Source organism: Puma concolor, chromosome A2 (assembly GCF_028749965.1).
Source record: "Puma concolor isolate L17-30 chromosome A2, mPumCon1.1.hap2, whole genome shotgun sequence".
NCBI lineage: Eukaryota > Metazoa > Chordata > Mammalia > Carnivora > Felidae > Puma > Puma concolor.
Window position 1 is genome coordinate 157,116,217 of NC_141668.1, and position 117,202 is coordinate 157,233,418.

General features: G+C 51.1%; 5 protein-coding genes, 1 long non-coding RNA gene, 1 other non-coding gene and 1 pseudogene across 10 annotated transcripts; 7 read left to right on the forward strand and 1 right to left on the reverse strand.

Annotated features, from left to right (window-relative positions):
- Positions 1 to 2,587: 2,587 nt before the first annotated feature.
- Positions 2,588 to 8,314, reverse strand: LOC112852416 (malignant T-cell-amplified sequence 1-like; annotated as a pseudogene).
- A 5,216-nt stretch (positions 8,315 to 13,530) lies between these two features.
- On the forward strand, positions 13,531 to 24,785 carry LOC147583641 (uncharacterized). Its single transcript, XR_015248441.1, has 4 exons — positions 13,531 to 14,140; positions 14,847 to 15,011; positions 18,880 to 20,111; positions 21,185 to 24,785. It is a non-coding gene; the product is annotated as an uncharacterized LOC147583641 (long non-coding RNA).
- On the forward strand, positions 20,118 to 21,176 carry LOC147583642 (large ribosomal subunit protein uL16-like). Its single transcript, XM_086698467.1, has one exon. The coding sequence runs from the start codon at positions 20,594 to 20,596 to the stop codon at positions 21,053 to 21,055; it is 462 nt and encodes a 153-aa protein (XP_086554593.1). The 5' UTR covers positions 20,118 to 20,593; the 3' UTR covers positions 21,056 to 21,176.
- Positions 20,560 to 20,693, forward strand: LOC112853085 (small nucleolar RNA SNORA70). Its single transcript, XR_003222889.1, has one exon. It is a non-coding gene; the product is annotated as a small nucleolar RNA SNORA70 (small nucleolar RNA).
- A 9,009-nt stretch (positions 24,786 to 33,794) lies between the features above and the next one.
- ATP13A1 (ATPase 13A1) lies at positions 33,795 to 50,417 on the forward strand. Its single transcript, XM_025916150.2, has 26 exons — positions 33,795 to 34,217; positions 36,493 to 36,582; positions 36,713 to 36,903; positions 39,241 to 39,313; positions 39,534 to 39,689; positions 39,859 to 39,928; positions 40,006 to 40,112; positions 40,601 to 40,730; positions 40,857 to 40,912; positions 41,500 to 41,626; positions 41,704 to 41,841; positions 41,922 to 42,042; positions 42,403 to 42,560; positions 42,948 to 43,123; positions 43,195 to 43,305; positions 44,314 to 44,439; positions 45,283 to 45,391; positions 46,812 to 47,011; positions 47,094 to 47,190; positions 47,905 to 48,065; positions 48,135 to 48,249; positions 48,342 to 48,538; positions 49,339 to 49,481; positions 49,680 to 49,791; positions 49,877 to 50,020; positions 50,108 to 50,417. Exons 1-26 carry the CDS (start codon positions 33,822 to 33,824, stop codon positions 50,216 to 50,218), a joined length of 3,615 nt encoding a protein of 1,204 aa, XP_025771935.1. The 5' UTR covers positions 33,795 to 33,821; the 3' UTR covers positions 50,219 to 50,417.
- A 1,572-nt stretch (positions 50,418 to 51,989) lies between these two features.
- Positions 51,990 to 61,394, forward strand: GMIP (GEM interacting protein). 2 transcript variants are annotated; one of them, XM_025915729.2, is made up of 21 exons: positions 51,990 to 52,150; positions 53,068 to 53,152; positions 53,616 to 53,691; positions 53,804 to 53,861; positions 54,171 to 54,296; positions 54,381 to 54,445; positions 54,521 to 54,628; positions 55,037 to 55,117; positions 55,220 to 55,390; positions 55,488 to 55,625; positions 55,893 to 56,089; positions 56,409 to 56,515; positions 56,589 to 56,678; positions 57,038 to 57,115; positions 57,184 to 57,338; positions 57,555 to 57,743; positions 57,839 to 57,976; positions 58,078 to 58,274; positions 58,614 to 59,001; positions 60,402 to 60,465; positions 60,595 to 61,394. In XM_025915729.2, the coding sequence occupies exons 1-21, from the start codon at positions 52,132 to 52,134 to the stop codon at positions 60,966 to 60,968; spliced, it is 2,904 nt and encodes a 967-aa protein (XP_025771514.1). In that variant the 5' UTR covers positions 51,990 to 52,131; the 3' UTR covers positions 60,969 to 61,394. The 2 variants fall into 2 exon arrangements, with proteins under 2 accessions (XP_025771514.1, XP_086554594.1); XM_086698468.1 differs by lacking the exons at positions 51,990 to 52,150; positions 53,616 to 53,691 and having other exon boundaries at positions 53,091 to 53,152.
- A 367-nt stretch (positions 61,395 to 61,761) lies between these two features.
- Positions 61,762 to 65,817, forward strand: LPAR2 (lysophosphatidic acid receptor 2). 2 transcript variants are annotated; one of them, XM_086698469.1, is made up of 3 exons: positions 61,762 to 62,058; positions 63,711 to 64,452; positions 65,181 to 65,817. In XM_086698469.1, the coding sequence occupies exons 2-3, from the start codon at positions 63,711 to 63,713 to the stop codon at positions 65,492 to 65,494; spliced, it is 1,056 nt and encodes a 351-aa protein (XP_086554595.1). In that variant the 5' UTR covers positions 61,762 to 62,058; the 3' UTR covers positions 65,495 to 65,817. The 2 variants fall into 2 exon arrangements, with proteins under 2 accessions (XP_086554595.1, XP_025772327.1); XM_025916542.2 differs by lacking the exon at positions 61,762 to 62,058 and adding an exon at positions 62,153 to 62,429.
- A 3,104-nt stretch (positions 65,818 to 68,921) lies between these two features.
- On the forward strand, positions 68,922 to 112,761 carry PBX4 (PBX homeobox 4). Of its 2 annotated transcripts, XM_086698471.1 has the most exons (9): positions 69,044 to 69,158; positions 69,844 to 69,972; positions 87,500 to 87,573; positions 105,308 to 105,555; positions 105,834 to 106,024; positions 106,293 to 106,428; positions 109,309 to 109,450; positions 109,662 to 109,768; positions 112,103 to 112,761. In XM_086698471.1, exons 3-9 carry the CDS (start codon positions 87,525 to 87,527, stop codon positions 112,193 to 112,195), a joined length of 966 nt encoding a protein of 321 aa, XP_086554597.1. In that variant the 5' UTR covers positions 69,044 to 69,158; positions 69,844 to 69,972; positions 87,500 to 87,524; the 3' UTR covers positions 112,196 to 112,761. The 2 variants fall into 2 exon arrangements, with proteins under 2 accessions (XP_086554596.1, XP_086554597.1); XM_086698470.1 differs by lacking the exon at positions 69,844 to 69,972 and having other exon boundaries at positions 68,922 to 69,158.
- Positions 112,762 to 117,202: the final 4,441 nt, after the last annotated feature.

Genomic DNA, 117,202 nt, shown 5'->3' on the forward strand with positions numbered 1-117,202 from the left:
AGAGCACGCATGAACAGGGGAGGGACAGAGAGAGAGGGAGACACAGATTCCGAAGCAGGTTCCAAGCTCTGAGCTGTCAGCAACAGAGCCCGATGTGGGGCTCGAACTCACAGACCGTGAGATCATGACCTGAGCCGAAGTCATGACTCAACCGAGCCACCCAGGGGCTCCCCCACCCCCACACTGTGATGTTTCTAACGATGCCTCAGGCTTGGGCTCCCTCATTTAGAACGTCTTAGGGCAATGTATTCACTTGAATTGTCCCCCAAACCTTGAGACTTGAGGGGACACTGTGCTGAGGTCAGCAGCACTGACTATGCAGTCTTTGAGAGCAGTAGCTGGAACTAGACTTCATAGCAGCTAAACATGAAACCTACAACCCCGCCTCTTCCCTGCTCTTACACACACACACACACACACACACACACACACACACACACACACACCCTCCACGCCTCCCCAGTAGGCACCCCTCCAAAACAACAAAGGACCCATTGCGTCAGTATTTGGGATGAGAGAGACTTTTTTTTTTTAATATAATTTATTGTCAAATTGGCTAACATACACTGTGTACAATGTGCTCTTGGTTTTGGGGGTAGATTCCCGTGATTCGTCGCTTACACACAGCACCCAGTGCTCATCCCAACAAGTGCCCTCCTCAATGCCCATCTCCCATTTTCCCCTCTCCCCCACCCCCTCCATCAACCCTCAGTTTGTTCCCTGTATTTGAGAGTCTCTTAGGGTTTGCCTCCCTCCCGCTCTGTTAGAAACTATTTTTTCCCCTTCGCTTTCCCTCTGGTCTTCTGTTAAGTTTCTCAAGTTCCACGTTATGAGTGAAAACGTGTGCCATCTGTCTTTCTCTGACTGACTTATTTCACTCAGCATAATACCCTCCAGTTGCATCCACATTGTTGCAAATGGCAGGATTTCATTCTTTCTCATGGCGGGATGAGGGAGACTCTTCAAAGGCTGTTATGATGTTCAGAGAAAAGCTGACCAGATTGCTCTAGCTTTCAAATTGCTGAATTGCAGACAGCATCCAGACTATTTTCAGTACTGAGCGTATACTATGGAATCAGAAGACTGTGCCCATCTTTACAGAGCACACTTCCAAGCTGGTACTTCACCCCCTCCGCAGACCATCCCAACACCCCCTCCACCAGGCAGCCTCTGGAAGTACCATGTGTGACTCAGTCAGAGGACACCACCCCCCCCCCCCCCCGTCATGAACACATTCCTGCATTTCCTTCAATATATGGCGGGGGGGGTGGGGGTTGTCTTCTGGTCTGGTGCTGTGCTCTGTGGCACCCCATGCCAATGGGCCAGAGGCTCCAGGAGCCCCAGAGAGTGGTGCTGCCCGAGGACCTGCAGGAGGGAAAGCAAACTCAGACCCAGGATGCCCATGCCTCTGAAAACTCTCAACTTCCTGTCAAGTGGCCGACTGGCCGGAGTTCTCGGGGATGATGCCTTGCAGGTGGCCCAGTACTGGCATCTGATGGGCAGGGCGGGCCCTCAGTGATGACAGCAGCTAAATCAGCCTTCCCAAGTCGTCAGTCCATGCTGACAAGCTCCATCTCTACGACGGTGGCCACTTTTATTTATTTATTTATTTATTTGGCCACACTAATTCATGTGTCAGTTGTGCCGGTCCCGGGGTGGCCAACAACCGAGGCTGGCCAACGTCAGCTGTCTTCGTCGGTTAGCCCTTCCATGATGGATGCTGTCTGGCAGGCACTAACATGATACAGCAATCCGCATAGTCTCCCAGTCACCCATCCACTTCGCATCTCCTCATCCCCAACCTTCCAGGCCCCTCACCGGCCAGCCAGGCCATTCCCCGGTGCTGTAGGTCAATGTGAATTCTAACCCTCGTCCACTGTGCCTTCTCCGCCAGGTGGATGACCGGGCATATCCCCCACCTGAGAATGTTTTCCTCCACCACTGTCATCTTGGGCCCCTGCTGGATGATGCTCCAGGGAAGTTGCTGTCTGCATTTTTGGCTCCAGAACCCCAGAGGCCTTCATTATGGCCCTTGCTCTGGCAAGTGCCACAAGTGCCATACGGCACCTTGTCCCACTGCCTCCACTGTCGGCCATTCTGGCATGTCAATTCACTTAGCCTGGGTCATAACCTTCTCCATGCTTCTAGGAGCCATCCAGGTATTGAGGTCGCACCATCTCCCAGGGCACTTGCCAGGGCGTTACATCTTGGATTTCAGGAGAGCTCCCCATCTTTGTGGTCTGGCCATGGGGTCAAGCATCCCGAGAACTCACTCCCACATGTCTTCTCCCAGTTGGTCATGCAGGTCTTCTAGGGGAGTTATAGCCTGGGGGCTAGTAGAGGAGACAGGTACGGGTTGTTGTTGTTTTTAATTTTTTTAATGTTTATTTATTTTTGAGAGAGAGAGACAGCGTGAGCAGGAGAGGGCAGAGGCAGAGGGAGACAGAATCTGAAGCAGGTTCCAGGCTCTGAGGTGTCGGCGTAGAGGCCGACGTGGGGCTCAAACTCACAAGCCGTGAGCTCATGACCCCAGCCGAAGTCAGATGCTTAACCGACTGAGCCACTCAGGCGCCCCCAAGGTACAGGTCTTAAGGAAAGTGACCTTGTCTTGTAGAGAGAGCTGTTTGCATGGTCTCCAAGCAAGATGATAACAAACGCTGCTTTTGTTTTTTCCTTTTTTCTTCTTTTCTTTTTTTTTTAGTATCCACTGAATTTACTCAGCATAACCACAGAAGTATTGGCTTCATGCAGTCACACACCAACAAAAACACAAGATATAGCACTATTATCCACATTTTGTCCAAGTGTATTTCTTTTGAGGCTCATTTATATATTCTCATATGCCACAGACCATCACTTAAATAATGGATGTTTTTAATGCTAATTGCTTTCTTGACTTACTCAATATCTTCTGCAGATATCTTCATGATTCCCACACACAGAAAATGCTGATTTCCTTCCGCCATGATTGCAACGATCGTACGTACTGCAACAGGGTAAAGCTTGGCTCCAGGAGATGTTAAGCCTGGACACATAATGTTTGCTCGACTGAGTACAAATGTGATGGCTCCTTTATCAACTTGCTGGGGCACCAGGATAAAAGGATATTTGTGGAGTAACCTTAGGGTTGGATAAAAAGGTCCTTCCCTTTGTCTAAAAATTAGTAAGTTTTACTGCAAGGATTTCTCTAGGTTCATGGCACCGCACTATTCTGACAAGATCTTTCTTAGGCATTATATGATTAAGCCATTGTTCTATACCTGGAAATTGTCCTATCAACTGGTTCTTAAAACCCTTAATAATTAAGGTTTTCAACTGGATGCAGTTGGACACATTTTCTTTTTCATCACATTTCTTGAACACGTTCCTAGGTGAAGAGAGCGACAATGGGGAAGAGCCCAGAATGGGAAAAATTGAGTTAGGTAGGGTCGGGCAGATCCCCTTACTCCCGGGAAAGCCGTCAGTGACAATAGGTGCTGTTGTCGTTATCCGGAAAGGGAGACAGCCAGCCGCACTTTACGGCTCTAACAAATACTGACTACTTCCGCACCTCTGAATTGGGTGGCTCTTTTGCTGGGTCGTTTGGGGCTACCAATTTCTTCCCAGAGCCGGTAGCTCAGAGGGCGAGGCTTGAGGAAAAAGAAGGGCTAGATCAATGGTTCTAGTTGTAGGAAGAGAATGGAAAGATAGCGCTTGTTCTTAACAAGGACGGATGGGCCGTTTCTGCAGGCTCAGAGGAGTCTGGTTGACAGTTACCAGCATCTGGGGTGCCTGGGTGGCTCAGTCGGTTGAGCGTCTGGCTTCGGCTCAGGATAAAATTTAAAGACAAGAATAAAATTTAAAAACATTAAAATAAAATTTAATTTAAAAAATAAAATATTTTCTCACCAATAGATATCTCAGGGACTGAGAAGGTTTTTTGTTTAATTATTTATTTCTTTTGTTTAATTTTTTTAGTGTTTATTTTTTTAATTTAATTTTTATTTATTTTTGAGAGAGAGAGAGCATGAGTGGGGGGAGGGCACAGAAAGAAGGAGGCGCAAAATCCAAAGCAGGTTCCAGGCTCTGAGCTGTCAACACAGAGCCGATGCAGGGCTTGAACTCATGAACTGTGAGATCATGACCTGAGCCAAAGTCAGACGCTTAACCAACTGAGCCACCCAGGCACCCTTAATTTTTTAATGTTTATTTTGAGAGAGACAAAGAGAGGGAGAGAGCACGAGCAGGGAAGGGGCAGAGAGAGAGAAGGAGAGAGAGAATCCCAAGCAGGCTGTGCGCTATCAGCCCAGAGCCCAACATGGGGCTCAATCTCACAAACTGCAAGATCATGACCTGAGCCAAAATCAAGAGTCAGTGGCTCAACTGACTGAGTCACCCAGGTGCCCCTTTATAAAATCTTTTGGTAGACTGATTTAGTTTGTGGCATCCCTGGCAAGAAGCCTAGGAAAACTAAAGGAATCAGAAAAGCCCAGAATTTTGGAGATCTTTGAGGGTAACCCATGCTTATGATGTAAGTGGAGAGAATTGCACGGAGGGCATCAACTAGGTCTGCTCCCACCACTCCTCTAGGTCCCCTGCTACTTGGTAAAGAGTGAATGAGGGTTTCCCAGGTGTCCAAGCAAAGCAGGAGCCCAGAAAGCCAGGGGCCAGCCCTCGTAGCCAACTACCTCTCTTCTTTGGCACATCACAGAGGCCCCAACCCAACGAAACATTATTTCTTTGCTTACATTAGTAGGAACAAATGTCATAACTTCTCCAAAGGAAAGAAAGTATGTGTGCTGAAAGAGAATTGTCATCTACCAAATAGGGACACACATCCCAAAGCGACATAGAGAGACATAGAAATACACAGATAGGCCCCAGTTTTAGACTATAATGAATGTAAAATTAAGGAACATACAATTTTTAGAGAGCATGAATGAGCAAGGGGCAGAGAGAGAAAGAGAGAGAGAGAGAATCCAATGAGGTTCAGAGAGAGAGGGAGAGAGAGCTCAGAGCTGGGAGCGGGGCTCGAGCTCACCCAATGTGGGGCTCAAACTCATGAACCATGAGATCATGACCTGAGCTGAGGTTGGATGCTTAACCGACTGAGCCACCCAGGCGCCCCATGGGAAAATATAAATTAACGTCAAGACTCTTTAGCCCTTATCTTTTAGGCTTTTAAAAAAATATATTTCACTTATTCTTGAGAGAGAGCATGAGCAGGGAAGGGGCAGAGAGAGAGGGGGACAGAGGATCCAAAGCGGGGTTTACACTGACAGCAGTGAGTAGGATGTGGGGCTCAAACTCCGGAACCATGAGATCATGACCTGAGCCAAAGTTGGAGGCTCAGCTGACTGAACCGCCCAGGCTCCCCCCATCCTTAGCTTTTATTCTTTTTTTTAAAAAAAAATTTTTTTAACGTTTATTTATTTTTTTGGGACAGAGAGAGACAGAGCATGAACGGGGGAGGGGCAGAGAGAGAGGGAGACACAGAATCGGAAACAGGCTCCAGGCTCTGAGCCATCAGCCCAGAGCCTGACGCAGGGCTCGAACTCACGGACCGCGAGATCGTGACCTGGCTGAAGTCGGACGCTTAACCGACTGCGCCACCCAGGCGCCCCAACCTTAGCTTTTATTCTTACAAGTGTCTGCAATAAACAGTTTACCAGTCAATCTTAGTCTATTTGGAACTAAAACCATAACATTGGCTTTTAATTTAAATACTGCAGTTTTCTACCTTGCCAAAACGGTAACTTTTAAACCTGTGTTTAAATCACCCAATGGCTTTTTAAAAGTTTATTTATGTATTTATTTGGAGAGAGGGAGGGAGGGAGAAAGAAAGAGCAAGGGAGTGGCAGAGAGAGAGGAAGAGAAAGAGAATCCCAGGCAGGCTCCATACTGTCAGCATGGAGCCCAGCTCGGGGCTAGAACTCACAAACCGTGAGATGACCTGAGCCGAAACCAAGAGTCAGATACTTGACCGACTGAGCCATCCAGACAGCCCTCATCCAATGGCTTTTTACCCAAAGCAGACATTTGTCTGCATCTTCAGAGACACGCTCAGAATATTCCCCAGAGGGGCAGCACGGTTTGAGAACCACTTCTCCATGCCAGAGCTTAGCCAACGTTCATGCCAATCTGATTTTAGCAGGTAAAGGGGCTGAAGAAGACAAGCACACAGAGCTATGGAGTGTGGAGGGCACTTTACTCCTGGGTGCAAGGTCATGTGCAGGCTGTGTGACGGTGGGCAAGTCATCTGGCCTCTCTGGGCTGAGTCTCCTCGTGTCTAAAGTTGAATGGGTGCATTCACTGTCAGAGATCTGCTCCACCGCCAAGTTCTGGGCTTTTACCCTAAGGCCTGAAGGCCTCAGGTGATTGCGGTTACCTGCTCCAAGTCGCTCCCTCCAAAGCAGGGTTCAGCTGGCTTGTCCTCGAGGCCATTTGAAAACTCTCTGCTCTTTTCTGGGGGTACAAACCTGGGGTTAATGTGGCAGGAGAGTCTCAGAAGTCCAAGTGGACTTTAGAACAAGAAGGGCATGGACTGGAGAAAATTGCCTATGGGAAGAGAGGTCAGTAACGATATCAGAGACGCCACTAGATGGGCTCAATCAATGAGTGGGATTTGGGAGAGAAGATAAGACTGAGCTTTCTGAGGGGGGTGACAGACTGAGTTGATAGAGCCCTTGTCCCTGGGATGTCTCTCTGTTCAACTCATCTGTAGTTCTACTTCTATTCATGAAACATCTTGTGATATGCATGTCAATAGGGCCTTTCTCTTTCTCCCAAATTAAAAACTTGTTTCCAGTAGATAGAAAGGTGTCTCCACTTGGACTGAGACTTCTAAATGCATCTGAAAGTTGCCCGAGGCTCTGAGCTCCGGTCATCACCCCATGTTTCTGTGATCATTGCACTGGGTCAGGGACCGATGGGAAAATCAGTTCCTTTCCAACATTTGTACTAACGTGTCCCAGTCTCCAAGAAGGCTATGCCTGCAAAGAGGGAACATGAGAGGTTACAATTCTCTAACTAGACCATGGCCTTGATATAGAAGTGACTGACTCCTGGGGCGCCTGTGTGGCTCTGTCAGTTGAGCATCCGACTCTCGATTTTGGCTCCGATCATGATCTCACGGTTAGTGAGATCAAGCCCCGGCTCAGGCTCTGTGCCGATAGGGAGGAACCTGCTTGGGATTCCCTCTCTCCCACGCTCTCTCCTTCTCTCTCAAAATAAATAAGTAAACTTTCGGGGCGCCTGGGTGGCTCAGTCGGTTAAGCGTCCGACTTTAGGTCACAATCTCGCGGTCCGTGAGTTCGAGCCCCACATCGGGCTCTGGGCTGATGGCTCAGAGACTGGAGCCTGCTTCCGATTCTGTGTCTCCCTCTCTCTCTGCCCCTCCCCCGTTCATGCTCTGTCTCTCTCTGTCACAAAAATAAAAATAAAACGTTAAAAAAGTTTTTTTTTTAATAAATAAGTAAACTTTAAGAAAAAAAAAGCAACTGGCTCCTTAACTACATCTGTGACTGAAGTGAGCCAGGCCATGTTTTGGACACAGGTGGGAAAGATGAGCAAAAGCAGATGCTCAAGGTCTAGTTGGGGAGGCAGGTGTGTCAGCAGGTGAGTTCAGTCAGTCTAGGGTCGTAGCGCTGACATGAAGTCTGTGCAGAATTGAGGGAGCAGGAGAAAGAGAGGCACGTCTGTAGGATTGGGCTTGAAGGGACAGCAAAGAGTCAGTTTTGCCTTTTTTTTTCCCCTCTAATTTTAATTCTGTTTTCTTAGAATACAATTGAACATTTGGTAAAACTCTAAAAAACAGAAACAAAATACTTCCTTTTATCCTTGTTCCAAACCACCCACTGTTGCCCCCTTGTAAATAATCTTTGTTCTGAAACCGGAAGTGATCTATAGAATGTATTGTTTCCTCAACTTCGGAAGTGCATTGAAGAGGAATATAGTAGGCAGAGCAAAATTTAGAAAACTGTGGCCAGTGTTGAAGGAATGGCGAGACCGGAATTCGTTGCAAGCCTTCAGCTACTCCACGAGCAGAGAATTGGGATGAAGTTATAGGAAGTTTTATATGAAGTTATAATAACAACGAAAGCTGGGAGGTCCCAGGGAAAATTGGAGGGAAAGAGAGCTCATCCTACAGGAAGAGCCAGGCTAGGACTGTCCTTCTGTACAGCAGTCCCAGGAGCCTCTGGTGTGTGAAGTTACACCCGTCTGTCCGCATATCTGTAATGGTTGCCTGATCTGTGCTGAGATGATACAGGCCACACCTGCTGGCCTGTATCCAGTTCCACATAAAGCCTGTTTGGTCATTCAGAATGCTGGACATTGCATCGAGATTCTCTGACATTTTAAAGAATAATGTCCCTGTCGCTTTGATTTGTTGGTTTCTTACTTTGTAAGAAGGCACTTCAACTAATAGCTTATTTAATCACTTACCACTCCCAAAAGGTTATTAAACCATTTCACACTCGAGAATTGTGAGGTTCTTAATGAAAGCAAGGAATGGCACTGGGAAGGATGATATCAGGATTTCTTTATTTAAAACAATTTTTTTAATTAATTAATTATTATTATTATTATTTTTTTTTTTTGAGAGACATAGAGACACAGAGCACAAGTTGGGGAGGGGCAGAGAGAGAAGGAGACACAGAATCTGAAGCAGGCTCCAGGATCTGAGCTGTCAGCACAGAGCCTGACACGGGGCTTGAACTCACAAACTGTGAGATCATGACCTGAGCCAATGTCGGACGCTTAACCAACTGAGCCACCCAGGCGCCCCTCTTGATTTTTTTTTTTAATGTTTATTTTTATTTTTGAGAGAGAGAAAGAGAAAGAAAACAGAGGAGGGGCAGAGACAGGACACAGGATCTGAAACAGGCTCTGCAGTGGCAGCAGTGAATCCGATGTGGGGCATGAACTCAGGAACCATGAGACCATGACCTGAGCCGAAGTCGGACGCTCAACTGACTGAGCCACCAAGGTGCCCCGAGGATTTCTTTTTATAATTGTCTGAAAAGGTTGTCATCATGTGCCTTAGTAACAGTACAATCCTACCCAGTGATCCCATTATCCCTGGTCCTTGGCCATTCCGGCCCGTGTTACCAGGTGGTAACCCACAACCTGTGCTCATAAGAACAGAAAGAAATCAACTATGAGCTGTCACCAGATGGCAGGCCCTGCTGCAGTCACAGGATGGGCCCAAATCCAGAGCAGATCCTACCAGATGCTGATCAAAGAAATACTATCGGGGCGCCTGGGTGGCTCAGTCGGTTAAGCGTCCGACTTCAGCTCAGGTCACGATCTCACGGTCTGTGAGTTCGAGCCCCGCATCGGGCTCTGGGCTGATGGCCCAGAGCCTGGAGCCTGGTTCCGATTCTGTGTCTCCCTCTCTCTCTGCTCCTCCCCCGTTCATGCTCTGTCTCTCTCTGTCTCAAAAATAAATAAACGTTAAAAAAAAATTAAAAAAAAAAAAGAAATACTATCATACAAGCCTGAAGGAACACCTTGCCCTTTGAGCATTAAGAAATCTGAAAGCAAGCATGAACATAAACGAATACAATTTTAAATTTTGTATTTTTTATGGTGAATAGTCATCATCTTCCCCAATGGCCTCTGAAGCCAATAGTCCTGATTAATTTTTTTTAATGTTTGCTTATTTATTTTGAGAGAGAGAGAAAACAAGTGGGGAAGGGGCAGAGAAAGGGGGAACAGAGGATCCAAAGCAGGTTCTGTGCTAACAGCACAGGGGGCTCCAACTCATGAATCACAAGATCATGATCTGAGCCCAAGTCGGATGCTCAACCAACTGAGCCATCCAGGCACCCCAGTCCTGATTATTATTAAAAAATCATAAAGTTCTGGGGGCGCCCGAGTGGTTCTGTTGGTTAAGTGTCAGACTCCTTTTTTCTTTTTTTAATAACTATTTATTTTTGAGAGAGAGAGAGAGAGAGACAGAGTGCAAACAGGGGAAGGGCAGAGAGAGAGGGAGACACAGTATCTGAAGCAGGCTCCACGCAGGGCTCAAACCCATGAACTGTGAGATCATGACCTGAGCTGAAATCAGACGCTTAACCGACTGAGCCACTCAGGTGCCCCTAGCGTCAGACTCTTGATTTTGGCTCAGGTCAAGATGTCATGGTTGGTGAGATCCCTGCTTGGGATTCTTTCTCCCTCCCCCAACAAACAAACAAACAAACAAACAAACAATCAACAAATCATTTTTTTAATCACAAAGTTGGATCAATGTTCTCCTTTTCAAAAACCATGTTCATATTCTCTCTGTGAAACAGAGCTATCTGCAAAGTCTTGAACCACAACATAACTTTGGCTAAGCAAAGCAGCATCTGAAAAGATATTTTTATTTATTTTTTTTAATTTTTAAGTAATCTGTACACACAACCCCAAGATCAACAGTCGTGTGCTCCACGGACTGAGCCAGCCAGACATCCCCAGAAAGATAATTCTTAAACGGGAAGAGTTGGGAATGTTTACATTTATTTTTTATTTACCCATGATAAGCAGTATTTCTGCCATTCTAATGAAGCTTAAACCCTGGACTTAATCTATAAAAATTAGGAGATTCAGATTAATTTCCTGATGCCCTATTGTAAATTCAATAAAGGTTAACATAAAACGATGCACAAAACAAACTTCAGTTGTTCCTGCCCTTATTTTTGGAAGATCATTTGAGATTAAAAGAACAAAACAAAACCCCACAGTGCATAAGAACAGTGTCCCCCTTCTTTAATAACAATATTTTCAAAGTCTCTGTTAACTGAAACACTACAGAATAACTCACCAGATTTTTAAAAATCCGAAATCTGTTTTTATTTTATTTTATTTTTTTAAGTAATCTCTACCTCCAACATGGGGCTCAAACCCACAACCCTGAGATCAAGGGTTGCACTCCCCGCTGTCTGAGCCAGCCAGGCATCCCCTCCAAGCTTCTTATTGAAGGGAGTCAAAGTTCTAAACTAGTAGATGTGAAAAATTAAGTTGTGTTTAAAAAAGGAAAACCCGGGGCGCCTGGGTGGCGCAGTCGGTTAAGCGTCCGACTTCAGCCAGGTCACGATCTCGCGGTCTGTGAGTTCGAGCCCCGCGTCGGGCTCTGGGCTGATGGCTCAGAGCCTGGAGCCTGTTTCCGATTCTGTGTCTCCCTCTCTCTCTGCCCCTCGCCCGTTCATGCTCTGTCTCTCTCTGTCCCAAAAATAAATAAACGTTGAAAAAAAAATTTTTTTTAAAAAGGAAAACCCTCAAGACTTAAACCTTAGATATAGTGAACGTTAAGAATGCATGCTTGTGGTGGCGCCTGGGTGGCTCAATCAGTTGAGTGTCCAACTCTTGATCTCGGCACAGGTAGTGATCCCAGGGTTGTGAGATTGAGCCCTGCCTCGGGCTCCGTGTTGAGTGTGGAGCCTGCTTAAGACTCTCTCTCTCTCTCTCTCTCTCTCTCTCCCTCCCTCCCTCTGCCCCTCTCCCCTCCTCCCATACTCTCTCTAAAATTAAGGGGCGCCTGGGTGGCTCAGTCGGTTAAGCGTCCGACTTTGGCTCAGGTCATGATCTCGTGGTCCGCGGGTTCCAGCCCCGTGTCAAGCTCTGTGCTGACAGCTCAGAGCCTGGAGCCTGTTTCAGATTCTTTGTCTCCCTCTTTCTCTGACCCTCCCCTGTTCATGCTCCCTCTCTGTCTCAAAAATAAATAAATGTTAATAAAAATAAGAATAAAGAAATAAAATTAAAAAGAAGAAGGGGAGGAAGAGGAGGAGGGGAAGAGGAGGAGGAGGAAGGAGAGGGGGAGAAGGAGGTAAATAGGTAAATAGGATTCTGTTCATTTTTTTAAATTTTTTTTCAACGTTTATTCATTTTTGGGACAGAGAGAGACAGAGCATGAACGGGGGAGGGGCAGAGAGAGAGGGAGACACAGAATCGGAAACAGGCTCCAGGCTCCGAGCCATCAGCCCAGAGCCTGACGCGGGGCTCGAACTCACGGACCGCGAGATCGTGACCTGGCTGAAGTCGGTCGCTTAACCGACTGCGCCACCCAGGCGCCCCAATAGGATTCTGTTCAATGTATATTCTTTTCAATATGGGATTTGAGTTTCCTGATATTTAAACATAATGTGCATATTTCATTTATATAGTACTTCCCCGAAAGAAAAAAAAAGTACCACTTTATACAATACGTGGCCTATTGCTAATGCCCAGTGATTCACAGACTGTTGAAGCTGAACAAATCTTAGGATTTGAATTCAAAGATGGTCACCTTTTTTTTTTTCCACACCCCATTTCAAAATGAAATATTCTGCAGAACTCCAATATTTAAAGTAGATCATAATTTGTTCCATAGAATATCGTTATTTTCTTAAGTGATATAACTGCACAAAATATCTGGGGGAACAGGACAAGAAAACGAGCAGTTTGTTTTCAACAAATATATTTAAGCTCTCCTTTTTCTCATAAGGACAAGTACTTGGCAATAGAATTTTTCAGCAAGGAAGTTACTTTTTTTAGTTTATTTATTTTGGGGAGGGGAGGGACAGAGAGAGAGGGAGAGAGAAAATCCCAGGCAGGCTCTGCACTGTCAGCACAGAGCCCAACGTGGGCTGGAACCCACCACCTGTGAGATCATGACCTGACCTGAAATCAAGAGTCTGGTACTTAACCGACTGAGCCACCCGGGTGCCCCAATAAATTAAAAAAAAAAAAAAAAAAAAAAAAAAAAAAGCCTGTCAGTGTCCACTGTATTAGCAAAGTATATTTCAAGATAAATGAGGGGCACCCAGGTGGCTCAGTCGGTTAGGTGTCTGACTTCAGCTCAGGTCATGATCTCAGGGTTCGTGGGTTCGAGCCCCGCGTCAGGCTCTGTGCTGACAGCTCAGAGCCTGGAGCCTGCTTCTGATTCTGTGTCTCCTTCTCTCTCTGCTCCTCCCCAACTAGTACTCTGTCTCTGTCTCTCAAAAAATAAAAAATGATTAAAAAAAATTAAAATCACAAAATAGATGAAAAGGACAAGGTCAATGAGACCAAAGATGGAATGCCCAGTTTGTAAGCGGCCCCAGGTGTATGAGAATGAAAGAAGCTACAAATAACTAGGATTCTTCACAGCTCCATTGGAGAAGACAGACGTGACAACTACAAGTAGGTAGCTATTGTATTTTTTATTGTACATAGTGACTTATGTAGTGAGGGTGGGATCCCTAAAAACACTGCAAGATACAGAAACAACCAAATGGCTCCTACGAAACAATTACTGCAGCACATTGGAACGGGAATGGAGTAAGCAAAATGTCAGACCCACAAAATCTAAGCAGAAGACCCTGAACCTCAAGGAGCACCCAACGTCCAGCACGTCCTGGGAGTTGTAGGCCTTCAGCCCAGCAAGCAGCCTCAGTCTCCTCTTGGGGAAGAGAGGCCCCGCCTTCCGCCCCGCCCCCCGGAGTACTAACGGCCGTCCCGCCTCGCTCAAGGGAGCGTCGGTCTCCCGAGAGCCCCGCCCCCCAGAGACCGAGCGCAGCCCGGCGGGCCCGGGACAGCCTGACTCGAGATGTGATCGTGATAGAGCATCTTCACGAATTTCCAATGGCGCGATTTGTTGTGGCCAAAGCTGGATTTCTCGCAGGCCAGCAAGTGCCACACCTCCGGAAGCCTGAGGCGAGCTGGCCGGGGGTACAACCTGGCCTCCAGGAACCCAGCGCGTCCCGCCCTTCCCGCTGCCTCGCTCCGCCCCCATTCGCCACGCCCCCACTCGCCACGCCCCTCAGACTTGCGCAGTGCCGCCGGTAGGGGTGGGACTAGCGGCTAGCTCAGGCCTGGCGGTTGGGGAGGCGGTTTAGAACACATGCGGAAGCTCCTAAGCCGGTATTTGAAACGGAAACTCATCGGTTAAAATAGAAATACCGGTACCTGGAAACCTGGAACTTGTCTTTTCGAAGCCACCTTTCCCGTCATCACCTCTGCCTCTCCGGGTTCCCATAATCGTCCTTATGGACCGCTGGTCGTGTGGTTGCCTGCAGAACGCCTCCTGGACCCCCGGCTGGTTGAACTCCCAATGCCTTGTCAGGCCTCTTAGAGGGACTGTCCAGTGCAGTACTGTGAAAAAAACCATCACAGTTGACACGCCCATTGCTGGACACACCTAGGCACCTCCGGCGCGCAGGTCAGTGACCTCCTAATCCCCTTGGGGGACCACGCCCAAGCCACTTCCTTGACTCCCAGGTGGGAGTCCCAAGTGGCTGATTATTTTATTTCGGACCTCTTGGCCTAATTCACACCGGCCAGCTGGACCAGAAGCTCCCGTTCATCCTTCCCAAAACGTCAGGGAGGTTTGTGGAGGGGCTTCTTTGGAACCCCTTATAAATACCTTCTTTTTTTTTTTTTTTAAGTTTATATACGTATTTTGAAAGAGAGCGAGCATGAGCAAGGGAGGGGCGGAGAGAGAGAGAATCCCAAGCAGGCTCCGGGCACTCGGCGCAGAACTAGACGCAAACCTGAGATCGTGACCTGAGCTGAAATCCAGAGCCCCACACCTGAGGGACTGAGCCACCCAGGCACCCCTCTTTTTTTTTTTATATATATTTATTTGAGAGCACGCCTAGAAGAGGGGCGGGGGGGGGGGATGGGGGGAGAGAATCCTAAGCAGGCTCCATGCTGTCAGTGCAAAGCTGCAGATTCCTGCTCAATCTCAGGAATCGTGAGATCAGGACCTGAGCCCAAATCAAGAGTCAGTGGCTTAACGGACTGAGCCACCCAGGGGCCCCTAAATATCCCTTTTTAAATATCCTTTCAGAATACAGAATAATTAAAACAATCTGTCGCTGTTGGGAGTTGTAGTGATAATTTTCTTATGTCATTTTTCTATTTAGTTTTTCTGGTTAGCTCCAATTACGAGGTCACGACACACATCTCCAGCTAATTTATGCACAGCTCCAATTCTGTGCAGGGAGGATGCAAAACGGCAAACTATCCATGGTAGGACTTTCTGGAGCATCAATTCTACAAGATTTGGAAGAAATGAAGTCATTTCCAAGGTAAGTAATTGAAAACTTAAAACTAAGACAAGGCTGGAAAGTCCTATGCCATTAGCGATGGTTCATAATCTATGCCTGAAATGTCAGACTTTCTCTAAGAAGAGACCCTAAGGATAACTTATTTCCCATTAGTTTAAACAGAAAAAATTATAAGGCATAGCAAGTCCCATCAAAAAACCCGACCAATTTTGTGGCATCTGGCTGGCTCAGTCGCTAGAGCCCCTCGATCTCGGGCTCAGGAGTTAGAGCCCCACGTTGGGAGTAGAGTTTACTTAAAAATTAAATTAAAAAAATAGTCATTGGCATACAGGTGCTTTGTGTGCACTAGCAGTGGCTACTTGTAGACCAATAACGTCAGATGTTGTACATCTTGCCAACACTCCAAAGTGTGATTGGCCTGCAGGTTGTATTTGGAAGCAACATGGAACTTTTTCTCAAGCCGTTTAAAATGTATTTGGGGGGGGGGGGGCGCCTGGGTGGCTCAGTCGGTTGAACATCCGACTTCGGCTCAGGTCATGATCTCACGGTTTGTGAGTTCGAACCCTGCGTCGGGCTCTGTGCTGACAGCTCAGGGCCTGGAGGCTGCTTCGGATTCTGCGTCTCCCTCTCTCTCTGCCCCTCCTCTGCTCACACTCTGTCTCTCTCTAAAAAATAAAGATTTAAAAATTAATAAAATGTATTTTTTTAAAGACTCAATATAAACTTTATATACATATCAGCTAAAAATGTTGAGAGGGAAATAACTTCTATGCTATGTATTGAAAATGAAAACATTCTTCCAGGAAAACATTAATTGGGGGATATATTCTGTGGGTATGCCTGTATTATGAACTAGATGGCAAAAATCCCATTTATTTTATTTTTTAAATATATTTTTTAAAGTTTATTTATTTTGAGAGAGAGAGTGCGCGCAAGTCGGGGAGGGGGATAGAGGATCTGAAGAGTGCTCTGTGCTGAAAGCAGAGAGCCCGATGTGGGGCTCAAACCCGTGAACCGTGAAATCGTGACCTGAGCTGAAGTCAGATGCTTAACCGACTAAGCCACCCAGGTGCCCCCAAAGCCCATTGATTTTAAAGACTTTAAAGATGAAAGCTATAACTTCAAGTAAACTTGGCGCTGAGAAGTCCTTTCAGCTTATGACCCCAGAGTTCTGCAGTCCTGTGGTAATGATCCCTTGCCAACGTCAGCATACAAAGGTGCCCTAATGTTGTGCATTAACACAGACCTCCTTTGACCCCAGAGTCCTCTCCATTTCCCATTTTCCTCTGCTCCTTTCAAGTACCTCTCCTCTCCTCTCCTGAACCCATTCCATTCCAGCTTTCCTCCACACCATTTTGCTTTCATGGTGTCACCAATGTTTTCCATTTTGCTAAATTCAAGATTCAGTTTTTGTCCTCTCAGTCTTATAGCTGCATTTGAAACACGATTGAGCACTTCTTTCCTCTGGATTCTCAAGCCCCCCCCCCCCCCCCGCCCCCGATTCCCTCCCATCTTACTCTATCTTCCTTTTATTCCTCCTCCTCCTCCTTCAGATCTCTAGGACCCTCAGCCCCCTTCTCTTTCTTGTGGGCCCTCTCTTCTCAGAGCAAACCTACAGAGGCTCCCAGCTTTGAATACCATCTATCTGCTGAGAACCCCTAGGCCTGGGTCTTCTTTTCTGAGGGGAGCACTCAGGAGCCATCATTGACTCCCTTTCCCTTCCCACCCCACCACATGCAGTCCTCCAACAAGTCCTCTTGACATGCATCCTGATTGCAGCCTCTTCTCATTGCATCCATTTCTACAACCAGTTTCAGCCACTGTCCTCTCTTACTGATCTTCTGCAAACACTGCCTTCCAAACTAGCTTCCTGCTTCCCTCTATACTCTCCTGCAGTCCATTCTTCAGTCAGCATCCACAGTGCTCCATAAAAACACATGAAGGGGCGCCTGGGTGGCTCAGTCAGTTAAGCGTCCAACTCCGGCTCAGGTCATGATCTCGCGGTTCGTGAGTTTGAGCCCGCCGTCAGGCTCTGTGCTGACAGCTCGGAGCCTGGAGCCTGCTTTGGATTCTGTGTCTCCCTCTCTCTGCTCTGCCCCTGCTCATGCTCTCTCTCTCTTTCTCTCTCTCTCTCTGGATTCTGTGTCTCCCTCTTTCTGTTCCGCCCCTGCTCATGCTCGCTCTCTCTCTCTCTCTCTCTCTCTCTCTCAGAAATAAAGAAACATTAAAAAAAAAATTTTTTTTTTAAACATGAAAAACAGGGGTGCCTGGGTGGCTCAGTCGGTTAAGCAGCTGACTCTTGATTTTGGTTCAGGTCATGATCTCATGGTTTGTTGAATTGAGACCCACATCAAGCTGTGTGCTGACAGCATGGAGCCTGCTTGGGATTCTCTCTCTCCCTCCCTCTCCACCTCTCCCATGTGCAAGCTTGCTCTTTCTCTCTCTCTCTCAAAATTAAATAAACAAACTTAAAAAAAAAAAAGAGAAAACCATGATATATGTTAACCCCAACCCCCACCCCCCACAGACACCCCACTCCCCCTCCACTCCCTCCTATCCCCATTTAACCCTCTCACTGGCTTCTCACTGCAATAAAATAAAAGCTTAGGTAACCAGATAACCTGACCCCTGCCTACCTTTTTGACCTCATCTCCTCTCCTTGCTTGTTCATACTACTGTGTGTCAGATTTTCTGGTATCTAGAGCTGAAAGCAATCTTAACTGAGAAACAGTAAATCATAGAATCTATTGAGCATGGGAGGCTTGGAAAGAAATGTATTAAGAGAGAATGAAGGGCCCAAAATGGTTTTAAAAAAACACAAAAGCATACAAAACAATGAAAACATAACTGATCTGTATGTATATGCCCAAAAGAATGTCTCAACAAAGTGAATGTTTAGAAACCAAGCCAGCGTCAAAGAAATGGAAATACCTTTGATTATATTTTAAAAACAAAAAAATATATAGTAAATATAAAAGGACAAATACTGAACACATTATATTTCTGGCCCATAATGCAATACAATTAGAAGTAACAGAAATAGGGTATTTAAAGATGCTCAGCTTGAAGCTCCTGGGTGGCTCAGTTGGTTGAGCATCTGACCCTTGGTGTCGGCTCAGGTCATGTTCTCACAGTACATGGGATTGAGCCCTGCATTGGACTCCCCACTGACAGCATGGAGCCTGCTTGGGGTTCTCTCTCTCCGCCCCCCTCTCTCTCTGCTCCTCCACCACTCATGCACATGTTCTCAAATAAATACACATTAAAAAACAAAATTAAAATGCTCAATTCTTTGAAAATGTTAAGATATTCTTTTAAATAAATTAATGCCTGGGTCAAGGTGCAAATCCCAAGCACAACTGCAGTGCCTATAAATATGTGTGCTTGTAAATACACCATACCCAGATATATGCAGGGTGATAAGAGAGCTCTCTGACTCAGAAGCTTCTGTTGTAGCCAGGTCATGTTAAGCTCTGCCACAGAGTCCTTTAACATCATCTTATTACAAAAGGGAGCAACAGTGAAGGCAGTACTAGGAACTAAATCTATTACAGATGCCTAATAAGTAGGACTGTGTTCTACTGGGCCTGACCTTGACCTCAGGATCCTTTCCAGCCAGGGCTCCAGGCCACACCACTAACGGATCTGTGTTACATACAAGCTCAAAACTGCCCTCCCAACAGCAGGCAGCCTGGAAACCGGCACGTGCAGCTGCAGTAGAAAAAAATGATGGCCCTCACGTGAGGACTCAGGATCCCAAAAGTTCTGGTCAGGCCTCAGCTTCAAATCTGCCTCACCCACAAAACACTCCCGACCCTCACCTTGGCTATACATAGCAGTCTCTTCTGAAATTTCCCTGCAATTCCTTTTTTTCGTAACTCCCTTGCAGGCAAAAGAGGAGAAACACTACTTGGGGAGCACTGTTATGTGCCAGGACTATGATCATCAAGAAGGCGGAGGCCACAGGATTGCACCTCAACCCCGGGGACCTGCCAAAGAACTGCCACCAAATTTTCAATCGAGGACCCTTGCAGAACTCTTCAGTGACCTCACTGAGCGGTGTGCCTCTGGAAAAAACTCAACACTCACCCTAAATGAGATGTCTCTTCCCCATGCCTGGGAGGATAGGGGATAGATCCTCTAGGGGCGGATGCCTGGGCGCAGATGTGACCCAGCAGCTCTGGAGCGAGTGGGTATACTCAGGCGAGTTCTAGTTAATTTGTACATGAATAAAAAGCACTGGGATAGGGAAAAGGGCTCTTGAGTCCAGTAAGTGAATTTTATTTTATTTTTTTATTTTTTAAAATTAAAAAAAAAATTTTTTAACGTTTATTTATTTTTGAGACAGAGAGAGACAGAGCATGAACGGGGCAGGGTCAGAGAGAGAGAGGGAGACACAGAATCTGAAACAGGCTCCAGGTTCTGAGCTGTCAGTACAGAGCCCGACGCGGGGCTTGAACTCACGAACCGCGAGATCATGACCTGAGCCGAAGTCAGACGCTTAACTGACTGAGCCACCCAGGCACCCCAGTAAGTGAATTTTAAATATACAGGAGTTCATCCGCAAGACATCAGTCTACATTTGTTCTCTAGCTAGTAAGATTTTGACAGGAGGCGGGAGAAGAGCGGGAAGGCCACCCTGCTGGGCACCACCGTAGATGCGTTTAGATCTGGATCAGGCTCCCACACCAGGGGGCCCACCTGTGTGCTAACCGGCCTACAAGGCACTGTCCCTCGGGCTGAACAGGGCTCCATACAACCTCAGTGTTGCCAGCACTCTGGACAACTTCATTTTTCTTTCATATTTTTGAGGTAGAATTTGTACTCAGGACCGTGTCCTGCGTATGCAGAGGACTTAGGGGCCCGCAAACAAGTGAATTCACAAGAAGCTCCGAAGATTACCGCACAAGTGTTTGGTGTCGTCTTGTGTATTACTGAATTGTCCATTAATCAAGAGACTCCGTGTAACAACCTCAACAGGATGTCAAAAGCAGGACTGCAGAAGCCCCAGGCCTGAGCCAAGGGAGGCCGTAGACCCAGGATTCAAAGCACGTGCTCCGGACACCAGCTCTGCGATTGTACAAACTGCTTAACTCCATTCAACATTCATTTCCTAGTCTGGTAAATGGGCACTTTTACCTAAAAGGCATTGAAATGGTGTAGAAGGTCTGGGGCCACTAGTAAATGCTACTGGTATTTGTTGGTGTTAATATTACTATTATCAAACCTGCTGAAGGAAGTGACAATCCAGTGTTTTCTGAGACAAACATGAATGAGAACCAGTCGTGTCAATAATCACCTCCCACAATCCAGCATTAAGAGCAACTCAGGGGCGCCTGGGTGGCTCAGTCGGTTAAGGATCTGACTTCGGCTCAAGTCATGATCTCACGGTTCATGGGTTCGAACGCTGCATCGGGCCCTGTGCTGACAGCTCAGAGCCTGGAGCCTGCTTTGGATTCTGTGTCTCCCTCGCTCTCTGCCCCTCCCTCGCTCGCTCGCTCTCTCGTTCACTCTCTCTCAAAAATAAACATTAAACAAAATTTAAAAGCAACTCAGAAAATAGATGTCAATGCAGCCAATTAAGCCGACTGTGCTCTTTCCCCATGGGAGTCCAGTGTGCAATGGCTGCAAACAGCAGCCTCCTTGGTAGTGTATGCAGCCTGTTGATTGTACAGGTTGCCCTAAGGGACCTTGGAGACAGCCCTTTCCAGTGGACATTGAGGTGTGGCCTCATGCCACAGTCTAGGCTCCAGTCTAGGCTCCAGACAGGTATGTGGGGTGTATTTGGAAAGCCCCAGGGCACAGTGGCCAGGGTCCACATTGGCCAAGTGATCATGTCCATTCACACCAAGCTGCAGAATAAGGAGCATGTGATTGAGGCCCTATGTAGGGCCAAGTTCAAGTTCCCTGGCCGCCCGAAAATCCACATTTCCAAGAAGTGGGACTTTAACGCGGATAAATTTGAAGACATGGTGGCTGAAAAGCTGCTCACCCCAGATGGCTGTGGGGTCAAATATATCCCTTATCATGGTCCCTTGGACAAATGGAGGGCTCTGTGCTCATGAGAACCTCGGCACTGCCCCTCCTCTATTCATGCCCACCAATAAGTCCTACTTCCCGTCTTAAAAAAAAGAAAATAGATGTTAAATCCCTTCCCATTAAATGTGGTTTTTTTATTGTGTTTATTTCTACAGAAGCATCTCCCGTCCCTGATAAACACAGAAGACGAGAGAAAAGAGTAGGAGGGAAGAAGTACCCCAGGACGACAGTCCAGTCTCTGAAGATTCACCCAGGTTGGGACAGAGGACCTGCCCGAAGCCAGGACGAGCCTCTCCTCATCTCCCCGGTGGCACCCAGCCATCCTTTAAGCTCACCATTATTTTTTGATTCAGTGCTTTTGAATGCTGTGGAAGCACAGGTACTCCCTTGATTTGAATCCCATGCAGGCCACCTTGGCAGTCTGCACCTGCCATCCTTCCCTGCCTGTGGTCCTCGGTGTCCCCACATACAAGCCGTAAGCCCCTTGCACCACTCCCATCTCCACGGCTGTCGGTGTCAGCCCTGGCCCACCTCCCACACCTGCTGCTGGGCTCTGTGGAGCTCAGGATCTTCTTGCTGCCCATATAAAAACAGTCTTTGGTTTTGTCCCTTCTTTGGCTATCCACCATGTGAGCTTTCATTGGCTTCATTGTGGTTTAAGGGCCACATCGGTTCTTTCCAGGTAGCCTGAAACACGGTATCTGCCTGAGTAAGAAGTTGAAGAAGCTCCCAGCAGCCCAGTCAGCCTTGGGGGTTGCCAGAGGGAGAGGCTGGGGTCCTATCACCGGGCCACCCAGCATGGAGGGAGTTGCCAGTTGTAGGACAAACCCTGGGGACAGCTGGTTCCGTGTGGGGCATCACCACTGCTGCTGATGCTGTGGGTGGAGGGGAGGCCCCAGGGTCACACTAGGGACTGTGCTGGGGAAAGGGATGGTCCTTGTGTCTTGGTGGGGGACTGGCAGGCACTTTGGATGGGCTGCTGGCCTTCCACTGACTCCCGGTGCTCCCCAGTCCGCTGACTTTCTGAGTTACAGAACACAGCAGAGGTGGGCAGGCCCACCGAAACCAGGCTCCTCCGGGTTGGCAGAGACCCTGGGCTGAAGCCTGTGGGAGCGGGAAGGACAGCAACTATCGGCAGGATCAGCTGAAGGCAGAGGCTTTGCAGCAATGGTCCACCCTCCACCTTGGGGCTCTTGCAGCCTAGGATCAGGTAGTTGGCCATCACTTCCTCTTAATTCTGGCCCATCAGCAGGTCCCGGATCTGGTCCCACTCATAGCCCACAGATAATGTCACCTCAGTTCTGCCAGGGATCCTTGTAGTCAGGGAGTGGCTCACTGTAAGGCTTTAGTAGTTCTGCTTCACGGGCCATGGTCATCCATGGGTCCTTCATGGTTTCCTCTAAAGTGCTTCTCTCACTGGGACTGAGGGGCAGGAATCTCTCTAGTAGGTCTCCCACGCTCCACAGACGTGGAAAGGGGAAAGTGGCATATCCTGCTCAGCACCCACTCCCACAGCTCCCTGAAGTCCTGCCAAGGCAGGGACCTGCTGGTCACTGGACAGTCATTGTATAGAGGATGGCTCCAGGCTCCACCCATCTCCTACGAGACTGTTGTACTCTTGGTGTAAGGGGGACTACCACAGAAGGGAGTCAGCTTATGGCCGGCGGTGAACTCATTGCTGAATCCAGAGTATGCGACCTTGATGTTCGGGTCAGATTCCAAAAGCAGGCTCTCTGGCTTTAGGTCCCTGTGGATGACACCTTCCTGGTGGTGGTACTACACAGTGGACGCTATCTGGCAGAATCTGCCTCGGGGCTCCCCCTTTCTCATGCAGGCATGGCGCATTCAAACACCTGTCCTTCGCTAGTGGACTCCGTGACCGGGTCGCCTGCTTCCATGGTGCCAGCGACCTCAAGTAGTTTCATGACTTGGGGGTTGTGATTCAGGGCCTTCATGCTCTGGACTTCAAGGAATAGTCTCTGGGGGCTGGAGGAGCCCTGCTGACTCTTGTTAATGACCTTCATGGACGCCTCTGTCCCACTCGGGCTGTGCCAGACCAACCCCACCTGGGCAAAGCTGCCCTGGCCGACGGTCCTGAGGAGCCGGTGGTGGTTACTGTGGCTCTCCCGGTCACGAGATGGCCACAAGGCCCCGCAGCTCAGTGACTCACTGCTAGGAATGCTAACTAAAAGTGCCCCCTAACAGTACTAACAAACTAAATAAAGATGGGAAAGAAAAGAAAAAAATGAGAAAAGAGAGGGAAAAAGCAAAACTGTGGCCGAAAAAAACTGGTCCCCAGACACCAGCTTCCTGGCCTAAAAAAACCAAAACATGTAGGCCTGGCCAAGGGCTAATACAGAGAGGTGCTTAGGATTTTCTCTCGATGGCTCTTCTTGAGATCAGTGCAAGAAATGCACCTGTAAGGCTGGGGATAATTCACAGTGGTTTTCCCACTTGGTTCTCAGGAACCCTTTACTCTTAAAAGCGCGGGGGAGGGATGCCCCCAGAGGCTTTTTTGTTTACGTGTCTTATAGTGATTGATACATACCTTACTAGAAATTAAAACCTGAAGGATGCTTCAGTAGCCTTTTCATGTCTAGTTTGGGAATCTGTAATAATTTTTGATGTTTAAAGAAAGCCATGATATCTATACTTAGAATAATTCAATTCCTTTTTCTTTAAACTCTGGATGATCGGTCTCAAAATGATACCACAATTTAACTGGCTTCACAATAGCCAATGACAAAGACTCTCCCTGACTAAACTTGAGTCGTTCTCCTCTAGGTCTGGACCTTGCAGCCTGCCCTTGTCTGGCCTGCATCACCCAGCTGTAGCAAGAACCTTGCCAAGTCAGTTTAAAGAGAACTCCCCACCCTCAATATCTCATAACATTCTTCACACAGACACCCCACCTTTGGTGTCTGTGAAATAATAGAAAATATATATTGGTCTCTGTCCCTGGTTCTTGGCACAGGCTCGTGAAAGCCTTCTAATTTCCTAAGTGTTAAGACACTAGGGGCATCTCGTTTTCTAATATTTGGTCTTTAACCCCAGTTCCTGATTCAGGGCTCCTAAATTCCTTGGAATATCCTAGGTGGTAGGAATGTCTTGTTCTAATGAGGCAACTCTGGATGGGCTCCTGGATGACTCCTGGAGGGGAGTCTTTCTGACTGTTAGCAAAAGGCCAAGCCATGATTAGAAGCTTGGAATTTTCAGCTCCATACCCCCTCCCCAATCCTCCAGAAAGGGGAAAGGGGCTGGAAGTGGAGTTAATGATCTGTCATGCCTACGTGAGGAAGCCTCCACAAAAATCCCAACAGTATGGGGTTCAGAGAGTTTCCATATGGGTGAACACATCCACACTGGGAGCGTGAGGTACCCCAACTCCATGGGGACAGAAGTTCCTGTGCTCGGGACCCTCCCAGACCTCACTCCATGTATCTCTTCATCTAACTGATCATGTATCCTTTATCACATCCTTTAATAAATGTAAGCGGAAGTGACTGGGTTTTCCTTTGTATGGCATCTGACCACCCTGGCCTGCCCACAGCAAGAATCCTGTTAGATCTGTTTAACTAGAATCCTGCCATCCCTGAGGTTTCCTTAGTAGTTTTCCATCTACTGACCCCAACCCTGCTCCTTGGCTATAAACCCCCACTTTGTGCTCTACTGGGGATGGGTTCCAGTTCTATACTGAGGCCTCTTTTTCCCCCTATTGCGGTAATTCCTGAATAAAACTTGCTTTTACTGCTTTAAAAACTACTGTCCAGCTCTGGGTTTGTTTGTTGTTTTTTTTTTTTTTTCTTAACACAGTAGGGAAATATTCTGTTGCATAAGACACAACAAGGTACATTATTGACTTCTTTTCTAAGAGAGGAAGAGTACACACACAAGCAGAAGAGGGGCAGAGAGAGAATCCCAAACAGTCTCTATGCCATGAGTACAGAACTGACGCGGGAAGCTCGATCTCATGAACCCTGAGATCATGACCTGAGCCGAGTTCAAGCTGCTTAACTGACTGAGCCACCCAGGCTCCCCTGTTATTAACTTCTACAACGCTGAAGGGAAGTTGGCTTTCATCATATTTTTATTTCTTAGTTACAAATTTTGCCCGGAGTCTGGAGTAGATTTCTCCCTTCCATAAGCCAGAGAACTTGCTATGTCCATTGCAGTATCCTTAAATGTAAATGTTGAGGGGAGCCTGGGTGGCTCAGTCAGTTAAGCATCTGACTTTGGCTCAGGCCATGATCTCTCAGTTCATGGGATCAAGCCCTGCTTTGGGCCCTGCGCTGACCCCCAGGAGCTTGCTTGGGATTTTCCCTCTCCCTCTCTCTCTCTGCGCGCCCCCCCCCAGGCTCTCTCTCAAAATAAATTTAACTTTTCAAAAATGTAAAATAAAATATTATTTGAAAGACAGAGCGCAGAGGAATCATTGAAAATATTGACGTGAACAAGTTATTAATTTAATATGTTCATTGAAAACTATTTAAAAATCTATGACTCAAGGAACTTCAGTTAGGTAGAATGAATCAATATTGTTAACCTTTATGGGTGTTTGTCAGTAAATATTAACTGATCCTCCCAATGGGCCAGGCATTGTGCTAAGTACCAGAACACAGAAGCATGGAATCTATCAAATGTGACACGGTACTGTGTATTAACTTAAGAAATAAATGTGTAAATTAAACTAAGAAATGCCTGGAGTATTGTTTTACCGCCCATCCAGTATATATGTGCACACAGGCCAATATCCCTGATGAATATAGATGCAACATTTCTCCGTATATTAGCAAACCAAATTCAACAGGACATTAAAGGATCATATGCCATAACCAAATGGGATTTTTCCCTGGGATGCAAAGATGATTCAACACACACAAATCAATAAATATGATATAGCACATTAAAAGGATGAAAGACAAAAATTGTGTGATTATCTCAACAGATGCAGAAAAAGCATTTGATAAAACTCAACATTTTTTCATGATAGAAAACATTCAAGTTGGGTGTAGAAGGAATACACCTCAACATAATAGAGGCTGTATATGAGAAACATACCGCCAACATCATACTCATTAGTGAAAGGTTATTAAAAGCAGGAATGAGGGGCACCTGGGCTCAGTTGGCTCAGGTCATGATCTCACAGTTCATGAGTTCAAGCCCTGCATTGGGCTCTGTGCTGTCAGCACGGAGCCCACTTTGGATCCTCTGTCTCCCTCTCTCTCTGCCTCTCTCTCAAAAATAAGCATAAATTTAAAAAATAAAATCAGGAACAAGACAAGAGTGCCCACTCTCACCACTCCTTTTCAACATAATTCTGGAAGTCCCGCCCAGCTAAGCCAGAAAAAGAAACAAAAGACAGCCAAATCAGAAAGGAAGAAGTAAAATCATCTGTTGATAATATGATCTTGTATATAGAAAATCCTAAAGACTATAAAAAAAAAACTTTTAGAACTAAAACATTCAGAAAAGTTTTTTTTTAATATTTATTTTTGAGAGAGAGCAGGAGCAGCCAAGCGGCAGATGGAGAGAGAGATGTAAAGTTTTTTTTTTTTTAATTGCTATTCTTAAAATAACCAGAAAGAAAGATTTCCTGTATCAGGCTGGAAAGATAGATAATGTCATCCCAACTTACGTTTGCTTAAGACTTTAAAAAAATGTTTATTTTGAAAGACAGTGCATGCAAGCAGGGAGGGACAGACAGAGAGAGAGAATCCCAAGCAGGCTCTGCGCTGCCAGCACAGACCCCAGTGTGGGGCTCCAACTCACATGATCGTGAGATCATGCCCTGAGCCAAAACCAAGAGTCAGACGCTTAACCGACTAAGCCACCCAGAAAGTTTTAAAATACAAAATGAGCATGCTAAATTCAGTTGCATTTCTACACACCAACAGTGAACTAGCTGAAAAAGACAATAATCCCATTTACAACAGCATCAAAGATACCAAAGTGCCTAGATATGAATGTAACTAAAGAAGTAAAAGCTCTGCCTAGAGCTTTAGATATTGGTTAATATCCAACATATCAAAATTAGATTTTGATGAAAGAAATTAAAGTCACAAATAAATGGAAATAGAGCCCATGTTCATGGATCAGAAAACTTAATGTTAAAATGTCTATACTACACAAAGCCATGTAGGGATTTGATGCAATATCTATCAAAATTCCAATGCCATTTTTCACAGAAATAGAAAAAAAAAATCTTAAAATTTGTGTGGAACTACAAAAGTCCCTAGATAGCCAAAGCAATCCTAAAAAAGGACTAAGCAGAGGCATCATGCTTCCTGATCTAAAACTATACTACAAAGTGACAGTAATCAAAATGATATGGTAACTACCATAAAAACAGGCACATAGACCAATGGATCAGAAACAAGAGCCCAGAAATAAATCCCCGCATATACAGTAAGCTAATGTTTGTCAAGGCAGCCAAGAATAATCAAGAGGGAAAGGATAGTTTCTTCAGTAAATGGTGCTGGGACAACTGGCTATCCACAGGGAAAAGAATGAAATTGGACCTCTATCTTACACCACTCACAAAAATTAACTCAAAATGGATTACGGACTTAACAAGACCCAAAACCATAAAGATTCCAAAAGAACACCTAGGGAATAATTTCCTCCACTTTGGTCTCAGCCATAATTTTTTGGATATGCCACCAAAAGCACAATCACCAAAAGCAAAAATGAACAAGGGGGACTATATCAAACCAAAATGCTCTGCACAGCAAAAGAGATGACAAAATGAAGAGGCAACCCATGGAACGGGAGAAAATATTTGCAAATCATCTATATGGCAAGGGGTTAATATCCAACATATATAAATTTAAAAACGGGCAGAGGACTTGAATGGACATTTTCCCAAAGAAGAAATAGAGATGGCCAATTGATGCTCAACATCACTAATCATCAGGGAAATGCAAATTGAAACCGATCTGATATATCACCTCACACCTGTTAATGTAACTATCATAATAAAGACATGTGATAACAAATGTTGGCAAGGGCGTGGGGAAAGTAGAACGCTTGTGCACTGTAGGTGGGAATGTCAACTGATACAGCCACTATGGAAAATTGTATGAAGGCTCCTCAAAAACACTGAAAATGGAACTACCAGCAATCCCATTTCTGGGCATATGTCTGAAGGAAATGAAATCGTTAGCTCAAAGAGATAGTTACACACCCATGTTCATGACAGCATTATTCATAATAGCCAAGACATGGAAACAACCTAAGTGTCCACCAACATATGAATGGATAAAGAAAATATTATATATAAAGCTAAATGTGAGATTATATATATAATATTCTATATATGTATAGATTAATATTAACTATATTAATATATAATATTAATACAATTAATATTAATATAATATTAGTATAACTATATTATAGTTATATAATATAATATATAATATTATATATTAATATAATATATTAATATAACCATATTGACATATAACTATTAATATAACTATATTATAGTTATATAATATATAATATGTAATATATAATATATACTATTATATATTAATATAATATAATATTAATATAACTATGTTAACATATAATATTCTAATATATGTATTAGAATACTAGTCACAAAGAAGGAAATCCTGCCTTTTGTAGAAACATGGTTGGACCTGTGGACCTTGAGGGCATTATGCTAAGTGAAATAAGTCAGACAGATAAAGACAAACACTGTATGATCTCACTTACGTGTGGAACCTAAAGACATGGAACTCGAGAGAATGGTGGTTGCCAGGGGCTGAGTAGTGGGAGAAATGGAGAGATGTCGGTTAGAATATAAACTTCCGGTTATAAGATGTAAATTCTGGGGCGCCTGGGTGGCGCAGTCCGTTGAGCGTCCGACTTCAGCCAGGTCACGATCTCGCGGTCTGTGAGTTCGAGCCCCGCGTCAGGCTCTGGGCTGATGGCTCAGAGCCTGGAGCCTGTTTCCGATTCTATGTCTCCCTCTCTCTCTACCCCTCCCCCATTCATGCTCTGTCTCTCTCTGTCCCAAAAATAAATAAACGTTGAAAAAAAAATTAAAAAAAAAAAGATGTAAATTCTGAGTATCTAGTATACATTATGGTGACTATAATTAACAATATTGTATACTTGAAAGTGGCTATGATGGGGCGCCTGGGTGGCGCAGTCGGTTAAGCGTCCGACTTCAGCCAGGTCACGATCTCGCGGTCCGTGAGTTCGAGCCCCGCGTCGGGCTCTGGGCTGATAGCTCAGAGCCTGGAGCCTGTTTCCGATTCTGTGTCTCCCTCTCTCTCTGCCCCTCCCCCGTTCATGCTCTGTCTCTCTCTGTCCCAAAAATAAAATAAACGTTGAAAAAAAAAATTTTTAAATAAAAAAAAAAAAAAAAGAAAGTGGCTATGAAAGTAGAGCTCTAATGTTCTCACTGTAACAACAACAAAAAATGGTGAAGGGCACCTGGGTGGCTAGTCAGTTAGGTGTCCGACTTTGACTTGGGTCATGATCTCACGGTTTGTGAGTTGACCCCACATTGGGCTCTGTGCTGGCAGTACGGAGCCCGCTTGGGATTCTCGCTCTCTCTCAAAATAAATAAACTTAAAAAATGGTGAGGTAAAGGGTTAAAAGGGTGTCGACTGTATTGTGGTAGGCATGTTGCAATATATACATACACCAAATCATCACATTGTACACCTTAAATTTACCCAATATGTGTCAATTACATCTCAATAAAGTCGAGAATTAATTAGAAGTCACCATGTAGCCATCAATGAGCAAACAGTCTGCACAGAGATGTTTATAGCAGCTTTACTCATAATTCAAAACTTGGAAATCCCAAGATGTATGTGAATGGATAAACAAACTGATAATGGAATATTATGCAGCATTAAAAAGAAGTGAGATATAAAGCCATAAAAAGATACGGAGGAACCATAAATTCATATTACTAAGCGGAAAAAGCCAATCAGAAAAGGGGACACACTGTATGATTCCAATGATATATTACGGAAAAGGTAAAACTATGGAAGACACTAAAGATCAGTGGTTCCCAGGAGGTGAGAGAAGGAGAGAGGAGGAGACAGAGCACAGTGGACTTGTAGGGCAGTAAAACTACTCTGTATGATACTGTAATGATGGATACATTCATTCTGTATGTGTCCAAACCCATAAAATGTACAGGACCAAGAGTGAACCCAAAGATGAACTACAGGCACTGGGATTATTGGTAACAATGTATCACTCTGGTGAGGGATGTTGCTAATCAGGATGCTATATATCTGAGGTGGCAGAGGATATATAGGAAATCATGTACCCTTCTCTCAATTTTGCTTGAACCTAAAACCGCTCTAATAAACGCGTGGGTGGCTCAGTCAGTTAAGCATCTGACTCTTGACTTTGGCTCAGATCATTGTCTCATAGTTCATGGGTTCGAGCCCCACTTTGGGCTCTGTGCTGGCAGTGTGGATCTTGCTTGGGATTCTCCTCTCTCTCTCTCTCCCTCTCTCTCTCACACACTCTCTCTCTCAAAATAAAAGAAATAGGGGCGCCTGGGTGGCTCAGTTGGTTGAGCGTCTGACTTCGGCCCAGGTCATGGTCTCACAGTTTGTGGGTTCGAGCCCCGCGTCGGGCTCTGTGCTGACAGCTCAGAGCCTGGAGCCTGCTTCAGATTCTGTGACGCCCTGTCTCTCTGCCCCTTCCCCACTCATGCTCTGTCTCTCTCTGTCTCTCAAAAATGAATAAACGTTAAAAAAATTAAAAAAAAAAATTGGGGCGCCTGGGTGGCGCAGTCGGTTAAGCGTCCGACTTCAGCTCAGGTCACGATCTCGCGGTCCGTGAGTTCGAGCCCCGCGTCAGGCTCTGGGCTGATGGCTCAGAGCCTGGAGCCTGTTTCCGATTTTGTGTCTCCCTCTCTCTCTGCCCCTCCCCCGTTCATGCTCTGTCTCTCTCTGTCCCAAAAAAAATAAATAAACGTTGGGGAAAAAAAATTAAAAAAAAATAAAAGAAATAAACTTTGAAAAAAAGGTGTTTTTTTTAGTTCACCGTCATAATATCAGTTTCAAAATAGACAAAAGAAAAATGTCCTCTAATTTGGAAATGCATTGAAGATTAGAGTGGAGAAAACAATTCTAGTAAGGCAGAAACTTAGGTACTGTTTCTCTAAAACTCTCCGATGATCTTTGAAGAAGCCATAGGAGCCCAGACAGGTATGAAGTGACTGCTCCTAAAACCTCATACAGCAAAAAAAAAAAAAACAAAAAACAAAAAACAAAAAACCACTCATTTTTTTAAAACATTTATTCATTTTTGAGAGAAAGACAGAGTGTGAGCAGGGGAGGGGTACAGAGAAAGAGGGAGACACAAATTCTGGAGCAGGGTTCAGGCTCTGAGCTGTCAGCACAGAGCCTGATGTGGGGCTGGAACCCATGAGCTGTGAGATCGTGACCTGAGCTGAAGTTGGACGCTTAACCAACTGAGCCACCCAGGTGCCCCTAAAAAAGACTCACTTTTTTGCAATAAGGACTGATTCAGAATTCAAAATGTATTCAGAAATGGGCAGTCAAGGGGCACCTGGGTGGCTTAGACAGTTGAGCTTCCGACTCTTGACTTCAGCTTAGGTCATGATCCCAGGCTTGTGGGGTAGAGCCCCACGTTGGGCTCTGTGTTGAGCGTGGAGCCTGCTTAAGATTTTCTCTTTCTCTCTCTCTCTCTCTCTCTCTCTGCCCCTCCCCCACTCACGGTCTCTCTCTCTCTCTCTCTCTCAAATTTTTTTTCTAAAATTTAAACATTTTTTTAATTAAAAAAATTAAATCAACAAATTTAACAGGATATTCTCAGTTTCTTTCTGAATAAAGTAGCTATTTGGAGTCTAGCTTTGATATCACAATTTCAACGTTTATTTATTTTTGGGACAGAGAGAGACAGAGCATGAACGGGGGAGGGGCAGAGAGAGAGGGAGACACAGAATCGGAAACAGGCTCCAGGCTCCGAGCCATCAGCCCAGAGCCCGACGCGGGGCTCGAACTCACGGACCGCGAGATCGTGACCTGGCTGAAGTCGGACGCTTAACCGACTGCGCCACCCAGGCGCCCCGATATCACAATTTCAAATTACCTATGTGCTTAATATCATTGTCCCTGAGAAAGGGAGGTTTAACTTACGATGACATCCAATGTGCTCTAGAGTGTTCAAAAATAATGAACATTTTGGACACAGATAGCAATGTATTATGAATTTATAGATGCAAAGACCTGATTGACGAATAGGGTCTTCAGAACAAACAAACAAACGCTATTTTCAAGATCTAGAAACTATCCAAGTCAAAAACCTAACAAGTAAAATCCATTCTGCAAGGCTTTAATCGAGACAATATTCAGCTTCATGTTATCACATTAGAATGCCACCAAGAATCTGAGTAATCCTTGGGCTTGATAAAAGCAGGGAAGCAAATCAGTGATATCACCTTTGACTGCATTCATTTTATCACTATATAAAACAAAAAGCTGTTCTAAGGGTTGCAGTCCACTCAGATAAGTATTATTGGAAAAGAAAACTGAAAGAGTAAAGATATTCTACTGCGTAATGGGACAGAAAGAAACGTCATTATTACTTTCATTAAATATACAATGTTAACTAAAGGGGCACCTGGGTAGCTCAGTCAATTTATCATCAAATTTCGGCTCAGGTCATGATTTACAATTGGTGAGCTGGAGCCCTGCATCTGGCTCTGAGCTAACAGCGCAGCACCTGCTTGGGATCCTCTCTCCCTCTCTCTCTGCCCTTCCCCTGCTCACTCACGCTCTCTCAAAAATTAAAAAAAATTAAAAAAAAAGAATATTAACGAAGTCCTACTGCATTTATTATGTTCTCCTTTTACAAAGTCTTACTACTCTAAGAATATGCAACAATATAACCTACAAATATAAATATCCTATAAAGAGTTTAAAAAGCAGTTCGAATAAATTTTTATGTGAGAGGAAAGAAACATAAAAGCGTTGTTATACATTTTTCTCAAACATATTGTTTGAGAAACAATGTTTTCTATTTGTAGTACTACCAAACACTACTAACTGCCGCTGTTAATTAGCACTATTGTGGTTTTGCTCAAGCAATAGTAGCAGTAGAGTAAACATTACACAACATACGTAATGTCAAATAAACAATTTTTCGTATATTTATGTTAAAGTAGTAACGTGTGTGTAATCATTATTTCATGATCGCTCTGGTGAGCTGTGGCTGTGTTCTGTATGCCTGTCAGCACCTGCCCTCCCCCGGGACCCCCAGGGAGGGACCTCCCCCGCGCCGAGACCAACCAAGGATCCCGGTCCTTAACAAGCCCCACCCCCGTGACAAACCCCGCCCCTTCGGCGGATCCTGGCCTCGCCCCCAGAATGCCTGCGTTTCAGTAATTGGCCCCGCCTCCGCAGTGCCCAGGCTCCGCCCCTGATACGCAAACAGGCCATTGCTCGGTAGCCTAGGACAAGGGCTCCCCAGTTCCGGTTTAGTTGTCATGGTGGGGCCCAGCCCGCCTAGCCTCGTCTTTTCCGGTCTCAGTCCGGCGTGGCAGGGCGGCGGGGGCAGCCTTAGCCCTTTCAAGACTTTCTCTGTCATGGCCGCGCCCTACCTCTCCTTCCGGCCTCAGCCTGTCATGGCGGCGCCCTGAGTAACAACTTCCGGACGCAGCTTCTGCAATTGTCCGGCTCTCCCTAGCCCCAGCTGCCATGGCGGCACCCAAGGTTCACCGGAAGTAAGCCGTCGGAAGTGAGGCGGTGCCTCTGCCCGGAAGCGAGTGCGGCGTTGGGAAAGATGGCGGCGGCGGCTGCGGTGGGCAACGCGGTGCCTTGCGGGGCCAGGCCTTGCGGGGCCCGGCCCGGCGGGCAGCCCAAGCCCGGGCCGCAGCCGCGCACCCTCCTCGCCGCCGGGCCGGCGCTCATAGCGAGCGGTGACGAGCTGGTTGCTGCCGTGTGGCCGTACCGGCGGCTGGCACTGCTGCGGCGCCTCACGGTGCTGCCGTTCGCGGGTCTGCTCTATCCGGCCTGGCTGGGCGCCGCGGCCGCCGGCTGCTGGGGCTGGGGCAGCAGCTGGGTGCAGATACCCGAAGCCGCACTGCTTGTGCTCGCTAGCATCTGCCTCGCGCACGCGCTCACCGTCCTCTCGGGGCATTGGTCCGTGCACGCGCACTGCGCGCTCACCTGCACCCCGGTAAGTGCTCGGGCACGAGCCTGACCCTCGACTCGGTCGAACCTTGCGGCGGGTCGCAGTCACGACGTTTGTGTAGGTCCCCACTCCATCCCGGGCTTCCCATTTGCTGGGCCTGAGTCCCCAGCGTTGCCCTCTGGGTGTCCAAACCCTGGCCCTACTACTGACTTGCTGTGCGACCCTGACGCAGGTTATTTCCTTTTTCTGGAATCCCTCCTTGGTGTGGTCATTTAGGCTCGGGAAGCTAATATCTATAAAAAGCTCAGCGTAGGATCCGACATATGTTCTTTGTTATGGCTTGTTAATGCTAGCGACCGTAATAGCAAGTACTAGGTTGCTTCTAGAAACGGTCCTACTTTCTTTCCCTGTGTCTCTGTCTACTACTTTGGTTTTCAGAGTGTGAGGCTAGACCCGCCGGGTGAGTTTGTGGAGGTTGGTTTGAGAGCTCTGTTGTCTGGTGTTTACAGGCCCTCACATACTAGGACCTGTATGTGGACCAAAATTAGGTTGAAATGCACCTTGATCATAGCAAGCATTTAACAGGAGCAGGAGCAGTTTGTGAGCAAGTGACTTCAAGTGCTTTTTGCTTTTTGTCTCTTGATGCCTGCCTGCAAGCTGAGTGTAGTGACAGTGAGGACTTCTTTCAGAACACACTTTTAGAAGCACAGTAGCACTTCTGACCCTTAACTGCCAGGATCTGGATAGGGAGAGCTGCCCTGGGTCAGCAGTTACTATCAGTGACTGCACCACCGCTCTCTGGGACTGCCTTGGATGACACTGGCATGTTTGGAGCCATGGGCACTGAGGTCCAGCCAGTCTCCCCTTTGATCCCAGGCATGTGTCTGCTGGAAAGAGAGGGAAAGGGAGCAGCATTAAGGGCGGCAGAAAGAGAAGTCCACTCTCTTTGACTGCAAACATGGGCTGGGTCCTCTTTCTCTTCTGAGAGAATAAAGTCTCTTGTTTCCCCAACAAGCCTTATCCCAGGGGAGGGGCTCAAACTTACGGGCTTGGTGGCTTCAGGTCAGTACAACGAAAGATTCCAATGAGGGACCAAAAAATGGAGGGAAATTGGAGAGAGTGTGACGTCTCTCCCCAAACGTCCAGCTGCCTTTTGGCCTGCAGGTAAAAAACGTGACTGTTCACTTCCTCTCCAGGGATGAAGGACAAGGAGCTGAGTGACTGTGGGGTTAGGACAGGCAGATCCGGGATCAGAGATCTCAGACGGGTGCTTCTCTCTGGGTTTCAGTTCACCCTTGTGTAAAGCGAGAACTGTAACACCCACCTCCCGTTCCACAGTGAGAAGAGCCTGAAATGACCGCAGCCTTCCTGGCGTGGGGCCGGCCCCACGTAGCACTTTGCACTTTTTTTCCGCGGCATTCCCATCCCCAAGTTCATCGCTTAATGTTTTGTCTTTGTCGTTCTTTTCCGCCTGCTTCCATGCCGGTGAATGCCCCGAGGGTCAGGGCCTTTCTACTGAGGGTCACCCTTTGGCGCCTCCCTGCACAAACACACATGTCCCAGGGGCTGAGTGGGCTGGCCCAGCAGCTGTGAGCTGGCTGCAGCGTGGGCTTGAGGGAGCACTAACTGACCTCCAGCCAGTGCCTCCATGTCATAGGTGCTGAGGGGCCTGCAGCGAACAAATAGACGAAAGCCTTTGCCTTCGTGGCGTTAGCGAGAGAGGTAGAGCTCGTACTCAGCCATCAGTGCTCAAAAGGAAAAAGCGGGACGAGGAAAGGAGTGTTGTGAGGGCCCTTTACATGGAGCCTCCTCCAGGGGAGGGCTCCTAAGAAGGTGACATTTAGGCAAGGGCCTGAAGCTGAGTGTATGACCGCATGTTCCAGGCAGAGAAAACGGCTCGTGCAGAGGCCCTTAGCTGAGGCAAGGACGAGTCTTGCCTCGTCGTCCCTGGTCACTTCAGGACACGTGATGAACGGTTAAAGGAGGGGAGGCAGAGCAGCAGCAGGCCAGCGGGATGGGACAGGGCTCGGCCCATGTGCATTGAGGGCGCATCTCATGTGGGGGGGCCTTCTTCCTGTTTGAGTTCAGCAGCGCCCCAGGCATCAGGTGCTGTCCATCACTCCTGATTTTATGACACGAGACCAGCAGTGTGGTCAGGTAGTGTCTATGTCTCAGTGACAGATGGGGAAGCGGCCGGGCCAGCCTCCGGAGCCCAGTGGCGTGTTCTGCGCCCAGACCTGCGGTGCGTGCAGCCTCCCTGGTGGGGGCTGTGCAGCTGGGGGGTGGGAAGGGCTCAGCAGCAGCACTTTGTCTCTCACAGGAGTATGACACCAGCAAAGCAACCTTCGTGAAGGTGGTGCCGACTCCCAACAATGGCTCCACTGAGCTTGTGGCCCTCCACCGGGATGAGGTAGGGACCTGCTGCTGGGCCGCCCAACCCAGGGTTTGGGTCGGGGCGGGGGGCGGGGGTGGACTCCCAGGCACTGGCAGGCACGCCCAGGTTAGGGGCTTCTGCCACAGAGATGCCTCTGCTCCCACAGGGCGAAGATGGGCAAGAGGTGCTGTCCTTCGAATTCCAGAAGATCAAGTATTCCTACGATGCCCTGGAGAAGAAGCGCTTCCTCCCTGTGGCCTTTCCTGTGGGAAATGCCTTCTCATATTACCAGAGCAACAGAGGCTTCCAGGAGGACTCTGAGATCCGCGCGGCCGAGAAGAAGTTTGGGAGCAATAAGTGAGTCCCAGGGTGCCCCCGTGTTCTGACAGGGCTGGAGCTCTGCCCACGGTCACAGCAGGGACGCTTGGCCGCGCCAGTGGCCCCTTTCCCGTTTCCGTCCTGCCACGCTCCCGCGTCAGGGTGCCTAGGAAGTGGGGTGGAGGAGGTCACCCTTTAAACAATACATCCCAGGGGCGCCTGGGTGGCTCAGTCAGTTGAGCGTCCAAGTTCGGCTCGGGTCATGATCTCATGGTTTGTGGGTTCGAGCCCCGTGTCGGGCCCTGTGCTGACAGCTCGGAGCCTGGAGCCTGCTTCTGATTCTGTGTCCCCCTCACTCTCCGCCCCACCCCTGCTTGTGCTCTGTCTCTCTCTGTCTTTCAAAAATGAATAAACATTAAAAAAAATAAATACATAAACAATACATCCCAGGTGAAGATGGCGGGCACCTTTTGAGAAATGTGCTGTAGTCTTGTCTCCCCTGAACTGGCCTGCTGACAGGGACCCTGGAGGGCCCTCCAGCGGGAGTGCGTGCAGCTCTTCATGGGAGCCTGGCCTGAGGCCCCGGAGTTGGCTGTTGATCCTCGTTTTGTGATTACTATAGTTTTTCTCTGGCTTATTTATTTATTTATTTTTAGTCTTGTTGTTTTATTTTTTTTTTTAAGTTTAGTCATTTTTGACAGAGAGAGAGATAGAGCATGAGTGGGGGGGTGGGGGGTGCATAGAGGGGGAGACACAGAATCCAAAGCAGGCTCCAGGCTCCGAGCTGTCAGCACAGAGCCCGATGCAGGCCTCGAACTCACGGACCGTGAGAGCACAACCTGAGCCGAAGTCGGATGCTCAAGTGACTGAGCCACCCAGGCGCCCCTGTTGTTTTGGAGTTTATTTATTTTGAGAGAGAACACGCACCTGCACTCACAAGTAGGGGAAGGGCAGGGAGAGAGAGCGAGAGAATCGATGCAGGGTTCGAACTCAGAAACCTCAAGTTCGTGACCTGAGCCAAAGTCAGATGCTTAACCCACTGAGCCACCCAGGTGTCCTATTTCTCTTTGTTTTTAAGTTTTTTTCCTGAGTGTAAGTTGTCATCTTTGTCCTCGTATTTTTCCCAGCACTTCAGGAAGAGTGGTAAAAGGAATTGTTAGTGATCACCCTGGCTCTCTTTTGTGCCAGGCAGGATGCCAGCTGCCTTATACGTATGTGCTTTCTCTTCAGTCGCTGAAACCACCAGTGCCGACACGCTACTGGGAGGGGGCAGAGCTGGACTTCAGAGCCCCTGTCCCTGCCACCATGATAATCATCCTCGACCTGAAAATCCTTAGACCCTTTAGGGAATTCTTCCCTGACTTCATTGCTTTTTAAAAATTACAGATGGTGGCAGCAGGGGCGGGGTGGGTTGGGGGGGTTGGCACCTGGGTGGCTCAATTGGTTAAGCATCTGACTCTTGATTTTGGCTCAGGTCATGATCTCGGGGTTTGTGAGATCGATCCCCCCCCAATCGATCCCGCGCTGTCAGCACAGAGCCTGCTTAGGATTCTCTCTCTCCCTCTCTCTGCCCCTCCCCTGTGCTTACACACGTGCAGGTGCACACACAATCTCACTTTCAGAATAAGCAAACGTTAAAAATACAGATGTGTTATTTCAAATAGCAACGTAGTGGGAAGGTTTATAAGAAATTTTTTACTTATTTCACTGCTTAAGGTCAGCCTCGATGGTGGCATGGGATGTCCCCTTGCACACCTTCCTGCCTCATGCAAAGTCACCTGACAATGCGGAATGGGCCCCGGTTGTTATTGTTTGTTTTTATCACAGTGGATTCTTTTTCTCGAATCTCACCTCTAGTACTCATCTCTAAGGGCAGGGCGAGGAGGACCCAGGCTGACCTGGCTCGTTCCCTGGCCCGGCTGGGCTATCACACACAATGCCGCAGAACACCCCCTTAGGCCCCACTCCTCAAATTCTGGGGCTTTCGTTGAGGGAGTTTGGGGGAAATTTCAGCTCCAGACCTCCCCTCTCGAAATCAGGGTGGGGCTCAGCCCCCAGGGGACCCCACAATACCCCACAGCCAGGCCTCTTCTGCACAGCTTCAGAGCCCCCATCCCACAGTCAGGTACTCCTCCGCCTGCTTGTCACCCAGTCTGATGACCGGTTCTGTCTTGCACTAAGTCTGCTTGAGTGCGTGGCTACCTGAACAACCTGTCGCTGATTCAGAAGCTTCACCTGGGTTCTGTGGAGCAGAGGGCTGGCAGCAGTTAGCATGCTAGTCACAGTCGAGTGGACTGTCCCTCCTGGCTCCTTGTTTCCCGAGGGGCTCCCGAGGCCTCACGCTGTGAACAAGATGTGGGGTCTGGTCTCTTGCAGGGCCGAGATGGTGGTGCCTGACTTCTCAGAGCTGTTCAAGGAGAGAGCCACGGCACCCTTCTTCGTGTTCCAGGTAAACAGCAGCTTGGGCTCTCCCCCCACCCCGTTCCTTGGGCCTTCCACAGCCAGAGCAGTCTCCTTTCTCCACACCTGAAAATCTGTCTGTCTGCACGGGCCTGGGCCGTGGGTAGAACAGCCCGTGGTGTGCCTTCCCAGCCTCCTCAGGTGTCCATCTTCGTGTGCTCCCGTGGATGGACGGGCGGGGGTGTGGACACACAGGCTGTGTCCTGCAGGTTTTTTGCGTGGGGCTCTGGTGTCTGGATGAGTACTGGTACTACAGCGTCTTCACACTTTCCATGTTGGTGGCCTTCGAGGCCTCCCTGGTGCAGCAGCAGATGAGGAACATGTCAGAGATCCGGAAGATGGGCAACAAGCCTCACATGATCCAGGTGTGGCCAACAGGGAGACTTGCTGGGGGGGGGGGCGGGGGGTGCAGGGGGCACCTGCCAGTCTCAGGGTGGGCGTGGAGCGAGGGCGGGGTGAGGTCGGCTCTCGGCGTGCACCTGCATCATGCCCCCTCTCAAGAGGCAGAGCTGAGTGCACCTCCCCTCCACCCAGGTCTACCGCAGCCGGAAGTGGAGGCCCATCGCCAGCGATGAGATCGTTCCCGGAGACATTGTGTCAATCGGTGAGGCACAGTTCTGTTCCGTCCTGGCGGGAGCCCTTCTCTCGGCTTCCGTCCAACCCTCCCGCCCCTTCCCGCAGGCCGCTCCCCACAGGAGAACTTAGTGCCCTGTGACGTGCTGCTGCTGCGCGGCCGCTGCATCGTGGACGAGGCCATGCTCACAGGGGAGTCGGTGCCACAGATGAAGGTGCTGGGTGGGGAGTAGGGGTCGTGCTCGGTGTACTCACGTGCCTCACTGTCTCATTCGTGGAGCAGGGAGAGGGCTGGTCGCTAGGCCGGGATCCTGCCTAGGCACGGCTGGAGGAGGCCAGAGGAGGTGCGGTGCCTAGATGGAGCTGCCGGCTCTCCTGGGGGGGTCTGCACCCTGAACGAAGGGGAGCTGGGTGGTGAAGAGAGAGGCCAAGGTCGTTGGGGGCTGTCCAGGCCAGGGACCGGGGATGTCGGACTAGGGTGGGCCAAGAGAAACCAGGAGAGCGTGAACCCCGAGTGAGGCCAGTTGGGGGATCCCAAGGATTGGATGCGCACACGCAGGTGGGGAGAAGACGAGGTCAGGCTGGGAACCCTGTGAGGGTCAGAGTGGCCCAACCCAGCCCCAGGGGCCCCCTCTTGAGAGACTGGGGATGGAGAAGGAGGCCGAGGTGAGAGCGCCCTCACCATCCTCTCTTTTCTCCTCAGGAGCCCATTGAAGACCTCAGCCCTGACCGGGTGCTGGACCTCCAGGCCGACTCCCGGCTCCACGTCATCTTTGGGGGCACCAAGGTGGTACAGCACATCCCCCCACAGAAGGCCACCACGGGCCTGAAGCGTAGGTGCCTTGGGGAGATCCAGGGGTGTTCTGGCCCCACCGTCCCCACCCCCTCAACACCTGCTTGGCTGTGCGGGAGTCGGGACGAACAGATACAAGTGATGCTCGTTCTGTTTGTCTCTGCAGCAGTTGACAATGGGTGCGTGGCCTACGTCCTCAGGACCGGATTCAACACGTCCCAGGTATGGCCCCTTGTCTGGCTCTGGGGTGGGTGGGCCCCAGGGCAGGAGGCAGACAGTTGAGACAGTGGCTCTTATGGACCCCAGAAGATCCCTGCCACAGGCTTACTCTGACAGAGGGTACCGGTTCGGGGCAGGGTGTAGAGGCAAACCCTAGACTGAGCCCGCTGTCCTCAGCTGAGCTTCTGGTGGGGAGCACAGACAGAGAACGGGCTGTTGCCACACACATTGGGATGGTGTACAGAGTCATGCTCATAAACTCTTCACTAAAATGGCATGAGGGCTGCCTGGTAGAGGTGATGGCCAGACCTCCCTCTGGAAAACCCGGTCCCCCATCTAAACCACTTCTTTCCCTAACCCCCAGTTTTTGGCCACTGGTCTCTATAACCCTTAGCTGAGTTGCAGCCTCCCACATACCTGTGTGGTCCCTGTGTCACGGCTGCAGGACTCACTGGTGGGCCCAGGGCAGGCCCTCCCCATCAGCAGAGGGATACTCTGACTCTCTGTGCTGTCAGATGCTGGAGGCCACCCCTACCCCACACCCCCACACCCCCATGCTAGGAAAGGCCTCTAACCCCCTGTCCTTCTAGGGCAAGCTGCTTCGAACCATCCTCTTTGGAGTCAAGAGGGTGACTGCAAACAACCTGGAGACCTTTATCTTCATCCTCTTCCTCCTGGTCTTTGCCATCGCAGCAGCTGCCTACGTGTGGATTGAAGGTATGCACTGTGGCCCCTCACCTGTCTGCTGGGACCTGTCCCCATGGCCCCCAGGCTGGCAGGCCCTGTCTCCGCAGGCACCAAGGACCCCAGCCGGAACCGCTACAAGCTGTTTCTGGAATGCACACTGATCCTCACCTCGGTCGTGCCCCCTGAGCTGCCCATCGAGTTGTCTCTGGCTGTCAACACCTCCCTCATTGCCCTGGCCAAGCTCTGTGAGTGCCTGGGACAGGGTTGGGTGCCTAGTGGGCTGGGGCCTGGCAGAGCCCCTGACCCTGGCTCCTCCCCTTCCCAGACATGTATTGCACGGAGCCCTTCCGGATCCCGTTTGCCGGCAAGGTAGAGGTGTGCTGCTTCGACAAGACAGGGACCTTGACTAGCGACAGCCTAGTCGTTCGTGGGGTGGCCGGGCTCAGGTGAGCATGGGGGGCCTGGGCCTCTCCCCCAGCAGGTGGCTTTCTGGGAGCTCAAGGGACAGACGGCACCCACCCAGACCCACCCACGGCAGTGGACCACTGAAGTTTGATCAGGCGGCAGTGGGGGGTGTTCCCCGTGTACTCTTCAATGTGACAGCAGTGTGGAGGCTCAGCTCCCACCCCAAGCAGCCATACGATCCCTAGAGCCGTCTCTGAGATGGGCACAGTTGGCACGAAGACCAAGACCATGCGTCTCAGCCCCTGTAGTGACTGGCACAGAGTGGAGGCCCATCCCTCATCCTGGCTAGCAAGTCCCAAGAGTCCCTCCACTCCATAACAAGCGGTTTCCTCTCTTTGCAGAGACGGGAAGGAGGTCACTCCTGTGTCTAACATCCCTGTAGAGACACACCGTGCCCTGGCCTCATGCCACTCCCTCATGCAGCTGGACGATGGCACCCTTGTGGGTGATCCACTTGAGAAGGCTATGCTGACAGCTGTGGACTGGACGCTGACCAAAGGTGAGGGGCTGGAGCTTTGGGCCCAGTTCTCACACCCCTGGGTGGGTGGGCTGCACCCCTCGGAGACACCTGTGTGTCCACCTCGGGCAGGCAGGCCTATAACCGTGATGTTCCCCTAGGTGGGTGGGCACAGGCTCACCTCTGACTTGAGACAGTCCATGCCCATGGGAGTAGAGCCTGCCCCACCCTGTCAGAAGTCACAGGCAGGTCCTCTGAGCACAGGTCTCTCAGCCTTGACCCTACCTGGAGTGAGGAGCCTCCCCCCAGCCCCCACCTGCAGGCCCTGGGTCTGGGGGTGGGGGGAAGAGAGGGGTGGAAGGGGGAGGCGGGGGCTTGGCTGCCTCTTTGGAGCGAAGGCCCTCAGGATTCGTACTTATTTGTTTCCAGATGAGAAAGTATTCCCCCGAAGTATTAAAACTCAGGGGCTGAAAATTCACCAGCGCTTTCATTTTGCCAGTGCCCTAAAGCGAATGTCCGTGCTCGCCTCCTATGAGAAGCTAGGCTCCACTGATCTCTGCTACATTGCGGCTGTGAAGGGGGCCCCCGAAACCCTGCACTCCATGGTGAGCCAGCCCCGGCCCAGGGGGAAGGGGGGCGCGGGGCGGTCGGTGACATCCCCCCGCGTTCCCTGCAGTTCGCCCAGTGCCCACCTGACTACCACCACATCCACACGGAGATTTCCCGGGAAGGAGCCCGAGTCTTGGCGCTGGGGTACAAGGAGCTGGGGCATCTCACCCACCAGCAGGTAAGGGCCCAGGCTCTCCACCTGCTGGCCCCATGTCCTCACCGCCTTCTGTTCCCGTCAGCGCCACTATGAGCAGGCATGGTTCCTTCTTCCTCTTCCCATGTCTCTACCTTTGGAGGCCCTGCGTGGCACTCGGTCCTTGGTCCCTTCTTCCCCACTGTGTGCCCTGTCCCTTATGGGAACCCATCCCATCTTGGCCCCTGAGGCCACTTCTGCCGAGCACAACCAAGGCCCGCCTCCATCCAGCTTCCTACCGCTACACCCTTGGGTCCTCACACCTCCCCAGGGATCACCAGGAAGCACCTCGGATTCCTGTCTCCATCCCAGTTCTGCCCCTACCCTACCCTGTCCAACCACCCTGTCACCGTGTGGTCTCGGGGCGCCTCCAGCTCTCGTTCACGCCCTACATCGTCACATCGGTCAGCGGCTTTCTTCTCCCCCTCCACCGTCAGTCCTCCTCCTCTATCTGCTTCCACCTGGGCCCTCATCCAGTCCACTTAACACCTGGCAGCTGAGAGATTCTTCCAGAGTGCGCACCAGATTGTGGGCTTACGTTCAGAGCCGCCCTGCTTGATGCCACTCCCTGAGTCTGTCTGCCTCGTTCCCCTGCTGTCCTTTCTCATGGCAGTTAGTGCTCTGGTTTCTGTGATTTTATTTCACATCGCTTCTGGTAGTAGGCAAGCTCTGTGAGGGCAGGAGGTTTGGGTTTCTGATAGGAGGAACAGGGTGAGTGTGTGCTCAGTGATTAACAAAGGAGTGTCTGACTTTGTTGTCTGGGAGGCTGAGTCACAGGGGCTCCGTGCCCTGCTGTTGCCCACGTAGGGAGGAAAGGCCCCACGGTGGGGAAACCACACAGCACTGCTGAGCCCCTGTGGGTCGCCCTCCCCACTTCTCAGCTTCTGACCCTCACATGTTCCTCCTGTAAAGATGGGGCCTTCCCTGACCTCCCTTACCAGCTCAGGAGTGATGGGGGGATGGGTTGTAAGGCACCCCTGTGTCCCCACACAGGCCCGGGAAGTCAAACGGGAGGCCTTGGAATGTAACCTCAAGTTCGTTGGCTTCATTGTGGTCTCCTGCCCGCTGAAGGCCGATTCCAAGGCTGTGATCCGTGAGATCCAGAATGCGTCCCACCGGGTATGGCTGCCACACCCCTCCCCATTGGGCCCCAAGGGTGGCCTGACGGGTGGGTGGGTCTTTGTTCCTTCCGGAGAGGGGGATATGACAGTAGAGGACAGTTCTCCCCTCAGTGGGGCAGGTTTGAGTGGGTATCCAGGTTTCAATAGCAAGGACGTCTTTCTTGGATTTCAGCTGAGCTCCGTCACAGCTCTGGTGCTAATGCTTTTCCAGGCTTGAGGATGCCTGGGGACCCGGCCTGTGCCCACCCATCTCAAGTTGCTTCCTTGGCCCTCAGCATCCTTGGGATGCAAGGGCAGTTCCCCCACTCCACCCCATCCTAGACAGGAAGAGCTGGAGCTGGGACAGGGGATACAGAGGCACTTCCCAGACAGACCGCATCCATCTGTCCTGTGGTTTCTGTTTTCTAGTTTGGGACTCAGGATGCAGTTTAGAATGTGGCAGGTGAGTGAGCAGTCACAGAGGTGGTGACATGAGCGGCACCCACCTGGCTCTCAGCAATCACAGCCCGTCTTCCCATCACTGGGCCCTAAGTGCAAAGGCTGGAGCATCTGTTCCCCTCTGCCTGGGGCAGCTACCAAGCCAAGGGGGTCCACACTAGTAGCTGGTTCTTAGTTTGTATTACAGAAAAGGCTTGAGTGTTTTCAGAAAGACATGCATACGTGAATTATTTGCATAAAACGCCACCAAGTTGGGGTGGATTGTGGCCCCTGGAACCCATTCTGCATTAGGAGACCAAGACCTCATTCTGTGGCCTTCTCTAGAGGGGACTTGATCACCAGGTCTCCAGGCTGGAGTTTGACCTGCTGAGCCCTGCCCCACTGAGCCCTCTTCTCTTGCCAGGTGGTCATGATCACAGGTGACAACCCACTCACTGCCTGCCACGTGGCTCAGGAGCTGCACTTCATTGAAAAGGCACAAACGCTGATCCTGCAGCCTCCCACAGAGAAAGGTGAGGCGCCGTGGAGCCCTGGGCTCTGGGGGACCCTGAGTCCAAGAACAGCTCCTGTCTGGTGGCCCACCTGGATTTCAGGCCTGAGGAACATAGCCTTGCCTCGTCGGCATGCTCAGGCCCCCTGGCCAGGGAGTTCTACACCTGTGTGTCCAGCAGCGTGCGAGCAGCTACTGGTTCCAGGATCAGCGATGACTTACAGTCAGGGTGGTTGGTTGTCGTCAGCCAGTCTGTGTTTTCTGTCCTCACACCTGCCTTGGGGCCGGCAGGCTGTCATACCCTGGTGAGGGTTCTCATAAGCACGGGGATGCCGGCATGACCAAACCCCAGGCAGAGGGTGCGGTGCACGTTACCACCCTTGTCATCTCTGCACCCCATAGGAGGAAACTGACAAGGTCAGCTGTTAGGGCCCCCACTTTGTAGACAAGGAAAGAGAAGTAAACTAATCGACCTCAGTCGCTCAGTGGTACTTGGAGGATTTGCTCCCAGGTGTCCTGACTCCAGAGCTCATGGCCTCTGGTCATTTCTGAGTAACCAAATTGGCTGCAAGTGGTGCCCAAGGGTAGAGTCCATTGAGGGGCACATCCAGCCCCAGCACCTCCGGCTGGTGGGGTGTGGGGTCTGTTAGATTGTTAGATGCCAAGGGATGGCGTCTGGCTGGGGAATGACATGCGTTGGAATGTCACCAGGCTGCAGATCAGAGGAGGTTGCAGCTTGGGAACTGTGCTGGATTCTAGAATCTCCCAGCCCTTCCAGTCAATGCGTTAGTGCCAGATTTCTGTCGTCTCTGTCCCAGCCCCAGGCACTATGGTCTTCCAGAGCCCAGGGATTGTAGGCAGGTGGCCCAGAGGTGGCTGTCGGGACTGTTGATTGGCAGATGAAGCTGCTCTAACAAAACGGCCACAACAAAAGGCACGTGGAGGCTGGTTTCCCTCCTAGCCAGGACAGCCCAGGATGAGCCATACAGTGCCAGAAGGCCTCCCTCAGCCGTCCTTGTCACTCAGCATCCACGTCTAGGCCAGCCATCTAGAAAGAGGAAGTGGTTGGTAAGCAGTGTCTGGCCCGAGGAAGTGACTCAGGGTGTCCAGGCCCTAGGAGAGGAAGGTTTCAGGCAGGCCCCAGGGGTAGGGGTGCCTTGCTCCTGAGGTCAGGCTGTCTGGATTTGAATCTGACTGTCATGTGGTCTCAGGCCAGTGGCCTAGGCTCTGGGTTCTTGAATCCTTTGTATGGGAGGGTTCTGTGAACAATCTGTGGGATTCCTGGGCTGCAGGTGTGGACCCGGTTGGTAGGGATAAAGAGGGGTGAGGGCAAGAACATGCTTCAGGGAGATGAGACTAGGACTGTATATGTGAGGTCCATGTGAGGGGGATTTGCTGAGCGGCTGAACCCCTCTCCCTGACCCTGGGCTCTGGCCCTGCAGGTCGACCCTGTGTGTGGCGCTCTATCGATGGCAGTGTCATACTGCCCCTGGCTAGGGGCTCCCCAAAGACACTGGCCCTGGAGCACGCCCTGTGCCTCACGGGTGACGGCCTGGCCCACTTGCAGTCCGAGGACCCCCAGCAGCTGCTTCGCCTCATTCCCCATGTGCAGGTGTTCGCCCGCGTGGCCCCCAAACAGAAGGTGTGTACAGAGGAGGCAGAGGGGCAGGTGGGGCCCTGGGGGCGGCACAGAGCCCTCACTCCGCCCATCTCTGCCCACGTAGGAGTTTGTCATCACCAGCCTGAAGGAGCTGGGCTACGTGACCCTCATGTGTGGTGACGGCACCAATGACGTTGGTGCCCTGAAGCATGCTGACGTGGGTGAGTCCCTCAAGCTGATGGACTGTCGCTTCCATCGCTGTTCTGCCAGCACGGGCTTAGGCTTAGCTTCAGAGACACGTCGCTGAGCCAGGGGCCAGTGGGATTGGGGATCTGGGACCTGCAGGCCTGGAAGGGACACAGGTGTCTGAGGAAGAGTGAGGTGAGGGCATCAGGGCCTCTGGGAGGCTCCATGTGGCAGACACAGCTCGGTTTGCTGAGGCCCCCCGGCCCCACGCAGGGACCACGTGGGCACTGAGGGCCAGAGGCCAGTGAGAGATGGGACAAGTGGCGATGCACAAATGGAAGCTGAGGCATTTGCCAAGCGTTCATAGGCTTGGATTCCTGTCAACAGAATATAGTCATTGGGTTGATGTTTAAAAACTGATCTGGCGTACTTGTAGCTCTTTCGAGATTCTTAACTGATTTATTAATCAACTGTGGTGTTTATCACCTATTACGTCTTAGAATTACGATCCTTGGCAATAGACTTAGGGAGTCTGTTCATTTTGTCTCCTTTGTGTTTTGTGTATCTGGGTTTTGCTTCCTAAATGTGGAAAGTAAGATAGATGCTCTCTGAGACACTCCCTGGGGAGATGGGCCAAGATGAGGAAGTTGGGGCTCCTGTGAGCAGGCTCTGCACTCTGTACTCTGCACGGGGCCTGAGTGGCAGGCTCCTTCTGGCTCCAGACATACAATCACGTGCCTCTCCCCCAGGTGTGGCACTCCTGGCCAACGCCCCCGAGCGAGTTGTTGAACGGCGACGACGACCTCGAGACAGCCCCGTCCTGAGCAACAGTGGAGTCCGGGCCGCTTCCAGGGCGGCCAAGCAGAGGTCGGGGCTCCCACCTCCCGAGGAGCAGCTGGCCTCCCAGCGGGTGAGTCTCAGGAGGGGAGCACCAGCATCTCCTGGTGGCCATGTCTCACCCGTGTTGCCCACCACACAGGACCGCCTGAGCCAGGTGCTGCGGGAACTGGAGGACGAGAGCACACCCATCGTGAAGCTGGGGGACGCCAGCATCGCTGCACCCTTCACCTCCAAACTGTCTTCTATCCAGTGCAGTGAGTCCCATCCCCAGCCCCTCCCTCATGCCCACCCCAGGCCTATCCTGATTGGCACCCATGCCCACACCTTCCTCCCCCACCCCCCGCAGTCTGCCATGTGATCAAGCAAGGCCGCTGCACGCTGGTGACCACGCTGCAGATGTTCAAGATCTTGGCCCTCAATGCCCTCATCTTGGCCTATAGCCAGAGTGTTCTCTACCTGGAGGGCGTCAAGTTCAGTGACTTCCAGGCCACGCTGCAGGGGCTGCTGCTGGCCGGCTGCTTCCTCTTCATCTCCCGCTCCAAGGTGGGCTGAGACACAGGCAAAGCAGGGGTTCCCTCCCCAGCCCACGAGTCCCTTTGCCTCTTTGAGCTAGCTAGGATGGGCTGTTAAAGACACCACCACGTGTCATCCATTTGTCCTCACAGCAGCTCTCAGGGTGGGAACTGTCATCCCCACATCACAGATGAGAATCAGGGGACAGGGCAGGTACATGCTGAGACTCCCCAGAGTGGCACAACTCGGTTCCCAGCACTGTCTGCCAGCTGGGGTCTCAGGTGGGCCACATAGAGCCCACAGACAAGGAGAGGACAGATGGGGAAAATAATTATTAAGACCACTCAAAGCGTGCGGTGTCGTGAAAAATACAAAGTGACTCACAGTGCACAGCCTCGTGGTCATTCAGGGGAGCCCGTAGGGTTCCCTACAGAATGAGGGAACCGGCCAGGAAGTAGGCAGAAAGGTCATAGATTGGCATGGGCTGATGCAAAAGAGGCCCTGGAAGCTGGAGAGGGTGGGAGGTGGGTGCTGTCAACCATGCACACCCAGTGGGCCCCAAAGAGGGCTTTGGTTTATTGTAGAACAAGGGGAAAGAGGATGGACTTTAAGTGCCCATTGACTGCTGTGTGGAGTGTAGGCATTGGCTGAGGGTGTGATGGCATCTAGACTGAGGTGCTGGGGGACAAGCAGGACTCCAGGGACTGGTACTGACTTATAACCTCCAGGATTTGGTGACTGCTCTCTGCATGAGCCCTGCTAGGAGGCAGGGTGGGAGAGTAGGCCCAGGGTGAGCCTGGACCTTGACCCCCCCCACCCTGCTGCTGCAGCCCCTCAAGACTCTCTCCCGAGAGCGGCCCCTGCCCAACATCTTCAACCTATACACTGTCCTCACGGTCGTGCTCCAGTTCTGTGTGCACTTCCTGAGTCTCGTCTACCTGTACAGCGAAGCCCAGGCCCGGAGCCCTGAGAAGTGAGTGCTGTCCCAGCATGGGGGTTGGGGAGGGGCGGAAGGCAGTGTCCCTGCGGTGGAGGGTGCACGAGGATGCACACGCAGACGTTGCCCTGTGGTGACCACAGCCAGGCAGTGGAGTCAGCCAGGGACAGCCCTGGCTCTGTGCAGGGATGGTGAGAGTCATAGGGTGGCCCTGTCCCCCATGTGTTGCTGCAGGCAGGAGCAGTTTGTGGACCTGTACAAGGAATTTGAGCCGAGCCTGGTCAACAGCACCGTGTACATCATGGCTATGGCCATGCAGATGGCCACCTTTGCCATCAACTACAAAGTGAGGTCCAGCCCATGCCTGAGTTCACCCTGCCCACTTTCTAGGCCCCCACAGCACTTGACTGTCCATCCATCTGTCCCCACAGGGCCCACCGTTCATGGAGAGCCTACCAGAGAACAGGCCCCTGGTGTGGAGCCTGGCTGTGTCACTCCTGGCCATCGTGGGCCTGCTCCTTGGCTCCTCACCTGACTTCAACAGTCAGTTTGGCCTCGTGGACATCCCCGTGGAGGTGAGTGGCCCCGTGGACGTGGCCCCACGACTCAGCCTGGGCCCCCGACTGTGGGCTTCCAGCTCACCAGTGCTCCCTGCCCCGCAGTTCAAGCTGGTCATCGCCCAGGTCCTGCTCCTGGACTTCTGCCTGGCGCTCCTGGCCGACCGTGTCCTGCAGTTTTTCCTGGGGACCCCGAAGCTGAAAGTGCCTTCCTGAGATGGCGGTGCTGGCACCTGCTGCCCATGTTGGTGCCGCCGGGCGGAAGCCCCAAGAGGGAACACTGCCCCAGTGGCCACCGGGACTGATCTGAGCTGGGACACCCCCTATCCCCCACAGCCATCTGAGGGCCTGGCTGGCAGAACCAGCCCTGGGCTGGCACCTTTGGTAAATAAAGCCGCATCCATGATTTTAAGAAGCCCTGCCTCCACCTCTGTCTGCACCACAGAAGGGGTCGTTGTGGGGCTGGGCAGTCACTGAGCAGGGTCCCAGCACCCTCCTCAGGAGCCGTGAGATTATTAACGACAGTCTCTGTAATACATTCAGCACTTAGAAGGGCCAAGCTCCAAGTCCAGAGAGTTGTGCATATTTTCCTAATTTGACAAGCACCTCCATATTTCCGTGGTCTCTCAGCTTCATGTTTTGGTCCCTCAGGCACTAGGGGGGAGTTTGGGGATCAATGGCATTTTCTGTTTTTCAGTAATATGTAAAAAACAGCATGCCTTTCTCTCATGATGTCTTAGACGGGAGGAAGTTCAATCCGAATCATTGCAAATAGTAGCTCGGGTCACACTCATTGCGGTCCTATGCCACACAAGTGCCATCACCATCTCACGTAACAGCCCAGCTTGGCATCTGGCTCTGCCCTTGTACTGACACTATCCTTCCTTGCAAAGGGCACTCATTGCAACTCAGGAATTGTGGAGTAGGCAGCACGAGAGCAGAGTCATGGTCAGTGGGAAATTTCCTACCTTCACAACAGCCAAAAACTTGAGAAAGCAAAAGTCATAAACATGATGTCTTTGTTTCCAGCTAGAAAATCCACTGAGTGCAGGGTATGGGTGCATTTTTATAACTTTGACAAGCTGCACATGGGGACCTACAGCCAGGGGACCCAGTCCCAGGCTTCTTGGATAACAACCTCTGCCTCCCTGCTGCTTATCAGTGAGGGGCTCACAGCCCTTTACCATCTTCACCCCTTTGCTGCCCTCAGCGAAGGACGCACAGCCCAAGGAAAGCCCTGGGATCCAAAGCAGGGAAACCGTGGGGACCGGTTGTGAATGCCTGTGAGCATCACACGGGCCCTGAGCACAGATGAAGGTGTATGCAAGTGTAGGGGTGCCAGACCACACCAGGAAAGGGGGCTACTGTGATCATTTGGAGTCCCTGAGACAATGTGAGGCCACCCGATGGTGACTGGTCTTGGGATTTGTTCGTTGGGAATGATTCTTGGGGTGCTTAGGGTGGGGGTCTATGATCACCATGCCTGAGGGAGGTGCTAGGGGTGCTTCTGGCTGCACTGTAATCGACTTCAAGAGTCTGATCCAGCTTTCAAGGTGACTCCAGGTGCCCCAGACCAGAGGTCTCCAGCCCCTCCAGCATTGGGAGACCGGATCCCGCTGGAATAGGATCCCGCTGGAATAGGTCCTCTCCACCAGGGGGCTCCAAGGCTCTGCGGAGCCTGGATGGGTTCAGGGGTCCAAGGCCCCTGGGCAGGGAAGTCACTGAGTCGTGGAGTGTGGAAGATTCAGGGGCAGGAGCCCGGGACCAGAGAGTGTGCTGGAGCTTTGGCGCCGTGCAAAGATCAGGCGAGGAGAACCCTGGCCGGGATGGAATCATGGGGTGCCCAGCCCTGGCCCCACACATCTCCCGCATCTCGGGCAGGGGGCGCAGGGGACGCGGTACACACTTCAGGGCCTCGGGGGCGTGGCCGAGCGGCTGAGGTGTAGTCGTGGGCGGAGCCTCTGATGAGCAGGGGCGTGTTCGCTCGCGGGCGTAGCCTCCGCTGGGCGGGGCTACGCAGAACCGGGGCGGTGGCGGCGGCGGCCGGGGCAGGAAATAGGGGCTGAGCCCCGCCAGCGCGAGATCCCATCCCAGACCCGGTCCCCGCCGAGCAATCCTCTGGTCTTGTCATGGACGCAGCAGAGCCGGGTAGGCGGTCCAGGGTATGGGATCCGAGAGAGACCTCCCCCAACTGTACCCCACCTCCTAAACTGAGGCGCTTCGCCTGTCCTTTTCCGTCCAGAGACCCGGGAAAGGAGTCAGGAATGGGAAGGACACGGGAATCCTCTATTGTGGGGACCCCCAAGCCTAGAGGGACCCAGAACACCATTCCCTGACCCCCTCCCCCTTTGGAGTCTTCACCCCGGATGCCTGGGGGAGGGAGCCCAGGAAGGGGAAGTGGCCGCTTCTGCTTCTGATATTTGTGATGGGGGGCAGGGGGAGGGCGACGCAGCAGGATCCCTACTGAGGAGGGGCCATTGCTGATCTGGGCCCCTTAGAAGGGGGACTGTGGCAGAAATGTGGCAAGGTCCGACTTGTATTTCCGGCTCTCTTTGTGTCTCTGCTGTGCACGTTGAGTGTCACACGGTCTTTATGTTCCTCTGGTTTCAGTCTGCCTGTATGTGTTTGTGCCACAGGCTCTGTGCCGGCCTCTCCCACGTGTATTTCCATCTGTCTGGCCTGAGGTCCATGTGGTTCCATTGTCAAGCTGGCTCTCTCCCCAGGGACAGTGCTGCTGCATCTGGGGCATCTGTTTTGCCGCTTTGCTTCTGGGCCCATGTGTGTGTGGGTGTCTGTTCCTCTGAGCAGCTGCCCCTGTGTTGGATTGTGCCTGATCCATCTGCCTGCCCTGAGCTGGCTTCACCCCAGGCCACACTGCCTCCATCCTGACTCTGATACCCACCCCCATCCCCCCCCTCCCCAAGGATCAGAACACTCTCTTTCTGTCTCCTCCCCCTCCTCCCCCCACCCCTTCAGAACAACTGGCTAAGGGCCTACCCTAGGTGTAAGTGCTGTGAGTGGAGGGAGGCCTCCATTGGCCCATGTGTGACACTCCCCTCCCCCAGGGCTACCCCCAGCTCCAGAGAGCAGGAAGAGGTACAGTGACATCTTCCGGAGCCTGGACAACCTCGAGATCTCACTGGGGAACGTGTGAGTCTGAGCCTGGGCCACCCCCAAATCCCTAATCGTTTAGGTGCCTCACTAGGAACCTACAACGTCTGGATCCACTTACCTAATAACCTGAGAAGTCTTAAATGGGTCCCTCCAAAACACCTGAAAAATCCCAAAATCCAACCCCCCAGATCCACTGGAAATCCACAAAATGGTCCTAGGACCCCTCCCCATGTATTCTTCTTGTAACCCCTTAAAACGTTTGAGATCCTTATAATCCTGCCCTATGAACCCCAGATTTACCTGGGACCTTTCAAACTCTCTCAAGTCCCATGACAAAAAGTCACCTAATTTCCCCCAAAACCACTCAGACCTCCCACGTACAAGAGATGTCACAGAGGTAATGTCCAGGACCATCATTCAAACTGCCTTGGGGGCCCCCAGCACCCCTAGGCAGGACAGACTGGGTGGAGGGTGGCATCTTGACACCCTTACCTCCCAGGACCCTTGAGATGCTGCCTGGAGACCCCGTGCTTTCAGGAGACCCAGAGTCTGACAAGACCCCCACAGCCACTGAGGTGAAGGGCGGGACCAATGAGGCAGGGAGGAGGGGGCCTCCAGGAGGAGGGGCTCTAGGGGGTTGAGGCCGCTGCCCTGCTTGCTCCTGAATGCTGTCTCCCTACCTCTCAGACCAGTGAAACCAGCCTTTGGAGTGGCCTCTCCCTGGAGGGTCCGGCACCCCTTACAGGTAGGGGGCTTTGAGGCCAGGGGAGTGGGGGCAGAAAGGACTCCTTCCCTCAGCAAGTCGTCGCTGGCTGCCTGTTCCACGTGCCAGGGAAACAACAGTACGCGACAGAGCTGAGCCCCTGCCCTCAGGGATCCCTCAGTCTGGGTGGAGAGTCAGTATAAAATTGCAACCTGGACAAGATCATAAAAGGGTGTTTGGGGAAAGCCACAGGGTATAGAATAGTGGTCACTGGTCTGGCCTTGGGGCTCAGGGAAAGCTTCCACAGCAGCCTCGGGGGTCAGAGGTCAGAGGTCCACCCTCCTGCCCCAGGGGAAGAATTGGACCTGCGGCTCATTCGGACCAAGGGGGGTGTGGATGCAGCTCTGGAGTATGCCAAGACCTGGAGCCGCTATGCCAAGGAGCTGCTGGCCTGGACCGAGAAGAGAGCCAGCCTTGGTGAGGGTCCCTTCTACCCTGCCCCAGACCCCAGGCAGTGCCCGCACCCTGCCCAACTCAGACCCCGGCTGTCTCCCCCTGCAGAGCTAGAGTTTACCAAAAGCATCATGAAGATCGCCGAGGCTGGCAAGGTGGCAATCCACCAGCAGGTAGCTGTGACCAGATCCCCCCACCCCGATCCCCTAGATCCTCGGTGTCCCCCAACACCTACTCTCCCACCCCAGAGCCATATGCCACTGCAGTACATCTATACCCTGTTTCTGGAACATGACCTCAGCCTGGGAGCCCTGGCCATGGAAACAGTGGCCCAGCAGAAAAGAAATTTCTCCCAGGTGAGGGGGCCCGGCCGCACGCCTTAGTCCATCCCCACCTCCCCAGGAGGAAGGCAAGGTTACCATCCAGGCTATTTTGCTGATGAGGAAGCTCAGGCCCAGGGATGCTGAGGAACTTGCCCAAGGTCACCCAGCAGAGATTCAAACCAGGCTTCCTGTACAATTGCAAAACTGTGCTTTTGCTCGTTTGCAGGGCTTGGGGGGAAAAGTGCCGAGTGTTCACAGGCAGAGAGCTTTGGCATCTCTGGGGCCAGGCTTTAGCAAGGATGAGGTGGGGACACTGCAGGGAGAGGGGGTGGGGAGCGTGCAGACCCAGAAAAGGGTCCAGAGGATGAAAGGCACGCGGTAGCGGGAAGCAGAAAGACTGGGTGGCCCTGAGGCAGCACCCCCATCTGTCCCCCTTGCCAGCCCCTGGCAGCCAAACGAACTGAGATCGAGAAGTGGCGGAAGGAGTTTAAGGAGCAGTGGCTGAAAGAGCAGAAGCGGATGGTGAGGCCTGGCAGGGTGGGTACCAGCGTGCGGCTGGTGGGTGAGAGGAAGCGGTGCTGATCTATCCCCTTCTGTCCCTGTCCCCACCCCCCACGACCCCAGAATGAGGCAGTGCAGGCACTGCGGAGGGCCCAGCAACAGTACCTGCAGCGCAGCGAGGACCTGTGGGTTCGCTCCCAGGCGTCCCCTGAGGACCCGGTACCCCAGGCCTCGCCAGGACCCAGCAAACAGCAGGAGCGGCGGCGGCGATCACGAGAAGAGGCTCAGGCCAAGGTGGGGACCTGGCCCCGTGCCGCCCCCCCCCCCCAGCACTTCGGTGCGCCCCACCCCACACTCCATCCCACCGGTGCCCCGGCCTCGGTTTCCCCAGGCGCAGGAGGCCTTGGCGCTGTACCAGGCCTGTGTCCGTGAGGCCAACGCACGGCAGCAGGACCTGGAGGCCGCCAAGCAGCGGATCGTGTCGCATGTGCGCAAGCTGGTGCTGCAGGGGGATGAAGTGCTGAGGCGGGTGAGGCCTTTTCCCACTGCCGCCCCCCAGCTGAGGGCCCCCTGCCCCTAACCCTTCTCCAGGGCACCAGAACTCCTCCCTAGACAGCCAGTTTCCACCCTCAGTCCCCGAGGGCACCTCGGCCTCTCGAGTCCTGCCCTTACCCCACTCCATCCAGGCCAGGCTCTGATCACACCCTCCTCCCCAAGCTGTCCCCAAACCCTGACCATGCTGGTGTCTCTAAAGTTCAGGCTCTGCTCCTCTCTCACTGTAGTCTGCTCCCCACAGGTGACCCTGGGACTGTTAGGGCTTCGAGGGGCGCAAGCAGAGCGTGGTCCCCGTGCCTTCTCTGCCCTGGCTGAGTGCTGTGAGCCCTTTGAGCCTGGCCAGCGCTACCAGGAGTACGTGAGGGCGCTGCGGCCCGAGGCCCCACCACCCCCGCCGCCTGCCTTCTCCTTCCAGGAGTTCGTGCCCACTGCACACAGGTGGGCCCCCTGGGAGCAGGGTCAGGAATGAGATCCAGAGACACAGTTTCAGGCTGTTGGAGCCACCAGGCTGAGTACTCAGGGTCAGGAAACTCAATGAGGTTTTGAGTTCTTGGATTAATACCGAGGCTCTTATTTGGGGGGAGGGGTCCCAGTTCTGGGAGAGTCCGAACTTCAGGGTCACTGTACTGGGTGCTCACTGGTGTCAAGGCTTGCAGCAGACCCAAGTGCTTGGATTTGGGTCCTAAATGCAATGCCTAGGTGATCTCATCCCAGGGCAGTTTCCTGGTTATCAGAGCCCTCACGCTTCTCCTTTCAGCTCCCCTCTGGACACAAGAAAGAAGCTCTCTGGCCCCCTACCCCCGCGGCTGGATGAGAGCGCGGCTGAGGCAGGCCCTTGGGATGATGTAGGCACAGGCTGCCAGGGTGAGTGCAGTGAGGGGTGGGCAGGAGTGGTGCTGGGGCAAGGGTCCATCCTAATTGACCTGTTCCCTTCTAGGGACTCCAGGCCCCACTCCAAGCAGCGACGTGGACAGCGTGGGTGGTAGCAGTGAGTCTCGGTCCCTGGACTCTCCCACTTCCAGCCCAGGTGGGGCCAGGACCTGACCGTAACCCATTCCCTACGTCTAACCGCCTTCCAGACCCTGGCCAGGCTCTGACCCTCAGTCTCTAACCTATCACTTGACCTCTGACCTACCTGCACTCCTGACCTATTTCCTATATCCTCTGATTTATTCTCTTGAGCTAATTTCTGAACCGACCCCCAGATCGCTGACCCATTTCTGCAACCCCTAACCTCTGCCTTGAACTCCCTCCGGATCTCTAACCATTACCCCAAGGGCATCTGTGGGTGGTTCTGGAAAGCCTAAAAACCAGGCATATCTCCTTAGCCCTGGCGCTTCCTAATGACCCCTGTGACCCCCGACCTCTGTGACCCTATGACTCCAGGCCCTGGCACAAGGCGGTTGGTGAAGGTGTCATCCACAGGCACCGAGTCCTCAGATGACTTTGAGGAGCGAGACCCTGGTGAGGCTGGAAGCAGGTGGGGCATGGCAGGGGGTGGACCAGGCACCCCTGACCCTGTATCCCCACAGACCTGGGAGATGGGCTGGAGAACGGCTCAGGAAGCCCCTTCAGGAAGTGGACACTATCTGGCGCAGCCCAGACCCACCGACTGCGGCGGCTACGGGGCCCAGCCAAGTGCCGCGAGTGTGAAGCCTTCATGGTCAGCGGGATTGAGTGTGAGGAGGTGCGGCCTGGGCCCATTAGCCAGTGACCTGTTATGACCCCAGTGACCTCCCTGACCCCAGGCACCTGACCTGAAATCCCTATGACCTTTCTGCCCTTGGGACCTGCCCTGATCTAAAGATGTCCTATGAGCCCCCTGCCCCCTGAGGATCCCTACGACCTTCTCTTCCCCTGCTGACCTCTGATGACCTCCTTGACCCTATAACCTTCCCTTCAGTGCTTTCTGACCTGCCACAAGCGGTGCCTGGAGACTCTACTGATCCTCTGTGGACATAAGCGACTCCCCGCCCGGACTGCCCTCTTTGGGGTCGACTTCCTGCAGCTGCCCAGGGACTTCCCGGAGGAGGTGCCCTTTGTGATCACCAGGTGCACGGCCGAGATAGAACAGCGTGCCCTGGGTGTGCAGGTGCCGCCTTGACTCTTGACCATCCCCAATAGTGACCTGGTCCTCTTGATGGCTGTATTGTAAGCCAGATGTCCATTTCCTGCCTTGCCCTGCAGGGCATTTATCGGATCAGCGGGTCCCGGGTCCGCGTGGAGCGGCTATGCCAGGCTTTCGAGAATGGCCGAGGGTTGGTGGACATGTCAGGAAACTCCCCTCACGATGTCTCGAGTGTCCTCAAGCGATTCCTCCAGGAGGTGGGTACTCAGTGGCTCAGGGGTAGGGGCCGGGCGGGCTCAGGCTGAGGACCCTCTGCAGCCCACCCACACCCATGTCCCTCCCACCATTCCACCCTCAGCTCACTGACCCCGTGGTCCCCTTCCACCTCTACGACGCCTTCATCTCTCTGGCTAAGACCCTGCATGCAGACCCTGGGCACGACCCTGGGACCCCCAGCCCCAGCCCTGAGGTTATCTGCTCGCTGAAGACCCTCTTGGTGCAGCTGCCTGACTCTAACTACAGCACCCTGCGGCACCTGGTGGCCCATCTGTTCAGGTGTGCACTGTCCCTGACCTTGAAATGTGATTTCTGACCTAAGGCACGGATCTGTGACCCTGTCCCTGGACATATGACTACTCATCTCTGGGACTGACCCCTGCCACTGACTTCTGACCTTTGCGTGTGTTTTCTGAGCTCTGAATCTTAATAGATGACTCCAGACTTTGGGTGCTGACCCCTGATCTCCATTGCCAGGCATGTAGCTGCTGGTCTCAATGACCGGGACCACTTACCCAGGACTTGGGCAAGTGGCCGCTAGCCTGGCCTACAGCTCCTCCCTGATGACCAATGACCACGCATGCCATGCCCTGACCCTTTTCCTCATACTGTCCCCAGGGTGGCTGCACAGTTTGAGGAAAACAAGATGTCTGCCAACAACCTGGGCATTGTGTTTGGGCCAACGCTGCTGCGGCCACCAGACGGTCCAGGGGCAGCTGGTGCTGGCCCTGTCACCTGCCTACTAGACTCTGGGCACCAGGCTCAGCTCATTGAGTTCCTCATTGTTAACTACGAGCAAATCTTTGGGATGGACGACCTCCCCGTGGCCACTGAGCCTCCACCCCAAGACCCCAGTCCAGCTCCTGGGGCTCTCACAATCAACCCCCAGCCACCACCCTCATACCCTGCCTCAGATCCCCTGCCCTCAGTCCTAACCTCGGACCCCAACCCAGACCCTGATCCCCACAGTACCTTGGAGAAGCATCCTGAAGCTACGCCTCCTGAGGTAGGAACCCACTGGGCCCACAGACGGGTAGGCCGCCTCTGCATTTAAGCGTCTCACTCTCCTGTCTCCCTTCCTTCCTTTGCCTTTAAAATTTCCTCTTTCATCCCCTTTCTCCCTTCCTTATTTACCTTGTGCTCATTCTGGAAGGAAAAGAGAGGAATGGAATGGGGGGGGGTAATAAGGGAGGAACAACAAGGTATAGCTCTGCAGTTACTAACAAGGGTGATCATTTACTCCTTCAACGGAACATTTATTGAACACCTAGTGTGTACCGAGCGTTGTTGTAGCAGGCATTACACATACATCAGTGAGTAAATTATTGAGAGACCCCATCCTTTTGGTGACTGCACTCTCGTGGGGACGAGACCAACAATAAAAAAAAAAAAAAAAATAGGATAGATACAAAGTCAGTTTATAGGACATTACGAGGTGACAAGTCCTATGGAGAAAAGAAAGGGTAGCATAAGGTAAGGGACACTGGGGGCACCAAGGAGAGGTGGAGGGCAGCTTGTAGCAGTAAATAGGATTCTGTGGGCTGGTCCCATGGAGAAGGTGGATTTGAGCAAGGACTGGAACAATGTGGGAACAATCTGGGGAACGGTGTTCCAAAGAGAGCAGCCGGTGCAAAGGCCCCAAGGTGAGAACATTCCTGGTGTGTTTAGGGCACAGCCCCAAGCCATAATGAATTACTGAAGAGAAGGTGCTAGAAAGTGAAGCCAAAGAGGGGTCTTAATGCCTTTAATGCCCTTAATGCCACACAGACCGTGCACCTACTATGCATGGGCACTGCATAAGCGTCCTATCATCCTCACCACGGCTGTGAGAGGTAGACACTGTTAGTGAAAACCATTTACAGATGAGACTCCTACAGGGGGCTTCCCTGTCCCTCAGGTCCTGATACACATATCATTCCTTAAAACATGGACCTCCCCCCGACAAGCAGCCCGGAACTGGCAAAGGAGCAGTCAGTGAGTTCTGGGTCTCTGAGAAATGGAATGGTTCAGAAAGTGCTTGGGACATGTGGAAAGAACTCCAGCAGCTATTAGCATTTAACTAAAGGATGAACTGAAGGATACACAGATCAACTAAAAAGCAGGTGCAAGGTTGCAGAGGAGGGAGACAGGTAGTTCCCCTGGTCCTAATGTGGACGTGGCTGAGTCACTCCCTGGGCTGGCCCTCTGCTGAGCAAGGGCATTCCTGCCTTCATGGAGCCCACAGTCGAAATTAATAACATTGCTCTGCACGAGGGGACAAGCAGTACACTGTTAAGGGCATCGTCTCCCCAGATACCCAAACTGCCAAAGATCTTTTGCATGTGGAACAAACCCTCAGGTTTCCCAAGAGTCTCAAAGAACTGGAATTTTATTGTTGGGGTTTTGGTCTTCGGTTTGTTCCTGTAGATTCCAGTTCCACAGAGTGACGACAGAGAAGTGGCTGATGACACCAAAGAGGAAGGAGAGGAAGGTGAGTAAGTAGGGGGGAGCCCAGGAGTTATAGGGATATCCTTGCTTGGGGTGGCTTAGCTGACAGATGACTCCCAGGAGATACCCTGAGGACTTAGGGATGCTCAGCACTGACCACCCCAACCCACAGTGTCCAGCCAAGGTCCAGAGGACTCACTCCTGGGAACACAATCCCGTGGTCACTTCAGCCGCCAGCCAGTGAAATATCCCCGGGGCGGCGTTCGGCCAGTCACCCACCAGCTGTCCAGCTTGGCCCTGGTGGCTTCCAAATTGTGCGAGGAGACCCTTGTGACATCAGTGCCCCGAGGAAGCTTGCGGAGGAGGGGACCTGGCCCTACCGCCTCCTCCCCTGAGGGCAGCCCTCTGCGCCGCACCCCGCTGCCCAAGCATTTTGAGATCACCCAAGAGACAGCCCGGCTACTCTCCAAGCTACACAGCGAGGCTGTGCCCAAGGCCACCTGCTGCCCAGACTCCCAACCTGAGGAAGTCGAGGACCATCTCTGACCATCCCAGCATTCTGACCAAGGGGGAAAGGACTCAGAAGGTGTTTGTTCAGCTGGGGTGTCTGGAGAGTTCCTGTAAGGAAAGACTACATGGCCTCAGGTACTAAAACCCTTTTGGAGGCAATATATCAGGATCCCTCAACTGGACACCGGTCACTGCCAAGCATCAGGGCCACTCAGGTTCAGAGAGGTTAGTCAGGGTCAATGCTCAGGGTCAATATAGGTCATGGGATTCTTGACATCCACTCTAGTCTCTGACCCCTAGGACAGGGGTGCCTTTTGCTACTTTGGTTGTGGCCACTCCCCTACCTCTGCCTGTCTTCTTAGCTGACCTCAGGTGACCAGCACTTGGGAGTGGGCAGCCCAAACTCAACATCCAGGTGGTACCTGGGGTGTGATGGCCTCAGAATAAACTGTGTCCTTTATACCCTTGAATGTCTTTCTTTGCCAGGGGAGGGTGATGGGAGAGATGGGTGAGGGTAGCATCCTTTGGCCCCATTTACCCACCAGAGACACCAAGGCCCCCTTTCATCCCCAAACATGCTTGAGCACCTACAGGCAGTACGGGCTGAACCCGGGCACCAGGCTGAGTCACACCGGCCCGGCCCTCCCGGAGCTCCACGTCCCCGATCCGGTCCTGCATAATCAAACAAATATAACAAAGTGCAGATAACTGGGACAATGGGGCTGTGTGCTCTGGGCTGTGGGAGCCCAGGGCCGCCACAAGCCGGGGCCGGGCAGCGGGCAGCGCTGCCGGGGGTGGAGGGCGTGGGGGCGGGATTTTCGAGAAACTTGAGTGCTCCCGGAGGGTCACCTGGGGCCGGAGAGGTCCGAGGGGCACCGGAGGCCGCTGCGCGCGGTAGCTGAGCGCTCAAGAAACGGAGGCGGGGCGGGGGTCCCGGCTGTAGGAGCCCAGTCGGATCAGGGCGTGGCTTGGAACTCAGCGACGGATTGGACGCCAGGGAGCGGGCGGGGTGGCCGGGCGGGGGCGCGGACCCTGAGACCACCCGGAGCTGCGCCCAGGCTGCGCGAGGTCACTGCGGTAATTCTCGGGACTTGAGTGACTCAGCCCCCGGAAGGCTCGAAACTGCGTGCGTGTGGGGTGCGCGAGGACGGGGGCGGGGGTCCCGCGCCGGAAGTGGAGAGGGGCGACCGAGAGGCCGTGAGGCCTGGAGGAAATGAGGGGGCGGAGGGGGGGCTGAGGTTCCGGGAGACCTTGTCCGTACCGCAGCCGCCGGGCTCCCCCAGGTGGCAGAGACGGGGCGGGGCTCCCCCAGGTGGCGAGGGCGGGGCGCTGCGCCAAGGCAGGGGCGGGACCCCGCCTCCCGTGCTCTTTTGGCTGCCGGCGCCCAGCGCACTCGGACGCTCCTCGGCTCCCCGCCGCGGTCACCAGGCTATGGGGCTGGGGCCCGCCCCGACCCCCGGGGAGGCCGCCCCTACTGCGGCGTGACGGGTGTCCCAGGTGAGGCGGGTACTGACGGTGGTAGGTGGGCGCGGGTCTCAGGTAGGGCGCGGCACGTGCCTGCGGGGCCCGGGCCCGCCCCTTGCCCCCCTCCTCTCCTGTTCCCCAGCTCCTCCTCTAGCCTGGGGGCGCCGGGAGGCCCGGCCGGCTGCAGCCTCCCTGACCGCCCCCTTTGTCCGCGAGGGTGCCAGGGTCCGCCGACCCACTCAGAAAGGCCCGATGCCCCGCCCGCTTCGGGAGCGCTCGCGCCCAAAGCCCGCCGCCCAACTTCTGGGGCTGCCTCGCTGTCCAACTCTGATAGACCTGGTCACCTCCACGCTCTCGCACGGACAGCAGTGACCCCACCCTGCGCACACACGTCCCCTGGGCTCTGCTCCCTTCCATGATCCCAGCACCAAACAGACCCTCGCTCACTTACTTTCACAGCTCACGCCCCCTTTGTTCCTCCCTCCCCCCATCCCTAGTACAGGTTGGCCGCGCTTGGGCAGATGATTTCTGGTTGGTTTTCAACGTTTATTTGTTTTTGGGACAGAGAGAGACAGAGCATGAACAGGGGAGGGGCAGAGAGAGAGGGAGACACAGAATCGGAAACAGGCTCCAGGCTCTGGGCCATCAGCCCAGAGCCCGACGCGGGGCTCGAACTCACGGACCGCGAGATCATGACCTGGCTGAAGTCGGACGCTTAACCGACTGCGCCACCCAGGCGCCCCTCTTGTTGGTTTTTTTGTTTGGCTTATTTTGCTTCTTTATTTGATTTTTTTTTATTTAAAAAATTTTTTTTAATGTTTGTTTTGGGAGAGAGAGAGCATCAGTAGGGGAGGGGCAGAGAGAGAGAGACAGACAGACAGACAGACAGACAGACTCTGAAGCAGGCTCCAGGCTCTGAGCTGTCAGCACAGAGCCCTACTCGGGGCTGGAACCCACAAACCACAAGATCATGACCTGAGCCAAAAGCAGGCGTTTAACCGACTGGGCCACTCAGGCGCCCCTTATTTTTCTCCTTTAGATTAAAAAAGAAAAAAAAGCCAGTCATTTGATTTGGGAGATATCTTTGTAAGCGTCTTAGTAGTCAATAAGCAACCGCTGCCCATCCCCCCGCACTCCCACCGTGTAGCTTGCTTTTCCAGGTTACCCTGGTCTCCACCACGGCCACTTTACCCTGAGGCATCTGACTTTGAGACCCTTGCCCTTCCTGTCCTGACCCTCCCCTCTGGCCGCTGCTCCTTCCTGTATCCTTCCAACAAATGCCCCCTGCGCTGACCTCTCCCTCTGTGCCCCCAGATGGTCAGCATGGGCCAGTGCTACTACAATGAGACCATCGGCTTCTTCTACAACAACAGTGGCAAGGAGCTCAGCTCCCACTGGCGGCCCAAGGATGTAGTTGTGGTGGCTCTGGGGCTGACTGTCAGCGTGCTGGTGCTGCTGACCAACCTGCTGGTGATCGCGGCCATCGCCTCCAACCGCCGCTTCCACCAGCCCATTTACTACCTGCTGGGCAACCTGGCTGCAGCTGACCTCTTTGCCGGTGTGGCCTACCTCTTCCTCATGTTCCACACGGGCCCTCGCACTGCGCGGCTCTCGGTGGAGGGCTGGTTTGTGCGGCAGGGCCTGCTGGACACGAGCCTGACGGCGTCAGTGGCCACGCTGCTGGCCATCGCTGTGGAGCGGCACCGCAGTGTGATGGCCGTGCAGCTGCACAGCCGCCTGCCCCATGGCCGAGTCGTCATGCTCATCGTGGGGGTGTGGGTGGCCGCGCTGGGCCTGGGGCTGCTGCCCGCCCACTTCTGGCACTGCCTCTGTGCCCTGGACCGCTGCTCACGCATGGCCCCCCTGCTCAGCCGTTCCTACCTGGCCGTCTGGGCCCTGTCCAGCCTGCTTGTTTTCCTGCTCATGGTGGCTGTCTACACCCGCATTTTCTTCTATGTGAGGCGGAGGGTGCAGCGCATGGCAGAGCATGTCAGCTGCCACCCTCGCTACCGAGAGACCACACTCAGCCTGGTCAAGACCGTTGTCATCATTCTGGGTGAGTGAGTGCCCTCAGCTGGCCCAGGGTTGCAGGACCCCTGCTTCCCCCACCCAACTCCCACGAGACAGGGGAGGGGAGGATTTGGGTGGGGAATGTTCTCCAAGGAGGTGACACCTGAGCAGAGACCTGAAAGCTGGGGAAGGGAAGAGTTCCAGGCAGAGGGGACAGAAGGTGAGAGCCCCGCAGGACTGGGCCAGTGTCTCCAAAGAGGAGGCCGGCGTGGCTGGAGAGAAGCAAGAGAGAAGGTCAGCATCGCCTCGAAGGGCACAGGCAAGAGTCAGATTTTGTTCTGAGTTCTGGGGGAAGAAGCCCTTAAGAGTTCTTAGCAGGGAGGAACGAGATCAGTCTGGCTGTTGAGTAGTCTGAGTGGGGGAGGCGGCAAGGTGTATCCCAGGAGGATACACCCCCATACCCCAAGATCAAAGAGTGCCTCTTCCCTACGATCCCCTCCCTCCCCGCCCCAAGTAACTGGCCTGTCCCACAGTGACCTCCTTTTCCCCACAGAACCAGCCTCCATGTAGAAATGCCCAGCACCCTATCTACCGTGTACCGGTTAGGAAAGGTATCCCTCTGGCAGACAGATCAGAGAACCGTGTCCGGCCGCTCTTGCCCTGCAACAGTGGCCATTGTCTGAGCTCCAGAGACCCCTCCAGCCCTGAGCTCTAAGCTGTGGGTGCCAGGCCCCCTGCTAGCCGGCTCTGCTTACCTCAGGCTCCATCCTGCAGGGGCGTTCGTGGTCTGCTGGACGCCGGGCCAGGTGGTGCTGCTTCTGGACGGTCTGGACTGCAAGTCCTGCAATGTTCTGGCTGTGGAGAAGTATTTCCTACTCTTGGCTGAGGCCAACTCACTGGTCAATGCCGTGGTGTACTCGTGCCGAGATGCTGAGATGCGCCGCACCTTCCGCCGCCTCCTCTGCTGTCTGTGCCTTCGCCGGTCCACGCACGAGTCTGCCCGCTACGCACCCTCCACCCGAACGGGTGCCAGCACTCGCATCATGCTTCCTGAGAATGGCCATCCCCTGATGGACTCCACCCTTTAGCCAACCTGGGACTTCACTGGGGTGCTGCAGATGCCAGATCGTAGCCCCTGACCACTCGTGGACGCATCTGGCTCTACCCAATCTGCAGGACAGACTTAAAGGCAGACCCCCAGTCTGCCGTGGCACAACTCCACTGCCAGTCTCCCCCAGGCACACAGCTCTGCCTGCTCCGGGGGCCTGGGGGTGTGGGGTCACCTCTAAATGCGCAGGAGAAAAGTCAGATGGGGTTCAGGAATCTGCTAATTAATCATCTCAGGTTTTGGGGGTTTTAACTGACATTTTCTATTTTTACCACACATCCCTGGTAAACCCTGTGGACTGCTTCCTTGTCTGTGGTGATGTGGGTGTCAAAGATGGGAGAGATGAGGCCACCCCGCCCAGTGAGACAGGGTGACACGGACCGTGGATGCACCATCTGCCTGAAGCTGATTCTTTAGGGGCGCAGACTGAGGGGTGCTGAGTGTGATCTGGGAAAAGGTTTGTGGCCCCTTGCAGCCTCTGGGGTCTTGTCTGTCTGTTGTTAGAATCGAGGGGGTCTGTGGGGGAGAGCATGATATAAGGAGTAAGTCTTTCCACTGAGGTCTCCAGAGCATTTTCTATCATCAACTCAGAGAGTCCCGTCTGTCCCTGTGTCCCAGAATTGTCCGCCTCAGCTCAGGCTAGGCTGGGATCTCCTCAGCCCTGTTCTCTTTCATCTTTGATCTCTGCACGGCTGTTACTCTCTCTTTTTTAAGTCATCTCTACATCCAACATGGGGCTCAAACTCACAACCCCAAGATCAGGAATTGCATGTTCTACCGACTGAGCCAGCCAGGTGCCCCACTCCATTTCTCTTGTTGGAGGTCTTACACGCATTCTCTTTGCCTCGGTCTCCTCTGCCTGTTCCCCTGCCTCGAACTCACCCTCTTTCTCCTGCCTGCCCTTTCGTCTGAGTCCAGGTCATTAATAGTCAGGTGTGTCCATCCCCTTCCCTGCCCCCTGACCAAGGGGAGTAGGGCCCATGGAGCAGGATGCAGGATTTTAGAGTTGCCATTTCCCAGGCTCCTCTGATGTGCCTGGCACTCTGATAAGCACTGTAGTTGCGTTATTTAATCATCACTTGCATCTTGTGGTGCAGGTATGACACTTACTTTCACAGGACAGGAGCTCAGAGGGGTTGCCATCTGGCCTGCGGTTGCACAGCTTCAAAAGACACAGAGATGAATCAAGGGACTAGAGAGGCACCTGGGGAGAGGGCTTTGGATTCCCCACAGAGTCAAGAGTTGGTCACAACCTCAGCTTGGTTTTCCTCCTCTCACCCCACAGCCCCCCAAGGCTCAGACATGCCATGATGAGCCCCCTCTCAGGTGCTCATAAAGGCACCCTGCTAGGTACAGTGTAGACCAGAATCTGGATTCTCTGCTTCCGCTTAAGGGGGGGCAGGGGGATACAAGGTTATAGCCTCTTAAGGTTCACATGCTAAATAAAAGCCTCCCATTGGAGGCCAAATTCTTAAATCACTAAAGCACACATTGCTGAAGAACCAAAAACATCTAGGTCCCTTCTTCACTGAATGGGGCTGGGTTTCCCTTTGGGAAAACTCCCCCTGCCCTAAGACAGCTCTGTGGGGCGGCAAGAATGAACCGGGATGCTGGAGACTTCAGGATCCGAGGTGGGCAGCATGTCTTCTAGGGCCTGAGGCCTGAAATCTCCAGAGATGATGACCCTCCCACCATATGCCTGGGCACAGGCCCGTGAAAGGCAGCCCTTGCCTCTGCGGGACTCCAGGCCCATTGGACAGACACGTCACTTTAGGTGCCAAAGCCACTTCGTATGGGGTGGGGACCCCAAATGGCCTCCCAAAGGCAGTTTTAAGTTTCACTTGCTCTGAGCTGGCCGCTCGCGCACTAGTATCCTCCGGGCTCTAAGGCTCTAACCCACACTCCTCTGGTCTCCTTTGGCATCTTGTCCCATCGATTTTTCCCTCTTCTGTAGGTGTCTCCGCCATGCAAGTTTTGGTCCCTAAAGCTTTCAACCCTCCGCCCCCACTGTTCTCTGAAAGACACTGAAATTGCAAACAGCTTTGAGGTTTCACGTACAGGGCTGCTGAACTTTTGAATGGTCGCCACAACTTCTAGTACTTCCTCTTACTGGGGCCAAGTGGCAGGTTTCCTTAATCGGGGAGCTTCCAAAGGGGTTCTTCACATCCCGCATCACTCATTTGCATTCCCTGCCGTCCTCTTTTGGGTCCTCCAATCCAGTCACACCAGATAGGGTGACTGTGTTTCCTCTCCAGCGGCAATGAGAAGATGGGCCTTGGCCTGAAGGGTTTCCAGAGAGACTGAGGACCCTTGAGGAGCCTGCGTCTCGAATCTGTCCTCAGAGAAAACGGGCTCCAGCAGGTCCTGTGACTTTGGAGAAGTGATTCGTGTCCAGTCCGTTCCTTTTCTCTCACATGATGAGCCTTCTCTGACGCTGTGAGGTCTGGTGGTTTGAAACAAAAGACCTGTGGACATCCACTCTTACTTGGGGTGGGTTCACCTCAGAGCAGACCCTCAGGAAGCATCCTTCAGTAGCTCAGTGACCGCGTGCTAGGGTTTTGAAGGCCCAGACCGGAGTAGATGGAGAGAGTGAATCAACGGGCGATCACTCGTCAGCCAGACCTGGAAAAGAGAATTGATTTCTGCAGGCGAGAAAATCACTCCCTTCAAACCCTCCAGCCACCATCACCACACACAACTGCACCCCGAGGGAAGCGCCGGGAGGCCAGGAGCCCTAGTGCCCATCTGACGAGGCCGAGACTGAGGGGACCATTAGGGGACTGGGTGTTAGGGCTTCTGGAGATGAATGGTGAGTGTTGGCGAGGATCTGAGAATCATAGGGATTTCTGAGAAAGGAAGGGGTGGCCTGAAGAGTGGGGTACTCTGAGGAGGGCGGGGGGTGTCTGGGACACGGGGGCCACTGAGGAAGAGTGGGGACCGTTGAGGAGTGGAGGCTCTCAGGAGGAATGGGGGCTCTGAGGAGGGGTGGGGGCTCTGGCGGGGAGTACAGGGAGTGAGGAGGTAGCGGGGATGGTCTCTGAGGAGACTTGAGGGTCTCTTGAGGAAAAATGCTGGAGTTCTCTGAGGGAGGTGCGGGGGCTCTGAGGAGACATGAGGGGCCCCAGGAAAGATTAAGGTCTCTAAGCAGGAGTCGTTCTGAGCAGGTGAGGGAGGTGGACATGGGGGGGGCGGGGAGCCTCTGAAGCAGAGCGAAGCAGTGGTCGCCCTTCCTCGGCCAGGAGGAGAGTGAGGATGGGAAGAGCCGTTGCCTCGGCAACTCCCCACCGAGTCCCGGGCCGTTGCAAGGGGCAGTTAGGGGCGTGTCTGTGGGCGGGGCGCGGCGGCCTGGCTGGCGGCGGTTGGCTGGCGGCGGCGGCGGCGGGGGGTGGGGCTTGGGCGCGCGCGCCCGGTGCGCGCGGGTGGCGGTGGTTGGCTGCGGCGCTTTTGTGAGCGGGCCCGCTCCTCCTCGGCGCCTCCCCGGTCCCGCCGCCCATGGACTCCCCGCCGCGCCCGCAGCGCCCCGCGCCGCCTCTCCCGGCCCTGCGCCGTCCGCCGCCCGGGCCCCCACCAGGCCCCGACACAGGCGAGGTCCTGCAGCAGATCATGGCCATCACCGACCAGAGCCTGGAGGAGGCGCAGGCCAGGTGCTGCGCGGGCTCGACGGGGGCCTGGGCCGCCCAAAGTCGCGGGAGTGAAGGGGGCGGGCCGCGGGGCCAGGGCCAAGTTGACAGGGGGCCTGAGGAGTGAGGACGGTGCACAGTGAGAGCTTGGGGTGCATCTCTGGGCGGGGAGCTGGGAGGGGAGATGTGGGGGCTCAGGGAGGACTGAAAGCGGGGCGGGGGGGTGGTTCTGAGGCCGAAGGGATTTATGAGGTTAAAATGCGACGGACTGAAAGGCTTACGGGGTTAAGCAGCAGGTGATGGGTTTTAGGAGCTTGTCCTGGGGCGAGAGGGATGGGTTTAAGGGGAGTCTGTGGATGGGGAGGTATATGGTGAAAAGCAGTTTTGGGGTTTATGGAATGTAAAGGGTTAAGAGGGGAGCTGGGGGGTGTAAGGGCCGAGAGATGGACAGCTAAATGGATGCATTCGTGGGGTTTACGAGGTGGGAAGTTGTGAAGGCAGATAACGGAGAGTGGGTTGCGGGCAGTGGGACTCAGGTTGCAAGTAATGGAGGTGACTTGGTGCGGGAACCATCCGGAAAAAAAGGATGGTGGGGGAGCTGGGTGGAGGGATGGCGGTCCCCCGTTTTATTAAAGCAGCAAAGTTTTATTAGACACTTAACTATGTGTGGGACACCCAGCTGGGTGCTGACGTAGCCCTTGCTCTCAAGCTCATAGTTTGAGGAAGAGAAAGTGAGTAGCAAAAACGAAGTCCACCTTGTGAGAGGAAGTCTAAGAAAAGGGACGGCATCCTGTGCAAAGTCAGGTGTAGAGGACACAGCACTTTCAGAGAGCTCCAGGTGAGAAAGAGCTGGAAGAAAATGCAGCCAGAGACTGAAAGTCCTGGGTTCAGTTCGGAGAGAGGTTGGAACCAGATCGCACGCGGCCTACACGTCTCAGGAAGGAGTTTGGATTTTCTTTCAGTTGCGGTGGGAAAAATCACAGCGGGTTTAAGACCACCTGCCCTACTTCCCTCCACCCACCGCTTGTCAGCCAGTGAGGAGTGGTAGCATCTGCTTCACAAGGCAGCCCGTTGTGTTTGGGGCCTTCTCAAGTTATTAGAAAATAGGAAAGACTGAAGTCCTTTTGGAGGATGAGGCCTCGTTGAATGGGGCCTATTCTTTGGGGTGAAGGGTGGTCCCTGAGGATGGGGCCAGGGTCTGGTGGTATGGACTGTGTATACAGTCAGTAGAGCCGCGTAGTGAGGAGGGGTTATGCCAAAGTCAAGTGAACAGCAGCCACGGGAAGGAGGAGGCGAAGAAAAGGTGGATATGGCATGCGTTGTTCGTCAGACTTTGTCTCCTTTGCTTCTTGTGGATCGTCCACGCTCTGCAGGTTCATAGCCTCTATCTGGAAAGTTAAGAGTGTTCTCCCCCACCTCCCTATGTTCATTCTACTTTGGGGGGCATTGTGCTAGGTGCTGGCGAAACCAAGATGGCTAAGACCTTCTCTGCCCCATCAGAGCTCATTGAGAAGTAGGGTGTGTGGGAGACTAATTATAAATCGTTGTCGTAATGGGTGTGCACTGAATAGAGGTGATCCCCGACACCTGGAAAAAAAGAGCTGGGCCAGGAGAGGGTGCCCTTGTGTGATCCCCTGTCTGCTAGGCTAGTCTGAGGGCAGAGGCTTTGTCATATTTTCCTGTGTATTCCCAGGACTGTGCACAATGAGCATATAGTAAAGTTTGTGGCACTTAAGAGTCTGGAAAGCTCAGGAGGGGGAAATGGGCTCTTCACGCCCAAGGAACCACAGAGACAGTGCTTTGGGTGTTTGTGGAGCTCCCTGAGTTCCTTCTCTTCTAGGTAGGGAGCTGCTTAAGGAGTGAACTCTGCTCAGGTGTGGCCTTCCTCAAGCATCTGTCACCCTATCACAGCCCCATGGCTGCTGGTTTTTTTGGTTTTTTTTTTCTTATAGCAATCCAGACTTCCCCTAGATAGGCTTTAGAATGGCGTGCAATCAGCCGCCTCTTCCTTGCTATTCTTTCTTTTTTCCTTTTAAGTTTATTTATTTTGAGAGAGAGCGCAAGTGGGAGAGGGGCAGAGAGAGAGAGAGAGAGACAGAGAATCCCAAGCAGGCTCTGCACTCTCAGCACTCATGAAACTCAGCACTCATGAAACCATGAGGTCATGACCTGAACCCAAACCAAGAGTCTGACACTTAAACAACTGAGTGACCCAGGCACCCCTCTTCCTTGGTATCCCTTTTTTTTTTTTTTAATGCTTTTTAAATTTATAGATTTGTTTTTGAGAGAGAGAGAGACAGACGTGAGTCGGGGAGGAGCAGAGAAAGAGAGGGAGACACAGAATCTGAAGGAGGCTCCAGGCTCTGAGCGGTCAGCACAGAGCCGGACGCGGGGCTTGAAGCCATGAACTGGGAGATTATGACCTGAGCTGAAGTCAGATGCTTTACTGACTGAGCCACCCAGGCACCCCATTCCTTGTTAATCTTGAAGGCAGCTTTTTTTCTTTTAAGACTAGCAAATTGAATAGTGAGGCATTATACATGCAAGGCAACTTGATTGTTGCATAAGTGGTTCCTGGTTTCTTTTTGAGGTAAAAAGGCCCCTGGGGCTTTTCTTTTGAGACTTGGTAGCTTCTGATCTGCCCCCGTTTCTTTGGATGTAGCCTTTACCTGAACTCACCCAAGTCATTTAAAAGTCACTCAACTCCATACACAGTCTTCAGTCCGCAAGTGCAACGTTAGTTCTACTCTGGAGCAAACAACTTGGGTGGGTCTTTTCCTCATAGTAAACTCTGCAGCCTGGTAGATGACCAACTCAAGAGGGGAAACAGATCTTGTCTGTCCTGATCAGGCAACTGGGTGAGGCTTTTGCAAGTCTTTCTGACCCTGCCCTCTCTCAGTACCCCTGCTGACCCCTTCATAGGCCCTGGAGTCAGTTTAGCTCAACTGTCTAGCAAGAAAGAATTTTTCATCTCAGATGTGAGGCCCTTTCAAGCTATCTGGTCACCACAAATGTGTTTTGTTTTTGTTTTAATTTTTTTTTTTTAACATTTATTCATTTTTGAGACAGACCGAGTGTGAGCAAGGGAGGGGCAAAGAGAGAGGGAGACCCAGAATCCGAAGCAGGCTCCAGGCTCCGAGCTGTCAGCCCAGAGCCCGATGTGGGGCTCGAACCCACGAGCCGTGAGATCGTGACCTAAGCTGAAATCAGATGCTTAATCGACTGAGCCACGCAGGTGCCCCACAGGTGTGTTTAAAGAGGGAAAGCAGGGGCGCCTGGGTGGCTCAGTCGGTTGAGCATCCGACTTCAGCTCAGGTCACGATCTCGCGGTCTGTGAGTTCGAGCCCCGCGTCGGGCTCTGGGCTGATGGCTCAGAGCCGGGAGCCTGTTTCCGATTCTATGTCTCCCTCTCTCTCTGCCCCTCCCCCGTTCATGCTCTGTCTCTCTCTGTCTCAAAAATAAATAAATGTTAAAAAAAAAAAAAAAAGAGGGAAAGCACACCTACTCTCCTTAAACCTTCATTATTCAAAGGCAGCTGCAAGTGCTTGTGCGTTGTTCATTTTGTCATTGTAGCTGAATAGTCTTAGAATAGTGAACTGTGTATTGTTCTTTCTCTGGGCTACACAGATAGTGGAGTGTGGGGACTTTGGAATATACTGTCTTAGTTTAGATTCAGCCTGAGTCAACTGGGTACTTTCTACTACGTGAGGGATAACCAGTCTTCTTGAATGATCTTCTGACCTTCAGCTATATTCTAAGCTCTTCCTCGAGAAGGGGCAGTTCTGCATTTTCTGATTTGGAACTGTTTACTAATGATGTCCTCCTTTCTTTCTTGTTAAGATTTTGTTTTTATTTAAAAATTTTTTTTAAGTTTATTCATCTTTGAGAGAGACAGAGCGTGAACAGGGGAGGGGCAGAGAGAGAGAGGGAGACACGGAATCCGAAGCAGGATCCCTAGCAGACTGAGCTGTCAGCACAGAGCCCAACGCCGGGCTTGAAGTCACGAGTCGTGAGATCATGACGCGAGCCGAAGTTGGACGCTTAAGTGACTGAGCCACCCGGGCGCCCCTTAAGATTTTATTTTTAAGTAATCTCTATACCCACCATGGGACTTGAACTCACAACTCTTGAGATCAAGAGTCACATGCTCTACCGACTGAGCCAGCCAGGTGCCCCCTTTTTTGTATGAAACCAGTAAGGTAGAAAATTTTATCTCATTTGCCAAGGTTTGTCTGAGTATTTTGTCTTTTTTTTTTTTTTAAGTTTATTTATTTATTTTGAGAAAGAGAGCATGAGCAGGGAGAGGGGCACAGAGAGAGAGAATCCCAAGCAGACTCTGCACCGTCAGCACGGAGCCCGAAATGAGGCTCTCTCCCACGAATTGTGGGATCATGACCTGAGCGGAAATTGAGTCAGACGCTTAACCTACTGAGCCACCCAGGCACTCTATTTTGCTCTATCATGCATAGCCTTGTTTTTTTATAATAATAAATTTTACAACATTTTACAGTTTCTACATAGGCTATTTCATTTGCTTCTATGACTACCTTTATGAGGGGTTTATGAGGGTTATTATGAGGGCTCTTTTGTCAAGACTGTCAGGCTCCAAAATTCTTCCCTCCTCCCAGGGTCTTTACCCAGTGTTTGAGTCATAAAAATCTGTTGCAAGCTCTGGGCCTTCTCCCACTCCCCACCCCCACCGGTTTGTTCAGGTACCATACCCTCGGGGATCCTCAGGACTCAGAGCCAGGAAGCTGCCTCTTATCAAAGGCTGATCGACTCCTTTTTTATCTAGTAGTGAGATTTCTAAGAAATTAGTTTGAAAACTCTAGAGCTGAGGGGTTAATTTTGGAAACCTGATGGAGAAAGGAAGCAGAATGGTCACAGTGTCATCTGGAGATTCATTCTCCAGGAGCACCTGGGTGGCTCAGACAGTTAAGCATCCAACTCTTGATTTCAGCTCAGGTCATGATCTCACAGTTCATGGGTTCGAGCCCCGCATCAGGCTCTGTGCCGACAGTGCAGAACCTGCTTGGGATTCTCTCTCTCTCCCTCTCTTGTTCCTCCCCCACTTGTGCTCTCTCTCTCTCAAAGTAAATAAATTAAAAAAAAAATGTTACTGGAAATTCATGCTCCATACCTGATGTTCTGGGAGAGGCAGCTGAAGAGGACTGGCCTTCAAGTCGTTCTGCATGAATTGTGTTATGTGTTGCTGGATTGGCGGGTTTGGCTGCAGTGGTCACTTCTTGACCCTTTGCTTGTAGGTACACACTGACTCCCCAGATAGCTGTACCAGTCAATGTGGTAGTCACTCACTATGTGTCTTTTATTTTTATTTTTTATTAAAAAACTTTTTTTAATGTTTATTTATTTTTGAGAGAGAGCGACGGGGACAGAGTGCGAGCAGGCGAGGGGCAGAGAGAAAGAGAGAGACAGACACAGAATCTGAAGCAGGCTCCAGGCTCTGAGCTGTCAGCCCAGAGCCCTACGCGGGGCTCGACCCCACAAAACCGTGAGATCATGACCTAAGTCAAAGTCGGATGCTCAGACGCTCAACTGACTGAGCCACCCAGGCGCCCCTCTATGTGTCTTTTTATATTAAAATGAATTACAATTAAATAAAATTAAACAGTCTCTCAGTCACAGTAGCTACATTTCAAGTGCTCAGTAGCTGCATGTAACGAGTGTCTACCATATTAGGACAGAGAGAAAACATTTCCAAAATTGCAGAAAATACTGAATAGTGGTGCTTTAGAGCAGTTCTTCCCAGGCTGGACATGGAGAAAATTTCTGTGGGAATCTTATTGCAATGGAAGTTCTAATGTAGCAGGTCCCAATGGAGCCCAAGAGTCCACATTTCTAACAAGCTCCCAAGGGTGCCAGTGCGTTGGATCCCAAAGCACACTTGGAGAGGTCGGGCTCTCAAGAGTGGAGATAATAGTGTCCCATTTATTCCTATTTTCATGAATCAGTTTACATAGTAGTTGGTTAATCTGACAAATGAATTTATTTTGGAGCCTAAGTTGTGTCGGTGGGCATAATGGATTTTAAATTAATCACAAGGGTCACATATTAGCATTGTTTTGCCTACTTACTATGGAAAGAACATTCAAAGTGAACAAATAAAATTCAGGAAATAGTTGATTTTTTTTTTTTCTTCTTAATGAAAATCTTGGCTTGGGGCCATAACACCCTGTTGTTTCAGGGTCTGTTTACATTTTCAACCTAAGGAAATCAGGTTGTGGAAGTTCCAGGGTTGTTTCTGTATTTCCTTTATAGTGTCTATAAAACCACAGCCCAGGGGTGCCTGGGTGGCTCAGTTGGTTAAGTGTCCAACTTCGGCTCAGGTTATGATCTCATGGTTTGTGAGTTTGAGCCCTGCATTGGGCTCTGTGCTGACAGCTCAGAGCTTGGAGCCTACTTCAGATCCTGTGTCCCCCTCTCTCCCTCTCTGTCCCTCTCCTGCTCACTCTCTGTCTCTCAAAAATAAACACTAAAAAAATTAAAAACAAAAAACCACAGCCCAGATTTGTGTTTGTAGAACTTGAGTGTAATAGCAAGTGACTGCTGGGGGATGGGAATAGGTTCTTAGGGCAAAAACCCTTTATATATAGTGAATAAAGATATGATGGAGAATGGTCACTGTTGTATTTGTTTAGAAGCAGGCAATTTGGTATATGGGGTGATGTGTTTGAAACTATAAAGATCACATTTAGAAGTTGGCTTTTAGGCAACATAACAGGTACTACTCCAATTAAAGACCTTCGTAATTTTTCTTAGGAAGAGATTTCTCTGAATTTTTTTCTTTTTTAAAGTTTATTTTGAGACAGAGAGAATGAGTGGGGGAGGGGCGGAGAGAGATGGGGGACAGAGGATCCCTAGCAGACTCTGCTGTCAGCACAGAGCCCAATGTGAGGCTCAAACTCACAAACCATGAGATCAAGACCTGAACCGAAGTTGGACGCTTACCCGACTGAGCCACCCAGGCACCCCTCTCTGAATGTTTTCTTTTATTTAGTTTTTATGTTTTTAATGTTTGTTTATTTTTTAGAAAGAGACAGAGACAGCGTGCCATCGGAGGAGGGGCAGAGAGAGGGAGACACAGAATCTGAAGCAGGCTCCAGGCTCTGATCTATCAGCACAGAACTCCATACAGGGCTCGAACTCACTAACCATGAGATTGGGACCTGAGCTGAAGTCATATGCCTACTGACTGAGCCACCAGGCGCCCCATCTTTTTTTTTTTTTTTTAATATTTATTTTTTGAGACAGAGGGCAAGTGGGGGAGGGGCAGAAAGAGAGGGAGAGACAGAGACAGAGACAGGGAGAGTCGGGGAGAGGCAGAAAGAGAGGGAGACACAGAATCTGAAGCGGGCTCCAGGCTCTGAGCTGTCAGCAGGAAACCTGACACAGGGCTCAAACCCACAAACCGTGAGATCATGACCTGAACCGAAGTCAGGTGCTTAACCAACTAAGCCATCCAGGTGCCCTGAATTTTTTAATTTGACTTTTACATATACGACATGCTAGATATTTTCTACTAGTAGAAATTTGTACGACTTTCTTAATCCCTCCAGTATTTCTGCAGATTGACATTGCCTATAATATGGACTAAATTTTAGTTGTTAAATAAAAAGAGATGATCTATGGGGCGCCTCGGTGGCTCAGTCGGTTAGGCGTCCAACTTCAGCTCAGGTCACGATCTCGCGGTCCGTGGGTTCAAGCCCCGCGTCCGGCTCTGGGCTGATGGCTCAGAGCCTGGAGCCTGCTTCCGATTCTGTGTCTCCCTCTCTCTCTGCCCCTCCCCCATTCATGCTCTGTTTCTCTCTGTCTCAAAAATAAATAAAAAACGTTAAAAAAAAAAAGATCTAATTTTGACTATCTTTAGAACTTACACAAGTGGCAAAGTATAAACTGTCAACTGAATGGTGTGCCCCTTTTCTAAAGATCTATGTCCCTGTATTTAGTATTCTAGTTCTGGAATGCATGTCAGTGAGCATTTGGTTTTCAGCATGCCTGTTCAAAGCATGTGGGGAGTCAGAGGAGGAATTTATGGTTTGGAATTTCCCAAAGCTAGATAGTATTAGCCAGATGGGATCTACTTGTCCAAACCTGGGAAGTAGAATTTCAGAGTTGAAGTTTTTCTTTTCATCAATCTTAAGAAGGTTCATTAGATCCCACCCACTTAGTGACAGCACCCCCTTCTTAGCCTGCTTGTAGGTTTTAGCTTTGCTCTTAGGATTAACATGCTTAGCTTGGCTTGGTCTAGTGCCAAAGGAAAGTCTTGCTGTCTTTGGAGTACTTTCCCTAAGAGTTGAATTTTGTTGGTTTTAAAACAATTTCCTAAAAGCTATCTAAAATCTAAGGTCACAGCAAAATCCCTTTTGAAGTGGTTTTATTAAGTAAAGCAACATGCAGAATATTTTAGAAAAGTTTCACAGGGGCACCCGGATGGATCAGTTGGTTAAGCGTCTAATTTTGGCTGGGGTCATGATCTCATGGTTCATGAGTTCAAGCCCTGCGTCAGGTTCTGGGCTGACACCTCAGAGCCTGGAGCCTACTTGAGATTCTGTGTCTCCCTCTCTCTCTGCCTCTCCCCCACTCATGTTCTCCCTCTCTCTCTCTCTCTCTCTCTCTCTCTCTCTCTCTCTCTCTCTGTGTCTCTCTGTCTCTCTCCCCCTCAAAAATAAATAAAGGTTAAAATTTTTAAAAAATAAATAAAGGGAATGGAGCAGGGGAGGAGTAAGGAATCCAGGATGGGACAGGCCACCCATCAGAGTCTTGCACATAAAAGAGGAGTAGGACTTCCCCAAGTACAGAGGAGGGAGAGGGTCAAAGAGAAGTTGGTGAAGAGCCTTGAATGCCTTGCTAAGGGGCTAGAATTGATTAAAGCAGGCAGTGAGAAGTCACACCACCTTTTTGAGCAGGGGAGAGACCAGAAGTTGTGGTTTTGAGTAAGAAATTTAGTAGTAGTATTGATTGTAACCAGTCCAGGGACAAATTAAGAAATAAGGACATTATAACGAGCTTTTCACAGACTTAAATTTATTCATTTTAAAGGTCATTCCTTTATTCAAGTTCTGCAGATTGTTTTCTTGTGTCACGTGAAAGAATCCCCCCCCCCCTTTTTTTTTAGTGCCCAAACTAGCTCCTGATCCAAGGTTTCATTTTGCTAAATTACTGTAATAATTTCCATGGTTGACCTTGGATATCCATATATAATCTCAACCCCGACTCATCTAACCATTTTTGGTTTTTTGCTTTTGTGTTTGCTTTTAGAGTGACCTTTACCAGTGATTGATGGCTTCCGTTAATGGATTGATTTTTCCCAATTTCACTGTTACAGAGAACCTTATTTTGAAATGCTGGCCTCTGAGTCCTGGGCTGCTGTTCCTTCCTGGAACTTGGGGCCCTCTGTGAATTTCTAGGCTTTCCATCGAAGTTCTATTACTTAAGAATTCATGTCTTCTAATTTTTTAAAAAAAATTTTAATGTTTATTTATTTTTGAGAGAGAGAGCGTGCGAGCGGGAGAGTGGCAGAGAGAGAGGAAGACACAGAATCCGAAGCGGGCTTCAGGCTCTGAGCTGTCAGCACAGAGCCCTACGTGGGGCTCGAACTCACGAACTATGAGATCATGACTTGAGCCGAAGTTGGATGCTGAACCAACTGAGCCATCCATGTACCCCATCATGTCTTCTAATTTTTGTTCTGTACCTAGGTCTGTCTCTGGGAGGTACATAATATTGTTGACTGTTTTTGTCAGCTGAACAAATCTTCTAGAAATGAGAATAATTAAGGAGATCCGATTCCATCTTTGGTTAAGGCATTAGAATCATTATTGCTCTTAGGGAAGATTTTTCAAGAAGTATCCTGTTCTATGAAGAAGAATATATCTCAGTATATCTTTAAATCTCAGTAAATCTTTAAATTCCCTGGTAATTTAAAATGATACCTTGTTAAGGAAAGTAGATTGTTCCATAATTTGGAAAAGTAAAAGTAAGTTCCAGCTAAAATTAGGAGCTATAATATACTGGTTGTAGAAGCCAGAATGTGGCTTATGTTCTTTTCATTTCCATGTTCCTTTCTCCTGATATAGTGACCAGCATATAGTTGTTCCAAAGTAAAAGTCCTATAAATATTGAATAAATGAGGTTAGGGAGGATAAACCTCTGTGCTTTCATTTTCTAGAGTGATTCTTATATGACTCAGTTTTGCTATAGATTTCTTAGCATTGGTTTTAAAAGGATATTCACAGTGTTGCTTTGTTTTAATTTAATTTAGTTTAGAAAGAGCCTCAAAAGTATCTTTACTTATTTTTTTAACATTTATTCTTTTTTTTTTTTTTTTTTTTGAGAGAGAGAGAGACAGGGTGGGGGTGGGGCAGAGAGAGAGGGAGGCACAGAATCTGAAGCAGGATCCAGGCTGTCAGCACAGAGCCTGATGCAGGGCTTGATCCCACAAACCATGAGATCATGACCTGAGTCGAAGTCAGATGCTTAACTGACTGAGCCACCCAGGCGCCCCCCTAGTGGTATTTTTTAAAGAATTTTTGAAGTTTATTTATTTATTTTGAGAGAGAGAAGGCAAGTGAGTCAGGGAGGAGCAGAGAGAGAGAGAGGGAGATAGAGAGTCTCAAGCAGGCTCTGTGCTGTCAGCACAGACCCCAATGCGAGGCTTGAACTCATGAACCGTGAGATCATGACCTGAGCTGAAGTCAGATGCTTAACCAACTGAGCCACCCAGGTGCCTCCCCTCTTTTTTTTAAAAAATTTTTTAAAAGTAAGCCTAGCAGTTTGAAACAACATAACATTTGTGATCTCAGTTTCCATGGGTCAGGAATCTGGGCACAGCTGAGCTGGGACCTCTGCTCAGGGTCTCCCAAGGCTATAGTCAAGATGCTGGCTGGGCTGTGGTCCTATCTGGAGCTTAGGGTTCTCTTCCATCTTGTGGGATTGTTGGCAGAATTCAGTTCCTTGCGGTTATGGGACTGAGGTTCCTGTTGTCTTGCTAGCTGACAGCCGGGGCTACCTGTAGTTCTGCCACCAGCTCTCACCACATGGCAGCTGGCTTCAGGGCCCACAGGTGATGCTGTCTAGTCTGCTTAGATGGAGCTGTAGATAGTGTAATATAAGCATGGGAAAGACTGTCTCATCATCTTTGCCACTTTGCAAGTCACAGGTTCTGCCCCAACAAGGAAAGAGGATTATACTCATTGGGAGTCACCTTCAGAATGTCCATCACATAAGTTCATCCCCTTTGGTAATTCTGTGAATGTGCTGGACTGTCCCCACTTTATTTACATCGTCATTGATGGTTTGCTGTCAGCTGCTTGATCACCTCTAGGCCAAGATCATGCCCAAAGCTTAGACATTTGTTTACTTTTCATAATAAACCACAAAAACTCCTGTGAAATTACTTTGTGTGCATTATAAGGTACTTTAGGGGTGCCTGCCTGGGTGGCTCAGTCAGTTGAGCTGTCTGACTTTGGCTCAGGTCGTGATCTTGTGGTTCATGAGTTCAAGCCCCACGTTGGGGGTACACCTCAGAGCCTGGAGCCTGCTTCAGATTCTGTGTCTCTTTCTCTGCCCCTGCCCCGCCCCCTCAAAAATAAACATTAAAAAAAATTTTTTTAAAGTTACTTTATACCTGTATCTGCAATACGATGTTTTATTAAGCAGAAAACTGAGCTGGGGATAAACATTCCTGAAGTTCCCTTTAGGAAGCAGAACGGCTGACTTCATTTTCTTTCCTCGCATTTTTAGAATTACATTTACAGAGGATAACAAGCTCTAGCTGGAATCCATTTCATTAATGGTACTACTGCTTCCATAGAAGGAAAACATTCCAGGCTGAATATCCTGTGTGATCAGTTACCGTGCACTGCATAAGAAAGACTAATATTTGGGTTTAGATTTGCAGAAGATCAAATCTCAACCCCCACAAACATTTTCGTATCTGAGGTTCGGAGACGGGGACCTGATTCCTGCACCCCAACTCTAGCCTTTTGAAAGGCATCCCACGGGGAGGGGGGGTGCGTGCTGAATTTGGAAGGCACCTAGAAACAAGGAGGCTCCTGTAGACTGATGATGTAGGGAGCTGTGGCAGATGTCTGGCCTTCCTCGTAGCGTTCATCATATTTGACTTCAGTCATGAAGTTACCAATTTTCAGGTACACTATCCAGCCTTGGCAGTGTCTTTTAATAATGGGTACTTAGATGATAGCATTACGAGATTTAAAGTCACAATAACAGCAAATGTTAAAATAGATGGCACGGTTCTTCCTCAGAGTTCGCAGAAGTTTTGACACATGGACACACCATTACAATTACAATTATGCTCACTCTCTTGTGTTATCACGTTCTCCCTCTAGACTGGCTGTTTGGTGTCTAAGCATGTGCAAGTGTCTCCTGTCTTTAACAACAAAGAACAACAACCAAAAACGTCCCTTGACTGTCCCCCGCATCTTGATTTGTAGCTGGGATTTGTTTTATTTCTTTATTATTGTTTTGAATGTTTTATCCATTTATGAGACAGAGAGAGACGGAGCATGAGCAGGGGAGGGGCAGAGAGAGAGAGGGAGACACAGAAGCCAAAGCAGGCTCCGGGCTCTGAGCTGTCAGCACAGAGCCCGACGCGGGGCTTAAACTCACAGACCGTGAGATCATGACCTGAGCCCAAGTCGGACGCTCAACCGACTGAGCCACCCAGGCACCCCAGGGATTTGTTTTAATTAGTCAAGGTAAGATGGCAGACATAGAGACAACTTTGAAAGAAGTTTATTACTTACAGTTCCCCAGGGGAGGAGGCAGGGCCATACTGGGAAGCACCCAAGTCTGTCAGGAGAAAGAAGGAGTGCAGGGAAAGCATGGCTCAGAATCTTTAGTGTGATTTCCAAGGGAAGGAATGGGCAAACCAGGGCAGGTGAGTTTGAGCAAGTTTAAGATTGGGCAGTGCAAATACTTGTGGCAGGCTCTGGGCGATAGCAGCGGTCGCTAATTGTTAGCTGGCCATCTGGAAATTTAGGGCAGGAGGAGTGTTGGCCGGTGCTGAGAGGTAGATAAAGAAGGTGGTTACGCATATGGGCTTAGGATTTGGATTTGCAGGAAAGGCGTGCTCTCGGGCAAGCTGTTTGGTATATCTGGAATTAGCTAGTACTGGGAGGGACAGTTTCTCCCGGCCCCAGGATGTCAAAGCATCATAAAATACAGAAGAAAAACAAAACATACTGCACACCTTTTCTTTAAACACCTCCTGCATTTCTTTACTCTCTTTTATTTGAGGTTGCTGCTTCTACTTCCTCTTCTCCACCCATTCTCTCCCAACCTTCTCCCTCTGCTGAGTCATCGATGACCTCCTTGTGGCTAAATCCAAGGTCTCTTCTGGATTCTTCTATTGCTTTGCCTCTAAGAAGTATTTCTCACAGATTGCTCTTTTCTCCTGGAAACTGTTTTTCTTGGTTCCTCCTCACTGGCAATTCGGTCCCCGTCTTTTCTGCAGGCTTTTCTCTGCTTGACTTCTAGAAGTCCACAGGCCTGGGTCTGGGGCATGGACTCCTTTCTATCTACCCCTTATGATGCTTTCCTCAAATCTTGTGGCTTAAGGTGCCACCTCTATGCCCAGGACTCCCCATCTTTATATTGCTTATCTCCAACCTTGAGGCCATGTCCATGTGCCTGGCTGCCTATCTGATACCTCCTCTTGGGTAGCTCCTAGCAATCTCAAGTGTAACCCGATCAAAGCACAGCTCTGCTTTCCAGACCCTTCTTCCCTAAACCTGCTGTCTTCCAGTCCCCCCTGTGGCAGTTAATGGTGTCTCCTTTCATGCAAAAACTAGTAGTAGTCCTCCTTGAATCTCCTCTTTCCCCCAATCCCACACCAGTTTATCAGGAGGTCCTGTTGATTTCATTGCTGTAGTCAGAGACCTGCCTATTTTTTTTAAAGTAGTCTCCATGCCCAACATAGGGCTCAAACTCAGGACGCCGAGATCGAGTTGCATGCTTCACTGACTGAGCCAGCCAGGCAGCCCAAGATCTATCTGCTTTTTATGTCTAGTACCATAACTAAACTAAGCCAGCAGTATTTCTGGACTATTCCAGCTGTAGTAGCCTTCAGACTAGCGTTCCACCCCTTGCCTTCCATTCTGGTCTCAGAGCAGCCGCGGTGATCTTTTAAAAATGCAGTTCACTTGAAGATAGGCAATAGATCGATGGAATAGAGTTGAAAATGCAGAAATAAACCCATATATATATATATATATATATATATATATATATATATATATATATATGTATGTATATATATATGGCCAATTGATTTTCTACAAGGGTGCTAAGACCGTTGAGTGGGGAAGAAATGGTGTCTTCAACAAATGGTCTGGATAAGTGGATCTGCACATGGAAAAGAATTCATTTGATGGGGTCAGTCATAAGCATCTGACTTCGGATCAGGCCGTGATTTCATGGTTTGTGGGTTTGAGCCCCCTACTGGGGTCTGCTCTGACAGCTCCAAGTCTGCTTCAGATTCTCTATCTCCCTCTCTCTCAGCTCCTCTCTCTCTCCCAAAAGTAAACAAACAAACAAAAAAATAGGAAAGCATTTGAACCCTTACCTAACACCGCATACAAAAATGAAATGGATCAAATACCTAAGTGTAAGAGCCAACCCTGTAAAACTCTTAGAAGAAAACATAGGCATAAATCTTAATAACCTTGAATTAAATAACGGTTTTTTAGATATGCCTAAAGCACAAGCAACAAAAGAATAGATAAGTTGGATTTCACTAAATGAAAAACTTTTGTGCTTCAAACGACACTATCAAGAAAGTAAAAAGACAACTCACAGAATGCGAGAAAAAACTTGCAAATCATATATTAAGAGTCTAGTATCCAGAAAATATAAAGAACTCTTACAACTCAACAATAAAAAAGACATCACCCGATTAAAGAATGAGCAAAGAATTCGAATAGACATTTCCCCAAAAAAGAATGGCCGATGAACACCTGAAAAGATGCTCGATGTCATTAGTCTTTAGAGAAATATAAATCAAAACATTCCAAAAAAATATAATGAGATACTGCCTCACACCCACTGGTGTGGCTATAGTAAAAAAAGACAATAATGAGTTTGGGTGAGGTTGCGGAGAAATTAGGATCTTTTTTAAAAAATTTTTTTTTTCAACGTTTATTTTTGGGACAGAGAGAGACAGAGCATGAACGGGGGAGGGGCAGAGAGAGAGGGAGACACAGAATCGGAAACAGGCTCCAGGCTCTGAGCCATTAGCCCAGAGCCTGACGCGGGGCTCGAACTCCCGGACCGCGAGGAACTCCCAGACCGCGAGATCGTGACCTGGCTGAAGTCGGACACTTAACCGACTGCGCCCCAAGAGATATTAGAATCTTAATTGCTGATGAGAATGGAAAATGATGCAGCCACTTTATAAAATTTTGGCATTTCCTTGCGGCGCCTGAGTAGATGTGTCGGTTAAGTGTCCGGCTCTTTTTTTTTTTTTTTTTTTTTAACGTTTGCTTATTTTTGAGAGAGAACACGCGAGAGTGGGGGGAGCAGAGAGAAAGGGGGACAGAGGATCCAAAGTGGGCTCTGTGCTGACAGCAGGAGCCTGACATGGGCCTTGAACTGTGAGATCATGACCTGAGCTGAAGTCAGATGCTTAACCGCCTGAGCCACCCAGGCACCCCTAAGTGTCCAACTCTTGATTTTGGCTCATGGTTCGTGATTGAGCCCTGCATCAGACCCTGCACTTGACAGCATAGAGTCTGCTTGAGATTCTCTTTCTCCCCTTCTCTCTGGCCCTCCCCTGCTCTCTCTCTCAAAAATAAATAAATAAACATTAAAAAAAAAGTTTGGCATTTCTTCAAAAGGTTAAACAGTTACCATATGACTCAGCAATTCTCCCTAGACACACGCTCACATAAAAACTTATGCGTGAATGTTCATAGCATAATTATTCATAATAGCCAAAAGTGGAAACAACCCAAGAGTGCATCAATTGATAAATGGACAAACAAAAGTTATTCATACAATGGAATATTATTTGGCCTTAAAAAGGGATGAAGCAGTGATACACAAAAACTTGGAAGAACCATGAAAACATGCTATGGGAAAGGCACATAAGGTCCCATACTCTGTGATTCCATTTATATGAAATGTCCAGGAGACATTTGTCCAGAGACAAACCTATAGAGACCAAAAGATTGGTGGTTGCTGGGTGGGAGGAGAGGAGAATGGGGAATGACTGCTAATGGGAACAGGATTTCTTCAGGGGGGTGGTGACAGTGTTGTGGAAATAGACAGTGGTGGTGATTAAACATTGTGAATTTCCAAAAAGCCATTGAATTGTATTTATTTTTTTAAATGTTTGTTTGTTTTTGAGAGAGACAGAGACTGAGTGTGAGCCGGGGAGGGGCAGAGAGAGGAGGAGACACAGAATCCGAAGCAGGCTCCAGGCTCCGAGCTATCAGCACAGAGCCTGACGCGGGGCTCGAACTCACGAACAGTGAGATCATGACCTGAGCTGAAGTCGGACACCTAACTGACTGAGCCACTCAGGCACCCCAAAACTTTTTTTTTAGTGTTTATTTTTGAAAGGGGAGAGAGAGAGAGAGAGAGAGAGGGAGACAAAGAATCCGAAGCAAGCTCCAGGCTCTGAGCTGTCAGCACAGAGCCCGGTGCGGGGCTTCAACTCACAAGCTGTGAGATCATGACCTGAGCTGAAGTCGGGCCGCCTTCCTTCTGGAGGCCACAGGGGAAGAGTCCATTTCCTTGCCTTTTCCAGCTTGTTGAAGCCACCTGCATTTCTTGGCTTGCAGTTTTCTTCCTCTGTCTTCGGAGCCAACAGCATAGTGTCTCTGACTCCGTGTCACTGTATCTCTCTCTGAACACAGCTAGAAGAGGTTGTCCACTTTTAAGGACTTGTATGATTAGATTGGGCCCATCTGGGTAATCCAGGCTAATCTCCCCATCTCAAGGTCCTTAACCTTAATCACAGCCACAGAATTCTTTTTCCAGTGTAACATATTCTGAGGATTAGCACATGGACATCTTTGGGAGCCATTCTTCTGCCAACCACCATTCCCATCACCAGGAACAAAAGCCAGAGTTGTTCCCCTGACTGACAAGGCTCTTCTAGGTGACTCCCCCTTGCCTAACTTCACCTCCCGGCTCTCTCCCTCACCCCTTACTCCACAGCATCCTGGTCTCTTAAAAAGCCAAGCGTATTCTCACTTAGCCTTTGCACTGGCTGGTTCCTCAATCTAAATTATTACTCTCTTCAGCCTCTCGTTTCCTGCCTGACTTCTTGTCATTCTGATCTCAGCATTGAGGTCACATCAGAGACATTCAAACTCCAGTAAGCCTTCTACCCATCACTCTAGTCTGTTGCCACAATGCACCTGCTGTGGCTCGTGGTTATCTCGTTTGTGTGTGCGTTTGGTGTCTCTCACTCCCTCCCTCTTAACTGCCACGCGGGTAGGAACCTCATCTGTCTGTGTCTGTGACACTGGAATGGTGTATGGCACATAGAGGCTGCTCAGTAAACACCTACTAAGTTAACATCTCAGGACACTGGGGTAGGATGGCTGGCATTTCTGCTTATGCATCAAAGTGCCAGGACAGGGCAATAGTGTGAACACAGCTTTGAAATCACTGGATCTTGAAAGTTCGTAGGGTTGTTGGTTTTTTGGTTTTTTTTATGTTTATTTTGAGAGAGAGAGAGCACAAGCAGGGGAGAGGGGCAGAGAGATAGGGAGAGACAGAGAATCCCAAGCAGGCTCTGTGCACCACACTGAGCCTGACATGGGGCTCGATCCCATAACAGTGAGATCATAACCTGAGCCGAAATCAAGAGTCGGATGCTTAATCTACCGAGCCACCCATGTGCCCCCAAAGTTCGTAGTCCTTGACAAGTTATTTGCATTATTTAAATTTGCATTGTTTAAAATTTTTCATGGAGGGCACCTGAGTGGCTCAGGCAGTTGAGTGTCCGACTTCGGCTCAGGTCACAATCTTGAGTTTGAGTTCAAGCCCCACGTCAGGCTCACTGCTGCCAGCACAGAGCCTGCTTCAGGTCCTCTGTGCCCTCTGTCTCTGTCCCTTCCTCACTTGTGCTCTCTCTCTCAAAAATAAATAAACATTAAAAAAAAACACACATGTAGAGGAAATGTTTTGAATATTTGTGTACTGCTCCATTTGAATTTTACAAAATGAAAGTCATAGGAAATGCTTTTGTACTGTCACTTCGTAAGAGCAATTTTCAACAGAACCGGCAGGGTCAATATGAAAGATCTTTACTTTCCTGAACAGGATGACTCTTGTCTCTCTCACACTCTCTTCTGTTGCTTCCCTTTCAGAAAGCATGCCCTCAATTGCCATCGGATGAAGCCTGCTCTCTTCAGTGTGCTCTGTGAGATCAAGGAAAAGACAGGTAGGCCATTGAGAAGACTTTTTTGTGTGTGTGTGTGTGGATCCAGGACCATGACACTCATGCACCCTCTGATCTGGTCCTGACGCGGCCTGACGCATGTCGTGGGCCATCTTGCCTGTCACGTCTCTCTCTGGCAGTAGACGGGCCAGATGCGTCCTTTCTGTCTCGTCAGTGCCCTGCTTTCTGATGTATCCGTGTATCTCATGGATTAACTTTGCAGTTTGTAACTGGAGAAATACTGTTGCCAATGAGTAACAAGCAGCTGCATTGTTCTTAAGGAAGACCTAAGAGGCACTGTGGCATTCCATTGTTTTGGAAAAGGAAAAGGTGAGGGGCACCTGGGTGGCTCAGTCTGTTAAACACCCAACTCTTGATTTCAGCTCAGGCCACGATCTCACGGTTTGTGGGTTTGAGCCCTTGGTGGGGCTCTGTGCTGACAGTGCAGAGCCTGCTTGGGATCCTCCGTCTCCCGTTCTATCTGCCCCTCCCCTACTCACTCTCTCAAAATAAAAAAAGTTTTTTAAAGAAAAGATGATAGATTTAGAAAAGTAGAATACTAATGAGATTATTTGTTTTTGTTTTTTAATGTTTATTATTTTTTGAGAGAGAGACAGAGACAGAGAGCAAGCAGGGGAGGGACAGAGAGAGAGGGAGACACAGAGTTGGACGCAGGCTCCAGGCTCTGAGCTGTCAGCACAGAGGCCAACGCGGGGCTTGAACTCACAGACTGTGAGACCATGACCTGAGCTGAAGCCAGCTGCCCAACTGCCTGAGCCACCTAGGCGCCCCTGATTTTAGTTGTTTTAAGTATTCAAAGTAATCCCCATGGAAGTCTTCTGCCACTGCCAATCCTTTTGTTAAAAAAGAAAGAAACATTTTATTTTGAATTAATTTTAGATTTGTGGAAAAGTTGAAAAATGGCAAGAGAGTTCTCCTATACCCTTCTCCCAGCCTCCTCTAACGTCAACACCTTGAGGACCGTAGCACAGTGATCAAAACCAGGACATTAACCTTGGTACAGTGTTCTTGCACTGACCAACAGACTGTATTTGGATTTCCCCAGTCTTTGCCCGGATGCCTTTTCTCTGGTCCACCCTCCCACATTGCATTTAGTCATCCTGTCTCCTTAGTCTCCTTTGATCTGTGATGGTTCCTCAGTCTTTATCATCTACAACCTTCACACTCTGGTTGAGAACTGCTCAGTCATTTGGTGGGACTGACATTGGTGGGGAACCCTATTAGTTCAAAGAAATACTTCATGGGGCACCTGGGTGGTTCAATCGGTTAGGCATCCGACTTCAGCTCAGGTCATGATCTCGCGGTTCATGAGTTCAAGCCCTGCATCAGGCTCTGTGCTGACAGCTCAGAGCCTGGAACCTGCCTCGGATTCTGTGTCTCCCTCTCTCTCTGCCCCTCCCCTGCTCATGCTCTGTCTCTGTCTCTCTCTCTCTCTAATATAATTAAACATTAAAAAAAATTAGGGGCACCTGGGTGGCTTAGTTGGTTAAGCGTCCAACTTCAGTTCAGGTCATGATCTCACAGGTCGTGAGTTCGAGCCTCGCATCAGGCTTTGTGCTGACAGCTCAGGGCCTGGACCTTGCTTCAGATTCTGTGTGTCCCTCTCACTCTGACCCACCCTACTGTGCTCTATCTCTCTGTCTCTCAAAAATGAATAAACGTTAAAAAAAAAAATTTGAATAGGGATGCCTGGGTGGCTCAGTCAGTTAAGCGTCTGACTTCCTTCATGATCTCACAGTTCGTGGGTTTGAGCCCTGCGTCGGGCTCTGTGCTGACAGCTCGGAGCCTGGAGCCTGCTTCGGGTTCTGTGTTTCCCTCTCTCTGCCCCTTACGGGCCCTTACTCTGTCTCTCCTTCAAAAATAAATGGACATTAAAATTTTTTTAATTAAACAAAACAAAACAAAGAAATATTTCATGATGGATCTTCATGGTATTGCTACCAACCCAGGTAATAGTCAACGGTTTCTCTGTTGTCTTGACCACCACTTTCCTTTTTCATAAAAGCCAGCCTGTGCTATGTTTCATCCCTGATTCCTTTACCTTTGAGTGCACTTTGTAACCCAGAAGCTATTATTCTGCTTGACTTACAAAGCCCTTGTACTTTGAGTGGCCTCCATTTGTTCTCATAGGTTGCTTGTGTGTGTTTAACTTTTTATTTTGAAATAATCACAGATTTACAGAAATGTTCCAAGAACAGTGCAAATATATTTTCTTCCTGCACTGTTGCGGAATAAGTGGCTGCCATGATGCCCTGTGACCCCTGCACACTTACCTGAGTGTGTTCCCAATGAATAAGACATTCTCCTGTTTCCCCCCGGGACATCCCTTAGAGTCAGGGAATGACATTGATAACACCACTAGCATAGAATCCTCAGACCTTATTTAAGCTTTTCAGTTGTCCCAATAATGCCCTTTATAGAAAAGGATGCAGGCCAGGATCTCATGTTACATATCATGTCACTTTGGTCTTTTTCCATTTGTAACAAGCCTGTTTTTCCTTGGCTTTCATGACCTTGACCGTCTAGAAGATCACAGGCAGACCCCTCCATTTGGGTTGATCTGATGTTTCCTCACAATTAGATTTCTGCTCCCGGTATCCTGAGTACTTTTAGTTATTGTTTTTTAGGTTTTATTTTTGAGACAGCACAAGTGGGGGAGGGGGAGAGAGGGGGGGGGACAGAGGATCCCAAGCAGGCTCTGCGCTGACAGCAGCAAGCCCAACGTGGGGCTTCAACTCATGAACTGTGAGATCATGACCTGAGCCAAAGTCGGAGACTTAACCGACCGAGCCACCCAGGAGCCCCGGTACTTTTACATATTCAATCAGTTGTTCCTTGCCCCCCATGTATACCCAATCCTCCTCCCAAACATGGACCCCTTCTCACCCCTCAGTCCCCACCATAAAAACAATTTTTAAAAGTAATTCCATCAACCGTGATGTCAGCAAGCTTTAGTTCTTGATGATGTTTATTCTGTCTGTGGGGTGCTGGAACTGAACAGGAAACCAGTTCTTGGGAGGTGTGCAGTCCGGGTACATCTTTTTTGCTCCGTCTGATTCTGTACGTGTGGACATGAGGGCAGCTGTCCGTCACCTTCAAACTCTGCAGTTTCAAGAGAAAAAGAAAGGACTGATACCTACTCCCACCAGGACAAGCTGAGGTGTCCGTTTTTTTTTTTTGTTTGTTTGTTTTTTTTTAATTTTTTTTCAACGTTTATTTATTTTTGGGACAGAGAGAGACAGAGCATGAACGGGGGAGGGGCAGAGAGAGAGGGAGACACAGAATCGGAAACAGGCTCCAGGCTCTGAGCCATCAGCCCAGAGCCCGACGCGGGGCTCGAACTCACGGACCACGAGATCGTGACCTGGCTGAAGTCGGACGCTTAACCGACTGCGCCACCCAGGCGCCCCTGAGGTGTCCGTTTTAAACCATGCTATCACCTGTCCCATCCTTCCAGTCTGCAGAGGTCATGCTTGGGGCTTTTGACTTACCCTAGGCTGAGTCCCAAGGAGGCCATGGGGCTCAGAGCGTAAACCACACACATCAGATCTGGGCATTCTTCAGAAAATCAGGCTTCCTTTCCACCAACTGGCTCAAACATTGGGGTGCGTAATGCATTTGGGGACATGGTTGCACGTGAATGGGGCAGCCCTGCTCAACCTGGAAAAGTGCAAGCTATCTGCAGTTGCCACGAGCCGGGCTCCACATGGTCTGGCTGAATTGTCAAGTTCAGTGTGGCCAAATCTCTCTTCTCATGATTAGGAAGTGCAGCCATGGGATCACTGTGCGTCCAACATATGAGTGGCAGGAAAGTAAACAAGATCTCAGTTCTGCTTCAGCTTCTCCCAACCTTGTGACAGGAACGACCCAGTATTAGCCCAAAGAAAACTGTTCAGTGTCCTGATGCCGCACACTGGCACCAGTGGGTCACCACGTTATTGGTGATCCTGAGAGCCAGGCCTTCTGGGACTCCTCCTGCAGGGACAGAGCATGACTGTTTCTTGGTTTAACCCACATTCCTCACATTCCCCTCTGGCTGAAGTCTGCAAGAGGCCTTTAGGGTAAAGACAAAAACTGTGCAGAGCATTTGTTTATTTACTTATTTTTTATTAATATATTTTTAATGTTTATTTATTATTGAGAGAGAGGGAGAAAGAGCATGAGCAGGAGAGGGTCAGAGAGAGAGGGAGACACAGAATCTGAAGCAGGCTCCAGGCCTGAGCTGCCAGCACAGAGCCTGACACGGGGCTCGAACTCACGACCTGTGAGATCATGACCTGAGCGGAACTCAGACGCTTGACTGACTGAGCCACCCAGGCGCCACTTGTGCAGAGCGTTTAAAGCCCAGTAGGCATTGATGGAGTATGGGTTGCAGTCAGTCAGCTCTGAGCTTCCTGGCATTATCTCCTGAACCTTCTAGCAGCTCAGAGCAGACGCTGACTCTCCTCTTGTTTTATGGATGATCAGAGTGAACCTCTGGAGAGAACAGGTCGCACCCCAGTAACCCACAGCCGGGCTGTGTGCCACCCTTCCACACCCTGTCCTGGCTCAGAAAGGGAACCCGTCCTGTGCCTCACAGCCTGCACCCACCAGTTCCAAGTGCCGTCTGTGCGTCGCTGGTCTCACTGCGTCCATGATGGCTCTGGGGCTTTGCCATCTGTCTCCTCCAGTGAGCACGGGGCCTAGGATGCGCTGTGTTCTAGGACTGTCCTTAGGTTTTTGTTGAATGGAGAACTGTTCCTGGTGACTGATACCTATGAATTGAAATCCTTTTCATCCTGTTCATTTTATGAGGTTCGGGAAGATTGAGTGCCTGGGGCCTGACTTCGTATCATCCTGAAGAGAAAGCCATCCTCTGTAAACCCTGTGTTGGCAGACATTCCTGGAAGCACTGCCTCACTTCCTCACTGCCTCCCACTGTCTCCTCTGGCCTGTGGGAGGGACGTTGGCACATCTTCCAGGTCAGGGGTGTCTGGGTGTCCCTCCCTGCAGAGGCCTCTGAACACCAGCAACACCCCAGGAGTGTGCCCTCCTTCCCGAATCCTTCCCTTGAGACACCCGTTGTTCTTGGTGTCGAGAGGAGCTGTCCTAAGAGAACAAAATAAACCGTATTTAGAGAATTTTGAATTCAGCTGAGAGGACCAAATACTAGCCCAGTCCCTTTCCTGAAACCCTTGGGGCTAGATGCTTTACAGAATTCAGAGTTGTTTGGATTTTAGGCACCGTTGTGTTGATGACTTCTGGGGCAGAGCCTGCATTCCAAAGGTGACATTTAGCACCAGACAGGAACATTCTTACACCCTGGTTGGGTCAGGCTTTGCCTCCAAGTGAACTTGAGTGCCAACTTCTGTAAAAGCATTTGGATCTTGGATGGCGGATGGGCGGGCAACTTAGACCCCGTGTGCATAGGAAGTGCCCTGAAAAGCCACCTGGAATGCTGGGCGGTTCACTCAGAGGGGCCTGTTTTATCTTCTCAGTGCTGTCACTGTCCCCTGTGCTGGTCTCAAGCGCATGTCTATACCTTGGTCAGTTTTTACTGTCTGCTGAGGAATGAGAAGTCCCAGAGACCCGGCTCGGCCAGACTTGCTTTGGGCCAAGGAACCCTCTCTGTGCTGCGAGAGCACACACAGCTGCCTTTCAGAGCAGTAAATGGAAATAACACATAACATAAGGGAACTCGCTGTTATTTCCTGACCACTGTTCGTTGGCCTGGCTAGGAGCTGTCAGGCTCAAGTAACCCAGCAGGTTTTATTTTGTTTATTGTTTGTTTTTTTTTTTAATGTTTATTTATTTTTGAGAGAGAGAAAGTGGGGCAGGGGCAGAGAGATGGGGACAGAGGATCCAAAGCAGGCTCTGCATTGACAGCAGCAAGCCCAACGCAGGGCTCGAACTCACAAATGAACTCGCGAACTGTGAGATCATGACCTGAGCCGAAGTTGGATACTCAACCGACTGAGCCACCCAGGCGCCCCCAACCCAGGAGGTTTTTTTTTTTACCTTTGTTCCCCTTCCTCATCACCTAGTCAGGTCTGTTGCAATTGTGCAAATTCATGATCTGTAGGTCCAGCCTTATGGTTGGGTTTATCCCAACAATAATTATTCTTTAGGCCATTATCAATTACGCTCTAGTGTGACTTCATCTGGAACTCCAATCCCTTTTCTGATTGGCTGTACCCGAGGCTGAGTCTCATGTACGTTTCCTTACAGCTGTGGTTAAGAGTGGATCTCCTAGAGCTGGGGAGTTACTTGGAGTGTCCTTTTCTGGTCCCCCAGTTTCAGGGTGACTTGTGAATCAAGCCTCTGATTTCTTTTTTGAATTTTTAAAGCTTATTTATTTATTTTGAGAGACAGAGATAGTGCAAGCAGGGGGAGGGCAGAGGGAGAGGGAGAGAGAAAATCCCAAGCAGGCTCTGCACGGTCAGCACAGAGCTGGATGTGGGGCTCGAACTCAAGAACCGTGAGATCAAGACCTGAGCCGAAACCAAGAGTCAGATGCTTCACCCACTGAGCCACCCAGGCGCCCCACCTCTGATATTTTTTTTAAAGTAAGCTCTATGCCCAACATGGGGCTTAAACTCACAACTGCATGTTCTACCAACTGAACCAGCCAGGCGCCCCTGGCCTCTGATTCTAATCAGCCTGTCTCTCGGGTGCTGCTATAGACCGGAGCTGTGGTCCTTCCCATGCACCAGCCTCTTACAGCAGGGAGCTATATACATTTGAATTAATTCAAATTAAATATAATTAAAGAAGGCATTCCTCAGCCATATTGGCCACATTTCGAGTGCTCAGTAGCCACATGTGGCTGGTGGCTCTCATTAGACAGCATAAGTCTAAAATAGTGGAAAGTTCTATTGGACAGATAGGTGACTAGTATATACAAATATATAAATATACACATCAAGGGTTATGAAAAAAAAAAAAACAGTGTCCATGATGACAATGTGGACAAACCTTGGAAACTTTATGCTCAGTGAGAGAAGCCAGACACAAAGACCATATATTGTATGATTCCATTTATATGAAATATCCAGAATAGGCAGAAAGAGATTAGCAGCTGCCAGGAGCTAAGGGGCAGGGGAGCAGGGAATGACAATGACTGCTAATGAGGGCAGAGTTTCTTTTTGAAGTGGTGAAGATGTTAGGTAGTGGTGATGGCTACACAACCTTATGAATGTACTGAAAAGCACTAAATTATCCACTTATTTTATTTTTTTAAGTAGGCTTTATGCCCAGTGGAGAATCCAATGCGGGGCTTGAACTCACAACTCTGAGATCAAGACCTGAACTGAGATCAAGAGTCAGATGCTTAACTGACGGAACCACCTGGGCGTCCCAGACTTCTTCACTTTATTTATTTATTTTTGTTAAAGTTTATTTATTTATTTTGAGAGACAGAGACAGAGAGAGAGAGAGTGATCAGGGGAGGGGCTGAGAGAAAGGAGATAAAGAATCCCAAGCAGGATCTGCACTGTCAACGCAAATGCGGGGCTCGAACTCACGAACCGTGAGATCATGACCTGAGCTGAAACCAAGAGTCAGATGCTTAACCGACTGAGCCACCCAGGCGCCCCAAATTGCTCACTTTAATTGGGTGGGTGTAGGGGCGCCTGGGTGGCTCAGTCGGTTGGGCGACCGACTTCGGCTCAGGTCATGATCTCGCGGTCGTGAGTTCGAGCCCCGCATTGGGCTCTGTGCTGACGGCTCAGAGCCTAGAGCCTGTTTCAGATTCTGTGTCTCCCTCTCTCTCTGACCCTCCCCTGTTCATGCTCTGTCTCTCTCTGTCTCAAAAATAAATAAACGTTAAAAAAAAAAAAAATAATTGGGTGGGTGCAGTTGGTTAAGCATCCGACTTCGGCTCAGGTCATGATGATCTCACAGGTCCCCGCGCTGGGCTCTGTGCTGACAGTGTAGCTAGCGCCTGGAGCCTGCTTAGGATTCTGTGTCTCCCTCCCCTCTCTGCCCCTCCCTTGCTCATGCTCTCTCTCTCTCTCTCTCTCAAAATAAATAAATATTAAAAAAAAATTTTTTTTATGGGTGGATCGTATGTCACATGAATTCCATCTCTGTAAAGCTGTTATAAAAACAGCTTGGGGCACCTGTTTGGCTCAGTCAGTGGAATATGTAACTCTTGATCTCGGGGTTGTAGGTTTGAGCCCCACAGTGGGTGTGGAAATTATTTAAAAATAATAAAAATCTTTAAAAAACAAACAACCAGCTCAGGAACTAAAGCGTTTTGATTGCTGGTGCACCTACAATAAAGAATGAGCCAGGAGCTTTAAAACCTTATGTAAAGACACAGATTCTTGTGAAACAGCACTTACTTACAGAATCTTTTACCCTGTTCAGGTGTTTTCTTAGGGCGTGGCCATTGACTAAAATGATCTTGTGGTTTTGTTTCTGGTTTGTTTCCTGTTCCCGACTTGGAATGCCAGCCCCTAAAAGCACAGGCGTGCCCACAGTGCAGCCCAGTCCTGTCAGGGTCTTGGCTCAGAGTAGCTATCAGTAGACGTGGTGATGGCATGAGAATGACCAATCTTTTTTGACAGAAAATACTCCTTTATAAATACTTAGAACTTGCTTAACATCAGTTCCTGGGATAATTCCCTTTAGGGTAATTAGGGCATTGGCTGGTCTGAAAACCTGATTCCAATCTGGAAAATTGGGTAGGACTTGGTTGATGTGCGGGCTGGTCACCTCCCTATACAGGACACGGCAAAATAAAGGTCACAGCTTGGGTGACGGTAGCCCAGCTTTGGAATTTTCTAGGCCTTTCCCAATGGCTCACATTGTTCAGTTAGGGTTGGAGCATTTCTTTGGATGGGAAATAAGATCATTGGGGTGCCTTGGTAGCTCAGTCGGTTGAGCATCCAACTCTTGATTTTGGCTCAGATCATGATCCCAGGGTTGTGGGATTAGGCCACATGTCAGGCTCTGTGCTGAGCGTGGACCCTGCCTAAGATTCTCATTCTCTCTCTCTCCCTCTACCCCTCCCCCCCCCCCACTCGCACACTCTCTCTCCTTAGAATAAAATAATAGGGGCACCTGGATGGCTCAGTCCATTAAGTGTCCGACTCTTGATTCTGGCTCAGGTCATGATCTCACAGTTTGTGACATCGAGCCTCGCATAGGGTTCTGTGCTCACAGTACTGAGATGGCTTGGGATTCTCTTTCTCCCTCTCTCTCTGCCCCTCCCCCTCTCATGTTTCTTCTCTCTTTCTCGCTCTTTCTCAAAATAAACTTTAAAAAATAATAAAATGATAAAAAGATGAAATTGTTTAATGTAGACAGAAATCATCAGTAAGTGTTTTTTTAGCTGTTGCTGTTAAATGTTCTCAAAGCCTTGTCATTATAGGAGAGCATGGACCAATTTTCTACACCTTTTACCTGGCCGTGTTGTATATTACAGCATTTTGCGGTCTTTTCCTTTTGCCTGTTGCAACGAAGACATGCAACGAAGACAAACCTAAATAAGCTGCATATCATTTTTACTTCATATAGTAGTTTATTACAGAACTGCAGAGTTTTAATAAATGCATAAATATAGTGAAATGAAAATTAATTTGCATATTTGGTTGAGGTTTAAGCACTTAGGTTGCGATGTATTTAAAAAAATTTTTTTAACGTTTATTTATTTTTGAGACAGAGAGAGACAGAGCATGAGCAGGGGAAGGGCAGAGAGAGAGGGAGACACAGAACCCGAAGCAGGCTCCAGGCTCTGAGCTGTCAGCACAGAGCCTGACGCGGGGCTCGAACTCACGGACCGTGAGATCATGACCACAGCCAATGTCAGATGCCCAACCGACTGAGCCACCCAGGTGCCCTGGTTGTGATGTATGTTAATTAAAGATTCATTAGAAATGGTGGGAATTTGCATAACGTACTTCCTCAATTTGGTAACTATCTAGTGTGCATGGCAGTCATGATTTCAGATGAGTGTTTGTTAAAGGGATATTCTCCATAAGATCCTATAAGACTGAGAAAGTTCAGGGACTTACAACAAGGATTTATCTCGAGTGCTGCTTAAATGAGCTGCCCTAGGATACATTGCCTGACAAGTAAATGCAGGCAGGTCTCAACACCAACAGGCTGTGTTTGAAAGTGTCCTCACTTAGAGTGAAGAAATCAGGGCCATTATCCCTAGGAAATAAGAATATAAAAGGGCCCTTGGTAGAGTAGTGTGAGGGGCAAACTGTGCCAGATGGTTAGAATGCCATTGTTCAATGAAGAACCAACCTGGAGTTTGGTTTGGGGTGGGATGGAGGATGAAAAGGGCATTGTTGGTGAGTCCCTGGGCCACTGCAGGGACACAGGGACATCCTTCAGCCTTTGAATTGGTCACATCTCCCATCCTTACCTTGCCTATCTGTCCCTCCCAGACTCCTGGTCTCATCCTCTCCACCGGCACCTGAGGACAGAGCCGAGGAGAGGCCTCCTTGCCCGTGTCTGACTTGAAGGAGTGCTTCTAAGGGGTCCCCAGTAAGTCCAAGTGTGCTTTGTGGTCTGACGAGATGCTTGTTAGCAGCTTAAGGAGGGTTCTTTCTATTCATGGTTTGCTAAGGTTGCTTTTTTTTAAAGATTTTATTTTGGGGATGCCTGGGTGACTCAATTGGTTGAATGTCTGACTCTTGATTTCAGCTCAGGTCATGATCCCAGGGTCATGGGATCGAGCCCCATGTCGGGCTCTGCGCTGGGCATGGAGCCTGCTTGGGGTTCTCTCTCCCTCTCTCCCTCTCTCCCTCTCTCTCTCTCTCTTTCTCTCTTTCTCTCTCCTTCTGCTCCTCTACCCCGCTCTCTCTCCCTCTCTCTCTCAAAAAAAAAAAAAAAGAAATAATAATAATAATAAAGGGTTTATTTTTAAGCAATCTCTCTACCCAATGTGGGGCTCAAACTTACAACACTGAGATCAAGAGTCACATGCTCCGCCAGCTGAGCCAAAACGAGGCCACCCCAGTTTGCCAAGGGTTTTTATCATTAGTAAGTATTGTTTTAGTTGATTTTTTTTTCTTTTTGTATCTTTTGAGTTATTTTCCTCCTTTAGGTTGCTGTGATGATTTACATTGGTAGATTTTCATTTACACGGATTATTTACACGGACACAGTTTGAAAGCACCCAGATGCAGAGGTAAAGCTTCTTGGCTCTGATTCGTATATTTATGCATGTACATGGACATGGATGCTGCTGGCTTCAGGTTGCTGGTCATTTAGTCAGACATCTGGCTGTCTGTACATGAATGAGGCTGGGTTGTGACTTCTTATGAGCTCCTGTCTTGAGGTCTCCATACAGTGAGTGTGGCTTCTCCTGGGTCTCTTCTCTGAAGCAGTTTGTTGAAGGAGAGGGGGTCTGTCTTCCTGGAGAGCCTGGTAGCCATAAAATGGCCTGGTAGCCTGGGGGGAGAGATTTCTTCGCACAAGTTCCTATTTCTGGAACGTGATTCTGTGAAGCCAGGCATGTTCCAAGAAGCAGACAGGACAGTGATGGCCTTTAGTGAGCTGGGTAGTTTCACACAACGATAATAGAGGCAGACGTACAGCTTCAGGGCTGTGGCCTCTACACCTCGACCGGGTGGGCCTCTACCTGCCTGATGGCACACCTTCCCTTCCTTGCTGGGAAGGGGTCTGAGAGGGCAGGCAGAGCTTGGTATTCCTGGCCAGGCTGGAGCTGAGTGGGTGAGGGGAGCAAGCAGCAACGGAGAAGGTCAGGAGCTTCTCAGGGCCGGATTCGGAAGGGTGTGGGGGGCTCGGGTTCTCTAAGAAGAGTCAGGCCACCTCCTGCTCTCGCCCGCTCGCCTTCCTTCAGTGTGTGGGTGTGTTCTCAAGATTCTGGGGCTCAAGACCATAACCCTGACGTCCCAACACCAGGCTTGGGCTTTCTTTCATCAAAAGGCTCCTCAGAAAGCCGTTCGGTTGCCGCCTCTCTCTCGGCTTTGGTGCATCTTTCAGTTGCACATTGTCAGCTTCAGCCGGCAGGCGGTGGAGACCCCACTGTGTGGGAGTGGGGGGAAGGCTTCTGAGGGTCTAGGGCCCTTCCCATTGAGGGCAGCAGGGAGGAAGCCCGCATCCTGGCAGGCTCCAGGCCAGGCCTGTCCTGTGTCACCCCATCCCATCGGGTGCTCAGGGAGAGCTGTGGCCATTTACTCATTTATACGTTTACAGGGTGACACAGTCACAGCCATGCGGTCAGGCCAGTTAGGGGCATCAGCGGCCTCTGGGGCTCAGCTCATGGGTTAGACTGCCTCCCACAGGGGTATGGGTCCCGGAGACGGCTCTGCCCAGACTCCCACCCTGGCCCGGGAGGAAGCTGCAATACAGTTTTGCTGCCAAGCCAGAGCACTCCTGAATGGGCAAAGGGCTGGGCAAGCAGTATGGGGGCGTCAGGGGGAAGGAGGCTTCCCCTCCGAGCCTTCCGTCTCCCCCAGCAGCCATATGTTTGTTCCATTAAGGAGAGAAAAATAAAAACAACTTGGGATCACATTCCTGTCTTAGTCTGCTTGGGGTGGCTTAAACAACAGGCATTTATTTTCTCACACTTCTGGAGTCTGGAAGTCCAAGGTCAAGGTGCCAGCTGATTTGGTTCCTAGTGAGGGCCACTTCCAGGCCTGCAGACAGCTGCCTTCTTGCCTGTTCCTCAGACTGAGGTTGGGGGAATGGGAGGGCTCTCTTCCTCTTCTCAGAAGGCCACAGGCCTAGGATGAGAGCATCCTCATTACACTCTTACAACCTCATTCAATTTCTTTTTTTTAAGTTCTATTTATTTATTTATTTATTTATTTATTTATTTATTTATTTATTTATTTTGAGAGTGAGAGTGAGAAAGAGAGCGCAGGCAGAGAGACAGAGAGATAGAATCCCAAGCAGGCTCTGCAGTGCGGGCCTCACAAACCCTGAGATCATGACTTGAGTTGGATGCTTCGCCCACTGAGCCACCCAGACACCCTCCAACCTCGTTCAATCTTAATTACCTCCTCACAGGTCTTGTCTCCAAATACAGTCACACTGGAGTTAGGGCTTCAACATGTGAACTAGGGCTTAAACACAGTTCAGTCCATAGCAGTTCCATATTATTGCTTTAAAAAACAAACAAAATGTGTTGATACTCACAGTTTTCATTGTTTGATTCGCTAGGGTTTTTATCACCTTCAGGAAGTTGGGAACAGAGGGAAATCTGGCAATTGGCTGGGGGCGGGGGCAGGTGTTGAGGGGCTTTATTTTAGGTCCTACCTCCTCTTCTAAGTTCCTCTGACAGACAGTGTCCCTGAGCTAAGCTCCTGGTCCCCAAGGCCTCCCAGGCACCAGCGGAGGGCCCTTGAGGGAGCTGAGAAGTAGTCTGAGATGCTCTGGAACAGGCTACGGGAATGATCTTGCTGTAATTGACGGTAATGAGTAACTAATGACCCTAATTAGGCCCGTTGCGGTGCCCTGGGAGGACAGACGCTTGGTGCTGAGGGAGAGACAGAGCTGCACTGGAGGGGCAGCTGACGAAGGGCACAGGGCACTTTGCAAGCAGGTAAAGTGACAGCCAGACACATGTACTCTGCACAGCCATGTCCGCAGCTATAATTGGCGGTGGTGACCAAAGCGTGGGGTAACTTTTTTTTTTTTTTTTTTGGTTTTGCTTTTACTCATTTGCAAAAATGATCGGCCTTAAAGAAATAAAGCTTGTAGTGTGTGATTGCTTACCAAAACAGCACCTCAAGGCATATGCATGGTTAATACCACAAGGCCTGAGGTGTGACAGGCATGTTGTCTCCTTATTCATGGACATCTAGGTGCTTTCAGTTTTTCAAAAGTACAATATTCACCATTTGTACTTTTGTAGGTAGAGTATACACCTGTAGGTGTCAGTGTTCCTGTAGGACACGTTCTCAGAATAGTAATTTGGAGATCAAAGGATATGTCCTTTTTCTTTTTTTTTTTTTTAATTTTTTTTAATGTTTATTTTTGACAGAGAGAGAGCGTGAACAGGGGAGGGCAGAGAGAGAGAGAGAGAGAGAGAGAGAGAGAGAGAGAGAGAGAGAAAGACACAGAATCCAAAGCAGGCTCCAGGCTCTGAGCTGTCAGCACAGAGCCCGACGTGGGGCTCAAACCCACAAACCGTGAGATCATGACCTGAGCCAAAGTCAGATGCTTAACCGACTGAGCCACCCAGGCGCCCCATCTATAGGTATGTATTGATGCAGTCGTTTTTGGAGCTGAGTTTTGAAATGCTGGTTAACATTGAAAAAGCACATTGAAAAGCGCCTGGGTGGCTCAGTCGGTTAAGCATCTGACTTCAGCTCAGGTCATGATCTCACGGTTTGTGGGTTTGAGCCCCGCGTCGGGCTCTGTGCTGACAGCTCAGAGCCTGGAGCCTGCTTCATGTTCTGTGTCTCCCTCTCTCTCTGCCCCTCCACCCCCTTCAAAAAAATAAACAAACATTAAAAATACATACCTATAGATAGATGTGAGAAAAGGCTTGGGTATTCTCTGTAACTTGATAATTTTCATTTGAGAACAGCAAGCACCATGTTTTTGGTGTATTTTCAAAAATCTTCAGCACCTGGTGTGGTACCCAGCTTGTGATGGGCTCTTAGATGCTTGCTGTTGGGTAGATAAAAGAACATGAGAAAGATTGCCACACTCCCTGGATCAGCCCAGAGTCACACATACACGTGTGTGCACACGCACACGTTTACCCTCACGTGCGCCCACACCTCTGCGTGCACACACACGCCTTCACTAAACCTCATGCTCCAACCCTGTCCGCTCTTTTCCCTAATTCAGTTGAAGTCATAATGGAAGAGGTGGAGATAGCCTCTCCACCATGGACGCCAGGACATGCTGGGGGTCCCCTGGGGAAGGATCGGGCCTTGTGTGTTCCTCTTGGCCCACTCCCGATCCCCTACCTGGGCCACGGGCACTCAGGGAGGAGCTGCGAAATAAACACGAGACAGGAGCGGTGTCCGCCGTGCTGACAAAGGGTGGTGTGCAGGGCCCAGCAGAGGAAAAGTTCACAAAGGTGAGTCTGGAGAGACGTCAGGCAAGTCCATGAGTGCCTGGTGTCAGATTCCAGATTTTACCTGTGGATGCCAGGGAGTTGTTGAGGTCTTCGAACCAAAGACTGGCACGATGAACACCGTGTTTGAAGGTGGTCAGCTTGCAGGTGTGCACCTGCATGGGACAGAGAGAGGGATTTTCTCGGGAGATCATGGAGGGCAGGGGAGGGGTCAGCACAGCAGGGCCCAGGAATGGCATTAAGGGAGGGGATGCGTGGTGAGTTGATTGAGGAGGTGGAGTCCATAGGATTTGAAAAGGAGCAGGAGGGCCTCCATTATCTACTCTGGGCAAGGAGAGGTGAGGCGGGGAGGGGGGCAGGGCCTGTACAAAGACCAGGCAGTGCAGGTTAACTCTGCAAGAACCAGATGGTGGGTGTGTGCAGCCCTGTGAGCCCTGTCCTGGTTGAGCCCAGGAACTAAAATTCACCTCTGGTGCCTCTTGAACATCAAGTAAGATTATGAGAGAATTGGGTCTCCACTTCTCTAGTGGGGAACCGATGAAGGTGTCACTTTCCCCTCCGTGCTTTCAGAAAGCCCCCCACCGCAACCCAGTGGGACTAAGTAGATGGCAAGCGTCCCCACACATGAGGGACATTCCTACAAGGATATCTTCTGAGCTCTTTATGTTTTCACAAGTAAATTTTAGGCAGAAAAGGTTAATCCTTTATGCAGGGAACAGGAGAGGGACAGTGATATGTAAATAAATATCTATGACAGGGCTTGACTTCTTTCTTATTTGAGGGCTTAAGTCAGTAGTTAATAGTATTAAAAGAGCCAGTTCCCAAGAAAACACTTTAATTTTTTTTTAACATTTATTTATTTTTGAGACAGAAAGAGTGTGAGAGAGGGAGGGGCAGAGAGAGGGAGACACAGAATCTGAAGCAGGCTCCAGGCTCTGAGCTGTCAGCGCAGAGCCTGACGCGGGGTTCAAACCCATGAAGTAGGACCCTTAACCAAATGAGCCACCTAGGCGCCCCCCCCCCCCCCCCACTAAGAAAACCCTTTAAACTTTGTTTTTCTGAAAAGTCAGAACTAGATGGACATCATTGCTTTCTTCCCCATTCCCTGCCTCCTTCCCCTCAAGGACGTCCCCCCCACCCGACCTCCGCAACGATCACCCACCTATTTCTCTGTAGCCACAGACACTTGTGCTGTCACTAAAGAAGCAAACAAAACTCAGGTCCTGCAAGCCCACCCTCCTTGGATCTGAGCCTGGATCTACAGCCCCTGCAGCAGCCTTCTCCCCACCCGCCCCCCCTTCACTGCCTGCCTCCCATGGTCCCCTGGAGCTTTCTAGTTGGGTTCTCCCCTGCCATACCCCACAGCTGCTTTTGCAGAGAGCAACAGCGGTCTAATGACTACGCCCACATTTCACCCCCATGACTACTTCTCTTTTTTCCTCGACCTACCTGGTAATTCTTTCCATCTCCTCCTTTTCCTGTCCCTTATGTTGGTTTTCCAGCACTCAGGGGGCGTGGCCTACCTCTCATAAGTACAGGTGCAGGCACAGGTGGATACGAACACCCCACATGCCGATGACACATGAATACCTGTCTCCCACCCAGACTGGCCAGCTCAATCCCAACTCCCAGTAAGCAGAGACTTCACATCTGTGCTTGGCTAGGTCAGGGACCCAGGCTGGGTCAGGCTTTCCACCAGCCACTCTGCATACTGTGCTTGGGAGAATGTGGTGCCATCTGTCGTGCTGCCCACATGATTTGGGAGTTGCCCTGGCCTCTATCTCTCACAGCCACATCCAGTGGTCAGGGATCCTGGGGACTCTCCCTCTGGCTGCCCTGCGGCTGCTCTGTGTCCACCTGGATGGGGACAGCTCTCCCCACTGCCTCCCCTGCCTGTCTGGCCCTGCCCTCCAGCAGGCCACTCTCTCAGCCCAGCTGGAACAGCTTTTTCAAGTTTCAGAGACAAATGTCTTGTTTCTCTGCTTAAACTAAGTGGAGGGGGCACCTGGGTGGCTCAGTCAGTTGAGCACCCAACTCTTGATTTCGGCTCAGGTCATGATCCCAGGGTCATGGGATCGAGTCCTGCATTGGGCACTGCCCTGAGCGTGCAGTCTGCTTAAGATTGTCTCTCTCTCCCCAGCTTGTGCTCTCTCTCTCTCAAAAAAATTCTCTAAGTGGATTAATTCATCTTTGCTGGTACCCTCTGGATCAAGCTTTTCCTCTCTGACTTTATAGTAGCAGTTCCCCTCCCAACACACAACAACACAGTCCCAGGCACACCAACACAGCCCTGCACTCACGCTAGGCTCCCACTCCCATTTGTGTCCATGTCCTGGCGTGAGCGTCTGGAAATGTGCCCTCCTCTCCCTTCTGCAGGCACGGTTCAGGGCTTCAGCCTTCTCCAGGGCCATGTGCCACCCCAGACCTGCCCTGTCCAGGCCTTCGTGTGGACCCAGCCATGGACTCTGAGCTCTGCCCACATGGCTGCACTGAGCTGTGTCCTGTCTGCACTCCCTGGACTGCCCTCCTGTGTGGCACCTGGGCCACTATCAAAGTGGGTGACTCGGTGTGTGTTACCGGATAAAAGGAAGCCTTCCTTTCCCCTCAGGAGTTCTGTGTTCAGACATGGAGTGTTCAGATATGACCCCAGTGCGGATAATCTGTTGTGGTTGTTTTCACTCCGACGGCAGACGCTGATTTAGTCCCATCTTTCTTATCTAGGGTTAAGCATCCATGGCATTCAAGAAGAATGTCCCCCCAATGCTCAGCTCATGCGGCTGGATAACATGCTGCTGGCCGAGGGCGTATCCAGGCCGGAGAGGCGAGGAAGAGGAGGCCCGGTAGCAGCGGCCAACCCAGCAACACCAGGTGGCTGTTCAAATGACAATAGCCTTGAACACTCTGACTACAGGGCCAAGCTGTCCCAGATCCGACAGATTTACCACTCTGAGCTAGAGAAATATGAACAGGTGATCTTTCTGCATGGAAGAGTTTCTATCATGTGAATGCGCATTTGTCAGAGCAAAACGTGGAACACTAACCCCCTTTCTTTTGTGGCACAGACCGGGGAGTACACGCACTTGGTCTCGCGGCAAAGGTGGCCAATTTTGCTGGAAACCCTTTGCATTCACTTCTCAGTAGCCAGCCTGTGCGGAGGCCGCGGGGGGTGGCAGGTGGCTGGTCCCGCGTGGAGCCCCGAGCCAGCCCGCTGGGTGATCACAAGCTGGCATGTGCGTCCCCACCCTAGGCCTGCCGCGAGTTCACCACGCATGTCACCAACCTTCTCCGGGAGCAGAGCAGGATGAGGCCCGTCTCGCCCAAGGAGATCGAGTGCATGGTCAGTGTCATCCACGGCAAGTTCAGTGCCATCCAGATGCAGCTGAAGCAGAGCACCTGCGAGGCCGTGATGACCCTGCGTTCACGGTTCCTTGATGCCAGGTCAGGCCCTGAGCACTGCCCGCAACCCCAGGGTCAGCTCTTAAGAAGAAGAAACGGCTGCTGGCTTGGGTTTAAGTTCTGGGGGCCTCCGAGCCTGTCCAGGGGCTCCACCCATGGCTGTGGGCATAGCCCTCACACAGCCTCTTGGGAGGCAATTCAGAAGTGTTGACTGCTGCTGTTATAACCACTAGAAAATCACAGATGGGCGTGAGGGGACATCACTAGAGGCCAGTGTGTACACACTGGCTGAGGCTGTCCATCTTTGCAGGCGTAAGCGGCGGAATTTCAGCAAGCGGGCCACGGAAGTGCTGAATGAGTATTTTTATTCCCATTTGAACAACCCTTATCCCAGTGAAGAAGCCAAAGAAAGGCTGGCCAGGAAGGGCGGCATCACAGTCTCCCAGGTGACGGTCCTCTCCTGCCATGCCTCCCTGAACATAGAAGGGGGAGAAGGTCACGTCCAGTGAGGAGTACACCCAGGGAAGTTCATCAACTGTGTGGAGCACACAGGTGGCGCGTGAGGTCCCTGACACAAGACCAGTGGAGTGTAGAGGGTGGCCCTCTGTGAATTGCAGTCCTTAGCGTCTAATATCATGCTTGTATGGCAGGGATGTCCTGTGTTGCGTGAGAGAGGTGAGGGTGTAAGCGGAGGCGAAGAAAAAGAGCTTGGAGCAAAATTAGGACTTAATTTAGACAGACCAGCTCTCGTGCCAAAGTACCCGTTCAGCTATACTGGGAGAGGTTTGAATGCACGGGTGCTTGATTGTTTCTCCGGTATTCCAGACTGTGTGGCCAGGTTTGTAGGACATCTGGCAACATCTGGCTCCACATGGGGAGTGGTGGTACAGATCAGAGCTGGGACCTGGACGACCTTGGGAGACCCTGGGAGTCTGGACTGCCAGTGTTCTCGGTGGAACTGGGGACAAGGGAGGTGGCGCTGAGACAAGAGCCCAAGAAACATCTCAGGAGGTTTACAGCGGGAATGGTGAGTACAGGCAGCTGACGGTGCGAGGCCGGGGCAGGCCACACCGCAGGGCAGCACCCGGGCCTGTGGCCCCAGGGTGACTGGCACTAATTCTAGCTCATTGCGCATCACCTTCCGCTCGGAGGCGGTCCCTCCTCCAGCTTTTGAAGGGCAGTTGGATGGCCTGACTTTCCAGCCCAGCCCGGCTGCCTTCAGAACCTGTGCCCTTAGCCAGAAGCCTCTGCCCTGGCCTAGGCCAAGTCTAGCTGCGACTTCATGACAAGCGCACGCAGGAGCCCCACAGGGTTACATATGCAGCAGGACTTTGCTGACACATCTGACTGCATTCACTGGGGAACTGCTCTGCGTCCTCGGCACCAAGGCCAGAGCTGAGGTCAGGTGCACTTGCGAAGCGCAGCGGCCACCTCGTGCAGTTGTCTGGAGGACATCCAGACTCATTTCAGAGCCCGGCGCCTACGGAAAGCAGATGGGTCTCGGGTCTAGACTTCGTCTAAGGGGAGGGTCCGTTGGAAACAAAAGCTTGAAAATCTCTGGCCACCTTCCGGTGACTCCCACTGACTGAGCAGTGGAATTCTGTGCTGGGAGCCACTCCTCACTGTGGCGGGTCCCCCGTGACCCGGGACGGCCTGAAGTGGCGGACGGTCAGCAGAAGGGGGATTCTGAATTTGGGGTGCAGATGTGCAAGCCACGAGGTTCTCATGAGGAGAGGGTAAGGGGGGCACCATTAGCGCAAGTGTCCCAAGTGAGGCCGCAGATGTTCTCAAGATAGAATCAGCTGCAGCTGCAAGCTGAGGAGGCTGGAGGGGGTGAGGGGCCGTGGATGAGCCTCAGATGGGGTGCTGAGGGGAACCTGGGCAGCAGCTGTAGCTGGCTTGGCCGACAGGGCCAGAGGGACTGGGTAGGGGTGGCCAGTGGCTCCCAGCTGCGCTGTTCAAGAGGATAGCCGAGAGCCTGTGCTGTGCCCACACGTGCTTGAGGTGCCCATGTTGGGGTGCAGACCCTGGCCCGGGACCAGCTCTTTCCCCAGCCACCGGGACCCCTATCTGCCCAGGACAGGGCCAGCCTCCCTGCCTTGCCCACACACGAAGTTTGCTCTGCCAGTTAAATTCACATGGAAAACTGCTTGCTACCATTCCTCTGCATACTTAGTTCCACAAAGACGTTCCAGCACATTCCGTGTAGGTAAGTGGGAAGCAAGTGCTGCTCTGGCCACCCTCACACCCAGGGGCAGAAGGGAAGAGACACTGTTTGAGGGACAGGAGCACACACAGAGCTTTTTCTTTTCATGGTTAACACAGAAGATAATGTAGGGACATTAAAGGAATACATTTTTAGAAAAGAAAAGGTCATCGAAACCCTGCCACCGTAACTCAACTATTTATGACTGTTGGTGAAACCACATATATTTCACGGCAGGGCCCCAGGCCTTACTGTGGGATATTAAAGAGTTTCTAGTTGTGTATGTCTCCGTGGAAGGCGCTGGCCCTGGGGTCTCACTGATTCTGCCCCCAGGGGAAATTTCCATTGTCACAACCCTTGGGTGGAGTTGGATGGAGGCCAAGGATGCTGGTCAGTGCCCTCCTGCGCTCAGGACAGCCCGCCGCAGAGAACGACCCCAGAGGAGGAGCCCTGGCCCGGTCCTGGTACAGGTTTGGAGGCCGCTTGGCCCTGGGCCCGGCCCGCTTGGCCCTGGGCCAGCTCCTGCACCCGCCGGGCCTGCCTGCTTGCAGGATGGCTGTGACGGCGGCTGTCCCCCGCTGCTCTGAGGACAGGGGCAAGGCGCAAGTGAAAAGGCACTGGGCTCAGCGCTCGACTCCTCCCCACCGCCCTGTCTGTCCGTCCGTCCGTGTCATCCTTTGATAAGTTGTGGATCCAGTGTGTTCTTTCCTTAGACCGAATTCCCAGGGATGTGGTTAGTGGGTCCCCGGGGATATGTGTCTCCCTGACTCTCACTTTCCCTAAAGAGGAATCCAGAGGATGCTCGTCTCTCCACGTGTCCGACACGCCTGTGTCCTTCCAGCCACTTCCCGTCCCTGGCTCTCAGGCCTTCCTCTGCCACAGGGCAGGCCGGCTCCGAGGTGGCCCCCACCCGCTGCGGCCACTGCCCTGGGTCCATGGTTCAGTCAGCACCAGCTTCTCAATCCCGGCCTCTCACCTGGCCCCAGGGGCCCGTGTTGCCACTCAGAGATGTTCCTCCTGGACAGTGGGAGCACGGGCACCTCAGAGTGCCCACCATCTGTTCACATTATCTCATTACTGGTCAGCTTTCCCAGTGACTTCTTCCTCTGTGTGTCCGCAGGTCTCTAACTGGTTTGGCAACAAAAGAATTCGGTATAAAAAGAACATGGGGAAGTTTCAAGAAGAAGCTACCATTTATATGACTAAAATGGCAGTCGGGGGCCTGGGGAGCCAGGCTAGCTGCCCATCGACACCCAGCTCCGGTGAGTGAGGCCGCCCAGCCCAGGCACTGTCCTTCATGCATGGCCATGCCCACTGAGCTGCAGGGGAAGGGGCGAGGGGGCCAGGGGAGCCAGATGCTGGGAGCTGTGCCCACCACCCCTTCTTGGTTGAGGGGCTGGTAGATCCCACCTGAGGAGTCTCTGTCACTTCTGGGGCTGGAACATCTGTCCCAACACCTCCCACCCCTTCCAGGTTCCTCTGGTCCCTTCCCGCTGACCAGTGCCGGGGATGCACTTGTCACCCTGCAGACACTGGCCTCTCTCCGCCCCGCCCCTGCGGGAGGCAGCTTACGGTCTCAGGTGAGTTTCAGGGCACAATTCGAGGATGCCCTTGGGGTCTCCAACTCAGTATTGGGACAGATATGCAGAGCCCAGGTGGGTGGTGGGTCCTTGGAGTGGGTCATCTTGCCAGCCACGTCTCGGCCTCCACAACCCTCCCTCAGAGGTCCCAGCAATGAGTAGGGGCCCACTGGGTACGTGGTTCATCGTCCTGATGGCTGCAGTTGGACAGAGCTGCCTCAGGGGCACGGCCCTGTGGGGCTCACTTTGTAAAAACCTGTGTGCTTCACTCCCAGTCCCAGGACTCGGTAGTTCACAGTAGCTGCTGGGTGGTGGGCCCGAGGCAAGGGCTGGGGCTGGTGGGATGGAGCCCTCCCTCCCAGTGGACATCTGTACCCCAAGGGGGTAAGAGGGGACAGGCAGACAAGGCCCTGACCATCGGAACATGAAGGCTCTCTAGGCTCAGACCCTTTGCCATGTCAGTGCCTTGGCCTTGCCATAGCCAGGCTACCCCCTCCCCAGGGCCCAGCTGGGCCAGAGTGAAGATCTGTTTTGGTGACTGGAAAGAAAACGAGCCAGGAATCATGGGCACCTCAGATGTGCTCTCTGGAACCTTCTCAGGATGTTGGGCAGTGTGTTGGACCAGCCAGGATGGGGGGGGCCCCATCCGTCTCATGGCCCCTGGTGCCTCCCCTGCATCCTGCTGTCTGTCACAAGGGCCTGGCCCACATACAGGGTCACCCTAAAGAGGATGTGTGGCATCGGGCAGGGCCTTCGCCCACGATTTTCTTCACACAAGTGTACCCTACTGTGCCAGGTGACCCTCCACTGATTTATCCCCAGCCAGCCCTGTGTTGGTGCAGGGAGTGGATGCCCCCTGGAGCCATTTGGCAGGACCTGATGCTGGGTGCTGCGTGTCCCATCACCATGGCAACCCCACAGCCCATAATGAGCACTGGGCTGAACAGGGAGCTCTGGCGCCACCAGGTGGCCGAGCCTCATCTTGCTCTGTGCGTTCCTTGGGGCTCAGTGACTCAAGTATAGTGGGTGTGAGTGTGAGAGTGAATTGGGAGTGAGTGTCCCCCAGAGGGGAGCTGATAGATGAGGTCTGCCCTTACCCCTAGAACCATCCCCAGGAGATCTGGAGCTGCCTAAGTCCTGATGTGGCTTCCCTGTAGGCCTCACACAGCAAGTGGGAATGTCCTCGGTCTGGTGTGGACACCCTTGTGCTGGGCAGGCACAGATGCTCTTCCAAGAGAGCAGGTCAAGGGCTGAGGCCACCCCAGCTGGAAGCCATCACCTCTGCCCTGTGCACTCGAGGAACGTCTGGGCTGCCAGTCCCACACCTGGGCACTCACCTGTCACCTTTCAGTCCTGTGGTTGGACCCCTCCCTTCCACCACCCATGGCCTCCTTCCTGGAGCACAGGCCTATGGGTGTCCTTCTGAGGGCAGAGTGTCCCCCAAGGCCAGGCCTCGTCCCCGCTGCTCTCAGACTGATAGCGGAGCACCCCCATGTCCCAGGATGAGGCAGCGCCCTCAGGAAGCCCACAGTCTGTCTATCGCTCACCTGACACTGGCCTGGGGACACGTGCCAAGCAAATAGACCAGGCAAGGAGCAGGGTCATGGCCTGGTGGGGTCAGATGAGGAAGAGGGTACAGGCAGGAGGCCTCAGCCTGTAAGGAAAATGCTGGAGAGAGGAAGGTGGAGAGGAGCTTGTGTGGTCTCTGGAGGGACCTAGAATTCAGGGTCACATGGAGGGTGTGACATCACACCTGGGAGCCGGGAGAGGGAATGGCCCTGCTCTCATGTGCTGCAAACAGGACTCGCCATGGAGCAGGCCACCCGCGAAGAGCCATTTTTGGTGGTGTTTTCCTTACGGTGGGTGGGGGATCCTGTGGACAAACATCCTGAGGCTGTCCCTGTGCCACAGACAAAGCCCCAGGCCTGGTAGCCATGGCTGTCACCCTGCTGGCTGCCGAGCCAGACCAGCGTCCAGCCAGGGTTCCAAGCCCCTTCCCGCTCATTGCGTCTGGCCGTGATGTTTCAGGGACTGTCATCAGCTCCGGGCCTGACAGGGTCTGCGTCCCCCTCAGAAAGTGTAGAAGCCTTGGCTGTGCCACGATGCCATATCAGTCCCTGACCAGAGCCCCGTAGGTGGCCAGTGGAGGCCGCTTCCTGCCGAGGAAGCAGGTCCACATCAGGGGTCAGGTGGCGAGGCCACCTGTAACTCAAGAGGGACCCCTGGGTCTGCCCCCTGTCTCCTGGCTCCTCTCCTCGGTTCTCGGGGACATGGGGTGGGACGGGCCGTCGGTATCATGGGCGGCCTTCTGACGCTCAGTCTCTGTCTTCTCAGGCCAGGGGCAGCCGGCTGGGAGCCGCCCCCCCGGTGTTGACCGCTTCCCCCTCCGGAGACCCCGGGAGCATCAACTCAGATGCATCTAATTAAGTTTGGGGGACAAGCAGGACAGCAGACTGCGTGACCCGCCACAGTTTGCTGGCACTTGACCTTTTACTGCGCGTGCAGCCCATTATACCTCAGAAAACCCAGAACCGTTGGGTTGCTGCTGTCCGTTGCTTGCCGGCTGGGATTCGAAATGGTCTGAGATGCTCTCATTTTCTCGATTCAGTTTGGGTTTTTTTTTCATAGTAATTTTATGATAAGACTGTGCATTGTTTCTTCTAGGACTTGTCACAATCCTCCCATTACAACTTTTGACTTCTTTTCACGTTGATGTTGTTCACACAAGGTTTGTTTCCGGCCACGGCAGTAGCTGGGCGGTGTCCGAGCCGTGAGTCTGTCTGCTCGTTTGTCCCTCCGTGTGCCGACTGGCCCGGACGCCGCCTTCCCCACTCGCTTCTGCTGTATCATTTCATTATGCTTTTGTTTAAGTCTGTTGTGAGCTCAGAATTTTACTGGGAATTGGTTTTGTATTTTTCTCTGTTAATATAAGTTCTTCCATTCTCAGTTGACGTATAACTAAAGACAATAAATTTCCCAAGTGCTTTCCTGCATCTGTGCTCATGAAGTGCTGAGGGCCCGAGGCCTTCCCTGATTCCTGGGAGTCCTTCTTGGTCCCCTCACCCCTCTCCTCCTCTGCCTCCTCGTCCCTCTCCGTCAGTGAGCGTGGGGGTCAAGAGGAGCTCGGCCCAGCCACGGGTTTGTCACCACACCATGTCCACATTCCATCTCTGTTGCTATTGAAGAGCCGGGAAATGACTCTTTCGTGCGGGCAGTACAAGAGGGCCTGCGTAGAAAGCATCACAACCCGCCTGGGCCAGGCCCCTTCTCCGTAGGTGACCACTGCCGGGCAGGGCTCAGCGTATCCCGCCAAGATGGCCTGTGATATATCCCAGCGTGCGTGTCCCCACCCTGCACACGCTGTTCTCCACACGGTGCAGCTTGGGGCAGCCACCACCTCTGTGTCTGACCAGGATTTTCCTCCAGCGAACGAAGCACCATGGCAGGAGCCCCTCGGCCTCAGCGCTGAACATGTAGTTGGGGCCCACGTCAGTGGCTGTGCGCCCACGATGCCACTCGGCTCGGGGCCTCTGTGGGGCTGCTCTGGGAACCTGCCCCAGCCAGGCGTTTGCACAGTCGCTGGCGTGGCTGCCCTTCCTCTTCCCTCACTGCCTTGCAAGCCTTCAGGGTGGCCGAGGGGCAGCCATCAGGGGCTTCCCGGTGCAGCAGTGGTTTCTCCCTTGCCCTCCAGCAATACTTCACCACGTCCCTGCCAGCAGGAACTATTTGGGTGCTGGGCAGCCCCAAAACTACAGCTGGCTTGGGGGGGGTGTCTCAGTCGGTCCAGGCAGTTGTGGGACAGGAGGGACATCTGAGGTGAGGTGTGGTTCCCTTGCCAGCCCTTTGGCCTTGGCCGGGTCTGTTCAGGTGCCAGCTGGGGACCCGCCCTGCACTGCGGGCTCCTTGCAATGCTCAGTGTGGGTTTTTTATTGTTTGCAACCGAAGGTGGCAGCTGACTCCCTCCTCCTGCCCTAAGTGCCTGTCCCCAGGTCTAACGAGCCTGCTTCCTGGTTCCCTGCAGCCCAAGACTCACTGACAGACCCAGGCCCTGGTCTAGTGAAATTATATTCTAGAGAAAAAGGAGAATAAACATGAGCAGAACTCGGCGGTGCGTTCAGGGCTGGCCTCTGGGAAAAGGTGCCTTCACCCCCCCCCCCGCCATTTTTTAAAATTTATTTGTTTTGTGAGAGAGACAGAGAGTGGGGGAGGGGCAGAGAGAGAGAGAGAGAGAGAGAATGAGAGAATCCCAAGCAGGCTCTGCACTGTCAGCACAGAGCCCGAAGCAGGGGCTCGATCTCACCAACCATGAGATCGTGACCTGAACTGAAATCAAGAATTGGACACTTAACTGACTGAGCCACCCAGGCTCCCCTTTCTCCTTTATACAAATTGTGTAAGGGGCGCGCCTGGGTGACTCAGTCGGTTGAGCCTCCAATTTCGGTTTAGGTCATGATTTCACAGTTTGTGGGTTCGAGCCCCACCTTGGGCTTTGCACTGACAGCGAGAGGCTCCTTCAGATTTTCTGTCTCCCTCTCTCTCTCTGTTCCTCTCCTGTTTGTGCGCTCGCTCTCTCTCTCTCTCTCTCAAAAATAAAAATAAACATTTAAAAAATTGCGATAGGGCGCCTGGGTGGCGCAGTCGGTTAAGCATCCGACTTCAGCCAGGTCACGATCTCGCAGTCCGTGAGTTCGAGCCCCGCGTCGGGCTCTGGGCTGATGGCTCAGAGCCTGGAGCCTGTTTCCGATTCTGTGTCTCCCTCTCTCTCTGCCCCTCCCCCGTTCATGCTCTGTCTCTCTCTGTCCCAAAAATAAATAAACGTTGAAAAAAATTTAAAAAAATAAAAAATTGCGATAAATATATATAGCAAAATATGACATTTTAGTCATTTCAAGTGAATAATTTCAGTGGCATTGATTACATTCACAGTGTGATTGTGAAATCACCACCTCTATCTAGTTCCAGAACACTTCCTTCACCCCAAAGGATACCCCATCCCCACCAGCAGTCACTCCGCATCCCCTCCCCCAGCCCCTGGCAAGCACCGATCTGCCTTCTCTCCCTTCTGTGACTACGGACTTGCCTGTTCTGGACGTTTCATATACTTGGAATCGCACTCTGTGGCCTTTTGTGACTGGCTTCTTTCACTCAGCATGTTTTTGAGGTTCATCGTGTTGCAGCGTGAGTTAGGGCTTCGTTCCTTTTTATGACTGAATATCTCATTGGAGAAGGTGGATTTATATATATTATATATGTTATATATGTTATATATTATGTATGTTATATATTATGTATGCTATATATTATATATAACATATATAATATATATAGGACATATATATTATATATATATGTAATATATATATATATCAAACAAATTAAAAACCCTCCTAAAGACCCAGCTCCAGGCCTGCAGCCCAGAGAACCACAGTCCGAATTCACACCATGGCCACAAGAGGGCGCGCGTGAGCGGGAGGCCAAGCCGTAGGAGGGCTCCTGCATCAGGCTGGGAACCGCAAGTCGCTGCTTTGTCTATGTCTCTCGGGAACCCCCGGTCACCGCTGTCTTCCACGCCCACACCTTCCACCTCTACCTCACACCTCTCTGTTGCCCAGACGACCTGTCCCGGAGTATCCCACCCTCTCTCACCCTCAAGATTTCCCTGGTGTAGCTGTCCCAGTTACCCTCCCACGTGGAGGGAACCCTGGCCAACTCTTTTCTGGGAATCTACCCCCCCCCCCCCCCCCCCCGCCCCGAGCTGACTGTGCTCCAGTCTCGGGTTCTTTCTTGAACCAGGCGGTGGCCTCATCGCTCCACTGAACCCACGCTGCTCTGTCTGGCGGTCACTTCTCGATGCTAATGCAGCTTCATGTCCTTCCTGCTCCTGAAACCTAGTCTTCTGTCTTCCATGACATCCTCTCTTGCTTGGTTTCTGTTCCATATTCTGGCTTCTCCGGACTTCCAAATTTCTCTCTCCTGAACACAACTAATACATCCAGCTGTGTGACAGACACCCCAACCCTGACGGCCCAGAGCTGAACTACCTTCCCTCCATGGCATCCTAGTCTCCCTGCGGCTTGGTCCACCCCACTCCCACTCAACAGCAAGTCAGGTGTGTACCCCCCCAACCCCGCCTGAATTTGCCCACCCACCACCTGGGTGATCACAGGGCTTGGAGGTGCATGATCAGGGTTTTCATCTGAGGGGACCCATCAGGAGAGGGAACTGGAGGCCACAGCAGAGAGAGGAGATGGGGGCGGGGGGCGGGGGGGGGGGCGCGGTGTGAGAGGTCCAGCGGTCCCTCCACCTACCATCAGGGGTCGCCGTGGCCCGCAGACCCTGCCAGAGAGCAGAGAGCTGGGGGTCTGGACGCCTGCCTCTACCAAGGACATAAGACCCCCTCACCTTGTGGCTGTGCTGTCCAAGGGCTGATCCACGTAAAGGGCCTGGCTCAGGGCAAGAAACGGGACCTCATTCGTCACTATTACTATCATTATTATTCAACTTGTCTCTTGCAATGCGTCTTTTTGAAGTGGGAATAGAAAGTAAAGCTCAGTAGGAATCGTGTGAGACAGCACTGAGACGATGTGCACGTAGGGGGCGCTCTCAGAAGGTGTGGGCTATCCTGTACCCCTTCTGCCGAAGGGAACACTGAGACAGGAAGACAGGAGGCCGGTCGTCTGAGCAAGATCGGCCTGGCTGTGACTGCCAGAATAAACTGACAGACTCCCCCGTCTCTCTGCCCGTTCTCCACGGGGACGCCAGAGGGCGATCTTACAACGTAAATCAGATCCAGGCCTATTTACTTAGCTAACCTGGTTTCCCTTCTCTTCCCTCTCTCGGAATCCAATTCCCCCTCCTGTGTCTCCTCCAAGCCCAACAAAGTCGATCTCGTCTCCCTCCTCGCCAACCTCATTACCCGTCCTGTAAAGCATTCCCACCCCAGGGCCTTTGCACTGAGTGCCTGCCTGACTGCCCTCTCTTCCCATCTGTGACTAGAGCTAACTGCTCTACCGCTCCTTCTCCCATCCCACTCCCTCCCAAACCCCTCTTCCCAGGCCCTGACCTCTCAGAGTCCCTGACTCCAGCATCCTGGGACTTCAGTCTAGCGAGGGGTGGCTAAGATGCTGGGGGCGTTGTCATGTCTCCTGCCTTGCACCTCATTCTCTTCTGGGGTAGAGGTAGGGCGATTCCCGCAGTTGCGGGGGCGGGGGCAACTGCCCTGAAATCCTGGGGAGGTGAGCGGACTGTGTGTTCCTAGAGACAAGGCTGCCCCTCTCTGTCCTCAACCTCACGACTGCCTGGTTGATGGGGAAGTCCTGGGGAGGGCTGAGGGGTGAGGAGAGCTGGGATCTGTGTGTGGGGAAGGTCTCCGACTTCAATCACCCCACGTTGGTCGTGGGTCGAAGTTTCCCGCAGCTTCTGGTTTAATTTCAT

What these genes read in the sequence shown, in the direction of transcription:
- LOC147583642 (XM_086698467.1), top strand. Translation starts at nt 20,594, where the DNA reads ATGGGAGTCCAGTGTGCAATGGCTGCAAACAGCAGCCTCCTTGGTAGT.
- ATP13A1 (XM_025916150.2), top strand. Translation starts at nt 33,822, where the DNA reads ATGGCGGCGGCGGCTGCGGTGGGCAACGCGGTGCCTTGCGGGGCCAGG. An exon ending in AGTCGGTGCCACAGATGAAG is followed by an intron (nt 40,113 to 40,600) that starts GTGCTGGGTGGG and finishes TTTTCTCCTCAG; the next exon opens with GAGCCCATTGAAGACCTCAG. An exon ending in ACTGTCTTCTATCCAGTGCA is followed by an intron (nt 48,250 to 48,341) that starts GTGAGTCCCATC and finishes CACCCCCCGCAG; the next exon opens with TCTGCCATGTGATCAAGCAA.
- GMIP (XM_025915729.2), top strand. An exon ending in GGGTCCGGCACCCCTTACAG is followed by an intron (nt 53,862 to 54,170) that starts GTAGGGGGCTTT and finishes CTCCTGCCCCAG; the next exon opens with GGGAAGAATTGGACCTGCGG. An exon ending in TGAAAGAGCAGAAGCGGATG is followed by an intron (nt 55,118 to 55,219) that starts GTGAGGCCTGGC and finishes CCACGACCCCAG; the next exon opens with AATGAGGCAGTGCAGGCACT.
- LPAR2 (XM_086698469.1), top strand. Translation starts at nt 63,711, where the DNA reads ATGGTCAGCATGGGCCAGTGCTACTACAATGAGACCATCGGCTTCTTC. An exon ending in GACCGTTGTCATCATTCTGG is followed by an intron (nt 64,453 to 65,180) that starts GTGAGTGAGTGC and finishes TCCATCCTGCAG; the next exon opens with GGGCGTTCGTGGTCTGCTGG.
- PBX4 (XM_086698470.1), top strand. Translation starts at nt 69,007, where the DNA reads ATGGACTCCCCGCCGCGCCCGCAGCGCCCCGCGCCGCCTCTCCCGGCC. An exon ending in AGCTAGAGAAATATGAACAG is followed by an intron (nt 105,556 to 105,833) that starts GTGATCTTTCTG and finishes TCCCCACCCTAG; the next exon opens with GCCTGCCGCGAGTTCACCAC. An exon ending in GAGGCAGCTTACGGTCTCAG is followed by an intron (nt 109,769 to 112,102) that starts GTGAGTTTCAGG and finishes CTGTCTTCTCAG; the next exon opens with GCCAGGGGCAGCCGGCTGGG.